The 140920-nt window shown below is 42.5% G+C and overlaps 1 protein-coding gene across 10 annotated transcripts; it reads right to left on the bottom strand.

The window, feature by feature from the left end:
* Window positions 1-31643: 31643 nt before the first annotated feature.
* Window positions 31644-117592, bottom strand: LYRM9 (LYR motif containing 9). 10 transcript variants are annotated; one of them, XR_007514097.1, is made up of 8 exons: window positions 117518-117592; window positions 113153-113233; window positions 110981-111075; window positions 107073-107216; window positions 104946-105038; window positions 56601-56671; window positions 40554-40691; window positions 31644-31757 (listed from the first exon to the last, which is right to left on the bottom strand). XR_007514097.1 is itself a non-coding variant. In XM_049860269.1 (7 exons), the coding sequence occupies exons 5-7, from the start codon at window positions 111002-111004 to the stop codon at window positions 104796-104798; spliced, it is 411 nt and encodes a 136-aa protein (XP_049716226.1). In that variant the 5' UTR covers window positions 111005-111075; window positions 113153-113233; window positions 114022-114147; window positions 114576-114743; window positions 117518-117583; the 3' UTR covers window positions 103663-104795. The 10 variants fall into 10 exon arrangements, 7 of the variants coding, with proteins under 7 accessions (XP_049716230.1, XP_049716231.1, XP_049716226.1 ...); XR_007514096.1 differs by lacking the exon at window positions 31644-31757 and having other exon boundaries at window positions 40490-40691; XR_007514098.1 differs by lacking the exons at window positions 31644-31757; window positions 40554-40691; window positions 56601-56671 and adding exons at window positions 101700-103305; window positions 103445-103656.
* Between the last annotated feature and the right edge of the window lie 23328 nt (window positions 117593-140920).

The following is a 140920-nucleotide window of genomic DNA, read 5'->3' as shown; positions in this document are numbered from 1 at the left end:
TGTTTATCTGGAAATGTCTTAATTTCACCTTCATATTTAAGAGACAGTTTTGATGGATATATGATTCTTGGCAGGCAATTTTTTTCCTTCAATTTTTTAAAATATGTTATCCCATTGCCTTCTTGCCTGCACGGTTTCTGCAGAGTAGTCTGAGCTTATTCTTATTTGCTCTCCCTTGTTGGTGACCTTTCTTTTATCCCTCGCTGCTCTTATAATTGTCTCTTTATCTTTGGTTTTGGCAAGCTTGATTATAATATGTCTTGGTGACTTTCTTTTAACATCTACCTTATGTGGAGTTCAATGACCATCTTGGGTGGATATTTTCTCATCTTTCACAATATCAGGGAAGTTTTCTGCCAACAAATCCTCAACAATTTTCTCTGTATTTTCTGTTATCCCTCCCTGCTCTGGTACTCCAATCACTCATAGGTTATTTCTCTTGATAGAGTCCTACATGATTCTTAAGTTTCCATTTTTTTTAATTCTTTTATCTGATTTTTCTTCGAATCTATTAGTGCCAAGTGATTTATCTTCGAGTTCAGAAATTCTAGCTTCTACTTGCTCAATTCTGCTCTTCTGACTTTCTATTGAGTTGTCTAATTCTGTAATTTTATTGTTAATCTTCTTTGAATTTCTGATTGCTGTCTGTCTATGGATTTTTCCAGCTTATTAAACTTTTCATTATGTTCCTGAATAATCTTTCTAATTTCTTCAGCTGCTTTATCTGTGCATTCCTTGGCTTGTTCTGCATATTGCCTCGTTTCCTTCCTGCTGTCTTCAAGGGTTCTGTATATTAAACTTCTGTATTCTGCATCTGGTAATTCCAGGAATGCACTTTCATCTAGAAGATCCCGGGGTTCTTTGGTTTGAGAGCCCGTTGAGGTGACCATGGTCTGTTTCTTTATGTGACTTGATATTGACTGTTGTCTCCGAGCCATCTATAAGTTATTATATTAGTTTATGCTTCATTACTGTGTCATAGCTGCTTGCTTTGTTTTGTTTTGGTATACCCCTATGGGTTGTTTGAGTGAGCTACCCTGATTATTTTCACCTTTGGAGCTCTGGTGTTCTGTCCCCAGCTGGCTAGAGCTATTATCAGGTATATCAGTCTAGAAGTCCATTCAGTTTTCTTGTATGAATTCAGCTCAGGTTTCCAGGTAGCTGTTATCAAGTGTGTGGTACAGGCTCTGTCCTACAGTCTTAGAGGGGCAGGCGTGATTGGCATATATACCCGTATCTGATTGCAGCAGGGGGTCACACTCTGAACAAGGCAGGGGCTGAGAACCGACCCCCAAGTGTCTCTGAGGAAAATGTGTCTCTCTTCCCTAGAGTGTGATGGTGGGTGGGCTCTGCAGAGGGACCGTGGGCACCCAAAGTTTTTGTTGTAAGAACTGGGAGGTACCAGTTATCCCTAGACCCCTGTCACAGGTGGCTGAGCAACCCAAGTGGAGCCACCAGTCCTTAGGTCCCTGTTGTGGGTAGGAAAGGAACTTGTTTAATAGGTAAAGCAATGTCAAATGTCAAACACTCACCTCTCCACTGCACTGTTGAAATGGTTGGAGTTTGCCAACAAGGGCCTGTTCTCCCGAAATAGGCCCACACAGGTCCATGCAGATGGGAAAGGTGCTCAACGTCCACGGACGGTTTATGCCTGGACAGGAGCCGCTTCTGTCCTGAGCTTCCCCAGTTAATGGAGCTAGCAAATTATCTTTTCGCCCCAGTTGCAAACTTTTTCCTTCCCCAAGGCTGGGAGGATGGCTCCAGGTGCTCACCAGGGTCTATCTCAGGCCTAGGGATTCAGCTGCTGAAGCTTGCTTGGGGGTGGGGGGTGTGTGCAGTAAAATGTACGCAAGTACTTAGCTTTTGCTGAGAGCGCCCTTCTGCTCAGTTTCCGGAGGTGTGAGTGGGCTGTGTGACTGGCTGCTTCTCCCTGAGGTAACTGCAGCTGAACACAAGGACCAGCCTGCTGCGGCTGCTGCCGCCACCACAGCCTCTCCGGAAATGGCACCTGAGGGCTCCCCGCGATTCAGGTCTGGTAACTCCTGCTTCTGAACGGTCTCTTCCTTCCCCTACCCCTCAGTTCGTTGTCCAAGCTTGCCTTTGATGCTCAGGGCTCCCAGCTTGTCACAAATAAACTCGTTTCACTTGTTTTTTCGGGTCTTTCTTGTAAAGAGGGCTCGACAGAAATGTCTGTCTATTCTGCCATCTTGGCTCCACCTCTAAAATAACAAATTTTGTGTTAAATATATTTTACCATAATTACAAAGAAACCTAGTCTCTGGGTGATGCAAACAGTTAATACATTCAGCTGCTAACCAAAAGGCTGGTGGTTCAAGCCCACCCAGAGGTTCCTCAGAAGAAAGACCAAAAAATCAGCCACTGAAAACCCTATTAGCACAGTTCTACTCTGACACAAATGGGGCCTCCATGATTTAGTATCAACTTGACAGCAACTTTTTTTTTTGTCATTGAGGGGCACAGATGCCACTTACTGAGATGGGGAAGACAGGAGGGGGAACTATTAAGGGGTGGAAGGAGGATAAGATCAGGAACTCAGTGTTGAACAAGCTAAGTTTGAAATGTCTATGGGACATATAAGTGGAAAGGAATGAATGACCTTAGAAGGAATAGATGTATGCAAACATGCATGCCTCCATGAGCCCTGGTGGCAGGCACCATGGTTAAGTGATCGGCTGCTAACGGAATAGTTGGGGGGGGGTTCAAACCCATCCAGCGGCTCCCAAGACCTAGCAATCTACTCACATAAAGATTACAGCCTAGAGAACTCTATGGGGCAGTTCTACTCCATCACATGTGGTCACTCTGAGTCAAAATCAACTCGAAGGCACCTAACAACAACAACAAGCATACCTCACTGAGGCCAACACTGACCACTAGTATTTAAAATACAACCCTTCCCCTCCCCTGATCAAACCCCTGGCAAGGACATTCACAACACAGTGACAAACAGCTCTAGCCAGAGAATCCATTAAGCTGAAGCATAGCTTCGAAAAGGTTCACAGCTGCTTACATGTCAGAACAGAAGGAAAACATAGTCAGCCAGGGTTAGGAAAACACACAGGTTGTTTTCTACAATGTTTACCAAGTACCTAGGATCCAGCAGGTGCCATTATCTCTACTGAGAAGACTCCTTCAGAAACTGGCAGTGGGGCTTGGAAATGTCCACCACGCCCAGAACTGGGTCCTGCCATCCCAACACCCTGCTGGGAACTAGGTACATTCCTCAGCAATTGGGGCAGAAGGGAGGGGAAGGGAGGCAGAGGGATGAAAGGTGGGGGGTCCTCAATCCCTTGTCTCAGGAGACAAAGAGCTCTTCATGATTTAATTACAAATGCACATCAAAGACCTCCGAAAACAGGCATTAGTTGGGATGAAATAAAAATATTTGGAGTGAACACATTACAGTTTAATTTCATCCTTGGGGGCATCTAGGAGGTTCTAATATTAGGGAGACTTAATCCATCACTCAATTCCCATAAGCCCTGCCATAATGGGGCATTTCTGAAGATGTCCAAGTCCTGTTTGGAGAGAGGTCCTAGACAGTGCTCAACAACTGAGCTCAACCAACCTTTGTTTCTCAGTGGGAGGAGAATTATAGGTGTGAGAGAATGACTGTCACATGGCAGGCACTCACTGTGTGCCAAATGAGTGAGTGAATAAATTAATGAATGAGCAAGTGAACAAATGAATGAATGAGTAAATGAAGAAATCCCTTCTCCACCCCTCTAGGCTCTGGGCTTAGAATTTGCCTATTCTGGAGGGGTAAGCCAAAGCCTGAGTCCTTTGCACTGGCTGTTCCCTCTGCATGGACAACTTTTCCTCCAGATAACCTCATATCTCACTTCCCGTCCTCCTGCAAGTCTTTGTTCATATGTCACTCTCTCACTGAGGCCAACCCTGATAACCCCTATTTAAAATGCAGCCCTTCTCCTCTTCTGACCAGCCTGATCCCTCTTACCTTGCGCTTCGCCCAACCCCCAGAACTTAACTTTACATCCTGTATAATTTACTCATTTATTTGTTCATTGTCTCTCCTCATAGAATGAAGTTCCTATAAGAGCAGGAATTGTGGTCTTTTTTTTTTTTTTAACTGATGAATTTCCCAGTGCCTTCCTCAATAAATAGTCATTGAATTAATGCATTGATTAATATGACAGAGAATAAATGATTTCTTAATTGCAGCCTCTCCTGTCTTCCAAGGAGATTGGACTGTAAGGATGATCCTGGGTTGGCAGAACCCACAAATCTAAAGGTGCCCTATCCCCAGGCACAGCTGCCCCTGCAGAAGGGATGGATAACTGAATAAGCAAGGTACACATGGGCTTAATTGTGTTTATTTACTAACCTGTAGTGCACGATTTCACGTGTTTTTCATCATATCAAAGATGTGGTAAAAACCCATGTGAAATCGTGCACTACAGGTTAGTAACCAAATACAGTTAAGCCCGTGCATTCCTTGCTTACTGTAAACCCATACATACCATGCTTACTGGTTAATCAGCCCCTGCCTTGCAGACTCCCAGTGCTCACAAATAAATCATGAATTAGGGAATGAAATACTCTTCCAGCATCTACGCAAGGCCACAGTCTTCATCCCCACGTCTGCTTCCTGGCTCAGTGCCCACCAACCAAGTCCAAACCCCACACACGTTGCTCTTACTCTGGAAATGATTTAAAAAAAAAAAAATCAAACATCCTTCTACCCCCAACCTCAGAGCATCAGAGTGATGTATACAAAAGTAGCTTTCTCGCCCCTTGCAGATGGCAGAGTGTCTGCTGGGACTCACGTAGCCAGAGAGAGGGCTTGGGAAACAGTCTAGGAAAGCAGTGGATAGTAGTCATCTGTCTGGAAAATATTAGTTCAGAATCTGGTGTCTGTAGAAACTGGGCTGGGGATGCTCTTTCGCTTTCACTGACAGAAATAACAGTTCTGGGTCTCAAAATATCCAGGACTTTCCCTACTTACTGCTGCTGCCAGCACCCGCTTACTTAGTCTTTTGTGGTTTGAAGCCCCTTTTCCTCTGGGAGCAAAAATTTGGCCTGGGGAATACAAAAAGTAATGAAAAAAACTGAAAATGCAAAGCTAGATTCCTCTTTACAAGGGTAGTTTCTTGGAAAGCCCAAGATTTCTCAGTACCAGCTGAGAAATTTTGACTTGATGTGACATCTTTCTAAGTGTATGGAGTCTGAGAATTTCACAAACCTCCTTTTAAAAACTTCCTTTCCCTCTATGCCTCCCCCACCTTATAGTTGATGATTCTATACTATTCCAGCTCAGAACATTTAGGTCAACCGTGACGCACACCTTTCCTGACTTTAAACCAATCAGTATCCCCTTGTTCTGTCCGAACCACTGCCTCTTGATCTATGTAAAGGTTCCTGATGAGCACAATTAAGTGTCTGGAATTCCCATTCTTCGTAGTGTTATCCATAGTTTGTTACGATCCACACAGTCGAATGCCTTTGCATAGTCAATAAAACACAGGTAAACATCCTTCTGGTATTCTCTGCTTTCAGCCAGGATCCATCTGACATCAGCAATGATACCCCTGGTTCACGTCCTGTTCTGAAACTGGCCTGAATTGCTGGCAGTTCCATGTTGACACACTGCTGCAGCCATTTTTGAATGATCTTCAGCAAAATTTTGCTTGCGTGTGATATTAATAATATTGTTCTATGATTTCCACATTTGGCTGGATCACCTTTCTTGGGCATAGGCATATGGATCTCTTCCAGTCAGTTGGCCAGGAAGCCGTCTTCCATATTTCTTGGCATAGACAAGTGAGCACCTCCAGCACTGCTTCTGTTTGTTGAAACATCTCAATTGATATTCCATCGATTCCTGGAGCCTTGTTTTTCGCCAATGACTTCAGAGCAGCTTGGACTTCTTCCTTCAGTACCATCGGTTCCTGATCATATGCCACCTCTTGAAATGGTTGAACATCGACTAATTCTTTTTTGGTGTAATGACTCTGTGTATTCTTTCCATCTTCTTTTGATGCTTCCTGCGTCGTTTAATATTTTTCCCCATGGAATCCTTCACTATTGCAACTCGAGGCTTGAATTTTTTCTTCAGTTCTTTCAGCTTGAGAAATGCTGAGCATGTTCTTCCCTTTTGGTTTTCCATCTCCAGCTCTTCACACATGTCATTATAATTCTTTACTTTGTCTTCTCGAGACACCCTTTAAAATCTTCTGTTCAGTTCTTTTACTTCATCAGTTCTTCCTTTTGCTTTAGCTGCTCAACGTTCGAGAGCAAGTTTCAGAGTCTCCTCTGACATCCATCTTGGTCTTTTCTTTCTTTCCTGTCTTTTCAATGACCTCTTGCTTTCTTCATGGATGATGTCCTTGATGTCATTCCACATCTCATCTGGTCTTTGGTCACTAATGTTCAATGCATCAAATCTATTCTTCAGATGGTCTCTAAATTCAGGTGGGATAGACTCAAAGTCATATTTTGGCTCTCATGGACTTGCTCTGATTTTCTTCGGTTTCAGCTTGAACTTGCATCTGAGCAATTGATGGTCTGTTCCACAGTTGGCCCCTGGCCTTGTCCTAACTGATGATATTGAGCTTTTCCATCGTCTCTTTCCACAGATGTAGTCAATTTGATTTCTGTGTGTTCCATCTGGTGAGGTCCATGCGTATAGTCGCCGTTTATGTTGGTGAAAGAAGGTATTTGCAATGAAGAATTTGCTGATTTGCAAAATTCTATCATTCAGTCTCCAGCATTGTTTCTATCACCAAGGCCACATTTTCCAACTACTGATCCTTCTTTGTTTCCAACTTTCGAATTCCAATCGCCAGTAATTATCAATGCATCTTGATTGTATGTTCGATCAATTTCAGACTGCAGCAGCTGATAAAAATCTTCTATTTCTTCCTCTTTGACCCTAGTGGTTGGTGCATAAATTTGAATAATAGTCGTATTAACTGGTCTTCCTTGCGGGCATATGGATATTATCCTATCACTGATTGCGTTGTACTTCAGGATAGATCTTGAAACGTTCTTTTTGACGATGAATGCAACACCATTCCTCTTCAAGCTGCCATTCCCAGAATAGTAGACTATATGATTCTCTGATTCAAAATGGCCAATACCAGTCCATTTCAGCTCACTAATGCCTAGGATATCAATGTTTATGCATTCCATTTCATTTTTTTTAAATAATTTTTATTGTGCTTTAAGTGAAAGTTTACAAATCAAGTCAGTCTGTCACATATAAGCTTATATACACCTTGCTACATACTCGCATTTACTCTCCCCCTAATGAGTCAGCCCGCTCCCTCCTTCCAGTCTCTCCTTTCGTGACCATTTTGCCAGTTTCTAACCCTCTCTACCCTCCTATCTCCCCTCCAGACAGGAGATGCCAACACAGTCTCAAGCATCCACCTGATACAAGTAGCTCACTCTTCATCAGCATCTCTCTCCAACCCATTGTCCAGTCCCTTCCAAGTTTGATAAGTTGTCTTTGGAAATGGTTCCTGTCCTGGGCCAACAGAAGGTTTGGGGACCATGACCACCGGGATTCTTCTAGTCTCAGTCAGACCATTAAGTCTGGTCTTTTTATGAGAATTCGGGGTCTGCATCCCACTGTTCTCCTGCAACCTCAGGGGTTCTCTGTTGTGCTCCCTGTCAGGGCAGTCATCGGTTGTGGCCGGGCACCATCTAGTTCTTCTGGTCTCAGGCTGATGTAAGTCTCTAGTTCATGTGGCCCTTTCTGTCTCTTGGGCTCATAGTTATCATGTGACCTTGGTGTTCTTCATTCTCCTTTGATCCAGGTGGGTTGAGACCAACTGATACATCTTAGATGGACGCTTGTTAGCATTTAAGACCCCAGATGCCACACTTCAAAGTGGGATGCAGAATGTTTTCATAATAGAGTTTATTTTGCCAATTGACTTAGAAGTCCCCTTAAGCCATAGTCCCCAAACCCCTGCCCTTGCTCTGCTGATCTTCGAAGCATTCAGTTTATCCCGGAAACTTCTTTGCTTTTGGTCCAGTCCAGTGGAGCTGACCTTCCCTGTATTGAATATCGTCCTTCCCTTCACCTAAAATAGTTCTTATCTCCTAACTAATCAGTAGATAACCCTCTCCCACCCACCCTCCCTCCCCCCTCTCATAACCACAAAAGAATGTGTTCTTCTCAGTTTATACTATTTTTCAAGATCTTATAATAGTGGTCTTATACAATATTTGTCCTTTTGCATCTGACTAATTTCACTCAGCATAATGCCTTCCAGGTTCCTCCATGTTATGAAATGTTTCACAGATTCCTCACTGTTCTTTATCCATGTATAGTATTCCATTGTGTGAATATACCATAATTTATTTATCCATTCATCCGTTGATGGGCACCTTGCTTGCTCCCATGTTTTTGCTATTGTAAACAGTGCTGCAATAAACATGGGTGTGCACATATCTGTTCGTGTAAAGGCTCTTATTTCTCTAGGGTATATTCCAAGGAGTGGGATTTCTGGGTTGTATGGTAGTTCTATTTCTAACTGTTTAAGAAAATGCCAGATAGAGTTCCAAAGTGGTTGTACCATTTTACATTCCCACCAGCAGTGTATAAGAGTTCCAATCTCTCCGCAGCCTCTCCAACATTTATTATTTTGTGGTTTTTGGATTAATGGCAGCCTTGTTGGAGTAAGACGGAATCTCATCATAGTTTTAATTTGCATTTCTCTAATGGCTAATGATCAAGAGCATTTTCTCGTGTATCTGTTAGCTGCCTGAATATCTTCTTTAGTGAAGTGCGTGTTCATATCCTTTACCCACTTCTTGATTGGGTTGTTTTTCTTTTTTGTGGTTGAGTTTTAACAGAATCATATAGATTTTAGAGATCAGGCGCTGGTCAGAGATGTCATAGCTGAAAATTTTTTCCCAATCTGTAGGTGGTCTTTTTACTATTTTGGTGAAGTCTTTAGATGAGCATAGGTGTTTGATTTTTACGAGCTCCCAGTTTTCTGGTTTCTCTTTATCATTTTTAGTAATGCTCTGTATTCTGTTTATGCCTTGTATTAGGGCTCCTAACGTCCCTATTTTTTCTTCCATGATCTTTACCGTTTTAGTCTTTATGTTAGGTCTTTGATCCACTTGGAGTTAGTTTTTGTGCATGGTGTGAGGTATGGGTCCTGTTTCATTTTTTTGCAAATGGATATCCAGTTATGCCAGCACCATTTGTTAAAAAGACTATCTTTTCCCCAATTTACTGACACTGGGCCTTTGTCAAATATCAGCTGCTCATACGTGGATGGATTTATATCTGGGTTCTCAATTCTGTTCCATTGGTCTATGTGCCTGTTGTTGTACCAGTACCAGGCTGTTTTGACTACTGTGGCTGTATAATATGTTTTAAAATCAGGTAGAATGAGGCCTCCCACTTTCTTCTTCTTTTTCAGTAGTGCTTTACTTATCCGGGGCTTCTTTCCCGTCCATATGAAGTTGGTGATTTGTTTCTCCATCACATTAAAAAATGTCATTGGAATTTGGATCGGAAGTGCATTGTATGTATAGATGGCTTTTAGTAGAATGGACATTTTTACTATGTTAATTCTTCCTATCCATGAGCAAGGTATGTGTTTCCACTTATGTAGGTCCCTTTTAGTTTCTTGCAGTAGTACTTTGTAGTTTTCTTTGTATAAGTCTTTTACATCTCTGGTAAGATTTATTTCTAAGTATTTTATCTTCTTGGGGGCTACTGTGAATGGTATTGATCTGGTGATTTCCTCTTCGATGTTCTTTTTGTTGATGTAGAGGAATGCAGGTGATTTTTTTAATGCTTATCTTGTAACCTGAGACTCTGCCGAACTCTTCTATTAGTTTCAGTAGTTTTCTGGAGGATTCCTTAGGGTTTTCTGTGTATAAGATCATGTCATCTGCAAATAGAGATAATTTTACTTCTTCCTTGCCAACCCGGGTGTCCTTTATTTCATTGTCTAGCCTAATTGCTCTGGCTAGGACCTCTAGCACAATGTTGAATAAAAGCGGTGATAAAGGGCGTCCTTGTCTGGTTCCCGTTCTCAAGGGAAATGCTTTCACGCTCTCTCCATTTGGAATGATGTTGGCTGTTGGCTTTGTGTAGATGCCCTTTATTATGCTGAGGAATTTTCCTTCAATTCCTCTTTTGCTGAGAGTTTTTATTATGAATAGGTGTTGGACTTTGTCAAATGCCTTTTCTGCATCAATTGATAAGATCATGTGGTTTTTGTCTTTTGTTTTATTTATATGGTGGATTACATTAATGGTTTTTCTAATATTAAACCAACCTTGCATACCTGGTATAAATCCCACTTGATCGTGGTGGGTTATTTTTTTGATATGTTGTTGAATTCTATTGGCTAGAATTTTGTTGAGGATTTTTGCATCTATGTTCATGAGGGATATAGGTCTGTAATTTTCTTTTTTTGTGGTGCCTTTATCTGGTTTTGGTATCAGGGATATGGTGGCTTCATAGAATGAGTTAGGTAGTATTCCATCTTTTTCTATGCTTTGAAATACCTTTAGTAGTAGTGGTGTTAACTCTTCTCTGAAAATTTGGTAGAACTCTGCAGTGAAGCCGTCTGGGCCAGGGCTTTGTTTTGTAGGGAGTTTTTTGATTATCTTTTCAATCTCTTTTTTTTGTTGTGGGTCTATTTAGCTGTTCTACTTCTGATTGTGTTAGTTTAGGTAGGTAGTGTTTTTCTAGGAATTCATCCATTTCTTCTAAGTTTGCAAATTTGTTAGAGTACAATTTTTCGTAATAATCTGATATGATTCTTTTAATTTCAGCTGGGTCTGTTGTGATATGACCCATCTCGTTTCTTATTCGGGTTATTTGTTTCCTTTCCTCTATTTCTTTAGTCAGTCTGGCCAATGGTTTATCAATTTTGTTAATTTTTTCAAAGAACCAGCTTTTGGCTTTGCTAATTCTTTCAATTGTTTTTCTGTTCTCTAATTCATTTAGTTCAGCTCTAATTTTTATCATTTGTTTTCTTCTGGTGCCTGATGGGTTCTTTTGTTGCTCACTTTCTATTTGTTCAAGTTGTAGGAACAGTTCTCTGATTTTGGCTCTTTCTTCTTTATGTGCATGTGCATTTATCGATATAAATTGACCTCTGAGCACTGCTTTTGCTGTGTCCCAGAGGTTTTGATAGGAAGTGTTTTCATTCTCATTGCATTCTATGAATTTCTTTATGCCCTCCTTAATGTCTTCATAACCCAGTCTTTTTTGAGCAGGGTATTGTTCATTTTCCAAGTATTTGATTTCTTTTCCCTGATTTTTCTGTTATTGATTTCCACTTTTATGGCCTTGTGGTCTGAGAAGATGCTTTGTAATATTTCGATGTTTTGGATTCTGCAAAGGTTTGTTTTATGACCTAATATGTGATCTATTCTAGAGAATGTTCCATGTGCACTAGGAAAAAAAAAGTATACTTTGCAGCTGTTGGGTGGAGTGTTCTGTGTAAGTCTACGAGGTCAAGTTGGTTGATTGCAGCAATTAGGTCTTCCGTGTCTCTATTGAGCTTCTTACTGGAAGTCCTCTCCTTCTCCAAAAGTGGTTGTTGAAGTCTGCTACTATAATTGTGGGGGTGTCTATCTCACTTTTCAGTTCTGTTAAAGTTTGTTTTATGTATCTTGCAGCCCTGTCATTGGGTGCATAAATATTTAATATGGTTATATCTTTCTGGTCAATTGTCCCTTTAATCATTATGTAGTGTCCTTCTTTATCTTTTGTGGTGGATTTAACTTTAAAGTCTATTTTGTCAGAAATTAATATTGCTACTCCTGCTCTTTTTTGATTGTTGTTTGCTTGATATGTGTTTTTCCATCCTTTGAGTTTTAGTTTGTTTGTGTCTCTAAGTCTAAGGTGTGTCTCTTGTAGGCAGCATATAGGCGGATCGTGTTTCTTTATCCAGTCTGAGACTCTCTGTCCCTTTACTGGTGCATTTAATCCATTTACATTCAGCTTAATTATAGATAAGTATGTGTTTAGTGCTGTCATTTTGATGCTTTTTGTGTGTGTTGTTGACAATTTTATTTTTCCACTTACTTTTTTGTGCTGAGACATTTTTCTTTGTAAATTGTGCATTCCTCATTTTCATAGTAGTTGAATTTATGTTTGCTGAGTTGTTATGTTTCTCTTGGTTTTTATTTTGAGTTATGGAATTGTTAGACTTCTTTGTGGTTACCTTAATATTTACCCCTATTTTTCTAAGTAAAAACCTAACTTGTATTGTCCTATATCGCCTTGTTTTCCTTTCCATATGGCAATTCTATGTCTCCTCTATTTAGTCCCTCTTTTTGATTATTGTGATCTTTTCCATAATGACTTCAATGATTCCGTTTTGAGCATTTTTTTCTTTTTAAAATTAATCTCAATTTGTTTTTGTGATTTCCCTCTTTGAGTTGATATCAGGATGTTCTGTTCTGTGACCTTGTGTTGTGTTGGTATCTGACATTATTGATTTTCTGACCAAACAATTTCCTTTAGTATTTCTTGTAGCTTTGGTTTGGTTTTTGCAAATTCTCTAAGCTTGTGTTTATCAGTAAATGTTTTAATTTCACCTCCATATTTGAGAGAGAGTTTTGCTGGATATATGATCCTTGGCTGGCAGTTTTTCTCCTTCAGTGCTCTGTATATGTCATCCCATTGCCTTCTTGACTGCATGGTTTCTGCTGAGTAGTCTGAACTAATTCTTATTGATTCTCCTTTGTAGGAGACCTTTCTTTTATCCCTGGCTGCTTTTAAAATTTTCTCTTTATCTTTGGTTTTGGCAAGTTTGATGATAATATGTCTTGGTGATTTTCTTTTTGGATCAATCTTAAATGGGGTTTGATGAGCATCTTGGATAGATATCCTTTTGTCTTTCATGATGTCAGGGAAGTTTTCTGCCAACAGATCCTCAACTATTCTCTCTGTATTTTCTGTTATCCCTCCCTGTTCTGGAACTCCAATCACATGCAAGTTATTTTTCTTGATAGAGTCCCACATGATTCTTAGGGTTTCTTCATTTTTTTTAATTCTTTTATCTGATTTTTCTTCAGCTATATTGGTGTCAATTGCCTTATCCTCCAACTCCCCCACTCTGCATTCCAATTCCTCGATTCTGCTCCTCTGACTTCCTATTGAGTTGTCTAATTCTGTAATTTTACTGTTAATCTTTTGAATTTCTGAATGCTGTCTGTCTAAGGATTCTTGCAGCTTATTAATTTTTCCACTATGTTCTTGAATAATCTTTTTTATTTCTTCAACTGCTTTATCAGTGTGTTCCTTGGCTTTTTCTGTAGATTGCCTTATTTCATTTTTGAGGTCATCCCTGATGTCTTGAAGCATTGTGTAAATTCGTTTTTTATATTCTGCATCTGGCAATTCCAGGATTGTATCTTCATTTGGGAAAGATTTTGATTCTTTAATTTGGGGAGCTGTAGAAGCAATCATGGTCTGCTTCTTTATGTGGTTTGATATTGACTGCTGTCTCCGAGCCATCTATAAGATATTGTAATGATTTATTTTATATTTGCTCACTGAGTCTTATCTTGTTTTGTTTTCTTTCAATATACATAGATGGACTACTAGATTGCTCTGTCTTGATTGTTGTAGCCTTTGAATCACTTATGTCCAATTACCAGCTGGTTTGGGCTGTTACCAGATATATAAGCCTAAGAGTCTATTCACTATTCTTGAGTATAATCTGATTTTCGGTCACCAAGTATGTGGTGTAGACTGTCACCTATTCACTTAGAGGAGTAGTGGTGATAGTTGTGTGCACCAGATTCTAGTAGCAGCAGGAGGTCACACTCCAGGGGGGGAGGACGCTGACAGGTTTCCCCCAAGTGCCAGTGAGGTAGGTGTGTCTCTATTCCTAAAGCACTTTGGTGGGTGGGCTCTGCAGCTGTACCTTAGGCACCCAATGCATGTACCTCTACAGATTTGTAGGTGTCACTATCCTCAGACTCCTATGGCAGGAGGCTAGGCGGTTTGGGTGGCGCTTCAGCCCTCAGTTCCCCATTGTGGGTCAGTGAGGGCTCTGTTTAATAGGTAGAGATATCAGACCTGGGAAACTTGTCTTTTCAGTAATCCGCTAAAACAATTACGGTCAGATCACTGTCAGAATTGCCTTTGCATTATAATAGCCACCTTGTTGCCTGTAGGGATGAAAGCCCAAGACTGTGGATCTCACATGCTTGGCTGAAGCTGGCTCTGTATTTTTAGTCCAATTTCGGGAAGTTAGGGAGGGATTTTTGGTCCCTGGGTTTTTGTAGCTGCTTCTCTCAGGGCAGGAGAATGGGTTAGGAAAAGACAAAAAAACAAACAAAAAAAAACTACCGCAGAGCACTTCACTCTCTGGCCCAGGAAATTCCAGTGTTAATGAAGCCACTTGGGAAGGGGAGGGGAGGGATCAGATAGGAGAGAGTAGCACCCAGGAATATAGACAAAGTTACTTATCTTGCTTGGTGATGACTGTTTTATCTGAGATTCCCAACGGGTGTGTAGCCTGTGTGCATTGGCTGGGTCAAGATTGCCCCCGAGGGTCAGGCCCACGTCCTGTGCTTGTGCTGTCTCAGAAGCTGTGGTCAGTTCCTCCACTCCCAGTCCAAAGCCCCGGGCCAAGGTTCCCCGGCTGGGATGCTGCACTCCAAGCTCCAAAACCAGTCGCTGCCTCCCAGTGACTTCTCCTCTTTTCAGCTGCGTCACTTCGCTGCCTGCTTGCACTGGCTGGGCTTTCCCCGAGGTCACTTCTGAGGGCTAGGGCTGTGTCCCCTGTTTGCGTCATCTCAGGATGCCACGCTCAGCTCCCCTGCACCCAGTCCAAAACCCAGTACCAAGGTTTTCTGACTGGGATGCTGGCTCCAGGCTCCGAAAACATTCACTGCTTCCCCGCGGTTGCTTGTTCTCTCATTAGCCACATCAGTGTGCAGCCTGCTTGCACTGCCTGAGTCTCTACGGAGGTTACCCCAGGGGGCTAGGGGTTAGGGCTGTGTCCCCTGCCTGCCCCACCTCAGCAAGCCTCAATCAGCCCCGCCACTCGGCACCCGGCAACTGCGAGGGCTCAAGGCTGTGGTGCGGGTCACGGGTTCCAGAAGCGGTCGCTGCTTCAGGATGCAGCTTTTTGCTCCCCTGTCATTCAGGTCAACTCTTTAGATCTGTGTTTGATGGTCAGGGTTCGTAGATTGTCCTGTGTGTGATCGATTCACTTGTTTTTCTGAGTCTTTGTTGCAAGAGGGATCTGAGGTAGCTTCTACCTAGTCAGCCATCTTGGCCCCGCCTCTCCCTCCATTTCATTTTTGACGATTTCCAATTTTCCTAGATTTATACTTTGTACATCCCAAGTTCCATCTGTTTATGGATGTGTGCATCTGTTTCTTCTCATTTGAGTCATGCCACATCAGTGAATGAAGGTCCCAAAAAGTTTACTCCATCCACACCATTAAGGTCAACTCTACTTTGAGGAGGCAGCTCTTCCCCAGTCATCTTTTGATTGTCTTCCAACCTGGGGGGCTCATCTTCCAGCACTATATCAGACAATGTTTTGCTGCTATTCGTAAGGTTTTTTCACCAGCTAATACTTTTCAGAAGTAGACTGCCGGGTCCTTCTTCCTATTCTGTCTTAGTCTGGAAGCTCAGCTGAAGACTGTCCTCCATGGGTGACCCTGCTGGTATCTGAATACTGGTGGCATAGCTTCCAGCATCACAGCAACACGCAATCCCCCACAGTATGACAAACTGACAGACACGTGGGGGTTGAAGACATTATGCTAAGTGAAAGAAGTCAGTCACAAAGGCCACATATTGTATGAATTCATTTATAGAAATGTCCCAAATTAAAAAAAAAAAAAAATCCCATTGCTGTCGAGTCAATTCTGACTCATAAAAATGCCCAGAATAGGTAAATCCATAGAGACAGAAAATAGATTAGTGGTGCCAGGGCTGGGGGGAGGGATGGGCAGGAGGAAGAAATAGGGAGGGACTACTAACAGGTACAGGGTTTCTATTTGGGGTAATGAAAATGTTCTGGAATTAGATAGTGGTAATGGTTGCACAACCTTGTGAATATACTAAAAACCACTGAAATGTGCACTTTAAAAGGGTGAATTTTATGGTTTGTGAATTATATGTCAATAAAAAATGCAAGGTGCAGTGTGTAATAATATCATCTGATTTTTAAAAAGACAATGGGTAGGGATATGCACACCTATATATGCTTTTATGCATTAAATATCTTGGAAAGAATATTAAGGAAACTGGCACAGTGGCTGCATCTGGGGAAGGGGAAATGACTATGGCAGAGACTCAAAATCAGGAATGATACTTTTTACTTTACACTCTTTGGTACTGTATGTTTATTTACCACGCATAAATTTTGTCTAGTAAAAATTTAAAAATTGAGAAGGGGAGGAAGGAGGGAAAAGATTATTATTAAGTGGGCACTGGTTCTTGGAAAGTCACTTCAGAGCTATTCCAGAGTAAGCCACAAGCACAGATCCTTGAGGGCTCTCTGTTGGCCAGGCCACGATACCCGTAGGCAGCAAGCCTACTCTGCTCACCATTTCCAGGGCTCTCTCCTCCATCGCTTCATTCACAGAATGTAGTAAGAACATGTTGTCTTGAAGTCATGCCCACACCACATCTTGGGTGGAAATACCAGTGTACCAACATGGAATTTCCAGTAGCTCTTCCAGCACTGTGTAGGAGTTCAAACATCATCTCTGGGCTAATGTGGTCAAGGTAGAAGCAAAACCAAAAGAAAAACCAAACCCGTTGCTGTCGAGTCAATTCTGACTCATAGTGACCCTATAGGACAAAGTAAAACTGCCCCATAGAGTTTCCAAGGAGTGTCTGGTGGATTTGAACTGCTGACCTTTTGGTTAGCAGCCAGAGCACTTAACCACTACACCACCAGGGTTTCCAAGAAGGCTGAAGTACAGAAGGTGTGGAAGCTAGGAAAATACTCTGCGGGCTGTCAGAGAGCCTCCTGGTTGTATTCAGAAAATGAAGAGAGCAGTGCAGTGGTTAAGGCACTAAAAAAAAAAAAAAAAAAACTAGGCTATAACCTATTGCCATTGAGTTGATTCTGACTCATAGTAACCCTTTAAGACAGAGTAGAACCTCCCCCAAAGGGTTTCCAAGGCTGTAATCTTTATGGAGGAGCCCTGGTGGTGCAGTGGCTGCTAACCAGAAGGTCGGCAGTTCAAATCCACCAGCTGCCCTTTGGAAATCCTATGGAGCACTTCTACTCTGCCCTATAGAGTCACTATAGGGCAGAGTAGAAGTCAGAATCAACTCAATGGCAACAGGTTTGGGTTTTTTGTTTGTTGGTTGGTTGGTTGGTTTTTTTAATCTTTATGGAGGCAGACTGGCAAGTCTTTCTTCTGCAGAGCAGCTGGTGGGTTCAAACCACTGACCTTTGGTTAGCAGCCAAGCGCTTAACCACTTCACCGCAAGGGCTCAGATGAAATTCTGACTTTTTTAGAGACTGTGAGATCCTCAGGCACATCATTTCCCCTGTGTACAATGACAGACTCTACCTCATAGGGCTGTAAAGAGAATTAAATGAGTTAACCTATAAAAAAAAAAAACCCTTTAATCAATGCCCAAGGCAATATGAACACACAGCAGATGTTAGCTATCACGTCTCTTGCACGGGTATCACCTTATCTGAACTCTCATAGTACCCTGGAAGGCAGGAAGAGATAGTTGGCCTATCTTACTCTGATAACACCAAAGACTTTGTAAGGGCTAGATAACGGAGTATCCAACACTAAGCCTAATGTTTGGTCCACTACATCAGCATTTCCCAACCTCTGGCCCAGTGAACTTTAACGTCTCACAAAAATGTTAACAAATGTTCCTCCAAAGCAGAGTTTTGCGACCAGTAAGTTTGGGAAACTCTGGGCTAAGTGAAGTTAAGCAGGGTTCTTGCAGGGTTCTTTATTACAGGATTCATCAGAGCTGATGCACCCTGGTGGTGTAGTGGTTAAGGACTACGGATGCTAACCAAAATGTCGGCAGTTCAAATCCTCCAGGCAATTCTTGGAAACTCTATGGGGCAGTTCTGGAAACCCTGGTGGTGTAGTGGTTAAGTGCTACGGCTGTCAACCAAAGGGTTGGCAGTTCGAATCCACCAGGTGCTCCTTGGAAACTCTATGGGGCAATTCTACTCTGTCCTATAGGGTCGCTATGAGTCGGAATCAACTCGACGGCACTGGGTTTTTGTTTTTCCTTTGGGGTAGTTCTACACTGTCCTATGGTGTCACTAGAAGTTGGAATCAACTTGACAGCAATGGGTTCCTTCTTTTTTTTTTTTTTTTTAATGCACCTGTGGCTCTCCAAGATGGAGTTGTTGTTAGTTGCCTTTCAGTCAATTCTGACTCATGACAACCCCATGTGAAACAGAGTAGAACTGCACCATAGGGTTTTCTTGGCTGTAATCTCCCCCCACCCCACCCCAGATTTTGTTTATTTTGTTATTGTCGAGAATATACACAGCAAAACACATACACCAGTTCAACAGTTTCTACTTGTATAATTCAGTGACATTGAATATGTGCTTTGAGTTGTGGAGTCTCACCCTCCTTTTCTGAGTTGTTCTTCCCTCAGGAGTTCTTATCTAATCTTCTGAGTTGCTGTTGTCAATTCGATCCTGCATAGACAGTTCTCAAAAGAGCATGATGCCCAAGGCAGACCTTTTTTTACTATCTCGGTTGTAATCTTTTTTTTTTTTTTTAATACGGTTTATAGAGCAAATTGGTTTCTTATTAAACAATTTATGTAATGTTGTTTTGTGACATTGGTTGCCAGCCCCATGACATGTCAACATTCTCCCCTTCTCCACCTTAGGTTCTCCATTACCAGCTTTCCCAGCCCCTCCTGCCTTCTACTACTTGCCTCTGGGCTGGTGTGCCCCGTTAGTCTCATTTTGTTTCATAGACCTCTCTAATCTTTGGCTGAGGGGTGAACTCAGGAGTGACTTCGTTACTGAGTTAAAAGGATGTCTGGAGGCCGTACTCTCAGGGTTTCTGCAGTCTCTGTGCGACTAGTAAAGTCTGGTCTTTTTCTGTGAGTTGGAATTTTGTTCTGCATTTATCTCCAGCTCTGTTTGAGACCCTCTGTTGTGAACCCTATCAGAGCAGTTGGTGGTGGTAGCCGGGCACCATCTAGTTGCGCTAGACTCAGTCTGGTGGAGGCTGTTGTAGTTGTGATCCATTAGTCCTTTGAACTATTCTTTCCCTTGTGTCTTTGATTTTCTTCATTCTCCCTTGTTCCAGATGGGGGTGAGACCAGTGCAGTATCTTAGATGGCCGCTCTCAAGCTTTTAAGACCCCAGACGCTACTCACCAAAGTAGAATGTAGAACATTTTCTTTATAAACTATGTTATGCCAATTCAGCTAGATGTCCCCTGAGACTATGGTTCCCACAGCCCCTAGCTCAGTAATCCCAACCCTCAGGGAGTTTGGATGTATCTATGAAGCTTCCATGACCTTGTGTTGGTCAGGTTGTGCTGACTTCCCCAATATTGTGTACTGTCTTACCCTTCACCAAAGTTACCACTTATCTATTGTCTAGTTAGTGTTTTTCCCTCCCCACCTCTCCCCTCCCTTGTAACCATCAAAGGTTGTTTCTTTTTGTGTGTAAACTTTTTCATGAGTTTTTATAATAGTGGTCTCATACAGTATTTGTCCTTTTGTGATTGACTTATTTCACTCGGCATAATGCCCTCCATATTCATTCATGTTGTGAGACGTTTGCAGAGTCATCATTGTTCTTTATTACTGTGTAGTATTCCATTGCATGTATGTACCATAGTTTGTTTACCTATTCATCTGTTGATGGGCACTTAGGCTGCTTTCATCTTTTTGCTCTTGTAAATAATGCTGCAATGAACATAGGTGCATATGTCTATTCATGTGACGGCTCTTTTTTCTCTAGGGTATATTCCTTGAAGTGAGATAGCTGGATTGTATGGCGTTTCTCTTTCTAGCTTTTTAAGGCAGTGCCATATTGTTTTCCAAATTGGTTGTACCATTTTACATTCCTGCCAGCAGTGCATAAGAGTTACAATCTCTCCACAACCTCTCCAACATTTGTTATTTTGTGTTTTTTGGATGATTGCCAGCATTGTTGGGGTGGGATGGTATCTCGATGTACTTTTAATTTGCATTTCTCTAATGGCTAATGATCATAAGCATTTCCTCATGTGTCTGTTAGCCACCTGAATATCTTCTTTGGTGAAGTGTCTGTCCATATCCTTTGCCCATTTTTAATTGGATTATTTGTTCTTCTTGTTGTAGAGGTGTTGGACTTCCCTATAGATTTTAAAGATCTTGGTTGTAATCTTAATGGAAGCAAATCACCAGGCCTTTTCTTCTGCAGTACCGCTGGGTGGGTTCAAACACCAACTTTTAGGTTCGGAGTTGAGTGCAAACCATTTGTGCCACCTAGCGACCTTTTTCAAGATGGGGTATCATTCCCCAAACTAATTTGACCATGAAACAATCTGACAGCAACAGGTGGTTCTGGTTAGTATATTCACAAAGCACGTATCACCACTATCTAATTCCAGAATATTTCCATCGCCCTAAAAAGAAACCCTTGCCCATTAACAGTCACTCCTCATTTCCCACTCTCCTATCCCCTGGCAACCACTAATCTACTTTTTGTCTCTATGGATTTACCTATTCTGGACATTTTTGTAAATGGAATCAAAATTAAAAGTTTTAAAATATCATTTATAATAGTATTAAAAAAATCAGCTACCTAGGAATAAATCTCTTAAAAGAGCTACACTAAAACAAAAACCCATTGCTGAGAGAAATTAAAGAAGTGATAAACAATTGGATACACCATATTCATGCACTGAAAGACTCAATGGAAAGATTTGATGCAACCTCAGTTAAAATCCCAGCAGGATGGTAGTGCAAACAGTTAAGTGCTCTACTACTAGCCAAAAGGTTGGTGGTTCAAATTCACCTAGATGTGCCTCAGAAGACAGGCCTGGCAACTTGCTTACAAAAGGCCGTAGCCTTACAAATCCTATGGAGAGCAGTTTTACTCTGCATCCATGGCATTGCCATGAGTCAAAATGAAGTCGATTGTAATTAACAACTTAGAGACAGAAATAGAGACTTTGTCGTTGTTGTATAACATCAAGTCAATTCTGACCTATAGGATAGAGTAAGAACTGTCCCTATAGGGTTTTCTAGGCTGAAATCTTCATGGAAGCAGGTCGCCAGGTTCACAACACCCAATCCACCCCCCATGAAACAGCTGGTGGATTCCACCAACCTTCTGGTTAGCAGCCCAAGGGCTTTAATATTTCGCCACCAGAGCTCCAAAGAGATATACTAAGGACCTAGGATAGCCTAAAAAAAAACAAAACCTGTTGCTGTCAACTGATTCTGACTCATAGTGATCATATAGAACAGGGTAGAACTGCCCCATAGGATTTCCAGTCTTTACAGAAGCAGACCGCCACATCTTTCCCCCACAGAGCTACTGGTGGGCTCAAACTACCAACCTTTCGGTTAGCAGCTGAGTGCTTAAACACTGTGCTACCAAGTCTCCTTAAGAATAGCCCAAAGACCTAAAATAACCAAGATAAGGGGTCAGGAAACTTTTTCTTTAAAGAGACAGTAAATATTTTAGACTTACAGGACATGTGGTCTTTGTGAGAACTATTTAACTCTGCCTTTTTTTTTTTGTAGTGCGAAAGCAACCAAAGACAACATGTAAACAAATGGGCATGGGCGTGTTTCAATAAAACTTTATTTACAAAAACAGCTTGTGAGCCCAATTTTGTAGGCCATAGTTTGCCAAACTTTGGCTAAAACAATCATGAAGAAAAAACCCGCAACAAACCAAAGTTAGAGACTAGAATTAAGACTAGTATTACCAGATATCAAGATTTACCATAAAGCTAATTATAGCATAGGATTAACATAGGCTTCGGCTACAGTCAGACTTGAGCTTGAGTAATATAACCTTTTAATGTCAGTTTGTAAAGTATCAAGAATGTAATAATAAAAAATGAAAGTTCTCTTCTCTTTAAGCAGTTAATACCAACAGAGAAAGCTCTCTCTAATAGAAAGCTACAGGGCTCTGTCCTGGCTCTGTCCTATTCAACATTTTTATTAAAGACTCAAATGAAGATATAACACTTGCTTATACTGACTCAAATCTGAGAGGAATGTGTAATATATTGGTGTTGTTGTCAGGTGCCGTCAAGTTGGTTCCAATTCATAGCAACCCTATGTATAACAGAATGAAACGCTACCCAGTCCTGTGTCATCCTCACAATCGTGACTATGTTTGAGCCCATCGTTGCAGCCACTGTGTCAATCCATCTCATGGAGGGTCTTCTTCTTTTTCTCTGACCCTCTACTTTACCAAGCATGATGTCCTTCTCCAGAGACTAACATATTAGGAGAGAAAATTGGAGGTCATAGAGATTTTGCTAAGGAAAAGAGAGAATCAAGTAAAACCAACCAAAAATAAATTGAATGTTGGGAGACAATATATTCTGGTAGTTAAACTGTGAAATCTAACTTAGTTTCAGAGAAGTTAAAAAAGAATTATGTACAAAGATGCTCATCCTGGCATTATTTATAACAAACAGCAAAAATAACTGAAATGTCCAACAATAGCAAAATGGCTAAATAGATTAAGATGTAAAATATTAAGGTAAAATACACATTAAAGGAGAGACTTTTACAAAGCCATTATAAAGGGAGGTTTCGAAGAGTATGCAAAGACATGAAGAATTATATGGTTTGAACTTTGTTTTTAAAAAGTTGAAGAAAACACACAAATAGACAAGAAGACAGGACTGACCATTAGATATGTTAACGAATGATTACTTTTTACCTCTCTTTGGTTTTCAAAACTCTCTTCCTTTTATCATCTTTTGGGGAAAATGGCAATCAACATTGTTTTTAAATACTGTTGGATGTTATTGTTCATCGTAAACCCGGTATGAGTCAACAGCAAAACAAACACATTTGCCAAAAAACCTAACACAACTCAGCTCAGTGAATAGAAGTAGAGTGTCCTAAAACTAAAATTCAAAAGATTCATTGCCATTGAGTAGATTCTGACTCATAGCGACCCTGTAGGACAGAGTGGAACTGCCCTCTAGGGCTTTCAAGGAGGGCTAGTGGATTCAAACTGCCAAACCTTTTGGTTAGTAGCCGAATGCTTAACCACTGGGCCACCAGGGTCCTAAAAATAAGAGGTGACAATTCTTGGCCTCCAAATGGTTTGCATCTCACATGAAGCCTTGTGTCCAGTTCAGGAAAGCACATTTTTAAAGACATTGGGACACTGGGGCATGTCCAAAGTCATGAAGGATGGATGTTACATAATATTCTTTCATTTATTAGTTCATCAATTCAACCTATTCAGCTCCCGGTAGGCACCATCAGGGAACTGGGAGAATTTTATCAGAGGATGGTTGATGAATCTAAGAATCCTTATGGGGGTCACGATGGCTGTCTACAATATGTAAAGGTCCGTTGTGTGAAAGAGGGAATTAACTTGCTGTTTGTCATTCCATAGACAGAGCACATGGAGAGCTCAAGGTCCAAGATGCCCAAGAAGGCAGCTTTTATCCCAAGAGAGGAACTGGGTTTTGTTGTTCTTGTTGTTTAACGGTTAGCACCATCCAGCAAAGGCTGTGAGCAGTTCATTCCTGATGGTCCTAAGCAGGGGCTGTCTAGGCTGGGGTAAGGCCATCCCTGCCTGAGCTGATGGGGGCAAGATGAGTCTCCCAAGTTCCTTCCATGATGCCATGGCTCTGGGTTGGCTTTCTCTGCCTTATGCTGGCCAGACAGTGAAATCACAACAGTGAATGGGGTGCTTTCTTTGGAGTTTTGTAGAAAGATAAGTCCCTTATGACAGCTTTTTTTTTTTCATCATATATACATTTTTCTTTCCAGATTACCAAGCAGAAAAAGAATTTGACTAAGCAAGGCTGCTTGAGTTCATGGCCAGAAATCCCCCAGGCAAGGTTAAAATGGACTGGGGGCACTACACTTTGAGGGAACCACAAGCATTACCCTTCCTTTACCCCTTGATTATTTAGGCTCATTATCATCATCACCACCATCATCATCATCCTCATTATCATCAAAGCTTTCATTTAATGTGAACTCAGTGGGTACCAGATGGATCACAACATCCCTGTAAGGTAGATATTATTACCAACATTTTTATGGATGAAGAAATGGTGATTAAGTGAGGGCACTTAATCAAGGGTGCAGAATGGCAAAAGCAAAACTGGAAACTGGAGCTTTAAAAAATATTTTATTGTATTTTTTTAGTGAAAATATACACAGCAAACCACACTCACAATCAACAATTTCAGTGCACAATGTTCAGTGACACTGGTTATATTCTTCACATTGTGTCAACATTCTCATTATTTCTGTTCCAGTTGTATCACTCCCATAAACTTAGACTCACACATACCCCAAACTTCTCGTCTATGCTTTAGAGTAGCTATTATCCAGTTGGTCTCATATACATTATTTTTTTAAAGAGAGCAGTACTTAAGGGTGACATTCTTTACTTTTTTACTTCAGGGGGTAGTTTTACTTCAAGGTTTAAAGAGCATCTCAGGGCAATAATCTTAGGATTCCTTCAGTCTCAGTGGGTCCAGTAAATCTGAATTCCTTAAGAATTTGAAGTTCTGTGGAACCTGGGACTTTTCAACCTTAAATAGGAAGGAGTGAGTAGAAGCTGCTAAGGGACTGAAGAAGATGGACATCCCCACCCCCCTTTTCTTTTCCATCTGAAAATGAAGGGAAATACAGGTCTTCCAGTTAAATTTATCGCCAAAGCCTAATAATGTTGACCTTGTTCCATATCTTCTTTGCTTTTGCCCATTTTTGGAACTATAGAGGGCTTAGAGAACATAAAGACTAGGGGCCTGAGCTCCAGCCGTAACTAGCTTGTAACATTGAACAAGTCAATTAACCCACTGCTTCTTGGGTTTCCTCATTTTTGAAAATGTCTGGGTGGTGCTTAAGATACCTTGTACACCTCTAAGACTCAAATAAAGGCAAATTAAAATAACAAGGTGCCTTTTTTTTTTTTTTTAAGCTATCAAATTGGCAGGTATTTCTTAAAAATATATTACAGGATCAATTGTAGGTGACGGTACCAGAAAACCAACACTTTCTTACTTCATTCCTGTGTGTCAAGTCATCCAGCTCTGCTAGATTGCAGCAATTTGGTAGTGTATACCAAAGCCTTAAAAATGCTCATACCCTTAGAGCTAACTCAAAGGAGCTCTCATTAGCCACAGATGGGACAATCTGAGCATGACTGCAATGGATTTAAATACTTTGGATATTTGTAAATCCTTAAGTTCATAATTATACTCCAAAAAAAAAAAATTGTTACCTTTGAAGGTTGAAGCAACAACTTATTATTCTGATAACTGATGAAGATACTCAAGTAGTTGTCTTGCTTTTCTGGTAGAAAATGCATTTCAGAGCAACCAAATAATCGATGAGGAAAAGTTCTTTATTAAATAATCATAAGTGATAAATGCAAAAGAAATGCATAATTAGAAAATCGCCATTTTTAACCCAAGGAAATAATGCAATAAAGCAATAATTATCAATCTCTGCTAAAAGCATCAAGTGGAAGGTTGATGAGACACTCGGTATCAGATGGAAAAGGTTGATATCACCTGAATTCAGTGATAAACCTTAAAATGAATTAAAGTGAAACAGTAGACATTCTGTTTTTTGTTTTTTTCTTGTGTGAGGCAATAGGTAATAATACAAAGAACCACCTACAAAGTATTCTTGCAGAACAAACAGACAAAAAAAAGAATGTGAATATAATCAAGTCTCTAGGTCTAATTATTTGTTTATAGGAAATACGAAAGCATGTTAAATGCTACTACAATGATGCAATCAGGCAAATCCAGATTGTGGGAAATCTTACTGACCAGAGATTCTCACCCAGATTCTTTAACAAATAGGCATGAAAATAAAGGGAGGCCATACCCACCAGAACAGCTAAAAAGAAAAACAGATAATTCTAAGTGCTAGCAAAGGTGTGGAACAACTAAAACTCTCACACATTGCTGGTTGGGATGGAAATTGGTACAACTTTGGGAAACTGCTTGACAGTATCTATAAAGCTAAATATATGACTACCTTATGATTCAGCAATTTCACTCCTATAGATTTACCCAAACAAATGAGTTCTTGGGTCAACAGAAATACATGTACAAAATGTTTATGGAAGCTTTATTGATAGTCACCAAAAACTGGAAAAAGGGCAAATGGCTAGCAACAAGAAAATAAATAAATACATTGTGGTATATTTATATAATAGAATACTTTACAACATAAAAAGAGCAAGTTGCAGGTATACAAAATGACAAATGAATTCCACAGATATTATATCGAGTGAAAGAAGCCAGGCACAAAGAGTATGTATTATGTGATTCCATTTATATGAAGTTCAAGAATAGGCAAAGCTAATCGGTGATAATAGAAGTCAGAATAGTGGTTGGGGAGGAGATAGACAGGGAAAGGGCACAAAGGAATCTTGTGGGTTTGTTCTAGCTTTCCTTATGGAAATGTTTCTGTATAACCTGGGTGGTAGTTAAACAGTTGTGTCCATATGTAAAAAAATCATCAGGTTGTACACTTAAGATTAATGCACTTTATTTGTTGTTATTGTTAGGTGCTGTCAAATCAGTTCCTACTTATAGTGACCCCATGTACAACAGAATGAAACGCTGCCAGGTCCTGCACCATCCTCACAATCATTGCTATGCTTAGTCTATCGTTACAGCCACTGTGTCAATTCAAGGATGCTCACTGGATATTTTTTAATGGTTAGGAAAAGATTAACAACCAAAATGTCCAATAATAGCAGTTGTTTTAAAAAAAATTAGGATGTAGTCATTGTATCCATTGTTAAGCTATTGTTTCTCAGCTCCAAATCCATCCTTCCATAGGTGGTCTCAGTTGCTGAGACTGTGTCATAGATTGAATTCTGTCCCCAAAAAATGTGTGTCAACTTGGTTAGGCCATGATTCCCAGTATTGTGTGGTTGTCCGCCATTTTGTGATTTTCCTACGTGTTATAAATCATAATCTCTGCCTGTGGTTAAAGAGGATTAGAGTGGGATGTAACACCGTTGCTCAGGTCATATCCCAGATCCAATGTAAAGAGAGTTTCCCTGGAGCGCGGCCTGCACCACCTTTTATCTTACAAGAGATAAAAAGGAAGCAAGCAGAGAGTTAGGGACCTTATATCACCAAGAAAGAAGCACTGGAAGCAGAGAGCATCCTTTGGACCTGGGGTTCCTGCATACAGAAGCTCCTAGCCCAGGGGAGGATTGACAAGACGGACCTTCCTCCAGAGCCAACAGAGAAAGAAAGTCTTTTCCTGGAGCTGACATCCTGAATTTGGACTTCTAGCCTACTAGACTGTGAGAAAATAAATTTCTCTTTGTTAAAGCCATCTACTTGTGGTATTTCTGTTACAGCAGCGCTAGATGACTAAGACAGACTGGGACATGACAAAACACAATTCTTTTTTGCCAGTTGGCTCCATGTTAGAGTTTGCCATGAGGGGGTGATGGAAGAAGAATGGAAGGCTAGAGGAAGAAGAAAAGGCCTCCCCCTTCCCATCTGCTTCCTGTTCCTGAAACATTAGCCTAGCCAATGGCTCTTTGTTTGGTGCCAGTCTTCAGCTTCTTTTCCTGCTCCAGATGAGTGGTGCCCCCTCCCCAGAGTTCTGAGTTGCAGCTCCACAAGTTTCATCCCTAAAATTCTAGGTCCTGGTAACCCCAGCCCCTTCCCCTTGTTTCCCTATACATAGAGGAATATGCCAGTTAACAGTTTATAGCCTGTCAACTTCAAATTCATCGTTTTTGCCTGCTCTGTTCTGTGAAAATGAATCTGAGCCCTCTAAGTATTTTTTCATTTGCCAGCTGGCAATGAAGCTTTATCATTACTGGTGTACAGCAACCAGTAGTATCCACCCCTGGAGGTTAGGCACACTCTCTGAACCATAAAGGGAGTAGTTATCTGCTTATATCTGCTATTCCTGTAACCTTTACATATCTCTTTGTTTTTTACTAGTCAATCTCTTGTTACTCCAATTCTTTGTGGTAGTCAATAATTCTTTACATTAAACTTACCCCGTTCAAATTACTGTGTGGTTTTTCTCTCCTGATTGGAAGCAGAGTGATACAGAATTGGTTCCAGGAGTGGAGTTATGACAGAGTTTTCAAGCAGAGGAAGGGTAGTCTCCTCAGACACTGGGAATAAAGTAACTTCCAGTGGTAAGGGGGTTTCAAGATTATCACTTTCATCTAAGTCCACCCAGATGGCCCCATTCCAAGTTTCAGGATCACATCCATTACCAGTCAATGGCCTGTCACAAGAGAAACTTGTCAAGACTGTGAATTCAACTGTCCTTGTAATTCAGCAACTTGCCCAATTAAATTTTGTGTTTGAGTTTCAGCAATATCAGCCCTACAGTTACAAGAAATAGGGCTTCTTTTGGAGCAATCATATAAGTTCTCGGGTTCTCAAACGGTGTTTTAGGCTGAGAATTAACAGACCTGAGATTGTCATTTTCTGTTTGTAAGTGCTCAAGTACTCAAAGAATCCATCCCACACCTTAGTCTTTATAGTCATCATTACTCCCATAATGGTCAAGTGTAGCAGCAACTTGGGTTCCCAAAGCATGAACTTCACTTGGTATTTTGTCACAATCAACCAAAGATAATAACTTGATTTATCATGATGCCATTATATGCCATGCTTGACTAGCATCCCAGTTACTACTGGCAAGAATCTTGGCACTATGCTCAAACCTCAAAGACACAACCAAACCAATGCCCAAACCCCATCTTAGTGAATCTATCTTCTGCCCCAGTACCACTCCTGGTACTAGTTCTTTATCAGTCTGGGTCCAGTCAGGAGAAAGAAGCCACACAGTAATTTGAAAAAAGAAAAGCTTAATATAAAAAATAAATTACTGTAATAGGGAACTGGGATGATGAGGAATTGGCTAGTAATAAGTAAGGAGAACTATAAAGAATATTTGTTGCTGTTAGCTGCAGCCGACTCAGCCCCCCAACTCATAGTGACCCCATGTGTTACAGAGTAGAACTGCTCCATGTGGTTTTCTTGACTGTAATCTTTACGTAAGTGGCTCACCAAGTCTCTGCTTCCATGGAGCTCCTGGTTGGCTTCAAATTGTCAACATTTGGGTTAGCAATCAATTGCAAACTGCTTATGCCACCCAGGCTCCTTCTCTAAATAAGACAGGACTATCAAATATAAGAAGCAGTCACTACCAATTAGTAGGGCTTTTGACTGGTTTGAACAGGAAAGGAAGGGTCAATAAAAGTGTATGGGTATTTGTAAGATGAGGAGATTGACACTTGTGGCCTATTTGGATGTCTGCTGGGCCACAGAGCTGCCCTCAGGCTACTGGAGTGATAGGGCGTGGTCAAAAGAGAGCAAGGATCATTCCTTCAAATCCCAGGTTCCTACCAGGAATCAAGGGCCTCAGGCACCAGAGCTGGGGCCCTGGAAAGTAAGATGAATTAGTTCTACTCTATCCTGTAGGGTCCATATGAATTAGAACTGACTCCACGGCAACAGGTTTTTGTTTTGTTTTGTTTTGTTTTTTAAGGCTTGCTGGAAGGTCCCTGAGTGGGGTAAATGTTTTGTGCTTGACTATTAACTTAAAGATTGGTGGTTTCATGTTAGAAACCATCTCACTCCAGCATTACTGGCATGAGTCAAAAAATAACAAATGTCAGAGAGGCCTGTGGGGAGATTGGAACTCTTAAGCACTGCTGGTGGGAATGCAAGATTAAACAACCATTTTGGAAAATGGCACTTTCTAAGAAAGCTAGAAATAGAAATACTATACGATCCAGCAATTCCACTCCTAGGAATATATCCTAGAGAGATAAGAGCTGTCACACAAGTAGACATATGCACACCCATTTTTACTGCAGCATTGTTCACAATAGCAAGAAGATGGAAATAACCTAGATGCCCATCAACGCATGAATGGATAAACAAACTATGGTGCATACAGGCAACGGAGTACTATGCAATGATAAAGAACAATGGTGAATCTAGGAAGCACCTCACAACATGGATGAACCTGGACAGCACTATGCTGAGTGAAATAAGTCAATCACAAAAGGGCAAACGTTGTGTGAGGACACTACTATAAAAACTCATGAAAAGGCTTACACACAAAAAGAAACAATCTTTGATGATTACGAGGGAAGGTAGAGGTGGGGATGGAAAAACACTAAATAGACAATAGATAAGTGGTAACTTTGGTGAAGGGTAAGATAGTACACAATACCGGGGAAGCCAGCACAACTTGTCCAAGGCAAGGTCATGGAAGATCCATAGATACGTCCAAACACCCTGAGGGACCAAATTACTGGGCCAGGGGCTATGCGGACCATGGTCTCAGGGAGCATCTAGCTCAATTGGCATAACATAGTTTATAAAGAAAATGTTCTACATTCTACTTTGGTGAGCAGCATCTGGGGTCTTAAAAGCTTGTGAGCGGCCATCTAAGATACTCCACTGATCTCAAGCCATCCGGAGCAAGGGAGAATGAAGAAAATCAAAGACACAAGGAAAAGATTAGTCCAAAGGAATAAGGGACCACAACTACCACAGCCTCCATCAGACTGAGTCCAGCACAACTAGATGATGCCCAGCTACCATCCCTGACTGCTCTGACAAGGATCACAATACAGGGTCCCTGACAGAGTTGGAGAAAAATGTAGAACAAAATTCTAACTCACAAAAAAAGACCAGACTTACTGGCTTGAGACTGGAGAAACCCTGAGAATATGGCCCCCAGACACTCTTTTAGCTCAGTAATGAAATCACTTCTGAGGTTCACTCGTCAGGCAAAGATTAGACAGGCCCATAAAACAAAACGAGACTAAAGGGGCACACCAGCCCAGGGGCAAGGACTAGAAGGCAGGAGGGGACAAGAAAGCTAGTAAAAGGGAACCCGAGGTCAAGAAGGGAGAGTGCTGACATGTCATGGAGTTGGTAACCAATGTCACAAAACAATATGTGAACTATTTAATGAGAAGTTAGTTTGTTCTGTAAACCTTCATCTAAAGTACCAAAAAAAAAAAAAAAAAGATTGGTGGTTTGGACCCACCCAGCAGTGCAGCAGAAGAAAGCCCTGGGGATCTGCTTCTGTAAAGGTTACAGCCAAGAGAACCCTAGGGGACAGTTCTACTCTGTAACACATGGAATCGCCATGAGTCAGGACTGACTCGAAGGTAACAGATTTGGTTTTTTGGTTTTAGGCTTGCGGAGACAAGGAGGCAAGCAGCACAGGCCACAGGAGGATGAGCAGCAGGTACTTTGGGCTGGGATTTGGCCTTTCAAGTTCTGAAGGGGCTGTGAAGGCCTAGGAAAGGTGCTTTACATCATGGCATACCGAGGGAGTGTGAGCTGATTAGTTAAGGAAGAAATGTTTTATCACTGCCGTTGTTGAGTATTACCTGTACCCCATTGTCATCAAGTTGATTCTGACTCATAGCGACTCTACAGAACAGAATAGAACTGCCCCATAGGGGCTCCAAGGCTGTAATCTTTATGGAAGCAAAGTGCCACATCTTTTTCCTGCAGAGCGGCTGGTGGGTTAGAACCGCTGACCTTTCCATTAGCTGAGCACTTTCACCACTGTGCCACCAGGGCTCCAGTATTATCTGTAATAAAAGCAGATTGACTTTTAGTCAGTTTTATGATTGATTTTAGGCTCTGTGTTGTTGTTGTTAGGCGCCATCGAGGTGATTCCAACTCATGGTAACCCCATGTTACAGAGTAGAGATACACCAGTGGCTCCACAGGAGGAAGAGCCGGTAGTCTGCCCCTTAAAGATGACAGCCTGGAAAACCTATGGGGCAGCTCTGCTCTGTCACATGGGTCACCATGAACCGGAATTGACTCAACAGCATCTAATGACAACAATCTTTACAGAAGCAGATCACCAGGTCTTTCCCCTTCGGAGTCGCTGGGTGGGTTCACGGCGCCAACTTTTTAGTTTGCAGTCAAGTGCTTAATTGTTGTGCCACCAGGGCTCCTTTTAAATTCTCTACCCTTCCCTCCTTAATATGCCACTTGACATTGATGTGACCTTGAGTCCCTTGCGCTAGTGCCTTTAGATGCCTCCCCTGACCTGAACTAATCCTATGAGTGAGACCAGTGAGGGAGTATCCAAGGGAGAAAAGGGGCTGAGAGAGAGCAGACATCCCTCACAAACACACAAAGTTGACTCTCAAGGAAAGGCACCATGTGGTGGTCTGGGGAGGAGGGGAAGCTTGGAATTGAATGTAAGACTGAAGTTTTAAAATAGACAGAACTTACACTACATCCTTAGCATTAAGATTTCACTTAAAAGAGATTGTTTTAATAAATAGAACCGACTAAGGTGTTATGGGGTCAGACCAGGATGTCCTTCAGAGAGCTCACTAACCTGCTAAAAGGGGTTGATGGGACAGCATTGGCAGCAAATAGCAGAAAAATGAAACTGTTCCTTGTTAAACAGTGAGTTGCAATTCCTCAGGTAAAGCAGCTTTCAAAAGTTTCCTCTGTCAGCGCGTGTGTACATTTTTTCTAGGGGAATCACGTATGCTTTCAACATATTCTCAGAGGACTCCTCAACCCAAAGAGGTCTCAAGAGCACTGGCCCGGGGCCTCACCAGGCTGGCTACAACCCATTCAGAGTGTTACCTCCAACTACCCTTTCAGAAGATACTTTCTTAGTTTCCTGTGTTCAACAAATATTCCCTCACTACTGGGCCACCTTGGGAAAGCTACTAAACCTCTCTGTTCCCCAATTTCCTCATCTGTAAATGAGCAAAACAACACCACCACCTCGCAGGAATCTTCTGCTCATTAAGTAAGTATATATGTGTGAGGTGCTTAGAACAGTGGCCGATACATAAGAACCAGCTGCCATCGAGTCAATTCTGACTCATGATGACCCGGATTCAGGGCACCTGCATGTGTTTCAGAGAAGAATCGTTCTCCATGGGTTTTCAATGGCCAATTTTTTGGAAGTAGATCGCCAGGCCTTTCTTCCAGGACACCTCTGGGTATATTCAAACATCCCACCTTCAGTTGGCAGGCAAGCGCGTTGACCATTTGCACCACCCAAGAATTCCAGCTGGTACGTAGGAAGCACTACATAATAGATATTACTCATGTGTGTACTAGTGCTACTCCCTGGACCTCTGGCAGAGCCCAGAGAATTTCTACGTGATTATCTGGCTCTCTTGTAAGTGGCTCAGCTGAATGGTGCTCAGTTCTGAGAAGTGTTTTGTTTACGGCAAAGTCAAGTCTTAGAGCCAAGACCCAAAAAAGGCAATTAGCCAAAGAGCTGAATCACCCGTCTCACCCAGGCAGGGAAAACCCCACAGCTGTCATGCTCAGAACGGCATGGGGTACCTCAGAATGCACCGGTTTAATAAACGGGAAATCAGGGAGCTCGTTTCCTGTCCTTTGACTTGACATTGACTTAACATCACTCCAGTAAGGAGACAGCCCCAGCGCCCTGCTTCCCAATGTCAGCTCATGCCCTTCTGTTGCCTATCAATGGCACACAGTCCTACAGGAGTCTGTTCTGTGTCATCCCTGCCATTCACTTGGTGCCCTAGAAAGGAACCTGTGCCTTTCAAAGGCTGCTCAGCTGCAAAGACTCCCTCACCAAGCAGTCCCCCAGGTGGGAACCTTCTAATTCAGAGGGCTGGAGGCAGGTGGCGGAATGTCTGCATTTACTTCTGTGAGATGCATCCTTCATCAACATAGAGAAGCTGGAAGCTCCCCTAGAAGGGGCCCACGGGGCTGATTGAGGTCACTGTGGTACTAAACATTTTCCACACTCCCAGGCAGTTTCAATATTTGCAACTGGTTGCAAAAGAACCAGATGAGAAGGCAGTAAAACAAGCCAGATACGTGTCAGAAAACTGCATGTCAGAAAAGCTGCACATCAGAAAAGCTGCACAAATTTAAACACTGCAACTGGGCCAGTTGATGTAATGGTTCAGGAGGGGAAGCTTAGGGCCAGGGGATTTGCCATTGGCCCAGGGCCACACTCAACCACAGACGCCAGGCCTGGCTTTTTTCCACCATCCCAGGAAGTCCACACTCTAGGTGGAAATGCCAAACTGTGCACACTGGGAATTTCCAGCAGCTGAAGCTCCTGGTCAGTCCATGAAATCAATGCTATTCTTGGTGACAAGACTCTCTCAGTTCTTTGGTTTTCTCTCTTGACACTCTCACAACGGGGTAAATACGGTATTGAGCAATCAGTAGAAAAGGAAGGCATGGGGTTTTCAGGTGGTTTGTTCAAACTGGCTTATTTATGTTACCTGTATCTGCTGTAGCTCTAAATCCCATCTTTCTGGAAGTCATTATGAGTTAAACACCCCTTGTCGCTGAACCTGAGTTAAAAATGCATATGACATGACACAATGTCAGGCATTGATGGGGCAGCTTAATTATGACTTGACTGCTCTCCTCAGAAGAACTGTCATTGATTCATGATTTCATGGTAAGACCTAGGCCATTTCTGCCACTGCAAAACCACAGTTAAAGACATCTCTGAGCAAGTTTCTCAAAACTCCCTTATGTAAGGGACTACGAGATCAAATTTTCCAAGAATCCAATGCCAGACCAACGTTTGCCTCCCCAAACAAAACCAAACGTTTCTTCTTTTTTTAAATCAAATGATGAAACCTACCATTCTTATTTTAGCCTTGAGTGCTATGAAGCTCAGAGTCAAATTTAGTGCTTGAACTATTTTATCCACATTTCAGATAGTATATTCCATGACAATAACCAGCTTCCAGATTCTCTTTTTAAATTGTTCATTTTCGCTGAAAGGAGCCCTGGTGGCAAAAGGTTAAGAACTCGGTGTTATCCAAAAGATTCGTGGTTTGAACCCACCCAGAGGCTCTGTGGGAGAAAGACCTGGCAATCTGCTTCTGATTGTTGTTGTTGTATGGCATCTGTAGAGTTGATTTTGACTTATAATGACCCTATGGAACAGAGTAGAACTGCACCATAGGGTTTCCTAGGCCATAATCTTTATGAAAACAGATGGCCACATCGTTCCTCCTGCAGCGCAGCTACTGGGTTCCAACAGCTGGTGAGTGTTTAATCACCGGGCCACCAGAGTTCCTTCAATAAAGATTACAGCCAAAAACCCTAGAGGAGAGATCCATATTTGTGCCCATCCCAAAGAAAGGTTATCCAGAAGTATGTGGAAATTATTAACCAATATCATTAATATCACATGCAAGTAAAATTCAAAAACAGTTGTAGCAGTACATCAACAGGGAACTGCCAGAAATCCAAGCCAGATATGGAAGAGGACATAGGATGAGGGATACCATTGCTGATGTCAGATGAATCTTGGCTGAAAGCAGAGAATACCAGAAAGATGTTTACCTGTGTTTTATAGATTATGCAAAGGCATTTGACTCTGTGGATCATAACAACTTATGGATAACATTGTGAAGAGTGGGAATTTCAGAACACATAATTGTGCTCATGAGGAACTTGTACGTAAACTGAGAGGCAGTCATTCAAACAAAATAAGGGGATGCTGCATGGTTTAAAGTCAGGATAGATGTGTGTCAGGGTTTTATCCTTTCACCATACTTATTCGATCTGTATGTTGAGCAAATAATCTGAGAAGCCAGACTATATGAAGAACTTGGCATCAGGACTGGAGACTCATTAACAACATGCAATATGCAGATGACACAACCTTGCTTGCTGAAAGCAAAGAGGACTTGAAGCACTTACTGATGAAGATCAATGACTGCCACCTTCTGTGTGGAATACCCATAAAGAGAACAAAAATCCTTACAACTGGGCCAATAAGCAACATCATGATAAATGGAGAAAGGACTGAAGTTGTTAAGGATTTCATTCTACTTGGATTCACAATCAATGCTCATGGAAGCAGCAGTAATCAAAGGACATACTGTATTGCATTGAGCAAATCTGCTGCAAATGACTTCTTTAAAGTGTTCAAAAGAAAAAAAAAAGATGTCACTTGAGGACTAAGGTGCACCTGACTCGAGCCACAGTATTTTCAATCTCCTCATATGTATGCGAAAGCTAGACAATGAATAAGGAAGACCAAAGAAGAATTGATGCCTTGGAATTACGGTGTTGGTGAAGAATATTGACTGCCAGAAAAATATGGACTACCAGAAAAATGGACCAATCTGTTTTGGAAGAGCTATACCAGAATGCTCCTTAGAAGCAAGGATAGCGAGACTTTCTCTCACTTACTTTGGACATGTTATTAGGAGGGACCAGTCCCTGCAGAATGATATCATGCTTGGTAGAGGGTCATTGAACAAGAGGAAGACCTCTGTCATGGATTGAATTGTGTCCCCCGAAAACATGTGTGTATCAATTTGGCTGGGCCATGATCCCCAGTACTGTGTGATTAACCACTATTTTGTCATCTGATGTGATTTTCCTATGTGTTGTAAATCCTCCCTCTATGATGTTAATGAGGGGGCATGGGTGGCAGTTGTGTTGATGAGGCAGGACTCAATCTACAGGATTAGATTGTGTCTTGGGCAGGACTCAATCTACAGGATTAGATTGTGTCTTGAGCCGGTTTCTTTTGGGATATAAAAAAGAGGTGAGTGGAGAGACAGGCAAGCGGAGGGGGGAACGGGGCGGGGGAACAACACCTCATGCTACCAAGAAAGCAGTGCCGGGAGCAGAACACGTCTTTTGGACCCAGAGTTCCTGCTTGGAGAAGCTCCTAGACCAGGGGAAGATTGATGAGAAGGACCTCGCTCTGGAGCCAACAAGAGAGAAAAGCCTTCCCATGGAACTGATGCCCTGAATTTGGACTTTTAGCCTACTTTACCGTGAGGAAATAAATTTCTCTTTGTTAAGCCCATCCACTTGTGGTATTTCTGTTACAGCAGCACTAGATAACTGACAGAATTTGTTACTGAGAGACTGGAATGCTGCTCTAACAGATACCTAAAATATGGAACACTTTTGAAGCTGTGAATGGGGAGAGAACTTACAACAGCAGAGAAGCAGCAGCAGCCGAGCATGGACAGCAGCAGAACCAGATCAGTGCCAGACAATTCTGGAGCCGACCCATAGAGCAAGAGAGCTCAGTGCCTTCTGGTCAAAGTTTACTGGCAGAGTAGCTTGCCTCTGGGCACTTATCGGTAGGGTTACAGCAGGGCAGATGCAGGGGTGAGGCCCGAGGGCCAAGAGTTCAAAGAACCAGGAAGCAGAAGCTGAAGAGACAAGGAAAACAGGAAGATGAGCTGACTTAGTCTCAAAAGCTATGGCCTCAACCTCTGGGGTTTCAAAGGGTAGAGCCATGGCCTCTGGTGTTTCTAAGGGTGGGGTTGCCACTGAGATGGACTAAGAGAATTTTGGCCTAAAGCCAAGGGAACAGAGTTGCCATGTAAGTGGGCCTGGAAGGCAGAGATGAAGCCCAGGGCCAAGGGGCCTCCACTCAGAATCCAGAGAATGTGGCCAATACCTAGATTCTGGGGGGCAGGGTCATTATGTAAATGGTCTCAGAGAACAGAGGATTATTTTCAAAGCCTTGAGGGCTAATGTAATTTGTTCTGCTGACTTGCTTCATGCCTGTTATCCCTTCTTTCCCTCCAGTTTCTCCCTTTTGTAATGGAAATGTCTAGCTTGTCCCTGTTCTGCCATTGTACCTTCGGAAGCAGATAACTTGCATTCTAGATTTCACAGGTGAAGAGGGATTTTTGGATTTTGGACTTGGAGTTAAGACTTTTGCTATGATATGATGGGATGAATATGTTTTGCATGTTGCAAGGACATGAATTTTTGGGGGCCAAAAGATAGAATGTTGTGGATTGGATTGTATCCCCCAAAAAACATGTGTATCAATTTGGCTGGGCCATGATTCCCAGCATTATGTGATTGTCCACCATTTTGTCATCTGATGTGATTTTCCGATGTGTTGTAAATCCTGCCTCTATGATGTTAATGAGGGGGGATGGGCAGCAGTTGTGTTGATGAGGCAGGACTCAATCTACAGGATTAGATTGTGTCTTGAGCCGGTTTCTTTTGGGATATAAAAGAGAAGGAAATCCTGGTGACGTAGTGGTTAAATGCTACAGCTGCTAACCAAAAGGTCGGCAGTTCAAATCCACCAGGAGCTCCTTGGAAATTCTGTGGGGCAGTTCTACTCTGTCTTATAGGGTTGCTATGAGTCAGAATTGACTCGATGGCAATGGGTTTGGTTATATAAAAAGAGAGAGGCAAGCAGAGAGATGGGGGGACCCATACCACCAAGAAAGCAGTTCCGGGAGCAGAACGCAACCTTTGAGCCCAGGATTCCTGCTTGGAAAATCTTCTAGTCCAGGGGAAGATTGATGAAAAGGACCTTCCTTCAGAGCCAACAGAGAGAAAGCCTTCCTCTGGAGCTGACGCCCTGAATTTGGACTTCTAACCTTCTTTATTGTAAGGAAATTAATTTCTCTTTGTTAAAGCCATCCACTTCTGGTATTTCTGTTATAGCAGCACTCAGTAACTAGACAACCCTCAAAGAAATGGATTGACACAGCAGCTGTAACAATGGCCTCAAACAGCAATGATTGTGAGGATGGCCCACGACTGGGCAGTGTTTCCTTCTGTTGTACATAGGGTCAGAACCAACTCGAGGGCACCTAACAACAATGTTTGTGAGGTGTTGGTTACAGCTATTGTTCAGAAAGAATTGGCCCTTGATGAAGTTTCTGTTTTCTTGTAGCTGATTTGAATTGATTGGTAAGGCTGAGGGACAATTACTTCCTACATTCCTTTATTTGAAAGGATCTTGTTTTGTATCACAGCCTAAGGAGGCAGTGGCTCAAAATAATTTTTCCTGCTTTAGGCAAAGTACAGACGGGCATCTATGTTCTATCTTGCAATCAGTCACAGTTACAAGTAGCAGCCCTGCAAAAATCTCTGTAGAACAAAAGATCCTAAACCCTGAGAATTAAGAGAGGTCTACTTATTGAAAGGATTGTCAACTAACAAAGTAGCAGAACAATGACAATATTTGGACTGAGCTTGGTTGCACTGAGGTGACTGTCTCTGGTTTATAGGATGAGTAACACAGGGCAGGTTTACAAATTATCTGTTGCTGTTAGTTGCCTTAATGCCAACTCATGGCCACCTTATCAATAACAGATCTCAACGTTGTCAGTCCTGCACCATCTTCATGGTCACTGGGGTGTTTGAGTCCATTTTTGTGACTATTGTATAGTCCTTCCTACCTAGGGAACTCATCAGCACCATATTGGACAATACTCTGTTGTAATCCATTGACTAATTTTCAGAAGTAGATTGTCAGGCCTTTCTTCCTAGTCTGTCTTAGTCTGCAAAGCTCTGCTGAAACCTGTCTACCCTGGGTGATGCTGCTGGTATTTAAAATACTGATGGCATAGCTTTCAGCATCATAGCAACACACAAGCCACCACAGAACAACAAACTGACAGATGGGTGGTGGAAAGTGATCTTAGACCCCATCATTTGCAAAATCAATTAACTGCGACTCATTCAACTAGAATCCTCAGTGAACTGGAATCCTATCTACTCATTTCATCCCGAGCGTAAGTGCTCTGCTTTCAACATAAAAAGCCAAACTGCATCTTTCAGCCAATGATTAGCCAGATCTATAAAACAAACAATAACACATGCGAGGAAAGTGTGTCTTAGTTTAATCAAGTATACAAGACCAAATAGGCAACACCTGCCCAAAAGCAACGATGAGAAGGCAGGAAGGGACAGGAAAACTGAACGAATGGACACGGGGAATGCCAGGGTGTAAAGGGAAAGAGGGAGAGTGCTGACACATTGCAGGGTTTGCAACCAATGCCACAAAATGATTTGAGTATAAATTCTTTAATGAGAAACTAATTTGTCCTCTAAACTTTCACTTAAAGTAAAATAAAAAAAAATTTTTTTTTAAAGCCATATTGCAAGAAGTTACATTTATGTCTGAGAGGTAACAAAAACCAATATCCAAGGAATGCCCCAGATTTAGCCCAAGTTCCTCCATAGCTATTTTTACCCATAAATGCAATCAGCATTGCTGTACTAAATTGTAGGGAGTCCCTGGGTGGTACAGTTAATGTGCTCAGCGGCTAACCAAAAGGTTTGAGGTTCTAGTCCACCCAGAGGTGCCTCGGAAGAAAGGCCTGGCCATTGAAAACCCTATGGAGCACATGGGGTCATCAAGAGTCAGGGCTGACTTGACGGCAACTGGTTTCTGGTATTGAATCATAACCCGTAGACAATGCAGCACTCTCGGTCCATGTTGGCAAATGCAATCTTCTTTGAATATAATTTTTAACAAGGGCACAAAAGTGTGTCAACCAAGACACAATGAGTTTATGTTCAATTAAACCAAGAAGAGCAATATATCATAGTAGTATCTTCCATGAGCACCCAGGCAAAACGCTTTCCTTCCAAATGCCTCTCACCTTCCTGGAGATTAGGAAATCCCTTCATATGTGCCCTGAAGAGTTCAATTCTTTCAGGAGTCATTGCATCACTGAAGTCAACCAAAAGTCACTGAGCTTCTTCTCTGTGCTGGGCTGATGGTGCTCCCACTCCTTACCCTGTGTAAGTCAGCGAAAGACAGTCGTGATTCACTGGGCTTTAGCACAACACTCCATGCGGCCACTATCAATCCATGAGGCCTGGTAGACATAAGCAGTTCCTACACCAATATTCGCTGGGCATCTACTATGTGCCACAATGGGAAGAAAGCACAGTCCTAGCAGAATCCACAGTCTAAAGGGAGAGACAGACACACAAGCCAACTCTTACAATAACAGGAAAGCGCTATGACCAAACCGTGCCTGGTGCTGTGTGAGCCATGTGGGATGGTCATCTGGCCCAGCCTCCACTGGGAGTCAGGGAAGGTACCCAAATACCAAACTCAACCCATTGCCACCAAGTTGATTCCAACTCATAGCGACCCCATAGGACAGAGTAGAACTGCCCCACAGGGTTTCCAAGGATGTAAATCTTTATGGAAGAAGACTGCCACATCTTTCTTCCACAGGGGGGCTGTTTGGTTCAAACTGTCAACCTTTCGGTTAGCAGCCAAGCATTTAACCACTGCACCATGAGAGTTCCTTAAAGACACCTACCAAAAAAACCAAACCCACTGCCATCAAGTCGATTCCAACTCATAGCAACCCCATAGGGCAGAGTAGAACTGCACCATGAGGCTTCCAAGGCTGTAATCTTTACAAAAGTAGACTGCCACATCATTCTCCCCATGCCGTCACTGGTGGACTCAAATCGCCAACTTTTAGTTACCAGCTGAGCGTTTTAACCACCGAGACACCGTACCCGTTGCCATCGAGTGGATTCTGACTCACAGCAACCCTATAGGACAGAATAGAATCGCCCCGTAGTGTTTCCAAGGAACCGCTGGTGGATTGGAACTGCCTACCTTTTGGCTAGCAGCCAAGCTCTAAACCACTGCGCCACCCAAAATCCATTGCCATGGTGATGATTCTGGCTCATAGTGTCCCAACAGGACAGAGCAGAACTGCCTCATAGAGTTTCCAAGGTGGATTCAAACTGTCGACCTTTTGGTTAGCAGCAGGGCTCCTTAAAGACACCTAAGTGAGGCTGAAATGCACAGCATCAAATTGGTTAAGCACTCAGGCTCTGGAGACAGGTTTTTTGTTTTTGTTTTCTAGTTGCCCTGGAGTCGACTGTGACTCCTGATGAAACCCCATGTGTGTCAGAGTAGACTTGTGTTCCATAGAGTTTTTTTTAATATAATTTTTATTGTGCTTTAAGTGAAAGTTTACAAATCAAGTAAGTCTCTCACACAAAAACCCATATACACCTTGCTACACACTCCCAATTACTCTCCCCCTAATGAGCAGCCCGCTCTCTCCCTCCACTTTCTCTTTTCATGTACTTTTTGCCAGCTCCTAACCCCCTCCACCCTCTCATCTCCCCTCCAGGCAGGAGATGCCAACACAGTCTCAAGCCTCCACCTGATCCAAGAAGCTCACTCCTCACCAGCATCCCTCTCCAACCCATTGTCCAGTTCAATCCATGTCTGAAGAGTTGGCTTCAGGAATTGTTCCTGTCCTGGGGCAACAGAAGGTCTGGGGGCCATGACCAGCCGGGTCCTTCCAGTCTCAGGCAGACCATTAAGTCTGGTCTTATGAGAATTTGGGGTCTGCATCCCACTGCTCTCCTGCTCCCTCAGGGGTTCTCTGTTGTGTTCCCTGTCTGGGCAGTCATCGGTTGTAGCCAGGCACGATCTAGTTCTTCTGGTCTCAGGATAATGTAGTCTCTGGTTCACGTGGCCTTTTCTGTCTCTTGGACTCGTAATTGCCTTGTGTCTTTAGTGTTCTTCATTCTCCTTTGCTCCAGGTGGGTTGAGACCAGTTGATGCATCTTTGATGGCTGCTTGCTAGTGTTTAAGACCCCAGACACCACTCTTCAAAGTGGGATGCAGAATGTTTCCTTAATAGATTTTATTACGCCAATTGACTTAGATGTCCCCTGAAACCATGGTCCCTAGACCCCTGCCCCTGCTACGCTGGCCTTCGAAGCATTCAGTTTATTCAGGAAACTTCTTTGCTTTTGGTTTAGTCCAATTGTGCTGACCTCCCCTGTATTAGGTGCTGTCTTTCCCTTCACCTAAAGTAGTTCTTAAAACTACTATCTAATTAGTGGATGCCCCTCTGCCACCCTCCCTCCCTCCCCCATCTCATAACCACAAAAGAATGCTTTCTTCTCAGTTTAAACTATTTCTCAAGTTCTTATAATAGTGGTCTTAGACAATATTTGCCCTTTTGCAACTGACTAATTTCACTCAGCATAATGCCTTCCAGGTTCCTCCATGTTATGAAATGTTTCACAGATTCCTCACTGTTCTTTATCGATGTGTAGTATTCCATTGTGTGAATATGCCATAATTTATTTATCCATTCATCCGTTGATGGGCACCTTGGTCACTTCCAACTTTTTACTATTGTAAACAGTGCTGCAATGAACATGGGTGTGCATATATCTGTTCGTGTAAAGACTCTTATTTCTCTAGGATATATTCCAAGGAGTGGGATTGCTGGATTGTATGGTAGTTCTATTTCTAGCTTTTTAAGGAAGCGCCAAATCGATTTCCAAAGTGGTTGTACCATTTCACATTCTCACCAGCAGTGTAGAAGTGTTCCAATCTCTCCCCAGCCTCTCCAACATTTATTATTTTGTGTTTTTTGGATTAATGCCAGCCTTGTTGGAACGAGATGAAATCTCATTGTAGTTTTGATCTGCATTTCTCTAATGGCTAATGATTGTGAACATTTCCTCATGTATCTGTTAGCTACCTGAATGTCTTCTTTAGTGACTATTCATATCTTTTGCCCATTTTTTAACTGGGTTATTTGTCTTTTTGCAGTTGAGTTTTTGCAGTATCATGTAGATTTTAGAGATCAGGCACTGATCAGAAATGTCATAGCTAAAAACTTTTTCCCAGTCTGTAGGTAGTCTTTTTACTCTTTTGGTGAAGTCTTTGAATGAGCATAGGTGTTCGATTTTTAGGAGCTTCCGGGTATCCAGTTTTTCTTCTGCATTCTTTGTAATGTTTTATAAACTGTTTATGCCGTGTATTAGGGCTCCTAACGTCCCTATTTTTAATTCCATGATCTTTATCGTTTTAGATTTTGTATTTAGGTCTTTGATCCATTTTGAGTTAGTTTTTGTGCATGGAGTGAGGTATGGGTCTTGTTTCATTTTTTTGCAGATGGATGTCCAGTTATGCCAGCACCATTTGTTAAAAAGACTGTCTTTTCCCCCATTTAACTGTTTTGGGGCCTTTGTCAAATATCAGCTGCTCATATGTGGATGGATTTATGTCTGGATTCTCAATTCTGTTCCATTGGTCCATGTGCCTGTTGTTGTACCAGTACCAGGCTGTTTTGACTACTGTGGCGGTATAATAGGTTCTAAAATCAGGTAAAGTAAGGCCTCCTACCTTGTTCTTCTTTTTCAGTAATGCCTTATTTATCCGGGGCCTCTTCCCCATCCATATGAAGTTGGTGATTTGTTTCTCCATCTCATTAAAGAACGTCCTTGGGATTTGGATCGGAATTGCCTTAAACATATAGATCGCTTTTGGTGGAATAGACATTTTTATAATGTTAAGTCTTCCTATCCACGAGCAAGGTATGTTCTTCCACTTATTTAAGTCTGTTTTGGTTTCTTACAGAAGTGTACTGCAGTTTTCTTTGTATAAGTCTTTTACATCTCTGGTAAGATTTATTCCTAAGTATTTGATCTTCTTGGGGGCTACTGTAAATGGCATTGATTTGGTGATTTCCTCTTCGATGTTCTTTTTGTTGGTGTAGAGGAATCCAACTGATTTGTATGTTTATCTTGTATCCCAATACTCTGCTGAACTCTTCTATTAGTAGTTTTCTGGAGTATTCCTTAGGGTTTTCTGTGTATAAGATCATGTCATCTGCAAATAGAGATACTTTGACTTCTTCCTCGCCAATCTGGATGCCCTTTATTTCTTTACCTAGCCTAATTGCTCTGGCTAGGACTTCCAGCACAATGTTGAATAAGAGTGGTGATAAAGGGCATCCTTGTCTGGTTCCCGATCTCAATGGGAATGCTTTCAGGCTCTCTCCATTTAGGGTGATGTTGGCTGTTGGTTTTGTATAAATTCCCTTTCTTATGTTGAGGTATTTTCCTTCTATTCCTATTTTGCTGATAGTTTTTATCATGAATGAGTGTTGAACTTTGTCAAATGCCTTTTCTGCATCAATTGATAAAATCATGTGATTCTTGTCTTTTGTTGGTGGATTACATTAATTGTTTTTCTAATGTTGAACCATCCCTGCATACCTGGTATGAATCTCACTTGCTCGTGGTGAATTATTTTTTGATATGTTGTTGAATTCTATTGGCTAGAATTTTGTTGAGGGTTTTTGCATCTACATTCATGAGGAATATAGGTCTATAATTTTCTTGTGGTGTCTTTACCTGGTTTTGGTATCAGGGATACGGTGGCTTCAGAGAATGAGTTTGGTAGTATTCCGTCCTTTTCTATGCTCTGAAATACCTTTAGTAGTAGTGGTGTTAACTCTTCTCTGAAAGTTTGGTAAAACTCTGCAGTGAAGCCATCCGGACCAGGGCTTTTTTTTTTGTTGGGAGTTTTTTGATTACCTTTTCAATCTCTTCTTTTGTTATGAGTCTATTTAGTTGTTCTACCTCTGTTTGTGTTAGTTTAGGTAGGTAGTGTGTTTCTAGGAATTCATCCATTTCTTCTAAGTTTTCAAATTTGTTTGAGTACAGTTTTTCACAGTAATCTAATATGATTCTTTTAATTTCAGTTGGGTCTGTTGTAATATCACCCATCTCATTTCTTATTTGGGTTATTTGCTTCCTCTCCTGTTTTTCTTTTGTCAGTTTGGCCAGTGGCTTATCAATTTTGTTGATTTTTTAAAAAAAACAGCTTTTGGTCTTGTTAATTCTTTCAATTGTTTTTCTGTTTTCTATTTCATTTAGTTCAGCTCTGATTTTTATTATTTGTTGTCTTCTGGTGCCTGTGGGTTTCTTTCTTTGCTCCCTTTCTATTTGTTCAAGTTGTAGGGATAATTCTTTGATTTTCGCCCTTTCTTCTTTTTGGACGTGTGCATTTATTGATATAAATTGGCCTCTGAGCACCGCTTTTGCTGTGTCCCAAAGGTTCTGATAGGAAGTGTTTTCATTCTCATCGGATTCTCTGAATTTCTTTATTCCACCCTTAATGTCTTCTATAATCCAGTCTTTTTTGAGCAGGGTATTGTTCAGTTTCCAAGTGTTTGATTTCTTTTCCCTGCTTTTCCCGTTATTGATTTCCACTTTTATGGCCTTATGGTCAGAGAAGATGCTTTGTAATACTTCAATGTTTTGGATTCTGCTAAGGCTTGCTTTATGACCTAATATGTGGTCTATTCTAGAGAATGTTCCATGTGTACTAGAAAAGAAAGTATACTTGGTTGCTGTTGGGTGGAGTGTTCTGTATATGTCTACGAGGCCAAGTTGGTTGATCGTGACATTTAGATCTTCTGTGTCTTTATTGAGCTTCTTTCTGGATGTCCTGTCCTTCACCGAAAGTGGTGTGTTGAAGTCTCCTGCTATTATTTGGAGCTGTCTATCTCACTTTTCAATGCTGATAGAGTTTGTTTTATGTATCTTGCAGCCCTGTCATTGGGTGCATAAATATTTAATATGGTTATATCTTCCTGGTCAATTGTCCCTTTAATCATTATATAGTGTCCTTCCTTATCCTTTATGATGGATTTAACTTGAAAGTTTATTTTGTCAGAAATTAATATTGCCACTCCTGCTCTTTTTTGATAGTTGTTTGCTTGATATATTTTTTTTCCTTCCTTTGACTTTTAGTTTGTTTGTGTCTCTAAGTCTAAGGTGTGTCTCTTGTAGGCAGCATAGAGATGGATCTTGTTTTTTAATCCATTCTGCCACTCTCTGTCTCTTTATTGGTGCATTTAGTCCAATTATGGATAGGTATGAATTTAGTGCTATCATTTTGATGTCTTTTTTTGTGTGTTGACAGCTTCTTTTTCCCACTTGATTTTATGTGCTGAGTAGATTTTCTTTATATATCGCCCTTTCCTCATATTTGCTGTTGTTGATTTTGTTTCTGCTGAGTCTGTATTTTTCCCTTGTATTTTATTTTGATGAGTAGGATAGTTTGTCTCCTTTGTGGTTACTTTATTATTTATCCCTATTTTTCTAAATTTAAAAGTAACTTTTATTTCTTTGTATTGCTGTATCTTCCTCTCCATATGGAAGGTGTATGATTACATTTCTTAGTTCCTCTTTATTGTTTTAATGTTGTCTTCTTTTATATAATAACATAGCTGTTACCCTGTTTTGGGCTTTTTTTTTTAATATATATATATATATATATATATATATATAATCTTGCTTTGTTTTTTTGGATTTCCCTGTCTGGGTTGACTTCTGGTTGCTGTGCCCAGTGTCTAGTCTTGGGTCGATACCTGATACTATTGATTTTCTAACCAAAGAACTCCCTTTAGTATTTCTTGTAGTTTTTGTTTGGTTTTTACAAATTCCCTCATTTTGTCTTTATCTGGAAATGTCTTAGTTTCACGTTCATATTTAAGAGACAGTTTTGATGGATATATGATTCTTGGTAGGCAATTTTTTTCCTTCAATTTTTTTAAATATGTCATCCCATTGCCTTCTTGCCTGCATGGTTTCTGCTGAGTAGTCTGAGCTTATTTTCATTGGCTCTCCTTTGTAGATGACTTTTTTGTTTATCCCTCGCTGCTCTTATAATTCTCTCTTTATCTTTGGTTTTGACAAGCTTGATTATAATATGTCCTGGTGACTTTCTTTTAAGATCTACCTTATGTGGAGTTCAATGAGCATCTCGGATAGATATTTTCTCATCTTTCACAATATCAGGGAAGTTTTCTGCCAACAAATCCTCAACAATTTTCTCTGTATTTTCTGTTATCCCTCCCTGTTCTGGTACTCCAATCACTCGTAGGTTATTTCTCTTGATAGAATCCTACATGATTCTTAAGGTTTCTGATTTTTCTTCAAATATATTAGTGCCAAGTGATTTATCTTCGAGTTCAGAAATTCTAGCTTCTGCTTGCTCAATTCTGCTCCTCTGACTTTCTATTGAGTTGTCTAATTCTGTAATTTTATTGTTAATCTTCTTTGAATTTCTGATTGCTGTCTGTCTATGGATTTTTCCAGCTTATTAAACTTTTCATTATGTTCCTGAATAATCTTTCTAATTTCTTCAGCTGCTTTATCTGTGGGTTCCTTGGCTTGTTCTGCATATTGCCTCATTTCCTTCCTGATGTCTTCAAGGGTTCTGTATATTAAACTTCTGTATTCTGCATCTGGTAATTCCAGGAATGCACTTTCATCTAGAAGATCCCGGGGTTCTTTGTTTTGAGAGCCCGTTGAGGTGACCATGGTCTGTTTCTTTATGTGACTTGATATTGACTGTTGTCTCAGAGCCATCTATAAGTTACTGTATTAGTTTATGCGTGCTTACTGTGTCGTAGCTGCTTGCTTTGTTTTGTTTTGATATGCCCAAATGGGTTGCTTGAGTGAGTTACCCTGATTATTTTCGCCTTTGGAGCTCTGGTGTTGTGCCCCCAGCTGGCTAGAGCTATTATCAAGTATATCAGTCTAGGAGTCCATTCAGTTTTCTTGTATGAATTCAGCTCAGGTTTCCAGGTAGCTGTTATCAAGTGTGTGGTACAGGCTCTGTCCTACAGTCTTAGAGGGGCAGGCGTGATTGGCATATATACCCGTATCTGATTGCAGCAGGGGGTCATGCTCTGAACAAGGCAGGGGCTGAGAACTGACCCCCAAGTGTCTCTGAGGAAAATGTGTCTCTGTTCGCTAGAGCGTGCTGGTGGTGGGCTCTGCAGAGGGACCATGGGCACCCAAAGTTTTTGTTGTAAGGACTGGGAGGTACCAGTTATCCCTGGAACCCTGTCGCAGGTGGCTGGGCGACCCAAGTGGAGCCACCAGTCCTTAGGTCCCTGTTGTGGGTAGGTGAGGACCTTGTTTAATAGGCAAAGCAATGTCAAATGTCAAACAGCCAAGTATGGTAGTTCTATTTCTAGCATTTTAAGGAATAGCCATATTGTTTTCCAAAATGGTTGTACCATTTTGCATTCCCACCAGCAGTGCATAAGAGTCCCAATCTCCCTGCAGCCTCCCCAACATCTGTTATTTTCTGTTCTTTATTTTTTTTTGATTCATGCCAGTAATGTCAGGGTGAGGTGGTATCTCATTGTGGTTTTGATTTGCATTTCTCTAATGGCTACTGATCTCGAGCATTTCCTTGTGTGTCTGCTAGCCACCTGAATGTCTTCTTTGGTGAGGTGTCTGTTCCTATCCTTTGCCCATTTTTTAATTGGATTTTTTGTCTTTTTTTTTTTTTTTTTGTAGAGGCTTTGGATTGGATTTCCCTATAGACTTTAGAAATTAGATCTTTGTCATAGCCAAAATTTTTTCCCAGTCTGTAGGTTTTCTTTTTGCTGTTTTGGTGAAGTCTTTTGATGAGCGTAGGTGTTTAATTTTTTGGCCATTCCAGCTACCTAGCTTATCTTCTGGTGTTTCTGTGTTGTTAGTAATGGTTTGTATCCTATTTATGCCATATATTAGGGCCCCTAGCATTGACCACATTTTTTCTTCCATGATCTTTATAGTTTTTGGTTTTTTATTTAGATATTTGAGCCATTTTGAATTAATTTTTGTGTATGGTGTGAGGTATGGGCCCTGTTTCATTTTTTTTACAGATTGACATCCAGTTGTGACAGCACCATTTGTTAAAAAGACTGTCTTTTCCTCATTTAATGGACTTTGGGCCTTTGCCAAAGATCGGGTGACCAGAGGTGAACAGATTTACATCTGGGTTCTTGATTCTGTACCATTGGTCTATGTATCTGTCATTGTACCAGTACCAGGCTGTTTTAACTACTGTAGCTGTATAGTAGGTTCTGAGGTCAGGTAGTGCAAGGCCTACTACTTTGTTATTCTTCTTCAATAATGCTTTACTTATCCAGGCCTCCTTCCTTTCCATATAAAGTTAATGACTAGTTTTTCCATCTCGTTAAAGAATGCTGTTGGTGTTTGGATTGGGTTTACATTGTATTTGTAGATCACTTTGTGTAGAATTGATATTTCCACAATGTTGAGTCTCTCTACCATGAGCATCATATGTTTTTCCATTTATGTAGGTCTCTTTTGGCTTCTTGCAGTAGTGTTTTGTAGTTTTCTTTGTATAGGTAGGTCTTTTACAACTCTGGTTAGATTTAGTCCTAAGTATTTTATTTTTCTAGGGGCTGTTATAAATGGTATTGCTTTCCTGATTTCATAGCTCTCTTTATTGGTATATAGGAATCCAACTGATTTTTGTATGTTTATCTTATGTCCTGCTACTTTGCTAAATCTATTAGTTCCAGTAGTTTTCTTGTGGAGTCTTTACAGTTCTTGATGTATAATATATCATCTGTGAATAGGGAAGTTTTACTTCTTCCTTACCAATTTGGATGCCCCTTGTTTCTTTTTCTTGCCTTATTGCTCTAGCTAGGTTTTCCAGCACAATGTTAAATAGAAGTGGTGATAAAAGGCATCTTTGTCTTTCCATTCTCAGAGGGAATATTTCCAGTCTCTCTTTGTTGAGAATGATGTCGGCTGTTGGTTTTGTTTAGATGCATTTTATTATGTAGAGGAATTTCCTTTCTATTCCTATTTTATCGAGAGTTTTTATCAGGAATGCACATTACACTTATCAAATGCCTTTTCTGCATTGACTGAGATGATCATGTGATTCTTTTGTTTTATTTATGTGGTGGATTATGTTGATTAATTTTCTAATGTTGAATCATCCTTGCATACCTGGTATGAATCCCACTTGGTGGTGGCAAATTTTTTTTTTTTTTATAATACTGAATTCTACTGGCTAAAATTTTGTTGAGAAGTTTTGCATCTATATTCATGAGAGATATTGGTCTGTAATTTTATTTTTTTGTGGTGTCTTTGCCTGGTTTTGATGTCACGGTATGCTGGATTTATGAAACGAATTCAGAAGTACCCCCTTCCTTTTCTAAGTTCTGAAAGAGTTTGAGTAGTACTGGTGTTAGTTCTTCTCTGAATGTTTGGTAGAATTCTTCAGTGAAGCCTTCTGGGCCAGGACTTCTTTGGTTGGGACCTTTTTTTTTTCCAATATCTTCTCTTGTTGTGGGTCTGTTCTGATTTTCAACTTCAGTTTGTGTTAGTTTAGGTAGGTAGTGTGTGTCTAGAACTTTGTCCATTTCCTCTAGGTTTTCAAATTTGTTGGAGTACAGTTTTTCATAATACTCTGTTATGATTCTTTTTATTTTAGTTGGATTTGTTGTAATGTCCCCCATTTCATTTCTTATTTGGGGTATTTTCTTCTTCTCTTTTTGTTTTTTCAGTTTGGCCAATGGTTCGTCAATTTTGTTGATCCTTTCAAAGAACCAACTTTTGGTCTTTTTTATTCTTTCTATTGTTTTTCTATTCTCTATTTCATTTATTTCTGCTCTAATCTTTATTATTTCCTTTCTTCTGGTGGCTAGGGGCTTCTTTTGCTGTTCTGTATTTGTTTGAGTTGTAAAGATAACATTTAAATTTTATCCCTTCTTTTTTGATGTGTGCATCTATTGCTATAAATAGACCTCTGAGCACTGCTTTTGCTGTGTCCCAAAGGTTTTGGTATGATGTGTTTTCATTCTCATTTGACTCTAAGAATTTTTTGATTCCATCTTTAATTTCTTCTATTACTGAGTAGTTTTTAAGCAAGATGTTATTCAATTTCCGTGTATTTGATTTTTTTTTCTTGCCCTTCCTGTTATTAGTCTTCTACTTTTATAGCATTTTGATCTGAGAAGATGCTTTATATTATCTCAATGTTTTGGATTTTTTGAGGGTTGCTTTGTGGCCTAAGACGTGGTCTATTCTGGAGAATGTTCTACGTGTGTTGGAAAAGAATGTATACTTTGTTGCTGTTGGGTGGAGTGTTCTATATATCTATGAGGTCAAGTTGGTTGGCTGTGGCCTTTAGATCTTCTGTATCTTTGAGTTTCTTTCTAAATGTTCTGTCCTTTACCGAGAGCAATGTGTTGAAATCTCCTACTATAATTGTGGAATTGTCAGTTTCCATTTTTAGTGCTGTTAGGGTTTGTTTTATGTGTTTTGGAGCCCTGTGGTTGGGTGTGTATATAATTATTATGGTTACACCATCATGGTCAATTGACCCTTTAATCATTATAAAATGTCCTTCCTTGTCTTTTATGGTAGATTTTGTCTTAAAGGCTATTTTACCTGAGATTAGTATTGCCACATGTGCTCTTTTTTGGTTGCTGTTTGTTTGATATATTTTTTAAATTCTTTGATTTTTAATATATTTATGTCTTTGTTTTTATGGCCTATCTCTTGTAGACAGCATATTGATGGGTCCTGTTTTTTTATCCATTCTGTCATTCTCTGTATCTTTATGGGTGCATTTAAGCCATCTATGTTTTTTTTATGTTCAGTGTGATTATTGATAGGCGTGGGTTTACTGCTGTCATTTTGTAGTTTGTTTTCTTTCTTTTTTTTTTTTTTTTTTGTAGTGCTGACATTTTCCTTGTCCCTCTTATTCTCCTGTGCTGAGTTCCTTTTGTTTGTGGAATTTCTTTTCATTTTTGTAGATTATGAGTTTACTGAGACTTTTATGTTTTTCTTCTTTATTTTGATTAGTAGGTTTATTAAATTTCTTTGTGGTTACCTTGAAATTTACCCCATCTTTCTAAGTTTAAGTTAGGTTTTTATTACTTGATATTCCCTTGACTTCTCCATTTGAAAATTCTATATCTACACCATTTATTCCCTCTTTTATTGTTCTGACGTTGTTGTCATTTACAGATTGACCTCTCTGGTTCCCTGTTATAAATCTCTTAGTTTTGCTTTATCCTTGAGAGTTCATTACCTAGGCTGGTATTCTATTCAGTGCTTGATCCAGTTCTTTATCCCTTTTTTTCCAGGACTGACGTTTGTGTCTGTTTTACTTAGTTTTTCAGGGCTGGCTGATGCTGTCCCTTGTCCTAGATTCAGGTTGTTGTCAGATATTGTTGGTTCTCTAACCAATGGACTCACTTTAATAATTCTTATAAGTTTAGTTTGGTTTTTACATATTCCCTTAATTTCTGTTTATCGGGAAATTTCACCATCATATTTGAGTGAGAGTTTTGCAGGATATATTATTCTCGGTTAGCAGTTTTTTTCTTTCAAGGTTTTACATATGTCATCCCATTGCCTTCTTGCCTGCATGATTTCTGCCGAGTAATCAGAGCTTAGTCTTATTGTTTCCCTTTTGTATGTGACTTTTTGTTTTCTCAAGCTGTTCTCAGGATTCTTTTTTTGTCTTGGTTTTAGTGAGAGTGATTATGATAAGTCTTGGTGACTTTTTTGGGGAAGTCTATCCTATATGGGGTTCATTGAGCTTCTTGGATGGTCAGCTTTTCATCTTTCGTGACATTAGGGAAGTTTTCTGTCAGCAACTCTTCAATGATCCTCTCTGTGTTTTCCATTTTCTCCCCATTCTGGATCTCCAATCACACATAAATTTTGCTCTTGATTTTATCCCACATAGTTCTTAGGCTTTCTTCATTCTGTTCTCTGATTTTTTCCTCAAACAAAATGATATCCAAGGTATTGTCTTTCACTAATTCTGTCTTCCATCGTTTTATATTTGCTCCTAAAGCCTTTCTATTGCATTGTCCATTTCTGCAATCTTATTGTTTATCTTTTGGATTTCTAACTGTTGATTTGTATGATTTCTAAGTATTTATTTTGACATTTTGTTCTTGTATTCTTTTCCTGAATTCTTCCATTGCTTTGTCTGTGTTTTCCCTGATTTTGCCTGTATTTTCCATGATTTTGTCTTTTTTTTCCTTAGTTTTGTCTGTGTTTTCCTTAATCCCTTTTCTAATCTGTTGGAGAGCCCTGAATATTAGACTTTCAAATTCCCTATCAGGTAGTTCCTGTGCCTTTTCTTCTACTGGAAGGTCATCTGGTGTTTTATTTTGGTTGCTTACTAGGGCCATCCTGTCCCTTTTTTGTTTTGTTTTGTTTTAATGTTTTGATATTTTCTGCTGCATCTCAGACATTTAGGAATTATTTTCTTTGTTTACTGAGTGTAGGTTTTTTTTGCTTCATCCTGTATTTTGTTTTATTTGGTTATATCTAGGCCAGGCAGGCTGTGAGTGTTTTGTTGCTTGCTCATCTGTGGGCACAATAGTTTTCACCACGTTTTCCAGGTGGACAGGGCCGGTCATTCAGCTATGGTGTAGCAGGGTAGGTCCAGCAGTGTGGAGGAATGGGGATGGGTCATTTATGACATGAACCGGAGCCTGTAGGGTGGGGCCAGGAGGCAGCCTGGGTCAAGGTATGGGGCTCTGGGGCCCACACCGGTGCAGCTTTGTGGTGCAGCACTTGGTGGGGTGGGGCTGGGGGCAGCATGGGGGAGGGGCCGGGGTCTGCACCAGTGCTGCTTGGGGGCACGGTGCTCAGTGGGGCAGTCAGAGGATTGGTATGAGGTGGAGTTAGGGTTCAAGGGACCTCATAAGTGCCCCTTGGGGGCACAGCACTCTGTGCACGGTACAGAGAGGCAGGAGGGAAGGGAGAGGATGCAATGTGTGGAACTAAGTAGGAGAGAGAAAGAAGAAAGAGAAACAGATGCAAAGAAAAAAATTAAATAGAATGGCAGCACGGAGGAGTCAGCAGGTGGGGGTGGGGCTGACACAGGAGATCATGTGCCAGTGGCTCTCTAGCCTAGTGGTGCAGCATGGCCCATTAAGAAGGAATAGGGGTGGCACACAGGGCTAGGCTGTCCAGAGAAAGGAAAGGAAGGAAGGGAAAGAGAGAGAAGAAAGAAAAACAAAACAACAACAAAAACATATGGCACTAAGGAAACTGGCCATTGAGGGCGGAGCAGAACCAAGGTGGTGGTGAGCTGGTGTTACTCTCATCAGGCTGTGTGGTCCAGCCCCTCAAGAAGAATCAGAGGCACTGCATTGCCTAGGTTGGCAGGAGAAGGAAAAGGGAGAAAGGGAAAAATAAAGAAAAATTAAAAAATATGAATACATGGAAGGTCAGCTCAATTGGACTGGACCAAAAGCAAAAAAGTTTCCGGGATAAAATGAATGCTTCAAAGGTCAGCGGAGCAAGGGCGGGGGTCTGGGGAACATGGTTTGCGGGGACTTCTAAGTCAATTGGCAAAATAACTCTATTATGAAATCATTCTGCATCCCACTTTGAAATGTGGCATCTGGGATCTTAAATGCTAACAAGCAGCCATCTAAGATGCATCAATTGGTCTCAACCCACCTGGAGCAAAGGAAAATGAAGAACACCAAGGCCACACGACAACTAAGAGCCCAAAAGACAGAAAGGGCCACATGAACCAGAGAGCTACATCATCCTGAGACCAGAAGAACTAGTTGGTGCCCGGCCACAATCGATGACTGCCCTGACAGGGAGCACAGCAGAGGACTCCTGAGGGAGCAGGAGATAAGTGGGATACAGACCCCAAATTCTCATAAAAAGACCAAACTTAATGGTCTGACTGAGGCTAGAGGAATCCCAGCGGCCATGGTCCCCAGACCTTCTGTTGGCACAGGACAGGAACCATCCCCGAAGACAACTCAGCAGAAATGAAAGGGACTGGTCAGCGGGTGGGAGAGAGACGCTGATGAAGAGTGAGCTAATTATATCAGGTGGACACTTGAGATTGTGTTGGCAACTCTTGTCTGGAGGGGGGATGGGAGGATAGAGAGAGAGAGAAGCTGTAAAATTGTCACGAAAGGAGAGACTGAAAGGGCTGACTCAAGAGGGGGAGAGCAAGTGGGAGTAGGGAGTGAGATGTATGTAAACTTATATGTGACAGACTGATTGGATTTGTAAACGTTCACTTGAAGCTTAATAAAAGTTAATAAAAAAAAAAAATATATGGCACTGGGGAGCCGGTGCGTGGGGCAGGGCAGACCCAGGGAGGCCGTGTGCTGGTGGGTCTCTAGCCAAGTGGTGCAGCAAGGCCTGTCGAGAAGTGGAGGGGGCAGTGCATGGGGCTAGGTAGGCGGGAGATAGGAAAGGAAGGATGGGAAAGAGAAAGAAGAAACGAAAACAAATATGGCACTGAGGGAATCAGCCACTAGGGGCAAGGCAACCTGGTGCAGCAGTGAGCCAGTGTCTCTCCAGCAGAGTGACCGCCTGTTGGAAAGCAGCTGAGGCAGCGTACAGGGCAGAAGGGTAGGTGTGGGAAAGCCTGTATCTCTGGTTACTGGGTGCTCTGTAAAAAAAAAGTTGCTTTCCTATAGTCCCTGTTGGGGGTAGTTGGTGGCTTCATTCCAAGATGGCTAATCTGTGCCATGTTAGCTGGCAAGGGACCTCCACTTTGTAGCTCTCTTTGTTCTCTGTTCTCTATCAGTTTCTTCTTCCATTTGGTGCTTGATCTAGTTCTTTATCCCTTCATTTGATGCTTAGGTTTCCAGGATTGATGTTTGTATCTGTTTTACTTGGTTTTTCCAGTCTTTGCTGCAGATGGACAGCATGGTGTTTCTGTCTATGGCACTATGTTGCCCTGCCTCTTTCAGGGGATATTTTTGGTTCAAGGTTTAAAGATTATCTCAGGGCAATAGTTTCAGGGGCTCATCAAGCCTCAATGGCTCAACAAAACCTGAATCCCATGAAATTTCTACATTCTGCTCCACATTTTTACCCCTTTTGATCAGGACTCTTCTATAGAATCTTTGATCAAAATATTTAGTAATGGAAGCAGGCACCATCCAGTTCTTCTGGTCTCATGTTGAAGGAAGCAGGTGTTCACAGAAACAGTTAGCCACACATTCCATTTCCTCCTCCTATTCCTGACTTTCCTTCTTCCTCTGTTTCTCCAGACAAATAGAGACCAATTGGTGTACCTTGGATGGCAGCTTGCAAGCTTTTCAGATTCCAGGCACTACGCAATGAACTAGGAGGTAGAACAGGAGCACTAAAAACAAAACAAAACAAAAAAAATTTTTTAAACAGTATTAGGAAAATTAACTGGGATGTTCCATGAAATATTGACTGTAAACCTCCAAACCAAGAGGCCAAATCCCATGAAGTGTTTGGTTGTACATAGCTCGTAGACCATTTTAAGAACATTGACCTTTCCTCTAAGAAAGACAAGGAGCCACTAGGGGGCTTTGAATAGGGGCACGACATGATCTGACTTACACTTTGAAAGGATCACCGTGGCCACTGTGATTAAGAATAAACTATTAGGGGGACAAAGCTACAAGTAGGGAGACCAGTTTGGAGGCTATTGAAATATTCTAGATAAGAGACAATGGTGCCTAGGACCTGGATGGTGGCCATAGAGGTGATGAGAAGTGGTCAGTTTCTAGATACACACACTTTCAGGAAGAACTAACAAAATCTGCTAACAAATTGGATGTGGGATGTGAGAAAAAGAGAGGAGCCAAGTGTGGCTCCCAGGTTTTTTATCTGAGCAACTGGAAGGGTGAATCTGCCTTTTACTGAGATAGAGAAGCAGGGAGGTCAGATGTGAGGAGATCAGGAGCTCGGTTTTGGACACTTCCCCAGAGGTGAGGAGAAAACTAAAACCAGGAGAGTGTGGTATCCTCAAAGCCAAGTAAAGAAAGTGTTTGAAGAAAATGGAAGGGAGAGGTTGACTCTGTCAAATACTGCTAATGGGTCAGTTAAGATGGGGACTGAATACTGAGCACTGGACTCAGCAACATGAAGGTCATTGATATTTTAAGTCATTTGGTATTATAAATACTCAAGTTCTCAGTCACTTCCCCAAGCATGGAAATTCAGGTTCTGGGATGTGGAAGATGCTCGAAGAAAAAGCAGACTCCTAACTCCAGTTTCTGCTACTGTCTCGGGAGTCATAGGAGCAAGCCGCACCCAGACCTACATCACTGTAGGTGTTGATACCAGCAGTGTCTAACTGCTGAAATCAGGAACTTCATTTGTATGAAAACAAACAGGGAGCTGCTGGGAGTTCAAAAAAAGGATTCCAAATTCCCAGCAAATGTACTGGCTCCCAGATTACATAATGAAAGCCAACCAACCAACCAACAAACCAAAATGATTCAGAAGCAAAGGAGTATTGGATAGGCATCACAAGCAGTTTTGTGAAAGCCTTAAGTATCAGAGATCCAAAAAAAAGCAATGAGAATAGTTATGTAAGTTCCTTTATGTAAGAAACAGGGACTCTTTACCTCACACCTATACCCCATGCCTGGAACATAGAATTTTACATATCACATCTCATATAAAGGTCCCTGGGTGGCGCAAATAGTTTGCTCTCAACTCCTAACCTAAAGGTTGGCTATTTGAAACCACCCAGTGATGCCACAGAAGAAAGGCCTAGCAATCTGCTTCCATGAAGATTACAGCCAAGAAAACCTTACAGAGCAGTTTTACTCTGTAACACATGGGGTCACCATGAGTTGGAGTCAACTCCATAAGCAACGGTTTTTTTTTTTAATCTCGTCTAATATTCATACCACTCCTAAATAGAAATGCAAGTAAGAGACATGCCAATAAGACAATTGAAATACGTGATTGGAATGAGTTCTGGTTAATCTGGCTACCACAGGAGGGGAAAGAAAAAAACACAGACTTTTGTTATTTTACCATTTCTGCACCTGTGAGCCTTATGGTTGGAGTTAGAGACTTTCTTATAAGGCATTTTCTCTATTCATGTGTCTTTTTCCCACCTGAATCTACACTTGATGATAAATACTTTATACATCTTCTGTTTACTCATTGCAGGAAAAAAATTAACACATGTGAAAAAGAGTATCTGAACCCTGAAAAAATACTCAGGCTTAAAGTCAATGGGCATAGAGGTTATTAAGAAAATTCTCTCTTAAAGGGCCAGCAGGGTGTCCTTCAAGGACTAGGGGAAGTTGACAGTTGCAAGTAACAAAGGTACTGAAAGAAAGGGATGCCTCTCCTCTTGATGGGGCATGCAGTAGGTTCAGTACAAAACAGTACAGTGGCCATAAAATCAGAACTGGGTTTGCACCCAGACAAAATGTAGGGCAGGTTAGAGGCTGGGAGGAAGTGCTTTTCAAAATGGTATAGTCAGTATACATAAAATCACAAACACTGTCCTCAACAGTGGTATGCTGGCAAACCAGCCGTGGGGTGGAGACAGCCCTGATTTGTAGCAGTTGCTTATTTCCATGGTGAAAGCTTTCACTATGGCAGATAGAGGAGTCCCTGGGTGGTGTAAATGATTAAGCACTCAGCTGCTAACTGAAAGGATAGAGGTTCAAGTCCACCCAGAGGCAACTTGGAAGAAAGACCTGATAGTCTACTTCCAAAAGATTGGCCACTGGAAACCCTACAGATCATAGTTCTACTCTGACACACGTGGGGTCGCCGTGAGTTGGAGGCAATTTCACAGCAACAGGTATGGCAAATATCAAGCCACCAATAGTTTAGCAAGCTGCTTACTGAGTTCCTGAATATTTAACAGTCGGATCTGGGGGGGCCAGTGGAAGTTGGCCCCAATACACCACTGTGACTTCTACTATTGGTGGACCCAATTTTGACATGGCAGGTTACACAGTACTTTATTCATAATTCTTGTAGTACTTTCAGAATGCTTTATGATAACTTTTTTGAGGAGTAATCATGCTGAAGGTGGTTTTATGAACCTTATCCAATTCTCAGGAGACTAAATTTATACACCGAATTCTTTCAATAGAAATTTTTGTAATTAGAAGCTCACATTACTGAACCTTTTTTTTTTTTTTTGGACTGGCACGTGAAAATAGAATCACCAAAGTTATATTGAATTATTATATTAATGAAATAGAATGTTAATAACAATATAAAGTAGATTGTTGGAAATAAGATTCATTAATGATCTGTTCAGAAATAAAGTTTGGGGATTTCTTTTAGAAAACAATCATTTCCAGCATCATTTTAAGTGTTTTAATATTCAAGAGATTTTACTTGTACTGATGCTTCTACTTATTGCTAAAAAGAAGAATTTTCATTCTATTGCTTTGTTGGCTTAAAGAAACTTAGATAAAATGAATTGCAGTTTTTTTTAAGTGAACTGTCTAGCCAAAATTACAACTAGGGTACAGTATTTTTAAGGAGAAGGCTATGGTTATATTTTTGGCCAAAGGTCTCTCTCAGGATAAAATATTATTTTCACTGTCAAATTCTTTTTTTTTTTTTTTTTTTTAATTCTCTCAGAATTCTTATAACCTCATAGATTAAACAGTGGGGTAAATTGAGTGCTTCTTTTTTTTTAATTTTGTTGTTGCTGAGAATATACACAGCAAAACATACACCAATTCAACAGTTTCTACATGTACCATTTAGTGACACTGATTATATTCTTCAAGTTGTGCAACCATTCTCACCCTCCTTTTCTGAGTTGTTCCTCTGCCACTAACATAAATTTACTGCCCTGTAAGGTTCCTATAGGGAACCCTGGTGGTGTAGTGGTTAGGTGCTGCTAACCAAAGGGTCGGCAGTTCAAATCTGCCAGGCACTCCTTGGAAACTCTATGGGGCAGTTCTACTCTGTCCTATAGGGTCGCTATGAGTCGTAATCAACTCGCTGGCACTGGGTTGGTTTTTTTTTTTTTAAGGTTTCTATCTCATCTTTCAAGTTGCTGTTGTCCATTTGATCCCATGCCTGTGTTTTAACATTATGTAAATTCCCATTTTAAAGATCTATCTGCAGATTTATAAAAGGTATTTTGGATTTATTTCTAGCCCAATATTTTGTGTTGAAAGCAGTTTGCTATTGAGAAAATGTAGTACAAAAAAAGTGAGAATCTCATCTTTGAAAAATTTTTGTTGCTGTTAGGTGCCATCAAGTTGGTTCTGACTCATAGCGACCCCATGTACAATAGAATGTAACACTGCCTGGTCCTTCGCCATCCTCACAATTGTTGCCATGTTTGAGTCCATTGTTGCGGTAACTGTGTCAATCCATCTCATTGAGGGTCTTCTTTTTCACTGACTCTCTACTTTACCAAGCATGATGTCCTTCTTCAGGGACTGATCCCTCCTGATAACTTGTCCAAAGTACGTGAGACAAAGTCTTGCCATTCTCGTTTCTATGGAGCATTCTGGCTGTACTTCTTCTAAGACAGATTTGTTCGTTCTTCTGGAAGGCCATGGTATATTCAAAATTCTTCCCCAACACCCTAATTCAAAGGCATTAATTCTTCTTCAGTCTTCCTTATTCATTGTCCAGCTTTCACAGGCATATAAGGTGATTGAAAATACCATGGACTAGGTCAGGCGCACCTTAGTCCTCAAAGTGACATTTTTGTTTTTTAACATTTTAAAGAGGTCTTTTTTGCAGCAGATTTGCCCAATGCAATGCGCTCTTTGATTTCCTGACTGCTGCTTCCATGGGCTTGATTGTGGGTGCAAGTAAAACGAAATCCTTGACAACTTCAATCTTTTCTCCATTTATGATGATGTTGTTTATTGACCCAGTTGTGAGGGTTTTTGTTTTCTTTATGTTGAGGTGTAATCCACACTGAAGGCTGTGATCTTTGATCTTCATCAGTAAGTGCTTCAAGTCCTCTTTGCTTTCAGCAAGCAAGGCTGTGTTATCTGCATATTGCAGATTATTAATGAGTCTTCCTACAATCCTGATGCCAAACTCTTCTTCACATAATCTGGCTTCTCGGATTATTTGCACAGCATATGGATTGAATAAGTATGGTGAAAGGATACAATCCAGACACATAACCGTTTCTGATTTTAAACCACTCAGTATCGGCTTGTTCTGTCCAAACGACTGCCTCTTGATCTATGTACAGGTTCCGCATGAGCACAATTAAGTGTCCTAGAATTCTCGTTCCTCCTAATAGAAATTTACAAAGCTGTTTAAAATTGCTGGGTGTTCTTTAATATGCCTCTGTTTGTGTCTGCTTTAGTATCTATGTATCCATTATCTTAATATGGAAAATACTAATAAAAATATGAGAAAAGGAAAAAAAATCCACCTGGGAGCTTTAAAAAAATATCAGTACTCAGGTTCTACATACATATTCTGGTTTAGTTGGTCTTAATTAAGATCCAGGCATCATATTTTTTTAATCCCTTCCCCCAGATGATTCTAATGTATACCTAGGGATAAAAAATCATTGTTAATAATATAGGCTAACAAGAGAAAGAGCAGCTCCTAAACCTGGCATCTATTGCCATAGTTAGTACCCTGTATGAGAGCAAATATATTATAATACCATAACCATTCCAAAGTTGTACCCTGTGTGTGCTCTCCCTCATGAGAAGAACTCCCCATGGACAGGGCTGGAGGCTCCTGTTAGAATAGAGTAGGGATCTGTCTACTATGGTGCATGCTTCAAACCAGTTGCTGTCAAGTCGATTCTGACTCATGGTGATCCCACGTGTATCAGAGTAGATTTGCTCTATAGGATTTTCAGTGGCTGTAATTGTTTGGAAGCAGGTCACCAGGTCTTTCTTCCGTGGTGTGTCTGAATAGATTTAAGCTGCCAACCTTTGGTTAGTAGCTGAACGCTTAACCATTTGCGCCACCTCAGTAGACTCCTCAGTAGGTGATGAATAGGTAGCCAGCTCTTATTAACAAGGACCTCCTCTGGGCTTGTCTTCAAATATCTCACCATGCTAGAAAGATCACAACCACCTATGGACATTATATTACAGTCATCAGAAGGAGAGGCAGGGAGAAGTAGAGAGAAGAAACTACCAGCTTGTGCACACAAAATTCAAAATTCCCTTAGCCTTGTTCCATATGCTAAAGTACCTCTGGGAGTCCCCTGGGGGTGTCTCACCTCCAGTGAGTCTCACCCTTGAATAAGTCTTCTGAGGAGGTCTGGCTTCTTCCAGGAGCTTTCAAGGGCACCAGACATTGCCATCTCCTGTCATAGCTAAGGCCCTGGAGCCCTTGAGAACTAAAGCTACAGAGTTTTCTGATGCAACGTGGAAGAGAGCCCCTCTTTGCATGACCCTCTTCTGTGGAGGGTATCCCTAAGCAGCCCATGGGGGCTGGGCAGGGATACAAATTTCAGTGAGCGATATTAGGAGTCTGCCCTCCTTCCCTGCCTCAGTCATTCTTCGGGGGTGAAGTTCATCAACCGTGGCTCCTTCTCTGCTTAGAAGTTCTCTTGGAGAGGTTCCAGCCTTCACGCAGGTAGGGTTCTGGCAAGACTTGCTGTTAGTTTTTCAGATATTTCTGAGCCTCAGGTTAGATTCAAGCTGAGATTATCACCCAATACACAGTCAGTGTAGACCAGCGGCAGCAGCCATCACACAGAGAGCAAGCAAATACCTCCAGAATCTAAAGATCGGGGCATGTTCTAAGAGGCAAACTAGTACCAACTGACACTTAATAGATGAGATTGTTGTTGTGTGCCATCAAGTCAATTCTGACTCACAGGAACCCTACAGGACAAAGTGGAACTGACCCACGGGTTTCCTATGCTGTAATCTTTATGTGAGCAGGTCACCAGGTCTTTTCTCCCTCAAAGCCACTGATGGGTTCAAAACCACCAACCTATGTATATTCTCTCAACCACTGTCAGAATAGTACCCTCCATGAGAACAGGATTTTTACCTGTTTTATTCACTGCTGCACCCCCAGTGCCTAGAACAGTGCCTGAACATGTTGCCGTTAGCTGCCGTTGCGTCTGCCCCTGACCAGTGGACACTCCATGCACAACGGAATGAAATGCTGCCTGGTCCTGCAACATCTCCACGATCGGTTGTGGAGCATTGTGATCCATAGGGTTCTCATTGGCTGATTTTTGGAAGTAGATCACCAGACCTTCCTTCCTAGTCTGTCTTAGTCTGAAAGTTCCACTGAAACCTGCCCAGCATCATAGCAACATGCAAGCCTCCACTGACAGGTGATGGCCGCACATGAGGTGCATTGGCCAGGAATCAAACCCAGGTCTCCTGCATGGAAGGCGTGAACTCTACCACTGAACCACTAGCACCTTGCCTGCACATAGTGTACACTTAATAAAGAGTCACTGATCTTATTGAGTAAATTCACACCGATATTGACTGAGTGCCTACTAGGTACAGGAACAGTGCTGGGCCCTGGGGATACAATGGAGAGAAAAAAGTGTACACTATGTGCAGGTAAGGCACTGGTGGTTTCTTGGTAGAATTCATACCTTCCACGCAGGAGACCTGGGTTTAATTCCTGGCCAGTGCACCTCATTTGCAGCCACCACGTGTCAGTCTGCTTCTGTAAAGATTTACAACCTTGCAAACCCTATGAGGCAATTCTACTCTGTCCTACAGGGTCACTGTGAGTCAGAACCAACTTAACAGCAATGGGTTTGGTTGTGGTAATTAGGTGAGGAGATTAGAAAAGAGGCCTCCTAGGCATCTGGCACTTCATGTTAAAGACCTGGCTGTGGGAGGAAGGTTGGCATGTTTGAGGGAGTAGAAAAAGGTGGATGTGGCTGGGAAGTAGTGAGTCAGGCAAGAGAGCGGCACATGAAGAGGCTCCAGAGCTGGCAGGGAGTGTACGAGCTGAGTCACACGAGGTGGTGTAGAGCGTGTACTCTTTACCCTGAAAGCCAAGGGAAGCCACTGAAGGGTGTTCCATCTTTGTAACTACCCAATGTGCATGGAGCATAATAAGCACTCAATAAAATAAAACACTCTTGCATATTATATATCACTGGCACAGACGTAAATTGGCTCAGCTTCTATGTAGGGCAATTTGGCCATATCTTTCATAATTACAAATGCATGTACATCCTCCCTTTCTGGGAACTGTCCTACAGATGTATTTGCCCGCGTGTGAAATGACATTTGTCCAAGGTTACTTACTGTAAGGTGTTTATAATAACAGAAGGATGAAAACGAATCAGGTGACCTTCGATTGAGGATTGTCGAAGAGTTTACTTCCATGCAGAGGACTAATATGCAATCATAAAAAAAAAAACAAATAAATAAGGAAGCTTTTTCTGCATTGTGAGGAAAAGAATTCTAAGAATATTATTAAGTTTAAAAATCAAGAAGCAGAGAGAATTTGTAATTGACTACCATTTGCATGGTTTAAAAAAAGGCACAGGAAAAATACAGGTACAAAAACACAATATTGGAGAAGACGTAAGAAACGGGTAATGTTGCTTGCCTCTAGGGAGGGAAACCAAGTGGCTGGGAACTCGGTTGGAGGAAGACTTTTTACTGTGTACATTATGACTTTTGAACACAAATCTCTTACCTGCCCTTAACTAAACAAATTTATATAATAAGTATGCATTAATTACATGAACTAATGAATTCAAAAATTAATGTACTCAACAACCTTCCAAGCCAAGGACTGCTCTCAGCTATTTGCAGGAAAAGTTCCAGGAAGTCTTGGCCCCTGTCCCACTCTGAAGCCTGGCACAGCCCCCAGGGGAATCCACGAACAGAAGAGCCCTTGAGGTCTTTGGAAGGAGGCCTGGATAAAAATATTTATTTTATTCTATTGGCATCGTTGCTAGGAAAAGTCCTACCTCTTTTGTCCTGAAACCAGGCTTGTCTTAGGGCCCCATAAAGATATATAAGTTAGCTTGTTTAATGAACCTCCTTGCTGAAAAGCTGCGCCATTGGTCTCTAAAGTGGAGCTGGCCCCAGAGATGTAATCACATCTTCGCAGAGAAATCTTAATAAACAGTGATATTCAGCACTTTCCTGCAGAGAAATAAGCATCTAAAAGAAAGCATTTGCAATATCAGGATAAGCAGCACAAAGCAAGTAAGGCTAGGATGTCTTGAGCTTCCCAACTTAACACCCCGAGGAGCTGGTCTGTGAGTTCTGATTAAATTCCAGTGGAAAGGGCAGTTGACAACAGAGGTATGTGTCTCAGGCCACTGGATTTCATCACCCTAGCTTGATAAGGAAGATGAAAGGGAGACCAACAGCTCACCTCCAGAAGGAGTTCCCCCTTTCTCCCTGTGGGGAGGCAGGCACCAGGTGCTTATGAGGGAGAGCAGCTGTGGGCTCTGCCCTGGAGTCCCTTCTGAGCCAGGGTCAAACTCTGTCTCTAAAGGGGGCCTCTGCAGGCCTAAGGCATGGACCAAGTAAAGGGGGCGAGGCAGAAGATGAACAAAAGACAGGAGCACTGAGCAAAGAATGAGCACACGATGAAGATGGGGCTCTTCACCCCGAGATCTCGGTTTGTGCTGTAATGTGATAGTTTATGTAACAACCTGAAGGAGAAAGTTTCACCTCCTTCCTCCCATCCCATCTTACAGATGAGGAAAACAGGGCTCATGCACGTGCAGTGTCTTGTCTAAGGTCACACAACTAAACACACACCTAGTGAGTGGTAATGTCAAGATATGAGACCAGGGCGTCCTCTCTTGCTACAGGGGCAATTTTAATGCAATCAGAACCAAAAAAACAAACTGGTTGCTGATGAGTTGCTTCTGACTCATGGCAACCCCATGTGTTACAGAGTAGAACTGAGCTCCAAAGGGTTTTCTTGGCTGTAATCTTTATGGAAGCAGATCATCAGGACTTTTTTCCATGGTACCACTGGTTGAGTTCAAACTACCAACCTTACGGTTAATAGTCGTGTTTTAAGTCAGCACAAAACATTTCACTTTTAAGAATGTGCGCCATTTTTCTCTCAAATATTGCATTCAAATACCCTATTTAAGCCAAAAAAAAAAAGGTCCTCAAGTCGATTCCAACTCATAGTGACCCTATACGGCAGCGTAGAATTGCGGCATAGGGTTTCAGAAGCAGACTGCCACATCTTTCTCCTGTGATGCAGCTGGTAGGTTCGAACTGCTTACCCTTTGGTTAGGAGCTGAGCACTTTAACCACTTTGTTACCAGGGCTCCTTAATATTCTATTTAACATCGGTAAATTTCTACTATTGCAAAGACAAAGAAGATGCATTTTTCCTTTTTTTCTCCAAATTTTATTTATTTTGTTGTTGTTGAGAATATACACAGCAAAACATATACTAACTCAACAGTTTCTATATGTACAATTTAGTGACATTGATTACATTCTTGGAATTGTGCAACCTTTTCTGAGTTGTCCCTCCCCCATTGACATAAACTCACTGCCCTCTAAGTTCCTATCTAATCTTTCGAGTTGCTGTTTTCAATTCGATCTCATATAGATAGTTCTTAAAAGAGCATAATACTCAAGGCAACTTTGTTACTAGTTAAGCTAAACTTTGGTTTGGTTTTAAGATGATTTCAAGGGATATTTTGGGTTTAAGGTTTAAAGATTATCTCAAGGCAATAGTTTCAGGGGTTTATCCACCGTTGATGGCTCCGGAAAGCCTAGAGTCCGTGAGAATTTGAAATTCTATTCTGCAATTTCTCCCTTTTGATCAAGGATTCTTGTATGGAATCCTTGATCAAAGTGTTCAGTAATGGTAACCGGGCACCATCTAGTTCTTCTGGTCTCATGGCAAAAGAGACAGTTGTTCATGGAGGCAATTAGCCAGACATTCCATATCCTCCTCCTATTCCTGACTCTCCTTTTGTTGCTCCAGGTGAATAGAGACCGATTGTTGTGCCTTGTATGGCCGCTTGCAAGTTTTTAAGACCCTAGGCACTACACACCCAAACTAGGAGGCAGAACAGAAGCAATAAACACATTATTAGGCCAATTAGCTGGTATGTCCCATGAAACCATGACCCTAAACCTCCAAAATGAGGAACTAAATCCAATGCGGTATTTGGTTGTATGCAAGCAGCCTCAGCAGCTACTCTTTTTTTTTTCTCCTTTGTCGTTGTTGTAAATATATCTATCACACAACTTTTGCCAATTCAACTTTTTACAATTTATTGGTGTACAATTTACTGGTGGTAATTACTGTACAATAATCTGCTGTGAAACCCCACCCTTAATCAATGCAATTTTTCCATCACAGTTAACCCCCTTTTCTCCTTCACTTCTACCCTTAAAAAAAAAAAAAAAAAAAAAACCCCTAGTAACCACTAATAAACTTTGGTCTCTATACATTTGCCTTTTCTTGTCTTTTTATATAAGCAAGGTCATACAACATTTGTCCTTTTGTGATAGGCTTATTTCGCTAAACATAATGTCTTCAAGCTCCATCCATACTGGAGCAGGTACCGTGACTTCATTTCTCCTATTGGCTGAATAGTATTCATTGTGCGTATGTACTACATGTTGTTATCCATTCAGGTGTTGATAGGCACTTAGGTTGTTTCCACCTTTTGGCTATTGTGAATACTGCCGTAATGAACATTGGTGTACAAGTCTCTGCTTTCAAGTTTTTTGGGTATATACCTAGGAGTGGAATTGCTGAGTCATATGGCAGTTCTACTTTTAGTTTTTTGAGAAACCACCCATTGTTTTCCACAGCAGCTGTACCGTTTTGCGTTCCCACCAGCAATGGATAAGGGTTCCAATTTACCAATATTCTCATCAACATTTGTTATTTTCTGATTGTTTTATCTTAGCCATCCTAGTGGGAGTGAAATGCTATCCCATTGTGGTTTTGATTTGTATCTCTATGAGTTGGAATCAACTCAACGGCAACAGGTTAGGCTTTGTGGTTTTTGATGGCTAATGATGCTGAGCATCTTTTCATGTGTTTCGGGGCCATTTGAATGGCCTCTTTAATGAAGTGTCTATTCAAGTCCTTTGCCCACTTTAAGATTGGGTTTTTTGTCTTTTTGTTGTTAAATTGTCAAAGTTTTATATACATTTTTGTTATTAGATTCTTGCCAGATAGATGGTTTCCAAAGATATCCTCCCAGTAGGTAGCTTTTCTTTTCACTTTTTTTGTAAAATCTTTTGATGAACAAAAGTTTTTAATTTTTATGAGGTCCCATTTATTTTGTCTTTGCTTTTGTTATTATATTAAATAATCCATTGTTGAAATCTAGGCCTGACAGTGTTGCCCCTGCTTGTTTTTCTAAGAATTTTATGGTTTTATTTTGCACATTTAGGTCCTTAATCCATTTTGAATTTGTTTTGTGTGTGGTATGAGGCACGGATTCTGTTTCATTTTTCTGCACGTGGGAATCCAATTTTCCCAGCACCATTTATTGAAGAGCCTTTTTTATCCCCATCAAATGGACTTAGCACCCAAGTCAAAAATTAGTTGACCATAGATGTATGGGTTTATTTCTGGACTATCAATTCTATTCCAGTGGTCTATGTGTCTATGTTATACCAGTACCAGGCTGTTTTGATGACTGTAGCTGTATAGTATGTTTTAAAATCAGAAGTGTGAGTCCTCCTACTGTGTTCTTCTCTTTCAACATTGTTTTAGCTATTCAGGGCCTCTTGCCATTTCATATAAAGTTAAGGATTGGTTTTTCTATTTCTGTAAAGAAGGTTTTTGGACTTTTGACTGGAATTGCATCGAATCTATACATCACCTTGGGTAACACTGATATCTTAACAATATTGTCTTCCAATCCGTGAACATGGAATATCTTTCCATTTATTTAAGCCCTTTCACCACTCGTCTATCAGTTTGTTGTACTGTGGTGGCTTGCATATTGCTGTGATGCTGGAAACTATGCCAATGACATTTCAAATACCAGACAGGTTCACCCATGGTGGACAGGTTTCAGCACATCTTCCAGACTAAGACCAACTGGGAAGAAAGACCTGGTAATCTACTTCTAAAAAAATACCAGTTGCAAACATCCATTAATAACTGAAATGTGGAATGTACAAAGTATGAATCTAGGAAAATTGGAAGTCATCAAAAATGAAATGCAACACATACAGATCGATATTCTAGGCATTAGTGAGCTGAAGTGGACTGGTATTGGCCATTTTGAATTGGACAGTCATATGGTCTACTATGATCTCAATTGATATTCCAGCAATTCCTGGAGCATTGTTTTTCGCCAATGCCTTCAGAGCAGCTTGGATTTCTTCCTTCAGTACCATCGGTTCCTGATCATATGACACCTCTTGAAATGGTTGAATATCGACTAATTCTTTTTGGTATAATGACTCTGTGTATTCCTTCCATCTTCTTTTGATGCTTCCTGCATCGTTTAATATTTTCCCCATGGAATCCTTCACGATTGCAACTCGAGGCTTGAATTTTTTCTTCAGCTCTTTCAGGTTGAAAAATGCTGAGCATGTTCTTCCCTTTTGGTTTTCCATCTCCAGCTCTTTGCACATGTCATTATAATACTTTGTCTTCTCGAGCCACCCTTTGAAATCTTCTGTTCAGTTCTTTTACTTCATCCATTCTTCCTTTTGCTTTAGCTGCTTGACACTCAAGAGCAAGTTTGAGTCTCCTCTGACATCCATCTTGGTCTTTTCTTTCCTTCCTGTCTTTTCAATGACCTCTTGCTTTCTTCATGGATGATGTCCTTGATGTCATTCCACAACTCGTCTGGTCTTCAGTCACTAGTGTTCAATGCGTCAAATCTATTCTTCAGATGGTCTCTAAATTCAGGTGGGATAGACTCAAGGTCATATTTTGGCTCTCATGGACCTGCTCTGATTTTCTTCAGTTTCAGCTTGAACTTGCTTATGAGCAATTGATGGTCTGTTCCACAGTTGGCCCCTGGCCTTGTTCTGACTGACGATATTGAGCTTTTCCATCATCTCTTTCCACAGATGTAATCAATTTGATTTCTGTGTGTTCCATCTGGCGAGGTCCATGTGTATAGTCACCGTTTATGTTGGTGAAAGAAGGTATTTGCAATGAAGAAGTCATTGGTCTTGCAGAATTCTATCATTCGATCTCTGGCATTGTTTCTATCACCAAGGCCATGTTTTCCAACAACTGGTCCTTCTTTGTTTCCAACTTTCGCATTCCAATCGCCAGTAATTATCAATGCATCTTGATTGCATGTTCGATCAATTTCAGACTGCAACAGCTGATAAAAATCTTCTATTTCTTCCTCTTTGGCCCTAGTGGTTGGTGCATAAATTTGAATAATAGTTGTATTAACTGGTCTGCATGTAGGCATATGGATATTATCCTATCACTGACAGCACTGTACTTCAGAATAGATCTTGAAACGTTCTTTTTGACGATGAATGCAACACCATTCCTCTTTGAGCTGTCATTCCCAGCATAGTAGACTATATGATTGTCCAATTCAAAATGGCCAATACCAGTCCATTTCAGCTCACTAATGCCTAGGATATTGATGGTACTGACGGAAGACGTCCAGGCTGCTTTGAAGGCATTGGCAAAAAACAAGGCTCCAGGAATTGATGGAATATCAACTGAGATATTTCAACAAACAGATGCAGTGCCTGAGGTGCTCACTCATCTGTGCCAAGAAATATGGAAGACAGCTTCCTGGCCAACTGACTGGAAGAGATCCATATTTATGCCTATTCCCAAGAAAGGTGATCCAACTGCATATGGAAATTATAGAACAATATCATTAACATCACAAGCAAGCAAAATTTTGCTGAAGATCATTCAAAAACGGCTGCAGCAGTATACCAACAGGGAACTGCCAGAAATTCAGGCCAGTTTCAGAAGAGGATGTGGAACCAGGGATATCATTGCTGATGTCAGATGGATCCTGGCTGAAAGCAGAGAATACCAGAAGGATGTTTACCTGTGTTTTATTGACTGTGCAAAGGCATTCGACTGTGTGGATCATAACAAACTATGGATAACACTGCGAAGAATGGGAATTCCAGAACACTTAATTGTGCTCATGAGGAACATTTACATAGATCAAGAGGCACTGGTTCGGACAGAACAAGGGGATGCTGATTGGTTTAAAGTCAGGAAAGGTGTGCGTCAGGGTTGTATTCTTTCACCATACCTATTTAATCTGTATGCTGAACAAATAATCCAAGAAGCTGGAGTATATGAAGAAGAATGGGGCATCAGGATTGGAGGAAGACTCATTAACAACCTGCGTTATGCAGATGACACAACCTTGCTTGCTGAAAGTGAAGAGGACTTGAAGCACTTACTAATGAAGATCAAAGACCACAGCCTTCAGTATGGATTACACCTCAACATAAAGAAAACAAAAATCCTCACAACTGGGCCAATGAGCAACATCATGATAAACGGAGAAAAGATTGAAGTTGTCAAGGATTTCATTTTACTTGGATCCACAATCAACAGCCATGGAAGCAGCAGTCAAGAAATCAAAAGACACATTGCATTGGGTAAATCTGCTGCAAAAAAAGGACCTCTTCAAAGGGTTGAAGAGCAAAGATGTCACCCTGAAGACTAAGGTGCGCCTGACCCAAGCCATGGTATTTTCAATCACATCATATGCATGTGAAAGCTGGATAATGAATAAGGAAGACCGAAGAAGAGTTGACACCTTTGAATTGTGGTGTGGGCAAAGAATATTGAATATACCATGGACTGCCAAAAGAACAAACAAATCTGTCTTGGAAGAAGTGCGGCCAGAATGCTCCTTAGAGGCAAGGATGGCAAGACTGCGTCTTATGTACTTTGGACATGTTGTCAGGAGGGATCAGTCCCTGGAGAAGGACATCATGCTTGGCAGAGTACAGGGTCAGCAGAAAAGAGGAAGACCCTCAACGAGGTAGATTGACACAGGGGCTGCAACAATGAGCTCAAGCATAACAACAATTGTAAGGATGGCGCAGGACCGGGCAGTGTCTCGTTCTGTTGTGCATAGGGTCGCTATGAGTCGGAACCGACTCGACAGCACCTAACAACAACAATGGTCTACCATGTCGGGAATGACAAATTGAAGATGAGTGGCATCGAATTCATCATCAAAAAGAACATTTCAAGATCTATGCTGAAGTACAATGCTGTCAATGATAGGATAATATCCATACACCTACAAGGAAGACCAGTTAATACTCTTATTCAAATTTACACACCAACCACTAATGCCAAAGATGAAAACACTGAAGATTTTTATCAACTTCTGCAGTCTGAAATTGATCAAACATGTAATCAGGATGCATTGACAATTACTTGTGATTGGAATGCAAAAGTTGGAAACAAAAAAGAAGGATTGGTAGTTGGAAAATATGGCCTTGGCGATGGAAATGATGCTGGAGAAAGCATAATAGAGTTTTGCAAGACCAACGACTTATTCACTGCAAATACCTTTTTTCAGCAACATAAACAGTGACTATACACGTGGACCTCACCGGATGAAATGTACAGGAATCAAATCGACTACGTCTGTGGAAAGAAACAATGGAGAAGCTCAATATCATTAGTCAGAACAAGGCCAGGGGCCAACTGGGGAACAGACTATCAATTGCTCATATGCAAGTTCAAGTTGAATCTGAAGAAAATTAAAACAAGTCCACAACAGCCAAAGTAAGATCTTGAGTATATCTCACCTGAATTTATAGACCATCTCAAGAATAGATTTGATGCACTGAACACTAACAATGATTAAAGACCAGATGAGTTGTGGGATGACATCAAACATGAAGAAAGCAAAAAAGTCATTAAAAAGACAGCAAAGAAAGAAGAGACCAAAATGGATGTCAGAGACTCTGAAACTTGCTCTCGAACATACAGTAGCTAAAGCAAATGGAAGAAATGATGAAGTAAAAGAGACGAACAGAAGATTTCAAAGGGTGGCTCAAGAAGACAAAGTATTATAATGGCAAAAGACTTGGAGTTAAAAAACCAAAAGAGAAGAATAGGCTCGGCATTTGTCAAGCTGAAAGAACTGAAGAAAAAATTTAAGCTTCAAGTTGCAATATTGATGGATTCTACAGGGAAAATATTGAAAGAAGCAGGAAGCATCAAAAGAAGACAGAAGGAATACACAGTTACCGTACCAAAAAGAATTGGTCGACGTTCAACCAATTTCAAGAGAAAAGTTCTCAGTTTTTCTCCCTGAAGTATAATGTTGGTTATTGGCTTTTCTGTATGCCCCGAATCATATTGAGGAATTTCCCTTTGATTCCAATCTTCTTTAGGGTTTTCATCAAAGAAGGGTGTTGGATTTTATCATATGCTTTTTCTGCATCCATAGAGATGATCATGTGGTTCTTTTCCTTTGTTCTGTTGAAGTGATGTATGTCATGGATTAAATTGTGTCCCCCCAAAAATGTATCAATTTGGTTAGGCCATGACTCCCAGTATTGTATGGTTGTCCTCCATTTTGTAATTGTAATTTCTTGTTCAGAGGATTAGGGTGGGATTGTAACACCACCCTCACTCAGGTCACCTACCTGACCCAAGGTAAAGGGAGTTTCCTTGGGATGTGGCCTGCACCACCTTTTATCTCTCAAGAGGTAAAAGGAAAGGGAAGCAAGCAAAGAGTTGGGGACATTATACCACCAAGAAAGCAGCACCAGGAGCAGAGTGCATCTTTGGACGCAGGGTCCCTGCACCTGAGAAGCTCCTCGACCAGGGCAAGGCTTCCTCCAGAGCCAACAAAGAAAGCCTTTCCCTGGAGCCGATGCCCTGAACTTGGACTGTGAGAAAATAAATTTCTCTTTGTTAAAGCCATCCACTTGTGGTATTTCAGTTATGAAAGCACTAGATAACCAAGACAATGTATTACATTGATTTTCTGAGGTTAAACCATCCCTGCATTCCTAGAATAAATCCCACTTGGTCATGGTGTATGGCTCTTTTTATACGCTGTTGGATTCTGTTCAGTAGTATTTTGTAGAGGATTTTTACATTTTATTCATAAGAGATATTGGCCTGTAGTTTTCTTGTGGTGTCTGTCTGGTTTGGGTGTCAGAGTTATGTTTGCTTCATAGAATGAATTAGGAAGTATTCTTTCCTTCTTTATCTTTTGGAAGAGTTTAAACAGTACTGGTGTCAATTCTTTTCAAAATGTTTGATAGAATTCCCCAGTGAAGCCATCTGGTCCGGGATGTTTTTTTTGTTGGGATGTTTTTGATCACCGATTCGATCGCTTTACTTGTTATGGTCTGTTCAGACTTTCTATCTCCTCTTAAAAACATCTGGGTATGTTGTGTGCTTCTAAGAATTTGTCCATTTTATTTACATTATCCAGTTTGTCGTCACACAGTTCCTGATATTCTGTCATAATTCTCTCATTCATTTTTTATTTGCATTATTTGCATCTTTTCTCTTTTTTGTCAGTCTAACTAAAGGTTTATCAATTGTTTTGATCTTTTCAAAGAACCAACTTCTGGTTTTATTGATTCTCTAATCTTTTTCTGTTTTTGATTTTATTTATTTATGTTCTGATCTTTGTAATTTCCTATCTTCTAGTAGGTTTAGGCTTAGTTTTCTCCTCTCTTTCTAGTTCCTGGAGTTGTCAAGTTAGGTTGTTAATTCGAGATCTTTTTTTATGCAGGCATTTATCCCCATAAGTTTCCCTCTGAATACTGCCTTTGCCGCACCCCATAAGTCTTGGTATGTAGTGCTTTCGTTTTCATTCGACTCTAAGAAATTTGTGATTTCTTCCTTGACCCATTGGTAGTTTAATAGTGTGTTGTTTAATTTCCAAATATTTGTGTGTTTTTCAGTGTTTGTTGTTGTTACTGTTATTGATTTCTAGCTTCACTCCATTGTGGTCAGAGAAAATACTTTGTATGATTTCAATCCTTTAAAATTTATGAAGACTTGCTTTGTGACCTAAAATGTGGTCTGTCCTGGAGAACAATCCATGTACACTGCAGTAGACTGTATATTGTTCTGTTTAGGGGTGGAGCATTTTATATATGTCTGTTAAACCTAGTTGGTTTACAATGTCATTCAGGTCCTTTGTTTCCTTGTTGATCTTCTTTCTGGATGTTCTGTCCAATACTAAACTAGTGTACCGAAGTCTTCAACTATTACTGTAAAAAAAAGTACTACCTATTTCTCCCTTCAATTCTACTAGTGTTTTCTTTCTACGTTTAGGTGCCCCAATGTTGGATGCGTATATATTTATGATTGTTAAATCTTCATGATTAATTGACCCTTTTATCACTATATAATGTCTATCTTTATCTCTCTGACAGATTTTGTCTTAAAGTACACTTTGTCTGATATTAAGATTGCCACCCCAGCTCTCTTTTGGTTATTATTTGCCTGGAATATTTTCTTCCATCTTTTCACTTTCAACCTATTTGTGTCCTTGGGTTTAAGGTGTGTTATCTTGTAAACAGTATATAGTTGGATCATGTTTTTTATCCATTCTGCCACTCTCTGCCTTTTGGTTGAGCATTTAGTCAATTTATATTCACTGTAATTACTGATAAGAAGTGACTTACTTCTGCCATTTACTATTTTCTGAATGTCTTAAGCCTTCTTTGTCCTTTACTACTGCTTCCTTTTGTGTTTTATTGGTTTATTGTAGTGAGCCTTTTTGGTTCCCTTCTCCTTTCCTTTTGTGTATTTTTTTAAAATACATTTTCTTAGTAGTTACCATAATTACATTTAAGAGCTTAGATTTATAACATTCTAGGGTATCAACTTAACTTCAGTAACATACAAGAAATTCTGTATCTATACCATTTCATTCCTCTCTCCCTCCCTTCTGTCGTTGTTATCACTAAGTATATCTTTCTAATTCGTGTGCTCTGTAACCTAATTTTATCCTTGCCTTTTATATATTTGTTATTAAAAAGCGTGAAGGCTAAAACATTTAGAATTATCACGCATGAATACCTTATTGCTAGTCCTTTACATGTCCATACATTTCCCTTTATTAGGGATCTTTCTTTTTATGTATAGCTTTTAATTACCTTCTAGTGTCTTTTCCCTTCCATCTACCAAACTCCCGTTAGTATTTTTTGTCGGGCTGATCTGTTGGATATGAACTCTCTCAGCTTCTGTTTGTCTGGGAATGTTTTAATTTCACCCTCATTCTCGAAGGATAATTTCACTGGGTGTAGTATTCTTGGTTGACAGTTTTGTGGTTGTTGTTTTCTTTCACTACTTTACATATATCATTTCATTGCCTTCTGGCCTCCAAAGTTTCTGAGGAAAAATCCACGCTTAATCTTATGGGGGATCTTTTGTATGTGACTACTTCTCTCTTACTGATTTCCTGATTCTCTCTTTATCTTTAATTTTTGAGAGCCTATGATTTTTTTTTTTAACTATGATGTGTCTTGGTATAGATCTCTTTGGGTTTATCTTGCTTGGGGTTCTTTGAGCTTCTTGGATTTGTAGATTCCTGTCCATTATTAGATTGGGGAAATTTTCTATCATTATTTTTTCAAATATTCTTTCTGTCCCTTTCTCTCTCTCATCTCCTTCTGGAATTCTGATGATGCACATGTTAGGTCTCTTGTTGTCCCGTAATTCCATTAAATTGTGCTCAGTCTTCTTGGGCCTTTGTTCTTGTTGCTCTTCAGCATCTGTAATTTTAACTGTCTTAAATCCTGTAATTTGCTGATTCTTTCTTCTGCCTGATTAAATCTGTTGGTAAGTCCCTCTATTGTGTTTCTCATTTCAGTTATTGTCCCATCCAGTTGCAATATCTCTTTGTTAGATCCTTATTTTGCTTTTATATTGTTTTCCTTATTTCTTTTAGCTCTTTGTCTATGTTTTCCCTTAGCTCTTTAATTATGTTTAATGTTGTTGTATTATATTCTTCCACTTTTTTGCATTATTTGGTTATCCTTAGATGCACTTTCACTCCCTTTGTTATGTTTATTTGGGTAAGCCATTGTTTCTCTGTTTTTTGTATATCTTGTGTTTTTTTATTGGGACACTGGAATTTTCAAAGGTGTTAACTTTCTCACTTTTCCCCAGTATTTGGTGGTTTTGCCTGCACTACTTTCTGCAAGAAACTCCTAGGTGGACAGAGCCTCTGGCTTTTGTTTACCCTTTTCTCCCCCTCTCTGTTATAGCTCCTTCTCACTCCCTGGTCTAACTGGGATTCAAAAGTTCCAGATCTCACTTTTCAACTTTCAATCTCTCCCAAACACACTAGAGGACACACTGTGGTCAGTTTGTCCACCAGTGGGTACCACCACTCAGGCAAGATATCATGTACTAATCAATCTGTCCACCAGAAGATGCAGTCCCCTCTCTCTGGTTATTACTCCCTTCATTTCTTTATTTGTGCAATCACATCTTTAGTCAGAAAATTCACACCCCATGAGCCCCTTTCAGGGCTAGGTGTAGCCTTCTGGTTTTGTCAGAGGTTTCCTTCCTTCTTCTGTGGGGGCTGCTTATATCTGAACTGGCATTCAGTTGAAGCAAAGACAGACTTTCTTCCAATTCAGGAAGAAGAGGGCCTGGCTCTCCCCAGAAGGACCTCTGAGAGATCTGTCTTGTTCGTCTCAGAGCCCCAGTGGTCCTGTGGTGGCTGAGGTAGCAGTCTCCTCTTAGGTGACTCACCTCGACTCCTCTGTAGGGGATCTTCTGTAGGAGTTCATGTCAGTCCAGCAGCTGACACTTACCATTTGGGGGAAGGGTAGTCACACACCGAATGGACGTCCAGAGAGGCCTGCCTGTGGGTGTAGCCTCCACTCAAGATGCTTGCTTCCTAGCACACAGCAGCCTCAGTCAGCAGTCCTCAGCACCAACTGTAAGGGGGAGCACACAGACCCAAACTGAATCCCCAGGGAGGTCTGTCCTGTTGGCTTCACAGGCCTGAGCTCTGGGGTGTGAAGGGAAGCTGGTAGAATGTTTACTATGGGAGCAGACTCCACTGCACAAGCCTTCTGTAGCAATTCACAGTAGGCTTGCAGCCGACAGCATCTGGGTGGGGAGATGCTGGCACACTCCAAATGGACCCCTGGGGAGGTCTGCCTTGTTGATTTTAGGGCAGAAGCTTGGGGTTTTATTTCTTTGTACAGGCAGGGGCTATGGTGGCTAGGGAGGCAGGCTCTTTTTCTGGGGCCACTACCCTAGTTCACAACAGCCAGCAGCCTATGTGGCTGTGGGAAAGGGCAGGGACAGTGGAAGAAGTGATTTCCTTCCATATGTGACTCACTGTTGATTTGTTAATTCTTGCCTGTCTGCAGTTCCCCTGCTGCTTTCCTCTGCTCACTGATTCAGAGTCCCTCAAAACCAAGCACCATTTCCTTGTTGTATTTCTTGCAGTACTTGTGGGGGAGGTTCAAAATGATGGTTTGTTTACACTGCCATCTTCCCAGAATTCAATCCAGGAATTTTTCTTTTAAGAAGTCCTTTTTTTTTTTTTATTCTTCCCTTCTCACCTTAGATTTGTCCTCATTAACTGATATAGGTGGGGGAAAATACCCAGGAGCCTCAGAAACCAGACCTTTCTTCTTGGAGGCAGGATCACGTTCCTCTAGTCACTTGGACCACTCTAGACACCTTTGCTATTTGACGTGCAGGAGCCAAAAGCTTTTCACAGGGACAATATTTGGAGTGATACTTTCAAGACCAGCATATTCTTCATACCAGGTTTTCTATAAACTGTGTCTTTTGCCTCTTCTCAGGACAAAACCAGTGGAAGCAATTAAAGACTTGGATTAGGCATAAGAAAGAGCTTTCTGACAATGACTGATAGATGTTGGATCACAAAATGGGGAACCAAGGAAGGACAGGCCCAAAATAATTTGGTTGGCAAAGCCCCAAAACATTTAGTACAGACTCAGTGCATGTTAGGTGATTTGATTTGTTGATTATCTCTCACCACCTCCTGCACACACCCTATCATTCTAGTTTGAGTCTTATTCACAGCCTCACATTTATTTATGCCTCTGAGCCTTTGCTCTTGCTGATCCCTCCATCTAAAATGCCTTTTCCTTCCCCTGACTGTCCCAATTCTATCTGTCTTTCAAGGTCTAGCTCAAGTTCCAGGGTCTGCTTGAAGCCTTCTCTGACCACTCCAGCCCACATGAATCTTGGAATTCTCCTATTGGAATTCTAGATCATCTGGGACTTAATCATAATTGCCTGGGTAATTGCCAATCTCTCCAACTAAACAGCAAGCTCTGATTTTTTCTTTTTCACTCACTCAGGTTTTTCTTTCTTTCTTTTTTTTTTTTTTTAGTGCTCTTCCTCTTCCCATATGGTCATCAGCACAAAAAAAGAAACAGATTAAAATGAATTATCTTCCCATCCTGCTTTAAGGACAATTCAGATAGTTGCCCTGGAATGACTCAAATTCAGCCCATCTGGAAGCAGAGGAATGGACTAAAAGACTTCTGGAACAGGCTAGTTTCCAGGAAACAGCACAGGCTTTGGAGCAAGACAGACCTGGGTTTGAATTCCAGTTATGCCTCTGGTTAACTACAGACCTTAAACAAGTTGCTTAAAGTTGCTTAAACCTTAGCTTCTTCATCTGTGAAAATGAGGATGAGCTCAAGTGGACACATGAGACTACATGGGCAGCTCCTGTCTGGAGGCAAGATGTACAGGGTAGAGAGAAGGAGCACGCTGTCACATTGTGGGGGGAGCAGCTAGGGACGCATAACAATGTGCGTGTAAGTTTTTGTATGACAAACTGACTTGAATCGTAAACTTTCACTTAATGCACAATTTAAAAAAAAAAGAAAGAAAGAAAGAAAAATGAGGATAAGAATATCAACTTTACTAGTTTGCTGGGAGGATGAAATGAGATTATGGGTTAAATAGTGCCTGCTGCCTGGAGTCATCAAATGAAAGGGCCCTTCCTTCCTTCTGGAGCTTTCTTCAAACATTAGGAGAATGGAGTTTCGACTCTGGGTTATTTAATTATAAAGCAAGAGGAAGGGGCAGAGTTTTGAGGTTTTGATGGAGGAGACAGGGAACCATGAGGGCACCCATCATCCAATCAAAAGTCCCAGGGTGGCTTTAACTGAAAAGGTGACGGAGTCAAAGCACTAGAGGAAACTTTTTCTTCTAAAAGATACCCCCATTGTACAGAATGTAAAAGAGGAAACAGATGAACCATATTTGGTGCAGAAATACATCACTGACCCTGCCTGCGTGAGCATTTGAAGGGAGAGATTTGACTAAATTACAAAAAAAAAAAAAAAGGCAGCTAGGTAGCTTCAGTTTACATTTTTACAACTACCAGGCTTGCTAAAGAATGTCTTCTCATGACTCATTCCAAAGACTCATTCTTCATTTTTGACTCAGCAACCAGTGGATACAAAACAATCCTGTAAGCCATCTGCTCTCACCTGTACTTGACAAGTATATTTTGGAAAACTTCCCAAGCTACCCACATTTCATCTAACATTTGTTCATTAATTCCACAAATATATAATGAGTGGTATGTGGGCTGCCTAGATCCTCTCTCCGATGAGAAAAGTTGTGCATGGGGGAGAAGCCCTTCATCCACAGAGGGCAAGAGAAGGAGCGGTGCAGTTAGAGAAAGGTCTGGGAAAAGAGAAGCAGAGGGCTGAAGGAGATCTCTCCTGAGGACCTCTATGTTCTCTGTGAAGTAGGAGTGAGACCATTTGCTGCAGTAGAGGGAGCTGGGAGGTGAGGGTGACTCTGGGCAGTGTCAGAATGGGAGATAGTATCAAGGAGAGTCATGTGGAAGTGTTTTGAAGCATTGAGTTGGAGACCAAACTTGTAGTGGTGCCAACATAGGATGTTGTATGCTTTTTCCCAGGGGTGCTTGGTAGTCCAAGCAGAAGAATGAATCATGGTCACAGGGGAGATCTAGGGTTGGGCCTTGGGGACTAGGGTAAGGCAAAAGGTCAAGGGAAAAAGAGGGCTGAGGATTTGGGCAAGGGCACTCATTAGATTATATGCTCATTTCCTTCCTTTGCCCCTAAGATTAGGAATCCTGGTTGCAAGTGACAGAAAACTCAACTCAACTGGATCAAATAGAAAATATATTGGCAGACATCTCAAAAGTCCATGGAGACTTTTGGCTAAATGCATTGGATTGACCAAAACCGTAATTTTTGAAAACTGAAAATAAATGAATTAAAAACTCATAAGGACAAAGAGAACTGGAGAAAAGCAACAGCAGGTGAAAGATTTCAACAAAATTTTGTATGGTATGTCCCTCCTCTGGGGCCAGGAGGGTATCCTACATAAACTGTGGATACTGAAAGTGGGGGTTGCTGGATCCTGCCAAGCCAGATGGGGATGCTGTTATCAGAGAGGGCAAAAGACTATCAGACCATGGGCCAGGGCAATGGGAAGCAAAAACAACTGTCACAACCCTCCACTCTGCCACAAATCTGTCACATGCAACTATTTGATTCTCATTTGCTTTCTAGGCAGGCTCTCCTCCTGGGAAGAGAATGGCCTGGAAGCACACACAGATAGCTATCTGCCAAGTACATTTCCCAAATTATGCCAAATTATGAAGTTGGCATTCTGGGACACACCTGTTTCATGTTGCTTTGAAGCACAGCCAGTTTCTGCAGTATCCAATTACCCCAACTCAGTAATGTGTCTCCGTTTGCGAGGTGCTCTCACTTGTGGGATTTAACTTTATCCTCCTAACAACCACATAATGCCCATTTTAATTAAAAAAAAAAATGGAAATTCCAGTAGGGCAAGTGATTTGCGCCAGCTCACATGGCTAGAAGGCAGCAAAACTAACAATACAAACTCCAACCTCTTCAGACCGTGGGCCAGGGCACTTTTCATTATACCGTGAATCGCATGAAAAACATCTGTCCCCATGGAGCAGGAGAACAGTGGAATGCAGATCTTAAGTTCTCATGAAAAGACAAGGCTTAATGGTCTGACTGAGACCAGAGGGGCCCTGACGGTCATGGTCCCTGGACCCTTTGATAGCCCAAGACTGAAACCATTCTCAAAACCAACTCTACAGGCAGGGATTGGCCCGGACTATAAGATAGACAATCATGCTGGTGAGGAGTGAACTTCGTGGCTCAAGTAGGCACATGAGACTATGCGGGTGACCCATCTGGTGGCGAGAGGAGAAGGAAGAGGGGTACAGGAGCTGGTTGATGGACACAGGGAATACAGGGTGAAGAGGAGGAATGTGCTGTCTCTTTAAGGGGAGAACAGCTGGGAGTGCACAGCAGTGTGCGTATGGCTTTTTGTGTGAGCAACTGACTTGATCTATAAACTTCCACCTAAAGCACAATAAATAAATTAAAAAAAAAAAATCTGTCCCCCAGGAAAGCTGATAACAAGGAACCCAAGGTCGAGAAGAGGAGAGTGTTGACATGTAGTGGGGTTGACAACCAATGTCACAAAACAATATGTGTATTAATTGCTTAATGAGAAACTAACTTGCTCTGTAAAACTTCGTCTAAAGTACAATAAAAAATAAAATCTGTCCCCAAACCCATCCCCAGCTCCAAATTATGAGGTGTACACATAGCAGATATCACCCATGTGACATGACCAGTCAGTAAATGTTGGCACAAGTTAAAAATCAGACTTTGATCATAACACAGAAACACTCCTACTTATTTGTGTCTTGGTTTCGTATTTGTAGCCTATCGTCCACATACACTATATAGGAGCATCTGGGTCATCTCCATTATTTCCTAAAGTTCATGACAAAAGCAGGAGATTGACCAGCCCTTGAGGCCAGCCCACTGAAGCTGAGTCAAGAAACCCTGAGGCTGTCTGTGACAGCCACCTGGCTTTCTTGGATTATTCCCAATGTGCCCTTCTTCAGGCTCCATCCCTGACAGATTCTAGGCTCCAGATTACTTCTTGGGATACGTCTCTGCTCTCTTAAGCATTTGACTCTTAACTTTCCATGACAATCTTTCACTTGGTCTTGCCTCTTGGTACCAGAAAGCAAGGATGGATTATAAAGGATCTTTAGGTAAGTTAATATTTGTAAAGTGTTTAGAACAGTGAGTGGTACATAGTAAGCACAACATAAATGTTTGCTAACAAATCTTTCTTGGAAGAAGTACAATCAGAATGTTCCTTAGACACAAGGATGGCAAGACTACGTCTTCCGTACTTTGGACATGTTATCAGGAGGCATCAGTACCTGGAGAAGGACATCAAGCTTGATAAAGTAGAGGGCCATTGAAAAAATGGAAGACCCTCAACAAAATGAATTGACACAGTGGCTGCAACTGTGGGCTCAAGCATAACAGCAATCGTGAGGATGGCGCAGGACCAGGCAGTGTTTCATTTTGTTGGACAGAGGGTTGCTATGTCGGAATTGACTCAATGGCACTTAACAACAACAATGATGTTGTCATTGCATCATCATCATTATTCACTATCTGCTTTTGCATAACATACCCTTCCTAATGTCCTTGTGTAAGTTTCCAAGTCTACCGCACAGCTCTGACTGGGCTCCCCTAGGTCATCTCCCATGACTGTTCCCACTGTGCTCTGAAATGCCTGGATTTCCTTTAAGTCCAGAAACATGCACAGCTCTCTCAACTTTAGATTTTCGCATGAGCTGTTTTCTCCATGGAAATGCTCACTGTTGGCAAAGCTTGACCAAACTTCGGAGTCACACAGACCCAGCTGTAAATCCTTGCTCTACTACTTGGGCCAGTTCTTCCTTCTCGGAATTCCATTTTCCTCATTGATAAAATGGAAACAGCAAGGACTCCTCACAGGGCTGCTGCAAGGATCTGAGATAACACACATTAAGTGCCTACCTAGTACCTAGGTCCATATCAACTGCCCAATAAATATTTGTAGAGTAATGAATAAAATAAATGCAAGAAATTGTCCAGAGGAGATGATAAGTCTCTGTAAGGAGAGGTCAGTGTTAATTGTGGATGCTGTTTTTGTTACTTGTTGTCAAGCCAACTCTGACTCATGTTGACCCCAAGTACAACAAAATGAAACACTGCTCAATCTTGAGTCATCTTCATGATCATTGGTGTGCTTGAGTCCACTGTTGCAGCCACTGTGCATTTTGAGTGCCTTCCAACATAGGGGGCTCATCTTCCAGCACTATATCAGGCAAGATTCTGTTGTAATTCATAGGGTTTTCATTAGCTAATTTTCAGAAGTAGATCACCAGGCCTTTCTTCCTAGTCAGTGTTAGTCTGGAAGCTCCACTGGAAGCTGTCCATCATGGGTGACGCAGCTGGAAATTGAAATACCAGTGGCATAGCTTCCAGCATCACAGCAACACTCAAAATACATAGTGGCTGCAACAATACACTTAAACATACCAACGATCATGAAGATGGTGCAGGACTAGGCAAAGTTTTGTTCTGTTGTATACGGGAATGCCATGAGTCAGACCTGACTCAACAGTAACTAACAACAGCAATAACAGCTGATGGAGACCTTTGTATCGTCTGAGAAGAATGTTCCTTAGACACAAGGATGGCAAGACTACGTCTCCCAAGGATGGCAAGACACAAGGATAGCAAGACTACGTACTCTTTAAGGGAAATAATGCCAAGGTTGGTTTAGGAGAGCTGAGCCCTCCAGATGCCTCTACTCATGTTGATGTGCTAATGGCACTGTGAGAGCCAGCTCCCATCTGGTTCTAGAAACTTGGCTGGCAAGTCAGGTCTCAAAGTAAAATCACAAGTCCTAAAAAACAATCTTGGCGGCTCTCTTTAATCAACATTTATTGGGTTCTTATCAAACACACGGCATTACTTTTGGCCTTGGGGGAACAAAGATGAATAGGACCCAGCCAGGCTCTGTTCCCAGGGAAACTTACAGCACAGCTGGGGAGACACACAGGCTGGCCTACTGCCCAGCCCAGCCTGTTACCCACAGTGAATGCTAAAAGATGGCCAGAGGGTGGCTTAGGCTGGGCAGTGAAGACTAGGCAGGACTCTGAACCCAGCCCCCTGTCCCACCAAAAACCAAACCTGTTGCTGTCTAGCCAATTCAGACTCATGGTGACCCCATGTGTTACAGAGCAGAGCTTTGCTCCACAGGGTCTTCTTAGCTGTAATCTTTACAGAAATAGACTGCCGATCCTTTCTTCCAAAGCACCACTGGGTGGATGTGAACCTCCAACCTTTAAGTTAGAAGTCAAGCGCAAACCATCTGAACAACCCAGGGACCTTCTGAAAACCCAGAAGAGGGTAATTACACTCTTGGAAGAGGGAACAACCATGAGCCTCCCAAGCCTCCTTCTCAGCCTCTCCACCAACCCTGAACGCCTCAGGGTTTTTCTTCTGTTATTATATAGATCTACAGATTCATTTTATTCATGTCAGCTGGATGTCTTTCAAAAATATATAGGGTATTTTTCTTTCCATGAAGGAAAATTTGACAAATCCAGAAAAATAAGAGGAAGAAAAAAATCACCCATAATTTCACCACCACTGTTCACATTTTGGTGGCTCTCTCCTTGATCTCCGTTTCTCTGCATAAGTAAGTTTGTTTGATGGTTTATTTGTTAAATAACTGTGACCACGATGTACGTACAATTTTCAAAAGCATCATATTATAAGCATTTTTCCTTTAATTAAACATGATTTGTAATTATCAGCTCTAAGAGCCTCATGGCATTTGATCCCATGGTTGTATCAGCAGCAGCTTGACCGTATTTCTTTATTGTGCTGCAGGCAGTGCAGCATCAAGCAGTGGGCACAGGCTCTGATGTCAGCCAGACCCAGGTTCTCTCCAAATCTTGCTCTGATACGTGTGGCTTCGGACAAATTACTTACTCTCTCTGACCCTCAGTTTTCTTGTCTGTAAAATTAAGATAATCATAATCGCTTGACACGGTTTTTTGTCAGGGCTAATACACATAAAGCAAGTTAGATTACCATAAGTGAACGGTGTCCATCTTAAATTGGAAGTGCCCAGATGCCAGGACCTAAATCTAAGCAAGTCCTTATATGCAGAGACTAACACAGCCACAAACCCACACTTAGGCACTAAGAGCCCAAAAATCCAAAAGTACTCCCATGGCAGCTATTCTGGAGTCCCCGGGTAGTGCAAATGGCTAAAGTGCTCAGCTGCTAACAGAAAGGTTGGAGGTTTGAGTCCACCCAAAGGCACCTGGGAATAAAAGGTCTGGCAATCTACTTCCAAAAACTCAGGCATTAAAAATGCTAAGGAGCTAGGAGCCCTAATATATGGCATAAACAGAATATAAACCATAACTAACAATGCACAAACACCAGAAGAAAAACTTGGGAACTGGGAGCTCCTAAAAATCAAACACTTATGCTCATCAAAAGACATCACCAAAAGAGTAAAAAGACAACCTACAGACTGGGAAAAAAATGTTGGCTGCAACAAATCTGATCAGCGTCTAATCTCTAAAACCTACAAGATACTGCTAAACCTCAACAACAAAAAGACAATCCAGTTAAAAAATGGGCAAAGGATATGAACAGACACTTCACCAAAGAAGACATTTAGGTGGCTAACAGATACATGATGAAATGCTCATGATCATTAGCCATTAGAGAAATGCAAATCGAAACTATAATGAGATACCATCTTACCCCAAAAAGCCTAGCACTACTTAAAAAAACACAAAATAATAAATGTTGGAGAGGTTGTGGAGATATTGAAACACTTATGCACTGCTGATAGGAATGTAAAATGGTACAACCACTTTGGAAATCCATGCGGCACTTCCTTAAAGTTAGAAATAGAACTACCATATGATCCAGCAATCCCACTCCTGGGAATATATCCTAGAGAAATAAGAGCCATCACACAAAAAGATACATGCACACTCATGTTCATTGCAGCACCATTCACAATAGCAAAAAGATAGAAACAACCCAGGTGCCCATCAACAAATTATTAAACAAATTATGGTACATACACACAATGGAATACTATGCAATGATAAACAACAATGATGAATCTGCAAAATATCTCATAACATGGATGAATCTGGAGGGCATTATGCTGAATGAAATTAGTTGCAAAAGGAAAATACTGTACGAGACCACTATTATAAGACCTCAAGAAAACATTAAACACAGAAGGAAACATTCTTTGATGGTTACGAGGGTGGGGAGGTAAGAGGAGGGGAATTCACTAACTAGATAACAGAAAAGAATCATCTTAGGTGAAAGAAAGGACAACACACAATACAGGGGAAGTCAGCACAACTGGACTAAACCAAAAGCTGAGAAGTTTCCTGAACACAACCAAACACTTTGAAGGAAGAGTAGCTGGGGTTGGGGTCTGGGGACCATGATTTCGGGGGACATCTAGCTCAACTGGTGTAACAAAGTTTATTAAGAAAATGTTCTACATTCCACTTCGGTGAGTGGCATCTGGGATCCTGAAAGCTGGCGAGCAGCCATCTGAGATGAATCAATTGGTCCCAGCCTACCTAGAGCAAAGGAGAATGAAGAACACCAAAGACACAAGGAAAATATTAGCCCAAGAGACAAAAAGGGTCATATAAACCAGAGACTCCATCAGCCTGAGACCAGAAGAGCTAGATGGTGCCTGGCTACCACCAGTGACCACCCTGACAGGGAACACAACAGAGAGTTCCTGACAAAGCAGGAAAAAAGTAGGGTGCAGAATTCAAAGTCTACTAAAAAGACCAGATTTAATATTCTGATTGAGACTAGAACACAAGACAACATGGCCCCCAGAGTCTTTGTTAACCCAGAACTAAAACCATTCCCGAAGCCAACTCTTCAGACAAAGATTAGACTGGACTATAAGACATAAAATGATACTCATGAAGAGTGTGACTCTTAGTTTAAGTAGATACACGAAAATAAATGGGTGGCTCCTGTCTGGAGGCAAGATGAGAGAACAGAAAGGGATAGGAGCTGGTTGAGTGGACAGGGAAATCCAGGGTGGAAAGGGGGAACGAACGTGCTGTCACATTATAGGGATGACAACTAGGGTCACATAACAATGTGTGTATGGGTTTTTGTATAAGAGACTCACTTGAGCTGTAAACTTTCACCTGAAGCACAATTTAAGAAAACATCCTGCATCCCACTTCGTTGAGTGGCGTCTGGGGTCTTGAAAGTTTGCGAGCAGCCATCTAAGATGCATCAATTGGTCCCAACTCACTTGGAGCAAAGGAAAATGAAGAACACCAAAGACACAAGGAAAATATTGGCCCAAGAGACATGAGGGCCACATAAACCAGAGACTCCATCAGCCTGAGACCAGAAGAACTAGATGGTGCTCAGCTATCACCAGTGACCACCCTGACAGAGAACACAACAGAGAGTCCCTAATGGAGCAGGAGAAAAGTGTGGAGCAGACTCAAATTCATGTAAAAAGACCAGGCTTAATGGTCTGACTGAGACTGGAGGAGCCTCCAAGCCATGGCCCCTTGACTCTCTGTTAACCTAGAATTAAAACTATCCCTGAAGCCCACTCTTTAGACACAGATTATACTGGACTATAAAATATAAAATAAAACTCATGAAGAGTATGCTTCTTAGTTCAAGCAGACACATGAGGCCAAATGGGCAGCTCCTGTCTAGAGGCAAGATGAGAAGGCACGAAGGGACAAGAGCTGGTTGGACGGACACGGGAAATCCAGGGTGGAAAGGGGGAGTGCACTGTCACATTATAGGGATGGCAACTACTGTCACAGAACAATATGTGTAGGAATTTTTATATGAGAAATTAACTTGAGCTGTAAACTTTCACCTAAAGCACAATTAAAAAAAAAGAAAGAAAATGCTATGGAGCACAGTTGTACTCTGACATTCATGGGGTTACCGTGACTTGGAGTCAAATTGATGGCAATTGGTTGGTTGGCAGCTATTCCAGAGGTGATGGTGTAGAAGGCAAAACATGGACTTTAGGCTAAAAAGTGCTAAGTTTGAATCTCACGTCTACCACTGTGTGACTTTGGATAACTTATTTAACCTCTCTGAACTCTATTTTTCTCCTCTGTGAGATGGGAACAATAAAACAGGGTTTGATGAAGATTCAGTCAGATGAACTATTGCATAGAAAGTGCCTAACACTGAACACAATTGTTGCTTAAAGAATTTTCCTCCATCTTCATCTCTCTTAAGATTTTTCTGGTTTTCTGGTGAGGAAATGATGAAATGAGAGAATACAGATGCTTTTCCTATTTGCCACAGATTACCCCATTTCAGAGGAACCCTGGTGGTGCACTGGTTAAGTGCTCAGCTGCTAACCAAAAGGTCAGCGGATCGAACCCACCAGCCCATCCACAGGAAAAAGATGTAACAGTCTGGTTCCATAAGGATTTATAGCCTTGAAAACCCTATGGGGCATTTTGTCCTATACGACCGCAATAAGTTGGAATTGACTCTACAGGTTTGGGTTTGCTTTGGTACCCCATTTCATAGGAGCCCTGGTGGCACAATGGTTAATTGTTGGGCTGCTAACCAAAAGGTCGGCCATTTGAACCCTCCCCACCCCCAGCAGGGGCTCTGTGACAGGAGAGGCCTGGCCACCTGTTTCTGTAAAGATTACAGCCTGGAAAACCCTATGGGGCAGTTTTATTCTGTCCTACAGTGTCGCTCTGATTCAGAATTGACTTGATGGCACACAACAACAACTCCATTTCAGCAGAAGAAAGGTCCGGCAATCCGCTTCTGTAAAGATCACAGCCAAGAAAACTCTGTGGAGCAGTTCAACTCTGTAACACACAGGGTCACCATGAATTGGAATTGACTCGATGGCAACAGGTATCATCCTATTTCAAGCCTCTGTTTCCCTCACTACAAACTGAGGACAATAACTCCTGCTGCCTTCTTCACATAAGGGATGGGCAGTCAACAGCCAGAGAAAAGAACTTGCATGGGATGGAATCCTTGAGCTGGGAAGGTCCTTTGGACAATCTCTTCCACTACCCCAGGCCAGGCTGCCCAATCAAGGCTGGACAGATAAGAGGGCTCACCCAACCAACTCCAGGGAAGGACACCCCAGAGACACCTACCACTGGGTATTCTGTCCCAAGGCTGTTTCCTCTATTTTCAAAGAAAGTCTTTTACAAGAAATACTTTTTTTTTTTTAATTTCTCATTAAAAAATTTATACACATACTGTTTTGTGACATTAGTTGCAATCCCTGCAATGTGACAGCACACTCTCCCTCTCCACCCTGGGCTCCGTGTGTCCATTAGACCAGTTTCTGTCCCTTCCTGACTTTTCATCCTGCTAAAAAAAAAAACTTTTTTCTTCCTTTGGATAGGCGCTGCCTATTTGTCTAATATATCTGATTGAACTAAGAAGCACATTCCTCACATGTATTATTTTTTGTTTTATATTCCTGTCTAACCTTTGTCCGAAGAGTGGGCTTTGGGAACGGTTTCAGTTCTGGGTTAACAGTGCATCCAGGGGCCATAGTTTCGGGGGTTCATCCAGTCTCTGTTAGACCATTAAGTCCGGTCTTTTTATGTAAATTTGAGTTCTGTTCTACATTTTTCTCCTGCTCTGTCCAGAACTCCCTGTTGTGTTCCTTGCCAGGGTGGTCACTGGTGGTAGCCAGGCACCATCTAGTTCTTCTGGTCTCAGGCTGGTGGAGTCTCTGGTTCATTTGGTCCTTTAGTCCTTTAGTCTAGTGTTTTCCTTGTGTCTTTGGTTTTCTTCATTCTCCTTTGCTCCAAGTGGGATGGGACAAATTGATGTATCTTAGATGGCAACTCGCAGGCTTTTAAGACCCCAGACACCACTCACCAAAATGGAATGTAGAACATTTTCTTAAACTCACCCCAGAAAACAAAAAAAAACTAAGTTATGCCAATTGACCTAGATGTCCCCGAAACTTGGTCCCCAGGCCCCAGCCCCAGCTACTGTGTCCCTCGTGTTTGGACGTGTCCAGGAAACTTCTTTGCTTTTGCTTTGGTCCAATTTTGCTGACTTCTCCTGTATTGTGTGTTGTCCTTCATTTCACCAAATTTGATCCTCGTCTGCTACCTAGTTAGCGATTTTCCCTCCCCCTACTTCCCTACCCTCATAACAATCAAATAGTGTTTTTTTCTGTGTTTAAACCTTTTCTTGAGTTCTTATAATAGTGGTCTCATAGAATATTCGCCCTTTTGCAACTGACTAATTTCACTCAGCGTAATGCCCTCCAGATTCACCCATGTTGTGAAATGTTTCACAGATTCATCATTGTTGTTCATCATTGCAGAGTATTCCGTTGTGTGTATGTACCGTAATTTGTTTACGCATTCTTCTGTTGATGGGCATTTAGGTTGTTTCCACCTTTTTGCTGTTGTGAATAGTGCTGCAGTGAACATGGGTGTGCACATATCTATTCATGTGACGGCTCTTCTTTTTCTCAGGTAAATTCCTAGGAGTGGGATTGCTGGATTGTATGGTATTTTTACTTCTGGCTTTTTAAGGAAGCACCATATCATTTTTCAAAGTTGTTGTACCATTTTACATTCCCACCAGTAGTGCATAAGAGTTCCAATCTCTCCATAACCTCTCCAACATGTTATTTTGCGTTTTTTGGATTAGTGCCAGCCTTACTGGGGTGAGACGGTATCTCGTAGTTTTAATTTGCATTTCTCCAATGGCTAATGATCATGAGCATTTCCTCATGTGTCTGTTAGCCACCTGAATGTCTTCTTTGGTTAAGTGTCTGTTCATATCCTTTGCTCATTTTTTAACTGGGTTATTTGTCTTTTTGTTGTTGAGGTGTTGCAGTATCTTGTAGATTTTAAAGATTAGACACCGATCAGATATGTCATAGCCAAAAAATTTTCCCAGACTGTAGGTTGTCTTTTTACTCTTTTGATGAGTGTGTTTGATTTTTAGGAGCTCCCCGTTATTTATTTTCTCTTCTGGTGTTTGTGCATTGTTAGTTATGGTTTATATACTACTTATGCCTTGTATTAGGGCCCCTAGTATTGTCCCTATTTTTTCTTCCATGATCTTTATCATTTTATATTTAGGTCTTTGATCCATTTGGAGTTAGTTTTTTTGTATGGTGTGAGGTATGGATCCTGTTTCATTTTTTTACAGATGGATATCCAGTTATGCCAGCACCATTTGTTAAAGAGACTATCTTTTTCCCCATTTAAAGGACTTTGGGTCTTTGTCAAATATCAGCTGCTCATGGGTGGATGGATTTACATCTGAGTTCTCAATTCTGTTCCATTGGTCTATGTGTCTGTTGTTGTACCAGTACCAGGCTGTTTTGACTACTGTGGTGCTATAAGAGGTTCTAAAATCAGGTAGTGTGAGGCCACCCACTTTGTTCTTCTTCTTCAGTAATGCTTTACTTATCCAGGGCCTCTTCCCTTTCCATACAAAGATAGTGATTTGTTTCTCCGCGTCATCAAAAAACGTCATTGGAATTTGGATTGAGACTGCATTGTATCTGTAGATTGCTTTGGGTAGAACTGACATTTTTCACAATGCTGGGTCTTCCTATCCATGAGCATGGTATGTTTTTCCACTATGTAGGTCTCTTTTGGTTCTTGCAGTTTTCTTTGTATAGGTCTTTTACGTCCCTGGTTAAATTTACTCCTAAGTATCTTCTTGGAGGCTACTGTAAATGGTACCGATTTGGTGATTTCCTTTTGGAAGTTCTCTTTGTTGGTGTAGAGGAATCCAACTGATTTTTGTATGTTTATCTTATACCCTGATACTCTGCTGAACTCTTCTATTAGTTCCAGTAGTTTTCTTGTGGATTCTTTGGGGTTTTCTAGGTATAAGATCATATCATCTGCAAATAGGGATACTTTTACTTCTTTCTTACCAATTTGGATGCCCTTTATTTCTTTTTCTTGTCTAATTGCTCTGGCTAGGACCTCCAGCACAATGTTGAATAAGAGTGGTGATAAAGGGCATCCTTGTCTGGTTCCTGTTCTCAAGGAGAATGCTTTCAGACTCTTCCCATTTAGGATGATGTTGGCTATCGACTTTGTATAAATGCTCTTTATTATGTTGAAGAATTTCCCTTCTATTCCTATCTTGCTGAGAGTTTTTATCAGGAATGGGTGTTGGACTTTGCCAAATGCCTTTATGTGTCAATTGATAAGATCATGTGCTTCTTATATCTTATTTATGTGACAGATTACATTGATTGATTTTCTAATGTTAAACCATCCCTGCATATCTGGTGTAAATCCCACTTGGTCATGATTATTATTGTTTTAAATTTGCTGTTGAATTCTATTGCCTCAAATTTTGTTGAGGATTTTTGTGTCTATTTTCATGGGGTATACTGGTCTGTAATTTTCTTTTTTGTGTGGTGTCCTTGTCTGGCTTTGGTATCAGGGTTATGCTGGCTTCACAGAATGAGTTCAAGAGTATTTCCTCTTTTTCTAAGCTCTGAAATACCTTTAGTGGTACTGGTGTTAACTCTTCTCAAAGTGAGCCAGGGCTTTTTGTTGTTGTTGTTGGGAGTTTTTTTTTTTCATCATTATTACCTCTTCAATTTCTTCTTTTGTTATGGGTTTATTTAGTTTTTCTACTTTGATTTGTGTTAGTTTAGGTAGGTAGTGTGTTTGTAGAAATTTATCCATTTCCTCTAGGTTTTCAAATCTGTTGGAGTACAACTTTTCATAACATTCTGCTGTCCTTTTTATTTCAGTTGGTTCTGTTGTGATATCACCTATCTCATTTTCTTACTTGGGTTATTTGATTCCTCTTCTGTTTTTCTTTTGTCACTTTGGCCAGTGGTTTGCCAATTTTGTTGATCTTTTCAAAGAACCAACTTTTGATCTTGTTGACTCTTTCAATTTCTTTTCTATTCTCTATTTCATTTATTCCTGCTCTAATCTTTATTATTTCCTTTCTTCTGGTGCTTAGGGCTCCTTTTGCTGCCCTCTATTTGTTTGAGTTGTAGGGTTAGTGTTTTGATTTTAGCCCTTTGTTCTTTTTGGATGTGTCCATTTATTACTATAAATTGACTTCTAAGCACTGCTTTTGCTGTGTCCTGAAGGTTTTGGTAAGATATGTTCTCATTCTCATTTGATTCTATGAATTTCTTTATTCTGTCTTTGATTTCTTCTATAACCCATTTAAGCAAAGTGTTGTTCAGTATGCATGTATTTGATTTTTTTTTTTTCCTCGCTGTTTCTGTTATTGAGTTCTACTTTTATGGCATTATGGCTTTGTGATATTTCAATGTTTTGGATTCTGTTAAGGCTTGCTTTGCGGCCAAAGCCACACCTCTGCCTGCTGGTGCAGCTGCCATTTCCTGATGCCTTTAGTCGTAGCACAAGGACCTCCTGAGAGGTCAGCCCACCAACCAATAATAGTTGGTTTACTGACCATTTGTATATATTCTTTTGAGAAATGCCTATTCAGTGCGGTTATATGCTTATGTCTTTGAATTGTGGTGTTGGCAAAGAATACTGGACTACGAGAACAAACAAGATGGTCTCAGAAAAAGTACAGCCAGGGTAGGGTGTTCCTTGGAAGTGAGGATGGCAAGACTTTGTCTCATGTACTTTGGACATGTTATCAGGAGGGAACACCCCCTGGAGAGGGACATCATGTTTGGTAAGGTAGAACACCTGGTACCATCAATTCCAACTCATAGCGACCGTACAGGACAGAGTAGAACTGCCCCCAGAGGGTTTCCAAAGAGGATCTGATGGATTCAAACTGCCGACCTTTTGATTAGCAGCCATAGTTCTTAACTGCTGCACCACCAAAGGGTCAGCAAAAAAGAAGGCCCTCAATGAGATGGACTGACGCAGTGGTTGCAACAATGGGCTCAAACATAGCAACAATTGTGAGGATGGTGCAGGACCAGGCAGTGTTTCTTTCCGTTGTACATAGGGTCGCTATGAGCCTGAAGTGATTCAATGGCACTTAACAACAACATATGTTTATGTGGGACCACCCTCTCTGAGGGTAAATAACCTAGAGCTGAACACACTGCTGAATAAATTCTTTTAAAATACACTTTTTGTTACTTTGAGCCAATCGCTCTGAAGTTAGGCAACCTTCACAAAGAAACAGCACCAAAGATGCTTCGTGTTCTCTTCTAAAGACCCAAACATGGAATATTCTTGTTGTTGGTTGCTGTTGAATTGATTTTCAACTCATAGCAACCCCATGTGACAGAGTGAAACTGTCCCATAGGGATTTTTAGTCTGTAATCTTCACAAGAGCAGATCACCAGGCGTTTCTCCCACAGAGCTGCTGGGTGGGTTCAAACCATCAACCTTTCAGTTAGCAGCCAAGCACTTAACTATTGCACCACCAGCACTCTTCAACATTGAATACCAGTCATCAATAAAAAGGAACTGCTGACGCACGCAACAGCTTGGATGAGTCTCAAAGGAGTTGTTTCACTGCTTCATCAGGAACATTCATAAGTACAACGAGTGTTGAAAAATACAATAGCTACCCCTACCTCGGTTCATGTGTAGGCACCAGCAGTTTACCTACCATTGCTTTTGTACCATCAGTGCAAATGCCCACACAGTGGAACAGACAAATAAGGTTTTAGCATTGTTATAAAAATAGTTTTGACCTGAAGGGCCCATGAAGGAGTTTTACAGATCCCCATGAGTCCATGGAACATGCTTGAAAATTGTTGCTCTAGATCTAATCTGAATAAAGCAGGATACGAAGAGGATTTTCACCTCCCATCTTCTTGATACTATGCTTTCATTCATTTGGTCTAAGATTACATTCATTTTTTAAAGAGCCATGTCATCTGATTGGCTTGTACTGCTTTGTGGCCAAAGCCACACCTCTGCCTGCTGGTGGAGCTGCCACTTCCTGATGCCTTTAATCCTAGCACAAGGACCTCCTGAGAGGCCAGCTCACACTAGGGAGATAATAGTTGGTTTCTTGGCCATTTGTATATCTTCTTTTGAGAAACGCCTATCCAGTGTGGTTATATGCAGTTAACATGAAAAAAATCTTGGAAGATGTGCCACTGGAGAGAAGCAGAGAACATCTTCATAGAAGAGGTAATGCTAAGTTCAGTCTTGGTAGAGAAAGGAGTGTTCTCCAGGCGTATAAGGTGAGGAAAGAAGGGCATTTCGGACAGGAGGAAGAGCATGGGCAAATACCCACAGAATGTACCTCCAGGATGGGAAGGTGCAGTTCGGTGACGTTGAGAGAGCGAAGAATTTATTTACAAGAGAACCAGAGGACATCATGGACAGAGTGGGAGGGAGGTCAGCAGTGGGGGTAAGAAAACCCACATCCATTAGGGAATGGGAGCATGAGAGGCTGATGATTAAAGGAGCCACTTTAGATCAGTAGCTGAAATTAGCATGTACAGGGGCTGGTGGGCTCAGTCAATCTCAAGGTTATGACTCTAGTCAATTTCAGAGGCCTGAGGAAGCTACTCTTCCGCATTCATTGGCAAAGTTCAGAATAAGGCATCCCGCACTCCAGGTGTTGGTGGGAAGAGCTTCACTGTCCCTAGAGATGCCCATGGCTCCCTGCTATTGACAGCAGCAGGAGGTCTGGGGCTTCATCAGGTGGAAGTACAAATATTCTGGGGGAGAAAACTGGCCCTGAATAAAGCTGCCCTATGCCATCTTTTGGGACCCCATTGCAACCCAGCACTTCTACGACTGGAGAGCATTTATAAAATTAAAGGTCTGTCTGCCTCACCAGACAGTGAGTTCTGGAGGCAAAAGCCATGACTTCAATTAATTCAGCAAATATTATTAAGCTCCTACTATGTGCCAGACACTGTGCTGGGGTCTGGTAGGGCAAGAGTAGTTAACAAGACCAAGCCCCTGCCTGGCGAGCTGCCAGTCCATGGACGGACCATCTGTGTGTTCCCATCATCGGCCCAGTCCAGGCACAGAGTAGGTGCTCAGTAAGTGCTCCCTTCCCTTCCCTCGCCAGATCTTTAAAAGAAAGACTTAAAGTTGTTCCACTTAGAAGCATCTTCTCATTTCTTCAGAGAGGCTCAAAAGTGGTTAGGTAGCTAATGTGCATAACTGCTAACCAAAAACTTGGAGGAACGAGCCCACCCGGAGGGGCCTTGCAAGAAAGGCCTGGTGATACACTGATGAAAAATCAGCCATTGACATATATGGGGTCACCATGTGTTGGAGCTGACTCAGTGGCAACTGGCTGGTAGTTTAGCAAGCAATTATGAGCAGACTCTTTTAATTTTCTCCAATCCCATAATCTCCACTCACTTCTTTGATTGTTAAACCCATGTGCCTTTCTGGAAAGTCTTTGTGCCCCCTTCACAACAGTGCTCTTAATATCTTAAGGCACTATCATAAACTCTATTCTTATACTTCTGATCTTTCCCTTGAGCTATAATTACCCACCCGATTGTAAACAAAATTACTCCCTCACATCAACCCTGCCAGGTTTTGCCGCCATGGTACAAAGAGTGTTTGTTTTGCTTGCCAAGGATTAGGGTTTAATTTCTAATCTAATTATGTTGTTTCTAATCCCTGCACCTAGGGAGACAAGATGGATAAAGGGACAAATTCATTTCAGGAAGGTGGGAGAAAGTTTAGGTTTCAGCTCTTGGTAAACATGGTTTGGGGGAAATCCTCTCTATGCCTCAGGATAAACCTTCTGGAAGAAGGTGATGAGAGCTATCAGTGCCTGTTCATCATGCCTGTAATGAGGTAAGTAAGTCTTCCCTCCTCCGTATCAGCACTGGAGCATCAGTGATGAGGAGAGGACCCCACCCCACCCCGAACAACACTTGGCCAAGAAAAAATCACTACCTCCAAGGCTACCCCCTCATTAGAAAGCAGCAACAACCCCAAGGAAACATCAGAGTTTGCCTGGTATTTTCATTCTCTTATTCCACAAGCCCAATTCTCATTGGAGAGAATTGAGGGGTTCGCCGTCTGGTGGGTAAGACAATTTACATAAAGAGATGATTACAGAAACACGGGTGAGAGCAGTGACAGATGCTGTATTAGTTTCCTTGGGCTGCCTTAACAAAGTACGACAAACAGGGTGGCTTAAAACAATAGAAATGTATTCTCTCCCAGTTCTGGAAGCAAAAAGTCCAAAATGAAGGAGTAGGCAGCTCCATGCTCTCTGAAGGCTCTAGGGGAAGATCCTTCCTTGCCTTGTCTAACTTCCGGTGTCCCCAGGCATTCTTTGGTTTGTAGCAGTAACTCCAATCTCTGCCTCTGTCTTCACAGAGCTATCTTCCCTCTGCATCTGTGTCTCTGTGTCTCTTTTCCTCTTTTTATAAGAACACCAATCATTCTGGATTACAGCCCACTCTACTGCAGTATGACCTCGTGTTAGCTAATTACATCTGCAAAAATGCTATTTTCAAATAAGGTCACACAGGCCCCAGGGGTTAGGACTTGAACGTATCTTTTTGGGAGACACAAATCAACCTGTAACAGACACATAAACCAAAAAAAAAAAAAAAACCCACTGTCATCAAGTCGATTTCGACTCATGGCGACCCTATAGGACAGAGTAGAACTGCCCCATAGTTTTCAAGGAGCACCTGGTGGATCTGAACTTCTGACCTTTTGGTTAGCAGCTGTAGCATTTAACCACTATGCCACCAGGGTTTCCAACAGACACATAGAGAGATGAAAATAACATACCTATGAGCAAGCTTCTGTGCTGATGGCCTTAGGCCAACAGGTATAAGACAGATTCTGTTCTCAACACACTTGTAGTTTTGTAAGTGGAGTCAAATATCTCATTTTTACAGCAAATAAATAAATAGCAGCCTAATTCTCCACTGGAACAATTTGAGATAATAATAGATGTCGCAAAGATACACAGGGTTAATGCCCAAGAAAATCTTGGGCTAGATAAGACTGTCAACCCCTCTCCTGCAACTAGACCATAAGCTACTTGAGGTCAAGGACTGTTTTCTTCTCTCTTCTCTGTGTCACCAGTGCCTAGCATGGTGCCAGCTGAAGGGCTAAGTATATGTAAAATGGAACACAAATAAAAGTCTAGAGAAAAAGGGCTGTCGCTGTTATAGATTTTTGTCTTACAGTTTTACAGACTGTCTTATGGAGTTTTGAGAGAGTTCCATAATTACAATAACCCAGGACTCTGAAAGCTGAATGCCCACTTAAGATGCAACCTCTCATCCAACACTGACTCCATCTACAAATTTGTGAGTGTTTCAAGGATAGAATATGTCTTACACCTGTTGGTATAAGATCACCAGCACAGGAGCTTTAAATCCATGCTATCTTTTCAACGTGTTTCATGCACAAGGGCTCTCATGTTCCTCCAGGAAGGAAAGGATAGCTGGTAGGAAGTCTGTATCTGGAGGTCGCTGGGCTCAGCTGCTCCTGCTTGTCCAATGTGGCCAGAACACAGGTGCCTCTTCAATTTGGCAACAGGCCACCCGGGAGAGTGAATCTGGGAAGTACTCAAGAGGTGTAAGAGATGAGACCGGCTCTTTGTAGAAGTGACCAGTCCTAAGTCATGGTTTGCAAATGAGTGGCCAGGGAAGATTCAGAGACTCCTGGAGAAGGTCCCTGACAAAACCTGCAAGGTGCTTGTGGCATTTTGCAGCTTCACCTCCTCTACCTTCGCACCTGTTCTCTCCCTCCCACCGACCCACCCACCACACTGCGCAACATGGGGTCTTATGCCAACAGGTCTAAGACAGATTCTGTTCTGAAAACACGGAGCAACTGATGCTGTTTCATCCGTTTGTTTACACTACTCCTCTACCTGAAACACCCCACCACTCTTATCCCCACCCCAATCTAGCAAAGACGGCCTGTGTCCCCCTTCTCTGGGACCCCACCTGTAGCAGATCCCAGCTGTGAGAGAGAGAAGCCTCAACTTTAATTCAAGTTCTGAAATTTTATTTTTACCTGGGACTGAACATTTTACTTAATGAATGGAAACTGTTTTATGACTTAAAAGTAATCACAGATTTTTTTTTTTAAGATTGGTCAGAAAATGTTGAGGCCTGTCAGGGGGAGAACTAAAACCTACAGAAAAAACATAAAGGGATAGCGGGAGGAAAAAAAAATAAATCCGCTTTATGAGAACATCCCATGAGCCACGTTGGCTCAACCTTCCAGCCACCCACATCTGTCTTCCCATTAGACTGTGAGTTCCTTCTTGTCTAGCACAGGGTGTGCAGAGACTAAGGGCTGCATAGTAATGGGGGTAGGTACAGGGAAAGGAAATAAAACCATGTGGGGGAGGGCAGGCTCTGACCTAGGGAGCAACTGCTGGTGGCAGGACTCAAGACGCAACTTTGCCACTTCCATACCAAAGCAAAAAACCAAATTAGTTGCTATCAAATCAATTCCAACTCATGACAACCCATGTGTTGCAGAGTAGAAAACTGCACTCCATAGGGCTTTCACAGCAGTGGCCTTTCAGAAGCAGATTGCCAGGCCTTTCTTTCGGGTGGCTTTGAACCACCAACTTCAAGGACAGAATCTTATACCTGATCAGCAGTTAAATTAGTAGTTAGTAGTGAAATTTCCTGGTTAGTAGCCACGTGCTTAACCATTTGGGTCCCCCAGATACTCCTGCCAGTTCCATAGCTCCCAGGAATAAGCCTCCAGAAATGACAAGACCTGTTAAAGGAGGCCTGAAAGTCCTTTAACAGCAGCTGCCTCTCCTCGCACAGATAAACATGGAATCTTTACAATGTACCCCAGAGAGGCACGCAAATAACTAGCAACCAAGGTATAAGCAGCAGATACGAGATCTTTTCCTACAGGAATGTGCTTGCAGGGTGGACACCAGGAAGAAGAGGGAAGACCCACCTAAAAAGTCTTGGTCAGAAAAGTCAAAGACAAGGGAGAAGGAGGCCATGTGACTGCCTGTCTGTGGGAACACTCTGCCTTAATCTCCCGAGCCCACGGGACATGCATCCAGTCATGGGCAAGCAAAGTGAGGCTGGCTGGTTAAGGAACTTGCCCGAAGTTACACTACCACTAAGGGACAGAGCAGCAGTTTACGCTCAGGTCTGTCTGGCTCTAGAGCACCTTTACCCAGGCTATACTGCCTCTTTGGGTCAAGAAGCCTTCATCTCCTTCTTCCCTTTGCTTAGAAGCTACTCACAAAACTTCTACTGTGAGCATTTAAGAGCTGGGACCCCAGGTGACTGATAGCCTGCCCATCCCCCCACCATCCATGTGGCTCAGTGGGTAAAGTCTGCGGGCAGAGCTGGGAAGGCTGCTGCTGAGGACGTGGAGCCTCTCCCAGGCCCCACACAATGCTCCTGCTCCAATGCTGACCGCCTCCCTGCTGCTGCCATGTTTACCCTGCCCCCATCTGCACCTGCCAGGAGCAGCCTCTCAGGTGACCATGCTCACTATCTTCTCTGGTATCACAGGGGCTGGTGGAGAGCAGCCAACACACAGTGCACACTCTCAAGCCAGAGCCAGTCTCCCAGGGGCACCAGGCACCCAGTGCCTCGCTGTTAGCAACTCAGCACAACCTGGGCAAGCACTTCTCTATGAACTCAGGGTCATGGGACCACTCAGAGGCCAATCAAGGGTCAGGGGCACTAACTCTCTCCCAAACCCTGGTCAGCCTTTGCTTGCCTCTCTCCTGCTGGTGAAAGGCCTGGCATACAGCCAACCCCACTCCTGTGATCAAGATATGCCCCTGCCAACCGCAGGTGGGTCCCGTGGTTTCAGAGGAGCTGAACAACAAGGGTAGAGATGGGGGTTGGTTCAGCTGCGGGACTAGCCTGAAACCCCTCAGTTTGCCTGCACCTTGGTGGGCCAAACTGGACCTCATCGATTGTTGCCTACGGTGGAACCAGTGCCTGGTCAACCCTTGAAGAATCAGCCTCTCAGGAGCAGCTTCATCTCTTATTCATCTTTAAACCTCAGCACCTTGTACAATGTTAGTACATATTTAAAAAAAAAAAAGTTGCCACTCAGTTGATTCCAACTCATAGCGACCCCATTTGTATCAGAGTAGAACTGTACCCCACAGGGTTTTCAGTGGCTGATTTTTCAGAAGTAGATCTCCAGGCCTTTCTTCTGAGGTGCCTCTGGGTGCATTCAAACCGCCTACCTCTCAGCTAGTAGTCAAGTGCTTAACCATCTGCAACACCCAGGGCCTCCAGCACACAGTAGGGACACACACGTTTAGAGAAAGAGTAAGCACATTGTTCGAGAAGAGACCAGAGATTTCACAACTTGATACATTTATTTCATTATTTATTAGTCACTTGAGTACATACATATGTATCTGAATCACTTTAAGTCACATAATCACAAGGATATACACACATACTGGCTCAACCCTCTGGCTGAGTGACCTCGGGGAATACCAAGCCCCAGAATGGCTTCTCTAGCAACTTCTGGCTGCTCCAACGCTCTGGCTCTTGAGGAGACTCAACACCCCGCTCTCCCCCCAATTCCTTCAGTCTCTGCTAGGAAGGGGTCCCAATGGTAGAACCACGGCCAGACACCTGGGGACGCCTGCAAAGCCTTTTCAGGCAGGGAAGTAAACAATCCTAGCCTGGGAACCTTCCTCGCTGGGATGATCAGGGGCCTTCCCGGCTCCCCTCCTTCCTTCCAAGATGGTGGCAAAACAGGAAGGACCAGGCAAGACAGGTCTCCCACTCTCGAAGCCTGTACATGTCGGCACCCACTATAGCTGCTGTGACATTCTTCCTTGTTTCATGCACATTTCACCCCTTCAGGGACACTGTCAACTCCTTGAAAGCAAGGACCGGGGCTTGTACTTCCCTGGGCATACATGGCAGGGTGCTGGGCAGGCACCACACAACTGCGAGGGCTCCGGGGTACAAGGAGGGACAGGACACAAGTCTTCTCTGCATCCAGGGACAAGCCAATAAACAAATCAACGAAGACCTGACGTGGTGTGCGCTAAAGCAGAGATGTCCCAAGCACTACAGAAGCAGAGGAGGGAGCAGCGTGGGAATATCTACTGGCACAATCATGTATCATAGCTCATGTTAGGCACTTTGACTTAATCCCATTTAACTCTCCCAACAACCCTAGAGTCGCCATTTTGCAGAGGAGGGAACTGAACCTGAAAAATCTCGAAAAGCAGCTGAGCTGAGATTCACATTCGGATCTGTCTGGTTCTGGAGCCCGTGTTCCTGCCTCTGTTCAGCCTGCCATCTGAGTACACGGCTGCCTCGGGTCTCAGAGAATGGTTAAGAGACCTCCAGAAGAGATGAAGCACTTTTAGGGCAAAGTACAAAAAGAGGAACATGCACACAAAAAAAGAAAAGATAAAGAACAAAAAATCCACATTCTCCCCAAACCCCAAGTCATAAGGGGCAGCCGACAGAGCAAACATACAGGAGGCCAGCATCAGGAACAAGGTGAGAAGAGCCGTCTGAGCAAAGGCCAATGTCTCCCTCTGACTTCTTGTTCTCTCAGCCAGCAAGGCCAGTGGGTATTCTAAAACTGCTGCCACCGGTTAGTTCCAGAAGAAAAGAGGCCTCTCAACTTCAGATGTCTTTAGGACCACTTCATATTTTAGGCCCTGGATTCTAGTTTGGTTTTTTATACTGCAAAACAGACAGATTATTAGAAGTAGACGAGGGAAGCCAATGGGGGAGGAGGACTACGGGAAAATCCTGAGAACTGCAGACAACTAGGTCTCAGCAGCCCTCCTGTGGGGGCTTCTCAGAGGTGGCCAACAACACCTCTAAGACTCTAGTTACAGCCTGGATCCCTTTCTTCTTTAATGGAAATGGAAACTGATGGGATTGGGAAGGGAGGGTAAAAGAGGCTGGGGACTTTAGAACTGAAAATTTTGGGGCCTTTAGGCTGAGTCTTGCTCAGGGTTGTGGGGAATCCCCAGCAGAGGAGGCCATCTAGTACAGTCACTGAGCTTTTTAAAAAGAAATGAACCCTGGACCCAACATTGGGAGATTCTGATTTACAACATCTGGGAGTGGAAAGCATACTCCAGCTCTCTAGGTAACTCCAGGGCCAAAGTTCAAGTATCAGAATTCTAAGTCCCTGGGTGGTACACGCAGTCAAGGTACTCAGCTGCTAACTGCAAGGTTGGAGGTCTGAGTCTACCCAGAGGGACCCCAAAAGAAAACTCAGTCTGGCAATCTACTTCCAAAAACATCAGCCACTGAATACCCTATGGTGCACATGGGGTCACCACGAATCTGAGTCCACTTGATGGCAACTGGTTTATTCGCGTCTAAATTCCCTTCCTCCCCCAATAACCCTGTGTCACTGTGAATACCCCCAGAGACAAGGAGCTCACAACCTTCCAAGTCAGCGTTTCCCCTCTGACATATCACAATGCTGCTGCCAGCTTTGGCAGTTTCGCTTCTGCAAAGACTGTTCTCTTCCTTCTTCCTGCTGCCCCATCTCAATCCGTTCAACACTGTTTGGCAGTAATTTGCCTTTAGTACTGAGGGTGCCCTCGTCCCCTTTGCAGAAAACAAATGTAACTGGGAAGGGCACTGCCATCACCTTTTGGCTATAGGAGGAGAGGGGCAGTCAGCTTGAGGGCCTCCTTAGCACCCACCAACAATGCACACACACATGAGAAAACATCCCCATTGCTATAGAGTCAATTCTGACTCACAATGACCCTATAGGACAGAGTAGAACTACCCCACAGGGTTTCAAAGGAGCAGCTGGTGGATTCCCACTGCCCGCCTTTTGGTTAGCAGCCAATCCCTCAACCACCGTGCCACCACGGCTCCTGAGAAAACACCAGACAAACCCAGAGGAACCAACAATTGTGGGGCAAGGGCGACCCCCGGTGGTCGCTGAGATTACAGCCATCAACTCCCCAGCTCACAGGTAGTGGCCGGAGCCTAGCGCTCACTTTGTTCATGATCCAGTCAGCATCCTCAATGGCTCTTTTAATAATCTGCTGGATTCTCTCAGGGTCGTCTTCATCTGCATGAACCTGGAAACTCTGTACATTGAAGCATAAAGAAAGATGATTAGTCATCTCTGCGGGACCCATAGCTTCAGGGCACTTATCGTGGGCCAGGTACGCTGCTGGGCACTTGACACTCAGTATCTCCTAGCCTCCATGCACAGTTAGGATTATCCCACTTAGAGATCAGGAAGCCGAGGCTCAGAAACCCATAACTTGCTGCTAAGCAACGGCAATGGCAAAGGCACGGGCATTTGAATTCTAGCCCATTTGACTGCAAAGCCCATCCTCCTGCCAGCAGGGCAGTTGTGACAAGGGAAGAACAGCACCCAAAAAACAACAGTTGCCACTGAGTCAATTCTGACTCATGGCTACCCCATGTGTGTCAGAGCAGAAGTGTGTTCTGCAGGGTTTTCAATGGCTGATTTTTCGGAAGTAGCTCACCAGGCCTTTCTTTCAAGGTATCTCTGAATGGACTCGAACCTCCAAGCTCTTGGTTACCAACTGAGAGCATTAACCATCTGCACTACCCAGGGACCCCTGTTGGCACTCAAACCCAAAAAACCAAACCCATTGTCACTGAGTCGATTCCAACTCATAGTGACCCTATCAGACAGAGTAGAACGGCCCCATAGGGTTTCCAAGGAGCGGCTGGTGGATCTGAACTGTCGACCTCTTGGTTAGCAGCCATAGCTCTTAACCACTGTAGCACCAGGGCTTCTCTGCCCTAAAAACTAAAAAGAAACAAGCCCATTGCTGTCCAGCTGACTCCAACTCACCGCAACCCTATAGGACAGAGTAGAACTGCCCCATAGAGCTTCCAAGAAGCAGCTGGTGGATTCCAGCTGCCAATCTCTGGTCCGGAGCCAAGCTATTAACCACTGCACCGCCAGGGGTCTTTTGTATTAAAGTAAGGCTAAATAAGAACCTTAGGGACCTGTTAACACTTACCTCCAAATTCTTAAAGATCTGCTCAGGAACTGCTCTCCTTCATAACCCGGGGACTACCTATCGTGTCTGTATAGATTTCTTTTGGAAGCATTTAAGAGTTAAGTTGCAGACATCATGTCCTCAACCCCTAAACTTTGGTGTGCATTTCCTAGCAAGGACATTCTCTTACATAACCACAGTAATCAAATTCAGAAAATTTAACACTGATGCAATACTACTATCTAATCTACAGTCCATATTCCAGCTGCATGAATTGCCCCAAAAACGTCCTTTATGGGTTTTTTTCCCCTGGTCCAAGATTTAATCTGAAATCACCCATTGCATTTAGTCATCATGTCTCTTTGTTGTTGTCAGCTGCAGTCAAGTCAGCCAGTGACTCACGACAAGCCCATGCACAACAGAACAAAACACTGCCTGGTTTTGTGCCATGCCCATGATCGGTTGCCAATCAGACCATTGTGATTCACAGGGTGATTTCTGGAAGTAGACTGCCAAGCCTTTTTTCCTAGTTTGTCTTAGTCTGGAAGTCTATTGAAACCTTTTTGGTATCACAGCAACACACGATCCACTGACAGACAGGTGGTATCTGTGCACGAGGTGCACTGGCTGAGACTCAAACCCGGGTCTCCTGTATGGAAGGTGAGAATTCTGCCACTGACCCACGACTGCCCCCATCCATTCCAGGTCAGGGAAAGCATGTCTCTTTAGCCCTCTTTAATCCAGAGCACTTCTTTCTTTCTGTTTCCCGACACTGACATTTTTGATGAGTACAGAGCCAGTGATGTGGTAAACAGTCCCTCAGTTTGGGCTTGCCTGATGTTTTCTCATGATTGAGATTGTGCTGTTGACGGGCATGCTTGCCAAAGTGATATTGTCCACACTGTATTTGACTTAGCTTCCTTATTTCAGCCCTGGGAGGGCTGGTATGTGGCTGATACACTTCCTGTTTCCTGGACGGAACATGGAGAGAGGATCCAGGCCAACCAGCATTGGGTTCCTGTCATTCTTATGGAACTGCTGCCTCTCCACCAACTGGAAGACTACCCCTGTGCCCTGCTCCTGGCTCTCAATCAGAGGAAGCCCCACCCCCACTCCTGGACCAGGGTACCCTGCTCTCACCTGCCTTACAGCATGTCTGTAATGCTCTTGGATGCCCTTGGTCGGCAGCTGCTGGCAACAGCGCAGCAGGTATCGGTAGAGCTGCAGCGGCCTCTGGACTAGCTCTGCCCCCGGAAGCGGGGCCATCTGCAAGGTGCGCCACCCCTGGAAAACACACAGCTTCACTTCTAAGACATCAAGCCGATATTTAGCCCTGGTCCCTAGGTCCCAGCACTCTGTGAAGCAGGGCAGTGTGGAAGCCATGTCCCCCCCATCCCCACAGAGCCCAGACCTGGGGCTGGAGCTGGGTATTCAGTCCTGCAGAAAGCCCAGCCTAGAGCAGGCCCCCAGGACCAAGGGCAAGTGTAGAGGGCAATGGGCAACCTCATGCCTGGTTTCTTCTTTCTGGAAACCTACTTCTAGGTGTGAGGAGGTGTCCCTGATAGAAGAAGGGGCGGCAAGCAGGTGGACCCTGCGTGGCAAGTGCTGAGAAACCAACTCTGACATCAGCCAGGCACCTACTACTGAGGGCAGCAGGCAGCAGAGGGAGAATGCCCCGAGGTCTAGCCTCGCCACTCAAAGTGTGGTCCTGGGCCAACAGCACCAGCATCACCTGGGAACTTTTAGAAATGCAGAGTCTCGGGCCCCACCCCAGACCTACTAGACAGAACCTGCATTATCAAGATGCTGAGGAGAGTCATGTATACGCTCAAGTTTCAGAAGCCCAGGTCTAGGGGGCTCTGCATGAAGAAGCTGCCCACAGAGCTGTCGTGGTGTGCAAGGCTTGGGCACACGATTTCATTTGACTGTGTGTTATCAATAAGAATACTATTTACTGAGCACTTGTACTGTTTTATTCACTTTACATGCAATTAACACACTTAATTCACACAACCTATTCTCATAGGTATTACTATTAACCCTGACTGATACCTAAGAAAACTGAGGCACATAGAGATCAAGTAACTTACCCAAGGTCACACAGCTGGTAAAGGCTGAGCTGGGATTTGAACCCAGGTAATTTAAAAAAAAAAAAAAAAAAAAAAAGTTTTTTTTTTTTTTTTAATCTGCCTCCAGGGCCATTTTTGAGGTATGCTGTTGTGTGCCATCGAGTCGATTCTGACCCATAGCGACCCTACAGGACAGAGTAGAACTGCCTCATAGGGTTTCCTAGGCTGTAATATTTTAATCCCCAGGTCTTTTTTCCTGCAGAGCTGCTGGTGGGTTCAAACCACCAAACTTCAATTAAAAGCCAGGCACTTAACCACCACACCACCAGGTTCCTTATATTGAGGTATAACCGTTGCCGTCAAGTCAATTCTGACTCATAGCGATCCTATAAGACAGAGCAGAGCTGTCCCATAGGGTTTCCAAGAAGTAGCTGGTGGATTCAAACCGCCAACCTTTTGGTTAGCAGCTGAGCTCTTAACCACTGCGCCACCATACTGAGGTAGAGTCAACATATAATCAGCTGTACATGTTTAATGTGTACAACCTGAGAAGTTCTGACATACGCATACACCCAAGACACCATCACCACAGTCATGAGTGAACATATCCACCGCCTCAAGTCTCCTCGTGCCGCTCTGTAATCCTCCCTCCTGCCCCCTGCACCCCACCCCATGCCCAAGCAACCACTCATCAGCTTTCTGTCACTTTAGGTTAGTTTGCCTTTTCTAGAGTTTTATACAAATGGAATTACACGGTATGCTCTCTTTTGTCTGCAGAGCCCGTATCTCTATGCCTCTCTCTAAAGAAGCCACAACTCTAACTTGACCTTTTTTATTTTTAACGGTAGATTCTGGAAAACAAGGACTTGTTCAGCATTCACTAAGTGTCTTCCTGCCTGTAACTCACCTGCCTCTCTGTGTAACCTACCTGCCTCTCTGTGGTCACTGCCCTGCAGGCTCCTGCCTGGATCTCTTCTCTATTCTTCCATGTGAGGGCCCCATTCACCCTGCAAATCCAACCCAGTGTCACTTCCTCTCGGGAGCCCTTCCTGACTGTCCGTCCCTGGGGACAGATGGAATCACTCGGTCCTCTGGGGTGCTGCAGTGCCCTGTCACGGTGCTCTTACAGCCCTCCTCACACTGCCCAGACGGTCTGCTGTGATGGTACCTGGCCAGGTCCCAGTGCCCCACACACAGCAGGTTTCCCGCATTGTTTGATCAACTGAATTGAATGCAATCTATTATCTCCTCTGTACAGATTTCCCCTCTATGAGAGAGAGGTTCCCTATGTTCCAGGTGATGGCGCTAAAAGACAGAGCTTAAGTAAAAAAAAAACTAGCTGGCCTTAATTCTAAAGAGAGATAAAAAGGAGAAAAGACTCCTCCTAAAAAGAACACAAGAGTATTAACTCTATCAGACACCCTTAAACTAAGAAAGGAAACGACTTAGTAAGTAGCTGGTTTCAGAGTAGCCCTCATCTCATTTCCTGCATATTATCCCCCTGGCAACAACAAATAAACATCGGTCTCCACAGCTATGTCGGCCAAGTCCTCCTGGTTCTCTAGGCTCTTGCTCTGACCCTGGGAAGGACTGGTGGTTTTCAATCCCCACTATCTAGTCCCTCTTCTGGTAAAAGGCCCTGCTGCGCACCTGGGGATCCACCTGGTCAGTTCAGGAGGTATGGGTGGGGCTCCACCCCAGGCCTGACCACTCAGAGTCCTGCATCCACTTGGTCACAGAGATTGGCTCAGTGATGGGCACATGACCTAAGCTGGTCCAATCAGAGAGAATCTCATCACTTCTACAGGCATGACAGGAAAAGACTCCATCCAGCTGCTTCCCATGAGGATTTGAAAGTCTCTTGGGGAAGCCATCTTGCCTCCTCTTGAAGCCTGAGACTGAAACCTCATAGCATAAGGCTGAGCTGTGACCCTGGGAGAAACCAAGTCCAAAGAGTTCATTTGAGCCCTAAAACCATCCAATGGAAGGCAGTCCCATCCACAGACTTTTCAGTGATCTGAGCTAATTAATTCCCTTTTGCCAAAGCAGTGTGGTTTTATGGTTTTGTCACTTGAAGGCAAAAGGGTCCTAATTGATGGACGGGCCCTAACCTGCCAAATTCTACTTCCATGATAGGCTCTGGTGGTTCCCACTCTAAGGAAGAGTATAAACAGGGATCGGGCTTCTCAAGTTCCTTCTATGCTGAATCATCAACCCGCCAGTCTGGCTAACCACCCTTTAGCCCAACAAACAGAGAGGACACTCATACAATGGAGGCCAAACTTCAAGGGCAACCACAGAGGACACACCAAGTCCCTAATCTGATAGAGAGACTCCACTGGCAGGCTTCCCTAAACTATATAAAGTGCTAATCAAATATTGTAAAATGCTAGTCATATAACAGATGGTTAGCATCTGCAGTCCTCAAAATTAACATTTGGAAAGAACACAACTTCGTTACTCAAAAACCCAGGCAATACTTAGTAACCAACCCAGCAAGTATGGGCGGGAGATTATTTTCAGCTCAATTATAATACTTAGTCACTCTCAGTAATAACTAGTAGAGCATACATGTGTGGGTCTACTTAGAGCAGCTAAACTAAAAAATTTTAATTTAATTTAAAATGTGGGTTTGCTCTTGTCTGAGGGGCAAGGCACCACACAACATCACTGCTAAAACTGTAGTCAAACACTGTGGCCTTGGGAACACTCACTTATCCAGCATTTGGACTTGACCTTCGCCTGCCCACCTGAGTCCTTGAGCCCAGCTAGTGTATCCTCATCAGCCTCTTCCCATTCTGAGCTGTTGTTGTAGGTCCTGCCACCTGGCCTTCCAGGAACAACTAGACTCCTGCCCATGCCCCAGCCTGGTTCTCTAGTCTTGATTCTGCAAGCTCCTTATATTCTTTCAATAAATTCCTTTTTGGTTAAGTCCTCCTAGTCTCCTTGCCCCACAGAGAAACAGACTCTCTCCCTTACCTGTTTGCCCACAGTTTGTTGCATCTGCTTCGGTTAGCAGGGATCTCTCTGTGCTCTAAGCGTGGGCCTCTCCGTCCTTCCACCAGAGGAAACTCCTGAGGGCAAGGACTGTGTCACGTTCTTCCATCTCTGCTCCCCCAAAGGCCAGAACAGAGCCTGGCACATAGTGGCCCCATCATGAATTCTTGCTCACTAAGTAACGTCAAAATTTGAGATACTGAACAATCCTCAACCTTGAGAAAACAGCAGCTCCATTTTCTCCCTGCCCTCAGGGGTTCCAAACGTTACTGAGACAGTCTCGGGCTTCCACCCTGTATAGAGCGATGACATCTGCAGGGTCCTCTACACCCTCAAACTCCTAGCCATCACCTCTGGCTGAAACACCACCCCCCTCCCGCCCTTCCTGCCTCGACTGCTCCAAGCCTTTCCCTATCTCCTGAGCCTCTTTCCAACTCCCTTGTAGGACCTTCCTGCAGGCAACTGAGGCAGAACCAAGTTCTACTTATTCATCCCACAGCCTATAACGAATGAGAAAGTTGTAAAACAACTAAGTAGCACGGTTTGGCTCACAGTTGCTGTGAACTGCCATTGTGAGCCCCCATCTTATGGCAACTCAACCACAACAGAACGAAACGTTGCCCAGGTCCTGCGCCATCCCCAGGATCACCTGCAGATTAGACTGTTATGATTCATAAGGTTTTCATCAATTGATTTTAGGGAGTAGATTGCCAGGCTTTTCTTCCTAGTCCATTGTAGTCCAGAAGCTCTGCAGAAACCTGTCCAGCATCATAGCAATGCCCAGCCCCCCACTGACAGATGGGTGGTGGCTGTGCAAGAGGTGCACTGGCTGGGAATTGAACCTGGGTCTCTTGCATGGAAGGCAAGAATTCTACCACTGAACCATCGCTGCTCTCATGGCTCATAGTAGGCACTCAGAAAAGGTGACGACTGAACAATTAGAAAAACAGTCCCAAGTAGACAGTATTCAGTGAACAAACCAGAACACCAAAGAGTGGAAAGTCACCTTCTCCCATCCAGTGTAAAAGAAATCTCTTCTCTGCACTACAAGCAGGAAGTCACCCAGCTTTGCTCCCTTGACATGCTCCCTAATGGCAGGGGGCTCCTGGCTTCCCAACTCTGGGCAGGCCATCTTCATTCATCTCAAGTCTCTCTGGTTCTGAGCTAAAATCTGCCACTGTAAAATTCTCCTTTGGCTTTAGTCTCCCCAAACCTACCCCCAACTCCAGCCTTTCATTATTCAAAGTCAACTACTTTAACCCCTCTGTCGGCTCTTTTATAACCATCCTGAAGGTGCTATCACCTCCCAGCCTTCTTCCACTCAGCCTCCATCATTATCAATCTCCTTCTTCCCCAGAGGGGGAAACAACAGTTTGGTTGTGTTCTGATCAGTTCCACTATCACCTCCTTTGACCTGGGAATTCAAGGAATGTAGCTCAGACTGCATTCTCGGCTGGGGCCCTCATGTTGCCCTGGCATTTGGCTCAAAAAAAAAAAAAAAAAGGCACCCTTTTTCCATGACTTACTCTTATCTCTCTCTCCATCTTGTATTTTTATTAGTTCATTCCAGGGTCACAATCTGCCACGATCTCTAGGGTGTCTGATCCTGTTCTCCAACTCAATTCAATATGACAAAAGCACAGACACACTCACATTCCAGGGACAAATGGGGTACAAAGAGAGAGATTAACCCCAGTTCAACGCCATTCAGAGCTACTAGCACCTGTACGGCGCTGGACTCAGCCCTAGGACCACAGAGTTGAATGGCCTGACACCTTACCTAGCTCCCCTGCCCAGGGCCTTCTGTGAAGCTGACGGCAAGCCTTATAACCTACTACTCACGGAGGGGTTAGTATGTGCCACGTACATGCTGAGAGCTTTCCATGGATTTTTTAATTCTTACAACAATCTGCTGGGGTAAGTATCATTAGCCCGCTTCTATACATGAGGAAGCTGAGGCTCTGAGAGGTGAGGAACTTGCCAGAGGTCACAAGGCTAGTACATGGTAAGACTAGGAACTGAACCTAGGTATTTCTGATTCCAAAGCCCAGGCCCTGAACTACTTCATAACACCACCTGCTCTGCCTATATCCAAGCCATTCATAAAGATGTTGACCAGATTCAAGGGCTTGAGCAGACCAGAAAAGCACTTACTGTGCTGTTATCCACTATTTATTTTTCAGCCTTGCTCTCCATGCTTTTTAGAAACCCAAGGACGTCATCTACAGCTTCCTCCTGTAAATAGATGAAAAAAATAAATAACAAAGTCATGAGACTGTTATCAAGTACAGAGACAAAGACAAGGGGCAACAAAGGAAGGGACAAAAGGCTCTTGGGAAAGCCAACAGAGAATATGACAGAACAAAGGAAAAGAGAAGAAATAAAGCCACAGAGAATTTCCTGGAAACCAAATGGACCCCTGGCAATGATGCTGAGAAACAGGCCTACAGCCCCAACTGAGCCCCACCATCCCTTTCCCTAACCTGTGCTCCGAGCCAGAGCATCTAAAAATAAGTGAGAAAAAGTCACACGTTAAAAATGAGAGCAAGAATGGAACTGCAGGAAATAATCAGAAATGATGCCCTAATGAGCACGAATACAAGCTAAATTAAGCTTGCACAAGGCCATTTTTTAGATATGTCATTACTCTTCTTGATGGGGAAAGTCACAAAATAGGAACAGAGCCGTTTTGCTCCTTCGACTCTAGGGCTCCATCTGACACATGTATGTTCTCCCAAACTAGAAATGGGGCAGTGATCCTTGCCTCCTCGGTCCCTCTCCCACAGTGTCGTGACTCTCAAGTCCTCACCCCTTCGTCCCCTTGAGCACTACCTTGGCTCGAAGCTGTATAATATCTGGGACTATCCAAATACCTCTTATCTGTCTCTCTCTTCCAGCCCGGCCCCTACGGTGCCACTCATGACCAAGTCCTAAAAAGCAGCTTTCCAAAATCTTGTTCCAACACTCTCATCAACCTCATGTACTCCTGGCCTTCCCATGCTTCCTATATTTTAGCCACATACTGAATTTGGAGGTCAAGTTTGTGGACTTTGGAATCAGACAGCCTGTGTTCAAATGTGGCTCCATCACTTGCCGTTACAGGACCCCGGACAAACTTCTGAAGACCCATCTCCAAGTCTGTTTCCCGTCTGTAAATGAAGGAACAACAGTATTTCCTGCACAGAACTGTTATGAAGATTTAAATAACGCTCCTAAACCACTTAGCATGGCGCCTGGCACACACCACAAGCTTACTATTCATTGTTACTGTTGATACCATTTCCAAAACCTGCTGTGTTCTTCAACACCTCTTTTTCCTCTACTTGGAATCCTTCACCCACCTTCACCTTCATTCCTGACCTAGCTCCTGCTCATCGAGATGTCTACCCCATGCTGTTCTCACAATCACACTGTCCTGTGATCATTTTGTAACAACGTAATGGAAGAACAGACAGTAGGTTTTAGAGACCAAAAACCTCTAGGAGTCTACCTCCGCCATTCACTAGCTGTGTGAACCTGGACAACATGCTTAACTCCTCTGAACTTCTGCTTCCTCCTCCATGAACAGAATACTTACCTCACGGGGGTTTTGTGAAGCTCAGGTAAGCTTGCGTGCCTCACACAGGGGCTAGATGGTACTTGAACATCATCTTAGTCTTTCCTATTTGACCTGGCTGTGTTCCCTGTCTGGATGACAGGGACTATACTGCGTTAATCATCATATCCCCTCCACAGTTATCAGTGCCTGGAACATAACAGATGCCCAATTAATGTTTGTTGATTGATTTCCATTTACCAGAGGGGGAACTAAAGCCAGGAGGAAAGTCCGTTTCCCGAGGTCCCAAAGCCAGCAGGTGGCAGAACCAGGTCAAACTCAGGTCCTTTGGCTCTGAATCCTCTGTTCTTTCTACAATACCTGCTGCCTCACAGGCTATGGAGACACCCTGACCCCCACAGTTGTCAGCCCAAAAGCATTCTGAGCCTTGGCCAATTTAAAGTGAACTCCTAAGCTATCCCAGCCAAAGCAAAGCCAGAAATCAAGCAAAATGCAAATAGGCTATGGTCTCCTAAGAGCAGAGCAGCTGGCAATCTGAACTGAATCTTTCTGATGTGAGACTTGCTTTGTACTAATGGCTTCCCACACACAAGCTACAGCACTTGGTTTGAGGGTGAAAGAGGGGAACTAACACGTATTGCACACCTACCTCGTGTCAACATTATTATGCCTCAATAATATTATATCTCAATATTTCATAGGGGCTACTTAATCTACAAGCCTAACAACTCCCATTTTACAGAGGATGAAAATTGAGGCTTAAGGTCACACAAAACTAGTCAAGAGCCATTGCTGGGCTTTGAACCCAGGTCTGCCTTCAAAACTCAAGTTCTTTCTATATATACCCAGGGCTCCTCTGAGAGGGCCCTTGAGCTGAAAACTCCTAGTTTTTCCTTTTCCTCTCATAATCCCTCTCACTGTGGCCTTCATGCTGGTCTCTTCCCCAGTACCCACATGGCTCACTCCTTCCATGTATCCAGGCCTCACTCTGGAGGCTTTCTCTGATACCCTATACCAAAAACCAAACCTGTTGCTGTCAAGTCAATTCCAACTCATAGCAACCCTACAGGACAGAGTGGAACCAACCCATACGGTTTCCAAGGAGCAGCTGCTGGATCTGAACTGCTCACCCTTTGGTAAGTAGTCAAGCTCTTAACCACTGCACCACCAGCGCTCCTGATAACCCTTCAGTTCCTCCTATTTTTCTCCACAACACTCTTTACCACCTTCATGTATTTAGTTGTTTCTGTTTGTCTTCCCCCACTGAAATGTAAGCTCCATGAGACCAGGGATTTTATTTTGTTCACGGCTGTATCACCAGTCCATGCCTAGCATAGGAGGCACACGTGTGTATGTGTGTGCATGTGATGAAATAGTCAATGAGCACCAATAGGGAACTAGGTACTGGAGTACAGAAAGAAATAAGAAAGTCCCTGACGCCATGGAGCTTACTTATTAACAGGAGGAAATAATAAAAACCAATTATTCAATTATAATTAAATACTGTAAAGTGGAACTCAGGTTCCTGAGAGACTGGCTTATGGGAGCCTCTCATCTAGTTGATGTTCAGAGGATTCTTGAGAAAGACATTTAATCTGAGGTCTGAGGAAGGAGGAGGGTTTGTCTGAGCAAAGGTTGGGGGAATGTGTGAAGGCAGACAACAGCCCTCTGGAGACCTAAGGGGGAAAGGGACCATGAGGACCACAGTGTGGCTGGAGCTAAGGAAGAGGGAGGGCAAGAGTGAAGATGAGGCTGTTGTGGTAGGTCTGGTAAGGAGCTAAGATTACCCATGGAACAGATAAATAAAATGTGGTACATCTGTATATGGACCGTTACTGAGCCAGAAAATGGAATGACGTTCTGATACATGCTACGATATGGATGAACCTTGAAAACATTATACTAAGTGAAAGAAGCCAGTCACAAAGGACCACATGTTATATAACCCCATTGATATGAAATGTCCAGAATAGGCAAATCTATAGATACAAATCTATAGATCTGTAGATTCACGGTCGCCTAGGTGGTGTGCTGGTTACAGCACTGGGCAGCTAACCACCAAATCTGCGGTCCCAACCCACCAGCTGGCTCCACACGGGCAAGGTGTGGCAGTCTGTGAGGATTTCAGCCTTGGGAACCCTCTGGGGCAATTCTATTTTGTCCTATGTAATCTTTTTTTTTTTTAATCACTATGAGTCAGAATCCACTCCTCGGGCAGCAGGTTTGTTGTTATGTTTCTGTTAGGGCTACGGAGAGGAGGGGGGTCGGGAGATAAGGTCTGAAAGGTGTGAGGGGTTCTTTTGGGGGTAATAAAAAAATGTTCTAAAACTGATTGTGGTGACGGATGTACAGCTCTGCAAATGTACTAAATGGCACTGAATTGTATAATTTCAATGGGCAAATTGTATGCTACGTGAATTATGTAACAATAAAGCTGGGGGGAATAATTAGCCCTGAGGACGAAGGGGTTTAGGCCAGGGGATGGCTTGATCTGTTATGCGCAAGCATAAAATGTTAAGGTTGCTCCAGGTAGGCGCGCTCACCCGGGGCTCCGGGGCCGTGGAGACGTCTTTTTTAAGGGCAAACAGAGGACAACCTGGGAGGTGTGGGCCGGACAAGGGGCATTTCCCTAGTGGGCCCAGGCCTCCGGGCTTCGCAGAGGGCCCGGAGAGCCCGGGAGGGCTCCTGCTTGTCCCCACCCCCGTCCCTCCCGTCCAGGGGGCCTGCACAGGTGTGAGGCGCGCCCGGGGGCCGCGCCCCGATTCACTCGGCTCCCCAGGACGAACGGGAGCGGACGAGGGGGGACGAAGGAATGGCGCCGGTCGCCGGGAGGTCTTCCACAGCTCATGCAAGGCCGAGCCTACCGGAGGCCTCCGCATCCCCAGCCCGCCCCGCTCCGCCGCCGCCCCGGGGCGCCCGCCCGCGCCCCCGCCCTCGGCCTCGGCCTGTGCTGCGCGGCTCACCGGCCTCCAGTGAGGAACGTCCACCCCGTACCCGGCGGACGCGGCGGACGCGGCGGCGGCAGTGCGCCTGCGCCTCCGGAGCTGGCGCAGCGCCGCCCCGCCTGGTGACTGTACGCCGAGTGCCCTCTGCTGGCCGCGCGCGGAACTCTGTGTATGTTTATAAACCCAACGTTCACGATTTACTGGATGCCCAATCCCTGATCCGACCACGCCCAGTTAAAAAGGCGTCTGGCGTTTGAACTCAAGGCCACCGAGAGAGACTTTTCCCTCACCTGACAGCTTTACTTTAAATAAACTCTAACAGCTTTACCTTAAACACCCACCCTTCCTTGCCATAGAATGGATTCTACTCATAGCGACCCCATGTGTTACAGAGTAGAACTGAGCTCCACAGGGTTTTCTGGGCTGTAAGGTTTTTGGGGTTTTTAAGGTTTTCGGAGGAGCCCTGGTGGCGCAGTGGTTAAGAGCTCAGCTGCTAACGAAAAGGTCGGAGCCTCTCCTTGGAAACCTTATGGGGCAGTTCTACTCCACCCTGTTAGGGTTGCTATGACTTGCAATCGACTTGTCGGAAGAGGTTTGGTTTGGTTTTGGTTAATGTTTAGGAAAGCAGATCACCAGGCCTTTCTTCCGTCACACTGCTGGGTGGGTTCAAACTGCCAAGCTTTCAGTTAGAACCAAGTGTCCCGTAACCGGGATATATAAACCCCAAAGGCAGGCTCTCATCTACACTCATGAATATGGGTTGCTGCTGAAAAAATTAGGGATGTTCAAGATCTGTGGGAAAGCTTGCTGGAGGACTTTTCCTAAACCACTCTTGTTGATGACAAGAATTATATTTGGATGGGAATCTGCATTTTGAGTCATTTCATCAAATTACAGTCCCATAACACCTGTCAAAAGAATAAATACGACGGTAATAGACATGCTTCCTTTCAGACCCATCTATAATTATAATTGAGCAAAAGAATACAGAATTTAAGCCCAGAGCTACTGCCAGTATAGCATTCTTTGAAAATGAAATAATGCTGTTTTATTAAATAGGCTATCCCTACTCTCTAATGTTTAAAGCTGAAGTGCTTCTCTGAATTGACTTAAATACAAGTTTTATACCCTGAAAGAAATGAAGATGAGTCTTTATCTTAAGAAAAACCCTCTGTTCAATGATGCTGCTGATCTCTCAGCTGATGTCTAAAAAGGAGTTAGGTTCTTAGTGGATGATATTGCTTCTGTTTATGGCTCTCTTCTCTGGGTTTTTTAACTTATTTTTAATGAGAAGGCTGATTTCCTTACACAGACACACTCCATGTGTAGGTTATTTTCTTTCTTTCTTCTTCTTCTTCTTCTTTTTTTTTTCCTAAAAACGTTGCTCCCTGGAGGCACCTGGGAATCCATTTTTCTCCTCTTAGGGTAAGAGAAGCAGGGAATACTTCTTAACCAAAGTTTTTTGCTTGTTTGTTTTTAAGCTTTTCTGTCTTTTTTTTTTTTTTTCTAACTCCCTTTAGAGCCCTTGGCTTTCTTTCTTTCTTTTTTTTCACCTAATATACTAGCCTTCCTCTGAATCAGCTGAAATGTTTAGATAATTGCCTCAACTTTTCAATTTATTTTCCATATGTGGATTTGGACCAAATATTTCTGAAAGCTGAGATTGTACCCTCATAAATCAGCCCTCTTATTTACGCACGCATAATCAAGGGTATACCATTAGTGCAGATCCAATCAATAAATCATTAAGCTTTTAAAGGCTTTATTAGAAATGATGGGCAATAATATTATTTACTCCTGTTTTCAGCCTTAGTATCATTTAACATTATGAAGGAATTTCACAATCCGTTCTTGGGTCCCATCTTCCTATTGTTACTAGATCATTGTGTTCCTGCCTCAGAAACAGCGTTCTAATACCTAACTCTCATAAAATATTCAAGATGCAAGCTGTTCGCTTTACCTCAGAAATGTTCCGCCTTCAGAATAATTTGCGTTTCTTCTGTCTTTACAAACACAGGAGGTTTTACTTTTCACAAAATTTCCTTACAAACATCCAAAACCAAGGGAAAAAAAATAGCCCAGGGTAGGATAGGTGTGGATAATAATTTTCAATATTTTTCCAAGTCCCATGGAAACCTAGGTTTTAAAATAATTGAATTGTGATATTTTTAACTTGACAGCAACCTTCGTTTCTTATAGCTTTGGAAGTAAAACTAAAGATTTCCTACCAGCCCAAACATTCACTAAAATGGTCCCAGACCCATAATCTAATGAAAACCCAACAGTTCTTACCATGTCATTTCCCTTACCCTGAAATTTCAGCAGATGAACACCCTTATGTCAGACAATGCATGCTATTTACAGATAAACAGAATTGAAAGGCTTTTTATTTGAGAAATCTGACACCCAAAAGTTGGCCGCCCAGGTTGTGTTTTCACAGGGAGATTATTGACTTTCCTAGGAAATACATCACCAGGTTCTCTTGATTTCTGACGTTATGTCCTTTAACTTGACAACTGCAAGTTTGTAACCAATATTTATGGGGAAATATACAAGAAGTCCTGATGCTTCCAGTTGGAACCTGTTTTTAAATTTCAAAGAGAAAGGATACACTTGCATCCTCTGATTAAATCAGGTTATTGTCTCAAAGGTTGACCATGTAAATAATTCAAATTAATTCATCAGTGTACAATAGATTTAATAAGCATAATAAACACTTTGAAGAAAATACTTAGGACCCTCAGTCTGCCCTTGTTCCCCCTCCGCATTATCTCAGATTTCCCTGTAAACGGAATGAGTGGTACCACGTTGTTCCCTTCTATTCAAAATATGCAAAGTTGCTATTTACCAGTTTGCAATTTGCATGTCTCAAATCCTGCCAGAACGCAGGGTGAGGGGCATGGGGTGACTGGCGAATGTGCCAAAAGAAGACACCAGGGCGAAAATGGAAACCCCAGCAGAATAATCTTCTCTACTCCAGGGTGTTGCAAAACATAACCCTCACTGACTACTCAAGATTTCTTTTTAAGACAACGAAAATATCGGGTATAAAAGGTCATGTGAAATCTCAGACATCTAGTGTCTTTTTTCTTTAATTGCTGAGTGGAGAAGGGGATGAGCAAGGATTTCAAGGTTTTTATAAAAGGGAGTACAAGAGGGAAAAGGGTACAATTGTGACTATTGGCAACATACACTTGGCAAGTCATTTAGAGCCTAGTTTTAGCCTTCCAGGACTTCTGTCTTGTGTTACTTTCTGCAGCTCCATAAATCTAAACTTGCTGACTGGTATATATCATTCTCTATTTCTTGGTGTGTTCTGTATTAATATATTCACAGTGACCACACGTGAGACCCCATTGATGACCAGATGGAATGACATCTCTGCTTACAAGTCTCTACTTTTTCATCTCTGGAAAATAGGTGCTATGCGTCATGATTTCAGATTGTAAATAAAGTGTAACCACATACACACAATGCTGTCTATAAACTGCCTTTAGAATGGAATTTTTTTTTCCCCATAAGGCATAAGTGCTTTCTGGGTATATATATGGTGATCTGAACAAAGGAGCGAAAGTGCATTTTGGTGGTATTCCATTAAAGACCCATTTTAAAATTACCTTGTCCACAGAGTGTAATTCTGTTTCCACTGACAGATAAGAATTAAATGCCACAGTTAACAGGAATGGAGACTGTAAGAAATAATCAACTTTATTAAATAGGGTTATTTGGAGGAAGAAGAGTCAGAGAGGTGAAGAGAAAGGAAGGAGGGGGAGAGAAGAGGAAGAGGAGTGAAGGGGAAAAGGCAGGAGAAGGGAGTTATCTTCCTTTTAATGTTCTCCCAAAGAGAAAGGCCTGATAAGATTAAATGAAGCAGCCCAGAAAAAGAAAAAAAAGGCAGCATTAATTACGGGAAACCATTATTCAGCTTGGCCGGGAAATAGGGTGCTCTGGTCAATCAAATACCTAGTTAATAGTTACCTGCTACTTCAGCAAACATTGTTGAGACGGCTCCATGTGCAAAACTCCGTCCAAGGCCCTGGGTCATAGCAGGGCCTCTGAACCCCATCCCCCTTACACCTGAGTTCCAGGCTGTCTCCATGCTACAGTCGGAGGGGGGGTGGTCTTTTTGAGAGGCAAGTCTGACCTTGTGAGACCCCTTCATGGCTTTAAATTCCTTAGTTGCTTCTCAGTATTCTCTGAACACATATGCCCAATTCCTTACCTTGTCCTACAAGGCCCTATAGGGTCTGGCCTTTCCAGCTTCACTCCATGTCCCCACTCCCTGGCTTAGTGGCCTTTCAGACTCTCAAAGGCACCTTCCAATCTATTGCTCCTTTAGATCCCAACTCACAGGTTTCTTCTTCAACTTCCCCAATGCCTCCTCTCCTACCCCACACTAGGGCAGGTCCCACCATGCCGCTATGTGAAAACCTGTCTCCAAGCTGTGCATCATAGTTTGTAATTATATAGAATCCTTACTCAAGAGCACTGGGTTTTTTTTTGGGGGGGGGTGTATGGATTCTCTCAGAAGCAGACCCTGAGGCAAGGATTCCAGAGAGAGTAGTTTACTTGGAAAGTGATCCCAGAAAACACTCAGGAGGAGTGGGGAAATGAGACAGGAAAGGGAAGGCAACTCATAAAGAGAGCCTTGCCAAGCCAGTTACCACCGTGGGCAACTCAGCTTCATCCCGCTGGGAAACTAGCCTGGAACACACAGCTGAGTTAGCCCAACCAAGAGAGGTAGGAGCTGGGTACTCATACTCCAATTCCTGTGAGTTACTAGTTGAAGACTGCTCCTAGGGGTCCTAATTCCATGGTACTTCTGGCCTGCCATGTTCTCAGGCAAAGACATGACGATACTGATAAATCGGAAATCAGCAACACTATACCGAAACGGTAAAGCCAAGAGATTACAGGCGGGGCACTGACAGTGTCTGCTATATATTTACATGTTGCTGTTATTAGTTGCCAGGGCGTTGGCTCCAACTCATGGCGACCTTAAGTATAACCAACTGAAACATTACATACATGTTTGTCTTCAGCAAAAAGTATATATATATACTTGGGTGATTGTATCAGTCATTGTTGTGTGATTCTGTCTGTCTCCTCACAAGAGCTCTATGAACACAGGAACTGAGAGGCAGTGTTTCCCACAGTCTGTGCCTTACTTCCTGTGGTCCGTCATTAAAATCATTCCCTTACAAATACCCTCAACTTCCTGGCCCCATCTGGCCCACTCTCATACTCACCCTGGATGAACACAGGGTCCTCCTTCTCCAGTCTGCACCTGAGCAGAGGAATGTTGAGACAATTACACAGCAGGGCTGGTGGGTTTCACTTTAAATTTACAATCTCAACCTCACATGCATCCTGGATGATGCCTGGGAAGAAAATGGCTCTGCTTCTCTGGTAGGCTGGCTTTCCTACCTGCATGGGGCCTCAAAACTCCCACCCTCACCTCCACCTTCACTGTCAGTGACAACCTCATTGAAAAGGTAGACACCATCAAGCAAGAACTTCCTCTTCTTCTCACCCCTTCTCCTTTCCTGTTACTTTGGGAAAAGTCTCTTTCTGCCTTTAAAACATCAGTCCCTCCACTGGTGTTCTAGATTCTATCCCCTCCTGTTTTCTTAAAGTCTTTGCTTCTACAGTTATCCCCTTTCTCCTGCTTCTTGTCTGCTTCTCCACTTGCCCATTGGAAGCAACATACCAAGATGGACTATGGGCCTTGCAACTCCAAATGTGATTCATAGACCCGCAGCATCAGCCTCACCTGGGAGCCTCTCCCACCCCAGACCTGAAGAAACCAAATCTCCATTTTAACAAGATGTCCAAGTGATTCCTGTGCACATTAAGGTTTGAGAAACACTGGGCTAGGGGTTCCATTAAAAACAAAAACCTCCCTTTATTCCACATTCTCAACCACATAAAGTCCCATTTTGCCACTCTCCATCGTAGGAAACTGTTCTCAATTCATTCAACAAATGTTCATAGAACACCTACCAGGTCCCATAAGTCCCTGAATGGTGCAAAAGTTTAATCTTCTCAGTTGCTAACTGAAAAGTTGTAGTTCAAGTCTACCCAGAGGCACCTCGGAAGAAAGGCCTGGCAGTCTACTTCTAAAAAATCAGCCATTGAAAACCCTATGAAGCACAGTTCTGTTCTGACACACGCAAAGTCACCATGAGTTGGCGTGTGTCAGAACGCCATGGCAGCTGGTTTCGTCAGCACACAGGGAAACTTGGAGTGGGCGAGACCTGATGGCCTGCTATTACCTGAAGGTGGGCTTTAAGCATTACCGTCTAGAACCTGACTTGCCGTGCTGCTTATGGCCCAATCTGTGTAGACACAAACCAGTTACACATCCAGGCTAGGCTTCCCATCTCCACCTACAACTAGACCTTAAGCGTCTTGAGTTTCTCTGTTTGCACCGCAGTCTTCTAGGTTCTAGGAATACAGCAAAAATAAAACATACAGGATCATTGTGCTTTGTATGGTGCCCTAGTGGTAGAGAACAACAAGGCAGTAAAGAAATAAGACCATAATCAGGCCATAAGTAAATGCTTTGCAGAGAAATAAAAGAAAGTATGATAGTCACCAGATGGTTACAAAGAGGTGCCATTTAAACTGAGATCTAAATGACAAGAAGCCATCATAAGAGTCACTTCCTCACTCACCGTTCCCTCATTCACCTAATACAATTGGCTTCCATTTTCATAAGGTTTTCAGTGGCTCCCACATTGTCATGGCAATGACTCATTCTCTGTCCTTAGCTTTTCAGCTGCCTTTTGGTCAACTCACCACACCCTTCGTCTCAAAACCTTGGAAAGTAACCTTTTCCTTGTCATATATTGTTTAAAGTTAACCCTTGTTTAAAACACAAGTGAAGACTTTTCTGGATAAGAGAAGAGAGGGCAGGAAAGATGCAGGGGAAGGAGATAAATGACATAAATTTTATTCAAGTATAAACATGTTGTTGCAAATTCAGAAAAATAAATACATTTTATTTTATGTTTTTTCAAAACTCCTTTGCACAAAGGTAAGTATGAGCCCAAGAGACAGAAAGGGCCACCTAAAGCAGAGACTACATCAGCCTGAGACCGGAAGAACTAGATGGTGCCTGCTACCACTCATGGCTGCCCTAACAGGGAACACAACAGAGAATCCTTGATGGAGCAGGAGAGCAGTGGGTTGCTGACCTCAAATTCTCGTAAACAGACCAGACTTAATGCTCTGACTCAGACTGGAGGGATCCCGGAGGTCATGGTCCCCGGACCCTCTGTTAGCCCAAGACTGGAAACTTTCCTGAAGCCAACTCTTCAGACAGGAATTGGACTGGACTATAAGACAGAAAATGATACAGTTGAGGAGCGAGCTTCTCGGCTCAAGTAGACACATGAGACTATGTGACCAGCTCCTGTCTGGAGGGGAGATGAGAAGGCAGGAGGGGCCAGGAGCTGGTTGAATGGACACAGGGAATACAGGGTGGAAAGGAGGAGTGTGCTGTCTCATTAAGGGGAGAGCAGCTAGGAATACGTAGCAAGGTGTGTATAAGTTTTTGTATGAGAGACTGACTTGATTTGTAAACCTACTTAAAGCACAATATATAAAAAAATAAATTAAAAAAAAAAAACCCCTTTGTGCGCCTGGAAATGAAATAGATACAGGCTTTTTTTGATCTAGTTTACAAAAGGAAAAGAACTGGTTCAACATTCCTTCCAGACCTGCCTCCCTGAATGGGGTTATGAGGCTTCCTGCCAGGCCACCAGCCTAAGCCCAGACCTCCCCACCACTGCCATTCAACACTTTTGCCTTGGAGGGCCTGTTGGTGTAGTGAGTAGCATTGGGGCAGGGGAGAGGAAAGTCACTTGCTGGAAACTGCAGAACCTTACTTAGGAGATGAATGGAAGGTATTAGTAGCCTACTGATACCATGAAAAGGGAGCCCTGGTGGTACAGTGGTTAAACACTAAGCTGCTAACCAAAAGGTCGGCAGTTTGAACCCACCAGCCATTCCACAGGAGAAGGATGTGGCAGTCTGCTCCTGTAAAGATTTACAGCCTTGGAACCCCTATGGGGCAGTTCTACTCTGTCCTGTAGGGTTGACATGAGTCGGAATCAACTTGACAGCAAGGGGTTTGTTATATGGAAAGAACTATAGGGTCACTATGAGTCAGAATTGACTCAACAGCAATGGGTTTGTTTTTGTTTTTTTGGTTTAATTCAGCCAGGGAAGGTAGTTTAGAGATGTCAGTGTATAATGTACTAAAGCGTGGGTTTCATGAAAGTAAGGACAGTCTGAGTACCACAACGACCACACATGGATTGTCAAGGCTCTTGATTTAGGTATTTTCTTTTGAATTACCAAGGAGTATTTGAGTCATTTGAGAGTGTACCAAAAACCAGCTGTAGTCGAGTCAACTCCGACTCGTGGAACCCCATGTGTGTCGAAGTAGAACTGTGTTCCATAGGGTTTTCAACGGCTGAGTTTTTGAAAGTACACAGGCCCCCTAATACCCTAGTGTTGCACCCTGAAGCTTGGTCCTGGGCCTACAGCGGTGATGGAAACACAACCGTGGACACCTTGCCATCATAATCACTTGGCAAGTTGACTTTGTGGCATTCTGCCCCTCTGGATCCAAGCTCAGTTAGCACTTGGCTCTTTGTGGTTAAGGGATACAGACAAAGGAAAACCCAGAGGTCAGGAGATGGTTATACCTTCCTGCCCCAGCCTTCCCCAATAACAGGGATTACTAGTAAAATCAAAAGGAGGAGAATATTACGTGACACTTGAAAATTATGTGAAATTTATAATTCAGTGTCCATAAATAAGGTTTATTGGAATATAGCAACACCTCTTCACTTACAAAGGAGCTGTAGTGGCACAATGGTTAAGCACTCAGCTGGTAACCAAAAGGTCAGCAAGTGGAACCTACCAGCAGCTTCACAGGAGAAAAGACCTTGTGATCTGCTTCCATAAAGAATACAGCCTAGGAAACCCTAGGGAGAAGTTCTACTCTGTCCTATAGGGTCACTATGAGTTGGAATTGATTCGACAGCACACAAAAATAACAACACTCATTTATGTATTGTCTATGGCTGTTTTTGCCCTACGGTGGCAGAACTGAGTAGTGACAGAGACTGTATGGCCTGCAGAGCCTGAGATATTTACTATCTAGTTCATTGGGTCGCCATGAGTCCGAATCAGTTCATCAGCGACGGGTTTGGTTTGCCAACATCTGGCCTACAGCAAGCAGCGTGACTGCTTTAGCCTCAAATTCCGGGTTCTGTGGCATCCCTGGGTGGTATAAATGGTTAACGTAACTTGGCTGCTAACTGGAAGTTTGGAGGTTCAAGTCCACCCAGAGGTGCCTCAGAAGAAAAGCCTGGTGATCTATTTCCCAAAAATCAACCATCGAAAATCCTATGAAGCACAATTCTACTCTGACACGTTTGGGTCTCCCTGAGTTGGGGTCACCATGAATTGGGGTCAACTCGATAGCACCTGGTTTTTGTGATCTAGCCCTGACCTACCTTCACAGCCTTATCTGCAGTACTTTCCTGCTCATTCCTCATGCAATGGCCATGAAAAACATCTTTTTATTCCCCATTTAGTTTTCATGCTATCCCACCTCTGTGTTTGCTTCCTCCTTGTTCCCGTCATCTTGAAACCACACGTAATATTCACAATTTGCTTTTATGCCAATTTTCCCCAACCTTCAAGCAGACCTTCCCGCATCTTCCAACTATAATTTATTTCTCCACTCTCTTTTTGGGGGGCCATAATTCTTTCTGTACTGTCTCATGACACACCAGTTTCCTACTTTGCATTATAATTATTTATGCACATGTTTTATTCCCCCTGTAGACTATAAACTCCTTGAAGAATGCATTGGCTCATTACAAAATTAGCATTCTGAGAGCCCTGATTTGCATCACACATAAGATCTCTTGTCTTCAGCAAAAAGGAGTATACTTATGACACATATAATTGGCACTTATCACACAAATCAATGATAATGGGGAACAAGGGCAAGATGGTTAATTAAAACCCACAGGAAATTCCTCCAACATTCATTTTTGCATTTTTGCCAGTGTAATATGCACTGGTTTATATTCAATTCCCTTTCCTTTTTTTTTTTTACTTCTCCTTCACACTTGTGTGTATAACTGCATCGGCCACCTTGCGGTTATTGGGAGCAAAAAGACCAGAAGTGAATAATTCACCAACTGACATCACCAGGCCTCGAGTATTAGAAAGCTTTTGGGGCATCCCTTCTGAACTTTCTACCCCCAGAGCTCCAAAAAGATTTGAATTTGTGTGTATGCCATTTGGACCTTAGACAGGGATCAAGTCTTCTAGTATAGGAGTGGTGTAAACTGTTACCACGCTCAGCTGCTAGCCAAAAGTTTGGAGGTTGGAGTCCTCCTTGAGGCATCTTGGAAGAAAGGCCTGGCAATCTACTTGTGAAAAATCAGCCCGTGAAAACCCTATGGGAGGCACAGTTCTACTCTGACACACGTGGGGTGGCCATGAGTTGGAGTCTACTCCATGGCAACTGGTTATGGCCCTGATACTCAAAAACGATGGGTGAATTTAAAGTCAAAATAAACAAAACAAGTTCCCGGCACATATGCTTGATTAGGCAGGCCAAATACTCTATGGCAAACATTAATTCAACAAGAAATGATAAGGAAATAAAATAAATATGAAGAATAACCCGGCTTGCCAAAGCAACATATGCGTTTGGGATGATTCTCTGCACCCATGACTACTGTACACAAATATTGTGTTAAACCTCTCCTCCTAATAGCCTCGTTTCTCACATGCTCTTCAGAGGAAAAAATGTGATGCTAATTTAAGATGACTTAGCCTGCTCAGCACATAAATAAAAAATAGTTCAGGATCCAGAACATGACAGAACTCCCCTTTCACGTCTAATTAAGTACTTTTAATTGGCAATTCGATTGGCAGACTGTATATTTGGGGCTGGAGAGATGAAGGCAGAACAGACCCCTACTCAGACAGGAAAGAGGGGATGTGGGCGCGTATAGCTGCTGTGTCGGACGTGATGCAGAAACGGGAGGTGAGGCCCAGGAAAAGACAACTATCCGTACATCTGGGAAGGAATTAGCAGGGAACAGGGCAAACACTAGAGGGTCGGATCATGATTATAAAATGTCATTTAGAAAGATATTTACATTGTTAATTAAGCAATGAAGCTGATAAGTGCTACTCTGTAAATTGTGCTAATTACCCCAGTGCCTTGGAAGGTTTTCTAATCAGCCGATAGGCTCCCGGTTTATGCTAATAATGCAATGTCATCCTCCTTCCGAGGTGCTTTGCTTACAGCAGCCTGAACGCAGTACAGCTCCTGCCCACTGGCCTGTGCTAGATTCATCTGTCTGCCCACATCACAACATTAAGGCTGATGCCCACTCACCCCCAAGGCCCCTCCCAAGGGAATGCAAATCCCACAATGCACTACACCACCATCAATTGCGCTCCAGGAGATTTTTATGTAAGCACAGCCCTTTTTCCCTCCAGCCTTAGAAAGATCATATGTCCTAAGGAACTGGGAAGGAAAACCTAGATTCCAGTCTCCACTCTGCCACTGACTCGATGGTGTGACTTTGGAACAGGACACACCTTTGGTTAGGTTTATGTAGACCAAGGAGTCCCGGGGTGATGAAAAGAGTTAACACACTTAGCTACTAACCAAACGGTTGGCTATCCAAGTCCACCCAGAGGCACCTCGGAAAAAAGGCCTGGTGACCTACTTCTGAAAAATCAGCCATTGAAAACCCTGCGGAGCACAGCTCTACACTGACATACATGGGGTCACCATAAATTGGAATCAGCTCAATGTAGACCGAGTAAAAAGGTCAAAACGGTTCAACTACTGGGTGGACTGAACTTTGAAGGTCTGGAGGGGGGTTGTTTTTCACTGAAACGAGAAACCATTAGCGTGAACAGACTGATCTTTTGAGTCAGAGGAGCCAAACTGCTTATGTTTCCCAACACCCTGTCACCCTCTCTGGGGCCCCAGCATAACAATGAGAGCCTGAAATATGTAATAAAAGGCAAAGACAGTGTAATGTTGAGCACAATCGTGTGTCCAGCTAGCTCTCGGTCATCCACAAGGAACAGAGAGAGTGTGGGTGAAGGAGACCCAGAAAGAATTCATGTCCTCATTGCAACCTATCATTTCTATCTCCTCCCCCATCAAACCTCAAACAAAAAATAGTCAGCTGGTAGACAAGTGGCCTTGTTGGAAGATTAACTTATTTCCTTTTCTCTCTCCTTCCCTGGTAGGTGTTCTAAAAAACAGTTAAAATCCCACTTGGAGGGTAATAGAGTCAAAAGGGAAGATTAACAAGGGGCTTGGGAACCCACAGATAGAATAATCAGTCCGCAAATAATTGAGAACTTTAAGCAGCAGCCAAGGGAGGGCTTGGAGGTAGAAAGCCAAGGTGAGGGAGATGAGGCAGCACAATTAGGGCTGGGAGCAGCTGGGATCCATTTCTGCACTTGAGACACAGAACTCCTTCTGTGCGCCTCTGCATGGGGCTCCCTGAGCTTTCATCAGTAGCTCCTGAGACCTGGCAGGCAGAGCCTCTGAGTTCAAGGCCAGCTCCTATGCTGGGCTTTGGGATGAGGCCAATTGGTTGAGATGTTTCAGTGCTTTGATGTGTAAACTAATCATCTGTCATTGTGCTCTAATTAAACCTAAGTGGTGCAATGGATTTGCTGTCATAGAGGCCAGGGAGCCTCCTGGATTTGGGGAGGGAGGGACAGCATCCGCCTGAAAGCAGCCCAGCCCCAGGAGAGCAGAAAGCAAGGAAATACCGGATGTGAATATAAAAAGAGCTGGAAACCCTGTCTTGGTCCAGGAGGCTGAAGAAAACATGGCAAACTAGCAACCGGGGGGGCCTATGGGTGTCTGATTTCCAGGGTGATGTCGCCCTCAGCGTGAGTGTCTAGACATAACAAGCTTGGGTCAAGCGGGTAACCACAAGGTGACCTTACCGTTTGCCATGGCAACAGATCTCTCAGAGGCCAGCTGGCCCTGGCGTTGTCAAAATGTAACCCAGTTTCACAAGGTGAATGTGTGATTTCCACCTCTAGACTTACACCAGATGACCAAAGTGTACAGGGAGTGAAGTTTCAGGACTCTTTAGAAAATGTTGATTCTCACGACTCTTCTCCTCCCCACTCCCCGACTCCCTCACTCCCAGATGTTTGCAATCTACCTTTAAAAAAAATTTTTCTAGTCTTAGGGAGGAGAGGGTGGGCCTTCCTTATGAAGGAGAGTCCGAGGAAAGGGGAAGAAGAGGACGATGGTGCACTTGACCTTGTGAACACGTCCTGGGAGTAGAATCACCTGGTCCCAGATCTGACTTTCCCTGCTCCCCTGCTCGAGTGCATGACCAGTGGGCAGGGATGAGAATGTTTATGTCCTTCAACATCTTGTGGGACCTCAACATGGATAAAAATAGTGCTGATTTATTTGTGCTGTTGGTCATCCCACTCCATAGAGACAATGTGAAAGCATAAAGAAAAAGCTCTTCACTTCTTCGCCCATGTATTCATTCAGCAACAATTGATTGAGGACCTAGTTGCAAGGTAGGCTGTAAGGTCAAGGCTGTACAAGGTACAGCCCCTGCTGTGAAAGAACTCACACTCTCAGAGGAGAGAAGATGATCACATATGATTTGACAATTGCAAGTAACTCAATAATAAATGTACTTGGGAAGAAAAAAGTAGGTCAAGCATATTATATGAAACCGTCTAGACATCTACAATAAGGCAGGATAGGAAAAGAAAGGACACTAATATTTATTGACAATCTTCTTATATGTCAGACACTGTTATCTCATTCAGTACTCACAACCACCCTGGAAGATGGACACTGCTATTCCTATTCTTCAAATGAGGAAGCTGAGACTAAAATATAGCTAATAAATGTCACATAAAATGTGGCAGACACTGCTACTTGTCCTTGCCCTCCCCTCATGCCCCAGATCTTCTCTCCTTTTCTGATCACGGAAATCTTAGCTGTATGTGGTGCCCAGATAAAAACTACCTTTCCCAGTCACCGCCGTAGCTAGACCTGTCCACATGACCAGGTCTTGAAAATGGGTGTAAATGAGTGTGATGTGCGCAACTTCCAAGGTATACCTTTGAAAGAAAGCAGCCTGACTTGCCCTTTCCTCTTTCCCCGTTTCCTGCTGGCTAGAACACAGGTGAGCCACCTTCAGCCAAGCAAATGAAGACAACTTACTAGGGCTGATGGTGCAACTAGCTAGCACAATCCTGGATACCCAACACCATGAAGGCACCATATATATCAGTTTGGACTGCTTCTACTCTTACATGAAAGCAAGAAACTATCCTGTTTAAATCACTGATATTTTGACTTTATTGTTTCAGGTACACCCAAACCAATACAGAGTGGCACAAACCAAATACTAGAGGGGTGTAGAGAGGGGGATGATAATGAAAAACAATAATTAAAAATTTTTTAAGCATCTATTATTTTGTGCACAACTGCTAACCTAAAGTTGGTGGTTCGAGCCCACCCAGGGATACCATGGAAGAAAATGTCTGGTGATGTGCTTCCATTAAGATTACAGCCAAGGAAACCCTATGGAGCAGTTCTACTCTGTAACACATGGGTCATTGCAAGTCGAAATCCACTCAATGGCAATTAACAGCAGCAGCAGCAGCATTATGTGCCAGGCACTGTTCTGGGCTCTGGGGATTCAAAATAAATGAAACACAGTTTCTTAGTTAGCCAGTGCTGCTGTAACAGAAACACCACAAGTGGACGGCTTTAACAAAGAGAAATTTCTTCTCTCACAGTCTAGGAGGGAAGAAGTCCAAGTTCTGGGCGCTAGTTCCAGGGGAAGCCTTTCTCTGTGTCGGCTCTGGAGGAAGGTCTTCGTCATCAATCTTCCCCTGGTCTAGGAGCTTCTCAGCACTGGGACCCCAGGTCCAAAGGATGTGCTCTTCTCCTGGTACTACTTTTGGTGGTATGAGGTCCCCTTAACTCTCTGCTTGCTTCTCTCTTTTATATCTCAAAAGAGATTGACTTAAAATATAACCTAATCTTGTAGATTGAGTCCTGCCTCATCAGCATAACTGTCTCCAATCCTGCCTCAGAGCTCTGGTGGCACAATGGTTAAGAGCTATGGCTGCTAACCAAAAGATCAGCAGTTCGAATCCATCAGTGGCTCCTTGATAAACCCTAATGGGGCAGTTCTGCTTTGTTGTATAGGGTCACCAAGAGTCAGAACCGACTCAGTGACACCTAACAACAACAACAACAATCCTGCCTCATTAACATCATAAAGGTAGAACTTACAGCACACAGGAAAATCGCATTAGATGACAAAATGGTGGACAATCACTCAATACTGGGAAAACTGTAAGCCGAGGCTGCTTCCCTGCCTGACTTGCATCAGTTCCACTGCCTGGAATTGCCACCTAGGAGGTTCTCTTCTTTCTCCAGTTCTGAGTCAATATTGCATGCATAGTTTAAGTCTTCTCTGGAAGACTGTTGAGTTCCCCTGCCCTGACTCTGAAGGAATAATTCCAATGACACTTAGATTAGCAGCACTCCAGGGGCACTTAACCAGCAATGCAAGACCACATATATGTTTGCATCATTGTCTTCCCTCCCCAATTAGATTAAACTCTTCGAGAGCTGAAATAATGTTTTGTGAAGTTCTGTGTATCCTGCTCAGCATGTGACATACAGCCTGAAATTGGGAGCCCAGAGTAATGAAAAGACTGTGCACTTGGGCTAAAGGTGGTGGAGGAGGTTCAGTTCCCAGCCCTCCCACTCACTGGCCGTGTGTGACCTTGAATAAGTGATCTACTCCTCTGAGCCCCAATTTCCTCATTCATGAAAATAGGAATAATAGAACAGTCTGGAAGGACTGTGATAGCTATTGAATGAGATAATGTCTGTGAAAGTCCTAGCACAATGCCTGGCATGAAGATATGGTGAAACCTATGAGAGTCGAAACTCGACGACTATCTTGTTTTTCTGGGTCTCAAAAGTTGTGCTGGTTAAGGTTGTGTGTCAACTTAGTTGGACCATGATTCTCATTGGTTTGGCAGTTATGTAATGATCTAGTTTGGCAGTTATGTAGTGGTGTAGTCATCCTCCATGATGTGATCTGATGTGATCTGCCAATCAGTTGTAAGGAGAGTTTTTTGTGGGTGTGGCCCATATCCAATACATATATGGACATTCTGGCAAGGCTCACTTGCTTTGTCTGGGTCCTGCACCCAGCTCATCATCCTCTGACCTCTGTTCTTGGGACTTGAGCCAGCTGTCTACCTCATTGCCCCCGATCTAGGGATTCATCAGTCTCCACAGCCTGTGAGCTAGTGGCCTGCCGTTTGACCTGTAGATCTCGGGTTTGTCAGCTCCTGAAGCCACGTGAGTCAGGAGAAGCCTGTAGCCTGACCCTTAACTCACCAACTTGGGACTTGCCGGCCTCTACAACTTCATGATCCACTTCGTTAGAGAAATCGCTTTCTCTCTGTCTCTCTCTCTCTATATATACGTATTTTTTTATATAGCTTCGCTGGCTTTGCTTCTCTAGAGAATGCAGCCTAAGACACAAGTTTTCTGCATTTAACAGGGTGCAGTCTTACCACTTTTCTCTCTCTCCTTTTAATGGAAAATATTTGAATTTTGCTTCTCTGACAGGTTTCCGCCTTACACAGGTTCTGGCTTTCCCAAGTTTTACTGTAATTTCTTTTCCTTCTTTAAATAAATATTTGTCAGTTTAAAAAATCCATAACTCTGTACATGTAAAAACATTTATTAGAACCTACAAGTAAGCACCCTGATCATTCACATTAACTGTATGCTAAGGAGTTTGGAAGATTTCAGTAGATAGAGCCTGAATTCAACTGATTTAAATACTATGATCATCACTGGTACTAATCAGGGCATGTGTGTTGGGTGGATGAGAGGCAGACAACGGGAGTTTGCTGCTAATTTCTGGAATTCATTTACAAAGTTAACAATTTATTAAGTTCTTAAGACTTGCCAGGTTAGGCCTATAAAGCAAAGACAGTTGTCAGCAACCCAAGCAGAGAAAATGGATCATCCGTGTCCTGGATGTCTCTTAACAATGTTATTGTAGAAAAAAGGAAATAAGTTATAGTATTTACAATTGCCTGGCCATGACGCTTTTGTTTTAATGTGGCAAAATATGTATGACAAAATTTACCACATTAACCATTGTTGATTGTACAAGTCAGTGACATACGTATGTTCACAATATTATCTAACTATCACAACAGCAACTAACAACAATGACTAATGACATTGAGTGTCTTTTCATGTGTTTACTCACCATTTCTATATATTCTTTCAAGAAATGTCTATTCAAGTCCTTTGCCCATTTTTAAGTTGGGTTGTTTGTTTTTGTTGTTGTCGAATTATGAGAGTTCTTTATGTATTCTGGGTATTAAATTACTACTTTATCAGATATATGATAAGGAAAATATGTAAATATTTTCTCTCATTTTGTGGGTTGTCTTTTCATTCTTTTGATAGTGTCTTTTGATGCACAAAAGTTTTAAATTTTAATAAAGTGCAATTTATCTATTTTTTCCACTTTAGCCTGTGCTTTTAGTGTCAGATCTAACAACCCATTGCTACATCCAGTCATGAAATTTTTCTTCTAAGAGTTTTATTGTTTTAACTTTCAGATTTAAGTCTTTGGTTCATTTTGAGTTGATTTTTGTATATGGTATAAGGGCTGGCGTAGTGGTTTAGTGCTACAGCTGCTAATCAAAAGGTCAGCAGTTCGAATCCGCCAGGCACTTCTTGCAAACTCTGTGGGGCAGTTCTACTCTGTCCTGTAGGGTCACTATGAGTCGGAATCGACTCAACAGCAGCGGGTTTGGTTTTTGTTTTGGTTTAAGGGCTCAGTGTCATTCTTTTGCATGTGAATATTCAATTAACCCAGCATCATTGTTGAAAAGACTGTTCTTTCCTCATTGAATAATCTTGGTACCCTTGTCAAAAATCAATTGACCCTATATGTGAGAATTTATTTCTGGGCTATCTATTCTATTCCATTGGTCTATATGATTATCCTTATGCCAGTACCACACCGTTTTGATTACTGTAGCTTTGTAATAAGTTTTGAAATTGGAAAGTATGAATCATTCATACTTTTCAATGTTTTTTTACCTATTCAGGGTCTCTTGAAACTCCATATGAATTTGAAGATCGGCTTTTTCGTTTTTGCAAAAAAAGTTGTTGGAACTTTAATAGGGACTGCATTGAATCTGTACATCTCTTTGGGTAGTGTTGTCATCTTAACAGCATTAAGTCTTCCAATCCATAAACACAGGATAGTTTTCCATTTATTTAGGTCTTCTTTAATTTATTTTGTTATTTGCAGTGTCTAAGCCTTTTACTTCCTTGGTTAAACTTATTATTTATTATTATTATTCCTAAATATTTCATTCTTTTTGATGTTGTCATAAATGGAATTGTTCCCTAATTTCTTTTTGGTTTGCTTATTGCTGGTGTACAGAAATACAGCAGATTTTTATGTTTTAAAAATGGTGTGGTGGAGGCATCTGACCTCCTCTAACTTCACAAGGGGTAAGGGGAATCAAGATCAACAGCCCAACGCTGATTCCTATAAGGCAGAGGTCAGACATCTCTCCTTTCTCCAACCTTTTCACCAATTCTGACACCATCTGTCCCTCCCACAGTGCTCTCTACTTCTCTGTTGGATTCAATAATTCAGTGTAATGGCCACACAGAACTCACTTACCATACTCAAGAATATGGGGTTTATTAGGGAAGTAACAGACTACAAATCAGGATCAGGAAATACTCAGGATACAGTTCTTTTTTCCATCAGGACGTGCTCACAGGCAGGAGTCTGTCTGGCCCCTAGACGCTCTGCCCAGCCTCTGCCCTGCTCTGGCACGTGTTACAAATCTCTTTAGCTCTGCCAGTAAATGCTGTTTCCTGCCAGTCTCGTGGTTCTGTTGCCTCTGCTGCCTCTCTGTTTTCCGTGTTACAGCTCCTCTCTCTCTCTTCATGTCCCTGTTTAAGCCTAGCAGGATGGCAAAACTGACCAATCCGCTTATTAGGGTCCCATACACCTTATGGGTATGGTCCTACCCCCACAGGCTTCCCTGCACTTTATTTGCATTACTAGCAAGCTGCCCGATCCCCTTGGTGGGCCATAAACACCTTATTTGCATAATCCCACTCACTCCTTGTATGATAGTCACAAAGACTATGGCTGAAAGGGCCATATTAAGTAATTCACTGCACCACATGTGTGTTGACTTTGTATCCTGCAACTTTGCTGAATCTGTTCATTAGCTCTAACAGGTTTTTTTTGTGGATTCTTTAGGATTTTCTAAATATGAATTCGTGTCATCTGCCAAGAGACAATTTAACTTCTCCCTTTCTAATTTGGATGCTTTTTGTTTATTTTTCTTGTCTAATTGCTCTGGTTACAACATTCAGTACTGTATTGGATAATTGGGCTTGTGTTGTTATGGTCTAGAGCTGCGCTGTCCTATATGGCAGCCACTACTCATTTTTTTTTTTAGTTTACTCACGTATAGGGCTATTTAAGTCTTGAAATGTGGCTAGTCCAAACTAAACTGTGTTGTAAGTACAGAATACACTTGACTGCAAGGACCTAGTATATTAAAAAAAAAAAAATGTAAAATGTCTCGTTAATAAGTTTTTATACTGATAACATGTTGAAATAATGTTTTGGATTACTGAGTTTAATAAAATATATTTTTAAAATTAATTTCACCTGCTTACTTTGTACTTCTAAAAACATGGCTACTAGAGAATTCAAAATGACATATGGCTCCTGTTATATTTCCTCTGGACAGCACTGGCTTAAACAGTGAGTACCTGAAAAAAGAAGGACTGCCATCCAGAGCCATTATTTGAAATCATATCTCATTTCTGCTTGCTCTGGTAGGATTGGGTGCCTTGGTGAAGCTCGGTGACTTGGGAAGCAATTCATTCAACACTGAGCGACATCTGAGCTCATTCCAGACTGTGTTGAGGGATGGGCAATCTCAGTGGGGAAAAACAAACAGCCCTGATCAGGCATTGTTCTTAATGATATTCCTAAGTGCTGACGACACCCCTGCTGGGTCCAACCTCTGGGGAAACAGTGGGGAATTGATTGACAGCTATTAAGAAAATGGAATTGAACGTCAGAGATCAGACATCAAGGCAGAGTCTTTATCAAGCAAGCATCAGACCCTGTCAGCTCTCCAGCTAGGAGGAAGGCTTGCCTCTAGGACCTTCGCTGCTTGTGATTTTATAACAGTCTCCAATCCTATTTAATATTCTAGGATTAGAATTGTAAAAAGATGTTACTGTGTACCATTCATTAGCTCTATGGGCACGTTAGTTAACCTCCACATCCCTCAGGTTCTCATATGTAAAATGGTGATAATAACAGTGCCTGCCTCATGGATTTGTGAAAATGAGAAGAATTAACCAGGAAATGCTCTTAGCACACAATAAGTGCTCAATGAAGATTCAAACAAACAAAAAAAAAAACCCAAAAAAAAACAAAACCCAACTCATAGCAACCCCATAAGGTTTCCAAGGCTGTGAATCTTTCCGGAAGCAGACTGCCACATCTTTCTCCTGAAGAGCGGCTGGTGGATTTGAACCACTGACCTTTCAGTTAACAGCCAAGAGCTTAACCACCTCACCGCCAAGGCTCCTTTTCATAGCTGTACTTGTCATTTGGAGCCCTGGTGGTACAGCGGTTGAGAGCTACAGCTGCTAAACAAAAGGTTGGCAGTTCAAATCCACCAGCTGCTCCTTGGAAACCCTATGGGGTCTTTCTACTCTGTCCTATAGGGTCACTATGAGTTGGAATCAACTTGACAGCAACTGGTTCGAGTTGTTTTTAATTTATCATCTTGGCTATCAAGTATCTATTTCCTTTCTTAATAGTACCCCAAATTCCTATTAGGAAATAAAGCTTCTCTCATTTTCTGTGGGTGGTAATTCCGAGAAGACCTCCCTGTGCAAGCCCAGCTCTTCTGTGTGTGTGTCCATGTATATACAGGGGCAGGTATGTGACCTATGTTGCTCAGTTGGACAGATGTCCTCTTGAGCACTTGACCCAAGGAGCCAGTTCCAGGCGAGTCATTACAGTTGCAATGGGATCACCGGGCTATCCCTGCCTTGCTGGGACTCCCACAGCCCAGGCTGGGAGTACTCTTTTTTTTAATTGTATTTAGATGATGGTTTACAGAGCAAATTAGTTTCTAATTAAACAATTAATACACGTACTGTTTTGTGACATTGGTTGCCAATCCCATGATAGGTCAACACTCTCCCCTTCTAAAAGTTGGGTTCCCCATTACCAGCCTTCCTATCCCCTCCTGCCTTCTCGTCCTTGCCCCTGGGCTGGTATGCCCATTTGGTCTCATTTTGTTTTATGGGCTTGTCTAATCTTTGGCTGAAGGGTGAACCTCAGGTGTGACTTCATTACTGAATTAAAAGAGTGTCCAGGGCCAGAAGTACTCTTGTTCCCACACATCCATTCTGTAAGCTGCCCTGCCTGGTCAGTGTTCTCCTAATCCTTTCCTTTTCGCGTAACTTGGTGAGTCAGTTCCTGTGCCTTGCAACCAAACACCCCACTGATTAAAACAAAAAAAATTTTCCTCTGCCCCCCTCCTCAGTCTTTCTCCCAAATGCCACCAGAACACAGAGTATAGAACACTAATAGAGTTTCTATAGGTTCTTCCTCCACGGTTTGAGGGTAAGAGAGCATTTCATGCCCATTAAGCCAAAAAAAAAAAAAAACCCAAACCCACTGCGACTCATAGTGACCCTGTAGGACAGAGTAGAACTGCCCCACAGGGTTTCCAAGGCTGTAAATCTTTACAGAAGCAGACTGCAACATTTTTCTCTGGTTGAGCAGCTGGTGGGTTCAAACCATTGACCTTTTCAGTTAGCAGCTGAGCGCTTAACCACTGTGCCACCACCTTTTATGCACATTAAGCAGCTTGAAATCACAGGTCCCCTCAGTTGCAACTGAAACGTTATGACCATGAAAGACAGCATCTTATAGTGGAAAGTGAGCTTCCTTGTGAGGTAGACCTGGATTCAAATCCTGCCATTTCTCAGCTGTGTGACCTTGAGCAATTACTTAATTTCTCCGATCATTAGTTACTCATCTGTAAAATGGGGATCATTAATACTATTTTGTATCCTTGAGGATTACATAAGATAAATGTATATAAAGTACTTAGCAGAGAGCCTGGCATTCAGTAGGTAATCAATAGATGGTAGACTCTATTATTAGAGGCAGGAAAGAATAGCCTCACTCACTTAATGTCTTGTGTGCCAGGCTCTATTCTAAACATGTTACAATTATTAGCTCATTTAATTTAATCTCCCAACAAGCTAAGGGTTACCCACTGAAACCCACTGCCGATGAGTCAATTCTGACTCCTAGTGACCCTGCAGGACAGAGTAGAACTGCCCCACAGGGTTTCCAAGGAGCGCCTGGTGGATTTGAACTGCTGACCTCTTGGTTAGTAGCTGTAGCACTTAACCACTACACCACCAGGGTTTCCACCTAAGGGTTAAAAAAAAAAAAAGGGTTAGGTAATATTATTTAGATGGGGAACTGGAGGTTCAGAGAGGTTAAGTAACTTGCCCAAGGTCACACAGTTAGCATGTGTTAAGCCAGGATGCATGTAACTGCCCCTCTGAATCAGGCAGCCCTTTGAGCAGTCTCGTAGCATATGTAACCCAGGAGAAGGCCTTTCCAAACACCAACTACAGCTAAAACCCTGAGATAAATTGTGCCCTGCCTTGCCGTTTTAAGAAAAACTCCACCCAATCCCACAAACACTGTCAGATTTATTTCCAGCGTGTTTGAGAAAAATATTTTAGGGTAGAATATCACACCCTCACCACACTCCCTCTTCCACTCCCGCCCCCTACCCATGATGATAAAAAGCCAACACCTTTCCATCTAAGAAAAATTGGCGGAGGTCCCCCACACGTCAAGAGTGGCTCCTTCTGCTCACTTCCATCAGGAGCATCACACAACAAATGAACTTTCCAAACAAAGAAATGTTGAGTCAGAAATAAATTCATGTGTTAATTGTGGATTTTCCAGAATGGATGACTATATAATATCCTAATCAAAAACTTGGAATCACATTTGCATTTAGATAAATGCTCGTTCGAAGAGAGATGAGAATAAAAGGAGTCACTAAGACTATGGGTACTTCTCCCAAGGCCAGTCATTATTGACACGGGGCAGGCAACCAGCAAGCCTAAAGTTGCCAAATTATGGTCAAGTTCAAGACTCTAGGGATGCCATCTTGTGTCCACAGGATCTCTCAAGG

Source organism: Elephas maximus, chromosome 19 (assembly GCF_024166365.1).
Source record: "Elephas maximus indicus isolate mEleMax1 chromosome 19, mEleMax1 primary haplotype, whole genome shotgun sequence".
In the NCBI taxonomy this organism is placed as follows: Eukaryota; Metazoa; Chordata; class Mammalia; order Proboscidea; family Elephantidae; genus Elephas; species Elephas maximus.
Note: the sequence above shows the minus strand (reverse complement) of the source record. Positions and strands in the feature narration are given on the sequence as shown.

Excerpts from the sequence above, each read along its gene's own strand:
- LYRM9 (XM_049860267.1), bottom strand. The coding sequence starts at position 111,004 with ATGCAACAAACTGTGGGCAAACAG. Across the intron at positions 107,217-110,980 it reads AACAAACTGTGGGCAAACAG|GGGTGGCGCACCTTGCAGAT; the intron begins GTAAGGGAGAGA and ends TGTGTTTTCCAG. Across the intron at positions 105,039-107,072 it reads ACAGACATGCTGTAAGGCAG|AGTTTCCAGGTTCATGCAGA; the intron begins GTGAGAGCAGGG and ends TTCAATGTACAG.